The sequence below is a fragment of the Manis pentadactyla genome, chromosome 3 (assembly GCF_030020395.1).
Source record: "Manis pentadactyla isolate mManPen7 chromosome 3, mManPen7.hap1, whole genome shotgun sequence".
Classification (NCBI taxonomy): Eukaryota; Metazoa; Chordata; class Mammalia; order Pholidota; family Manidae; genus Manis; species Manis pentadactyla.
In genome coordinates this window covers 167,313,198-167,443,663 of record NC_080021.1, presented here as the reverse complement: position 1 = coordinate 167,443,663, position 130,466 = coordinate 167,313,198, and the positions used below count along the sequence as shown (strand labels likewise).

General features: G+C 38.3%; 1 long non-coding RNA gene across 1 annotated transcript; it reads left to right on the top strand.

Annotated features, from left to right (window-relative positions):
• The first annotated feature begins 13,592 nt into the window (after window positions 1–13,592).
• On the top strand, window positions 13,593–107,776 carry LOC130683189 (uncharacterized). Its single transcript, XR_008996805.1, has 3 exons — window positions 13,593–13,649; window positions 13,870–14,071; window positions 107,444–107,776. It is a non-coding gene; the product is annotated as an uncharacterized LOC130683189 (long non-coding RNA).
• Window positions 107,777–130,466: the final 22,690 nt, after the last annotated feature.

The window sequence follows — 130,466 nt, the reverse complement described above, 5'->3', positions numbered from 1 at the left end:
TGGCTTGCAAACCGTTTTTTTCAAGTGGTTGGGAAAAAAGCTATTTTTTGTGACATGTGACAATTTTTTGAAATTCAATTTCAGGATCCCCAAATAAGGTTTTCCTGGAACCCAGACATGTTCACCCATTTACATATTGTACGTGTCTGCTTTCATTACTAAAAGGACAGAATAGCAACCGAACCTACATGACCCCCACAGTCTACAATATATATTCTCTGGTCCTTTACAGAAAAAGCTATCTCCTTCCTATGCCACAAACAATAGAGCATGAACCACAATACCATTAACATTTTTTCTGATAACCAAAGTAAAACAGATTCATTTTGGTGATGTTTTCTGGAGGGTTGTTTGACAATATGTAACAAATAACAGAAAGCATGTTTGCCCTGTGACTCATAAAGCCTATTTTTAAGGAATTTATCCAGTAGTGAAAAGTGGGAAACAACATAGATAACCAGCAATTCAGAAAATGATTAAATGTAGAGCTATACAGTTAAATACCCAGTAGTCATTAAAAGGTTGACTAGATATATGTTACTAGGATTCAATAAATTGATAGAACAATTTTCAGTCTACCAGCACTTAGCACCACCTTCTTAGGAGGACAAAGACTTTGTTTCTGGATGAAATTACCAGACTTGGGCTTGCATTTTGCTGACTGGGAAAACATATGGAATTATGTGGAGCCAAGAAAGGCTAAACTGATTTACATTTTACGGGGTTGGAACTCCTGCTCTTGGAAGGAGATGGGAAGGAAATAGAGCGGGAAAGTTGGGAAGAGGAAAGAAAGGATGGGACGGCTCTGTGTTAGTTTCCTGGGGTTTCTATAGCAAAGCCCCACCAACTGGCTGGCTTAGAACAGCAGAATAGAAGACCAGAATCTGGTCTCACAAGGTCTGAAGACCAGAAGTACAAAATCAAGGTGTTTGCAAGGCTATGCTCCTTCTAAAGACAAAAGGGGAGGATCTGTTCCTGGCCCTGCTCCTTGGCCTGTAGATGTCCCTTCTTCACATTGTCCCCTCTGTGTCTCTGTACCCAAGTTTCCCCTTTTTGAGGACAATAGTCATATAGGATTAGGGCCTACAGCAAAGACCTCATTTAACTCAGTTACCTCTGTAAAGACCCCATTTCCAAATAGGGCACATTCCGAGGTACTGAGGGTTAGAATTCTAAAATGCCTTTTGTTTTGGGGCACCGGGAGGATGGAGATGGGGGGACAATTCAAGTTATAACAAACAGAGACAATGAAAAAATTTTAAGCAGACTAGGGTTTAGAAGATAGAGCTGAGATTTTCTACACTACAAGGAGGACCTAAGAAAACAACTGGTTGAAGATAGTATTGGGTTGTTCTTTGCTGTGTTCCATGCAAAGAACTTCCACTTTGTATATATATTGTGATCCTATCCTAGCTTTTCTCTTCATTTCACTTTTCCTTTCCTTTCTTCTCTCTTTTATTTTTTAAGAGAGAATATATGGTTTGGTATAAATGCACAAGGTTCAAAAGATAACATAATGAAAAAGAAATCTCTCTCCCGCCAGAATTCCTAAGCCACTCACTTACCCTCTGCAGGCAGCCATTTGTTACTAATTTCTCAAATATCCTTCAAGAGAGAATCCGTGCCACATATAGGTGTATATTGCACATCTTCTGAAGTTTTAACACAGTGATTATCCACTACATACACTCTTTTACCTTTTTTTTTTCATTTAAAGGTACATGTCTGGAATCACTCCATGTGTGTTCATATGAAGCTGCCTTATTCATTTAAATAATTTCTTTGTATGGATGTTCTCAAATGTATTTAACCAAGGCTTATTGATTAACATGCAGGTTATTTCCATTCTTTTTCTATTATAAACAATGCCACAATGGCTGTTTTCTATATATTTACTGATTACTCATAAGATTCTATATACAGTGTAACTCCTATATCCAGAGCATATGAATTTTAAATTTTGATAAATATTGAAAATTCTTTCCATAAAGTTTGCACTAAATTATATTCCCACCTGCAACATACAATAGTGCCTGATTCCTCACTCCTCCTTCAACACAGTATGTTATCAAACATTTTAATTTTCACCAATCTGAGAGATTCAAAATATTTTATTATAGCTTTAATTTGCATTTTAAAGTTATGAGTAGGTTTGTTTATTTTTCATGTTTAAGAACTATTTGCATTTTCTTTGATGTATCTGTTTATATTTTTTATTTTCCTATTAGGTTGTTGCTCTTTGTCTTACTTATTTGCAATTGCTCTGATTTTTTTAAATTGAAGAATCATTGCCATAAAATATTGTATCGATTTCATAAAATATTGTATCAATATCAAATTTATGATTTGATATTGATATACAAAATGGTTCCCACAATAACTGGTTACCATCTGTCATCACACAACATTGTTACAATATTAGTAACTGTGTTCCCTATGCTGTACATTTCAAAAAACTGTCTTATTATAACTAGAAGGTTGTACCTCTTAAGACCCTTCATCTATTTCATCCATCCTGCCACCCTCTCCCCTCTGGCAACCATCAGTTTGTTCTCTGTATCTATGAGTCTGTTTCTGTTTTGATTTAATCATTTGTTCATCTGTTTTGTTTTTTAGATTCTGCATATAAGTGAAACCATAAAGTCTTTATCTTTTTCTGGTTAATCTAGCTTAGCATGATATATTCCAGGTCCATCCATGTTGTTACAAATAGCAAAATTTTCTTCTTTTTATGGCTGAATAGTATTCCATTGTATATATGTACCACAGCTTCTATATCCATGTATCAATGGACAATAGATTGTTTCCAAATGTTGGCTATTGTAAATAATGCTGCAATGAACACTGGGGTTCATATGTCTTTTTGAATTAGTGTTTTCCTTTTCTTTAAATAAATGCCTAGAAGTGGAATTGCTACCTTATGTAGTAGTTCCATTTTTAATTATTTGAGGGACCTCCATACCACTTTCCATACAGGCTGCACCAATTTATATTCCCAGCAGCAGTGTATAAGGTTCCCTTTTCTCTACATCCTCGCCAATGTGATAGCTTTTATGTTTTAAGAAAATTAGCCCTTTTTCTGCAATAGGATTTGCAAATATTTTCCTGATTATCATTTGATTTCTGTCTTTTTTGTAGTGTATTTTTTCCTTAGAAAGAACAGTTTAATTTCGTGTAGTCAGACACCATTCTTGCATAACTTATAGATTTGGTGTATTTAGAAAGGACTTCCCTACACTGAAATTAGAAATTATTTAAATATATATGCATATATATTTAACATTTTTTCAAGTTCTTTTTGTTTTCATTTTCACATTTTATAATCTGCATGGATATTCTGGGTGTAAAGTTAAATTGCTAATACCATTTAAAACATACTGAGCTGGGCATGCGTACTGAGACTCACTGAGATAGTGCTGCATACATATATATTTTTTCACATGGAAATATGGTCATCATGGGATGTGTGACAGGTGTGAATATATCAGTCTATGTATTAAGTCACACACAAAAAATTTTTGTATTTATTTTTTGATAACCTTATTCCCCTTTTGAGCCTAATTTCAGAGTTGAACTTTGGTAAAGCTCATCAGTTGGATAAATATACTCAATTCAGAACCTTCTTTTGCCATTCATTTCCTTCTACTCAGTCTAGACTGCCCAGGTTCCATGTGGCTCCCTGGCATGTCTTGATAGCTGTAATGGTGGTGGTAGACTTACACTCTAGTCCAGGGTCATCCTCATTCTGTGAGGTGGAGCGTGATTCAGTCTGGTCCTTGAGCGTGGTTTTCCCAAGGTGATGGCACCTTCAGAGACCACTCTGTTTCTTTCTGGTCACAGGGCTATTAAAGTCAAAGCACTCCTTCCAGGTTCATGACTCTTGGTGTCACATTTACTGACTATCAGACACCTGCAGACATTCCCTAGACACCTGCAGACAACTGAGTCACCCCCAATGAGGACTCAGACAATGTGGAACAGAGACAAGCCATCCTTACAGTGCCCTGAATTCCTAACATGTGGAATTGATTGCTAGAATGGTTGTTTTTATGCCACTGGGATATGAGGGTGTTTTTTTATGCACCCTAGATAATAACTACCCTGAGAATGATTTTTTCATTGTTTACATAAATTACACATTCAGCTCATTCAATATGGCTTCAGATAGTTCAGGCACAACTCAAAGAGATGTGAAGGTAGAATATACCCATGTTTTACCACAGCAGAAATTATCTGATCCAATGAGAGACAACATGAAGTCATACTTTCCTGCCAGTATTATAATACAGTTGCCATGTCCAGGAATAAATAGCCAAGAAACTAATCCATGTCTCTGCAATCTAGTTCAAATTGATTCCAATTTGTGGGCTCAAAGGGCAGGGAAAGGTCAATAAAACCTGCAAAGAATCTTCATATTTCCTAATAAAAAGAGCCAGAAGAAAGTCAAAAGCACAATAATCATCCATAGGAAAAGAACTTTCCTGAAGTTATCTGGTCCTTGTAAAGACTATCACCTAGAAAAGCTCAGACCTGCAACTGCCATGCAAGAAAGAGACACATATGCTGTCCATCTAAGCATCTATAACTTGGGCAAATAGAATATTGCCCTGATCTAGCTATGGCCAGGACCTGAGTCGAGCAAAGGCAGTGAAAAAAATCACTCTTTACCTGGTCCAAATTATCCAGTCCAAAGATGGTAATAAGGAAGGAGAACTGGAGTTGGGGAAAAACCAAAATATAATTTCTATTGCATGTCCTATGGATCAATTTCTCCCTGGCTTTATACATTATTTTCTGCACCAGCAGATTCTGTTTATACACAAAATTTTTTAGAAAGTTTTTATTTTTTATTTTTGTTATCATAGCATTTGCAAATAATAACTTACAAGGAAACAATTAGCTCAGTGCTCAGTGGCTCAAGTGCTATCCCATCAGACTGGCCATCAGTCCACTTTTGAAGATCCCTGTAAATTTGAAGTGAAAGAAAACTCTAGTGACAGTAACATGAGAACAAGAAATAAATACCTGGATTATTCTAGGCAAATCAGGACACTCCCTTTCAAAGAAGACTGACTCCCATGATGGGCATTTAGAGTAAATGAAAATTTAGTTCAGTGGGTGAGACATGATTTAGAAACTATACGTGAAAGAAAAGCGCCTGTCATATTAGTTGGGAAGTTAACAGCAGTCCATTCACTTGGGAATATACCCTGTGCCCACTGACAGTTGTTTGATATGAGGGAAGATCCACAGGAGAGGAAAAATATCCATGACCCTCCCTTGCCTTCAATACTTTAATAGCATATTTGCTGCATGTTTGCCCTTTTTTATTAGATACAGGCCTCAAGAATAGGCATGGGTGGTGGAGTAGAGAGAGCAAAAACTTTGGGGTCAAATAACAATACCACCAACCTAATAGAGGACGTATGAAAATCAATGAGGTTAACATATAGCAAGAGACTTTCACATTGACTCGCACACAGAGTGACGTTACTTTCTACCAGCTGCTTAATAGTCTAATGAATCCCAGATGTAGTCATATATTTATTCAGCAATATTTAAGGAATAGTTCTGCTATGCCAGATGTTGCTCCAAGGATTGATACACATCGATAAACGGCTTTGCCCTCAGGAATCTTATGATCTAAATTTTGATGGAAGTCTAAAATCTGAAAATAGCTTGGGTCTAAATGACATATGAATCCTGGGAGTAAAAAAGAACTTATCATGTTTCTCTCTCAATGTCCAGATCAGCTTCTTCTGGGGAGTGTGGAGGTCAAACACACTCATGGCATTTGATACTGGAACTGTTTTTTCTATCTTAATAAAACTGCTTTGATAGAAAATTCCTTCTATATTAGCTCATTTTGGATATTTTTAACAGATAGTTTGGATAAGTATAACTGTGTATGTATCTGTTCAAGGCAATTGAGCTAATAAAGTTTGTTATTATTACTGGTTGAAAGTGAACCAAAGAGTAAGAAAAAAATAAGGATATATGTCCACTTAATGCTGGGTCACTTTTATCTAACCACAAAATATAGGCAACATTTCCTGTTGTGGTGGAATGCTTCCTGTTGTGGTGGGAAAGATATATATGCAAAAAATACATATACTAAAACATGCTGTTACAGAAGTGAGTACAGGAACCCCAAGATATAAGCATTCATTTTTCTCTGGGGCAGTAAAGTTTGGAAAACTTTGAATAAATGGTGTTTTTTTCCTGGGTCTTGATCCATAAGAAAAGGTGGTCAGCTTGACAAAGGGTGGACTACTGAGAAATTTGCAGCCGTATGAGCAAAGCACAAAAGTATTAATTTAAACCTCGTGATGTCCCTGTGAGGCCGATTTAATCATCTCCATTGTATAAAAGAGAAAACAGAGACTCAGAGAGAGTTCTCCAGTTATATTGCTAAGAGAGGAAGCGCCAGGAGTTTAATCCACTTTGGCTGACCCCAAAACAGATTCTTTCTCCACTGTATTAAGTTGCATCCCTGTTCACAGAATGAGGACAAAGGTAAACCCATATATATGGTGGTAAATAAAACTGCTCTTGTCCTATTCAAGCTCTGAACCTTTTACCAGGTAATGATTCATCACTTAATCGGACATGTTGGTAAACTCCTTTCTTAAGATCTCAGATACCAATTGAACTATCACTGGGTACTCAGTGTTTTGTCAATAGTTTTGCCTGAAATCCCAGAGATTGTAGTCTCCAACACCTATAGAAGAGAGGTGGGGTGGGCAAGGACTCAGAGTAGACTTGTACACTTCTGCCCTGTGGAAAGGGCAGCTGCTCCCCAACTTTGCAGAGTTGTGGTAGGCCCAGGGTGGCCAGATCTCCTGGTTTTTTTAAGAGAAGCCAGAAGAATATAAGTTTTATAGGACATCTCCTCATTTTAACATTTTGGAAGCTTTCTTTTTTTTTTTTTCTCTGGAAACACTCTTGAAACTGAACACAATGTTTCTGGGAGATGTGGCTATGAGCTGCCTGTTGAGAATGTCCAGCTACTGAAATTGCATAGCAAGTAGTGGAGTGTAGGGTTAAGGGGCAGGGCTTTGAGCGAGCTGGGGTTCAGTGTAGGTGTTCATTAAACATCTGTTGACGAGCATTTTATGGGCCTTTTGAGATATCTGTTCGTGTTTTGTGCTGAATTATGTCATCTCTCTTGGCACTGAAAAAAGAGTCCTGTGCTTCCTGACTGGTCTCCTGGGGCTCTTCTTCCAGCCTTTGTGGATGCTTCGTCCTGTACTTTTTGGCATGAACTCAGGTGACAGGAGTTCCCTGAAAAAGTTCTGCTGTGATCCTTGCCAAGTAGCTGAAGCATGGGAGCCCCTCTGCAGTGGCAGTGCAGGGACGTGGCCTGTCTCCGGCAGAGGATGTTGCGGCATCTGCCCTTATGATAGTGTCTGTCTCCTGTTGACTCCAATGCCTACTTCAAAAGAATCATAAATTACAGCAATTATCTTAAACATGCCATAAATCTTAAGTTTGTGACCAACACCTATGGGAGCTCCAGGAGGCAGACAGAAAGTTACATTATTTGTGCTGTGAATTTTCAGTGAAACAAAAAAATGTGGTCAAGAATCATCAGAAATTATGTAACGCATGTAATACTCTGTTCACGTAAATTGTATAATCTAAGGGATTTGTGAGGGTAAAGTTTCCAAGACATCTTTCTGAATGATTTGGGCTTTCCTTGTTAGGACTCAAACCAGCTCCAAGTAGATGTGGTTATATAAAGCAGACACACGGCTATTACTTATGCAGCATTTCCGCTGGGCCAAGTATATAGACTGTTTTACATGTTTAATCTTTATAATGAAGAAGTGTCTTCACTTGTTGTTGACACTGTTATAACAAAATACCATACACTGGGTAGCTTATAAATAAAAATTTATTTCTCATAGTCTAGAGGCTGGGCAGCCCAAGACCGAGGCGGAAACATGGTCACGTTCTGGTGAAGGCCCTCTTCCTGGTGCTTAGGCAGCACTGTCTGGCTGTGTCCTTGGTGGAATGGACTGGGGAGCTCTGAGGGGGTCTCTTTCATAGAGGTGCTAAGCCCCTCTATGAGGGCCCCACCCTCACAACCTAATCACCTCCTAAGGCCTCACCTCCAAATAGCATCACACCGGGCATTAGGTTTCCAGCATGTGAATGCTGGGCAACCGTGAGCATTCATCCCATCACAAGTAGGTCCTATTGATATCCCTGCTTTAAGGGAGGATCTGAGCCAAAGTGAGGTTAAATGACTTGCATAAAGTGACATTGTTAGTAAATAATAGAACTAGGATTTGAACTTAAGTTAGTATCTGTTTTCCAGAGCTATTCAGTGCTTATGGGTCAACTTTACTATGCTATTTATTACATTCTTTGATGAAACGAACCTTTCACATGGACATGACAATGGTGACAGTTTTGAATGCTATCAATTCAAAACAGATAAAATACTTAGGAATGAATGAAGACATCCTCACACCAGAGATTTTGAAGGTTTGGTGCTCCTTCACTGTATGGGAGGCTGCAAAAACATAGTGGTCTCTAGCTGCAGACTGCTCTAGTCTGAAATCCTCTTTGTGGCAAACAAGTTATTTAACTCTTGTGCAAAATGACAAATGTACCTATTTCAACTTGTAAGTATTGACCTAGAGAATACCCATATAGCTCTTAGAATAAGGCCAGCACATAGTAAATGCTCAATACGTGTTAGCTATTAACCATTCAACCACTTATTTATTCATAAAATGAAACAAGAGTATTCCTCTCTTGAACATTTCAAGGCCTACTGTATGTCTGGTATTGAACTTGGACAGCAAAGGCAGTAAATATGAAGAAAGAACAGGGTATATATTCTGGCAGAAGAGACAGATGCATAGGGGAAAACTATTTCACTCTGTAATAAATGCTGTGGTAGAGGCATGTCCAAAGAAACGTGGGAATGGTGTGGAAAAAATTATCTATTCCATCTGGCAAGCTGGGGAGTGTTTCACGGTGGAGTGGCCTAAGAACAGACTTTGAGGGCTAAGATGGCTCTCCAGTAATGACCGTCCAGAATGCCAGTGTGGAAGAGTAAAGTGCTGTTTCTCAGAGGGAGTGGAGGGTGGCCAGCATGGACCAAGTAGTCATCTCATCTCTAGATGTGTGCCAGTCAACTCTCCATCCATCCCACCCCAAATATCCATGGTGGCATTTAATACACTTAGTTTCAGATTTATAGTAAAATTGAGCAGATAGTACAGAGGGTTCCCAGACACTTCCTCTCCCCTGAACATTATGACTTCTAACAACACCCCGCATGTGATTCTGATACACAGACTGGCTTCAGCAGTCTTGGCTAAAATCTGTAATGTGGGAGCCGGGTGTGTTCTGGGGGTGGGAGGGGCAGAGAATGGAAGGAAGAAGATGAACAAGGTGAGTGAGGAGACAGGCAGAGTCAAGGTCCAATAGCAGCAGGCCCGTTGGACCCCGCCAAGGTGACTGCACTTGAGCCTGCAGATGGTAGGCAGCACTGAAAAGTTTTACATAGGAAGGTGAAGTATTTGGATTCATGTTTTTAGAAAATGAGGCTGGTGGAAATGTGAAGAGTGGCTATAAGTCAGAAGAGGGCAAGACCCTGAGACTGAGTTGGGAGACTGGTGACAAAGCTCAAGCAAGAGATGACTAGGGTGAGAAGCTGATGCTGGGGGCTCTGCATCTGGGGCCATAGGAGAGAGTGGTAGGATCACCATGGAGAGAGGGCCACGGGGCTGCTGAGAGGTAGCAGCAACTCTTCAACATGTTTGACAGCATGAAGAGAGAGGAGAGAACATTCTATTACTGGGAAACTTACTTCCTCCGTCCCTCTCCTTTTCTCCCTTTCCCGTCATCTCATGGTGTCCCTGCCTCCCTTTGTTTCTGGTTTCATCTTCTCTCTTCTCTGGCCAGTTTCCTCATTATCTCAGTGTCATTGTACAGAAGGGCTGTGCTAACCCTAATTCTGCAAGACCTGATGGCCCACTCCAGTGGATTCTGACCAGCGCATTTCGAAAGGGGAGCTAACCGGTTAGTTCACGTCATCCTTGAGCATGAGGCCAGCCTGTGGACTGGCTCTCCCTGGCTGAGGCGTCCACCCCTAGTCCATTCGCCTAGAGCTGGTTGGCGGAAGGCAGTGGTCAGATGGTGCACAGCATGAGTGCTCTGGCAGAAGGACCATGGCAGGCAGGTACCATGAATATGTCTGTAAGAATAGTCACTATAAAGTGATTAACTAAATAGGAGGGAAAGTACTATAAGGTAAAATATGTGCCATGAGAGAAAGAGAAATAATCACCATGGAGGTTCAGGAATAGAGGCACCAGATCGGGTGGCACTGATCTTCCTTAAAAGTGTTTTGATGAGCAGCAACCTATGAATTTTCTGTTGCTGCTATAATGAATTGCCACAAACTCAGTAGCTTAAAACAGTAGAAATAGGTTTGCCAGCAGTTCTGAATGTCAGAGTGCTACATGAATCTCACAGGATAAAGTCAAGGTGTCAGCAGCCTCCTTTCTGGGGAATCAGTCTGCTTGCCCTGTTCTGTTTCTAGAGGCCGCCCATTTTCCTAACTTGTGGGCTTCTTCCTGCATCTTCTAATCAGCAATATCGCTTGGAGTTCTTATGACATCCCTCTGACCCCCACTTCTGCCTCTCTCTCCCACATTTAAAGGCCCCTGTGGTTATTGAGTCTGCCTGGATCATTTAGCATAATCTCCTTGGTCTAAGGTCAGCTGATGAGCACCTTAATTCTGTCTGCTACCTTAATACCCCTTCGTCATGTAACGTGACACATTCACAAATTCTGGGGTTAGAATGTGGGTGGCAGGGAGGTGGCAGGGAGCCTGTCCTGCCTTCCTCAGGGAATTTCAGGTGACTGAATGGAGAAGCAGGGGGATGAGTCCTCTTCAGAGAAGTGGGAGCAGTCTGGTTTGGCTGGAGCTTGGCACTGAGGAAGAGAAGCCTTAGGGGACAGAGAACAGCAGCCTGATGTCCCACTGTCGTCAACCTTTCTCAGTTTGGTCATTCTCTTAGCTGGGTAGTTGTATCTCATTGTGGTTTTAACTGGCACTTCCCTGATGACTAATGATGCTGAACAAGTTTCCACATATTTGTTGGCCACTGGTGAATTTTTTTTGTGTGAGAGTTGGGGTCATATTTTGTGGACACTATGTTTGGAGGGGTTTGAACATTATGTATGCTCCAGGGGATGGAATTTGCTTAAGTATAAGCTATGGGGAGCCAGTGAGGGTTTTAGAGAAAGGGATTAAGATAATAGCACATGATTTAGGAAGATAAATTTGATATATCAGATATGTAAATATGAATAATTGTGTGTGTATATAAGTATTTGGGGCATGGAGAAGTTGGCTAAAATCAATGATTCAGGTGAAATAGTCTATGCCAGAAAGAATTAGGATGTGAGCTAGAAATGTGGCTGTGAAGACTCCTCAAAAAAATAGAGAAATCAGTATCTGGGGTAGCTGTAGTTTAGTGGGGTTAAGCTCATGTGTAGTCCACTTGCCTGGGTTTATTCCAGATATTATAAAAACATCTTTTAAAAGATGATTAAAGGTGATAGCCCCTGAGCTGTAGTTTGGTCTTTGGAGTTGATTGCCTGATCATGCATGCAGCCCTGGCATCTCAGCTGGAAGGTAGAGTGAGGGAGATGACTCCATCCCGGTGAACTTGGAGTGGGTGGAAGGTTCCGTGGGTGGGACCTAAGTGAGGCTATCAAGTAAGGAGGATAGGAGTCATCCATAAAGCTGTATTGAAACCCTGCTGGAACAGGAGGGCCCAGAGTGGCCCTTGAGAAGCCAGGTAAGGGGCCTGATGGCTGTCAGAAAACAGGGGAAAGCAAGAAGCAGCAAGTGGAATGCAGGGAGATGGTCTGGATAATTCTGGGGACAAGGTGCCAGTACTTGCGGCAGCTCTTTTATATGCCCCTGATGCACATTTTCCTCAGGCCTTAAATGGCAGAGAATGATGGAGTCATGTTACAGTTTGGCTGGTGAGATGTTGGGGACATTTTCTTAGTTCATGGCCAGATTGACTCTGCATCATGTAGATTCTACTGCATTGCACTGATTCTTATAAATAAAGCGGTAGCCATTCATCTCTAAAGGAAGAATCTATGCCCCTGCTTCCAGACTATGGGGTCAGAAAACTCTTTTCATGAGCACCTGATATTTGTAGGGGGGAGTGTCATCATTTAGTCTCAGCTTTCTCCCTGGAGGGCACTGTCACATTTTTCTGCAGAGAAGCTGTCACACAGCTGAGGTTCAAGGCCTTGTCCAGGGGTCACACTGTGCAATAAGGTCAGAGTACAGTTAGCACTTCCTGTGAGTGCCCACTCTCAGTTTGGTTCACTGGTTCACTCTGCCTGTAATCATGGTGGCCATGGAAACAAAATCAAGAAAATATGATGCCAGACAGTAGCCAGAGAATTCAGAGGGAAATAATGGTCTGTTCTCAGTGTTTCTCTTAGAAGTAACTAATGTACTGGGGAGAGGTCGGCCTTGCTGTCTTCCAGACTAAAGACTGCAACTCGTAAGCCGCTTTAGACATATAATCTCTCCCAGTTTCCATTTTTAGTTTTCAGTTTGTGAGGTGTGCCTATAAAGGGTTCCCCATTTGCCATGTCTGCTATAGGGAAGTAGACACTCTTGCACCCCAATGGTGAGTGTGAAAACTGGTACTTTTCTTGAGGCCAATTTGGCAGCATTGTTCAAAAGCCTTTAAAATGAAGCCTGGTCCCCAGAATTGTACTTTAGAAACAGGCCATATAAGTAATCAAGATGGACATAAAGTTTTATGTACAAAGATGTGCATGCAAGCATCTTCAGTCACAGAACTGTGAAACAACCTAAATGTCCAACAGCAGTTAAATGCTTGAAAAAGATTTGGTTCAAACTGTGGAATGGAATTCGGTATAGCCACTAAAAATGATGGTGCAGAACAGAGTTTGGCAGACTGCAGCCCATGGGCCAAATGAGCCCACCACCTCTGTGTACAAATAAAGCTAGATGGGAGCACAGCCACAACCCCTCATTGATGTATTGTCAGCAGCTGTGTTTTGAGTCACAGCTGCAGAGTTATGTACTTGTGAAGTTGTGACAGAGACTATATGACTCTCTTACATCTCTTATCCTTTTATTCAAGTATTTTCCTAGCCCCTGGAGTGCTATGATATATTATTTTTTGGTCCTATTAGGACAAAATCTTACAGTAACTATAGGTTGCAGTTCAGTGTTTTCTCTGAAACAGGATCCCATCAGATATAGTGATCAGTCATTTCCCCTTCCCATTCTTCATTCAGCTGGACAACTAGGAACAACTAGAGACAAGCTGCCTGCAACTCAGATTGGGAGCTCTAGTCGTTCCTCTTTTCTCACTCTGGCTTGCACCTTTTTTTCTCTGTCTTGCTAATTCTAAGGAGGACGAGGTCAGGGAGATGGGAAAGGAGGACAGAAACTTCTTCTGTGACTGGTGTTTTTATGAAACAGCCTCGTCCTTTCTGGGAGGGGCAGACTTACTCTTGTTGGGCATGTACATGTTTCATTTCTTTCCAGAATCCAGCTCTGACTGTGTAGCCAGCCCACTTTGTTTCAGTTTCTATATCCCTGACTTTTCCTGAGGTCTCTATCAGGGACTTGTGACTTTTCTAGATTGTCCTCTTGGGCAAGATTTAAAATGTTTCAAGTTTGGCTTAATCCCCCTCCTATCACACAGGCAGTATTCATGCGTATTTCAGCTTGACTGACTTTGGGTGCCAGTGAACCCCAATGTGGCAACAATTTCTTGTGCTTCACTAGCTGAACAGCTGGGTGAGTCATCTCTGCCTTTTATATTTTCCAGGTGGATGTCAGACGTTGGTACACTTCACTCACCCAACTCCCGCATAAGAACAGCAAGGCCCCAAGTTTCCTTGAAACCTTTCACACTGATGTAAGGTGAGCAGCAGCTCCTCCTCCCTTTGTGAAAGACAGTGAGGTGGTGAGAGCCACGAGCTGTCCACTCCAACCAGCCCTCGGAAGATCTCCACCTGCCGTTCTTTGTGGTGAGTCATCTGGGTTTCCTCCTTTGTGATTCTGTCCGACTGACAGTTGAATGGGTGTTTCGTCTTTTCTGTATTTTTTTGGTGGACATATATTACACATGGTTAGGAAACATACATATAAGATTCTGTTTCAGTTTTAAAACATCTTGCTTTTTGAGTCTTCAAACATCTTTTGCTCATGGTACTCACACCTAAAAAGTGGGCTAGAAAGCACAGTATCAGGACTCAAGATGTAACAGCTATTGGTTTTTTAGTTTAAAAATTAGGCAAGACCTATCAAACAGAGGAATTTTCATTCAGAAACACTGAGTCTTTTATTTCCTATATTCCTTCAGGCACAGGATTATTTTTTCCTGATGAGTAGAAAGATCAGCCTTGACCGAGAAAACCACATATCCTAACTTACTGCTTGCTTCAAACTCAGGCTAATTACTTGAACAACACCTTTAACGAAGAAAAGCTGACACTGAAACTGGACAGTGTGTCTCCAGTGCTCTGAGGAGAGAGCAGTAAGTAAGGTGCTCTGCACAGCTCAATAATTCGCACCACAGGAAAGCCATACTTCCAAGGGCAGGCAATATGTCTGCAGTATCCTCCTGGAGGAAGGAGGGCCAGGAGCTCATCTTTATGGCTTGAGGCTTGAAAGCTGCTTAACTGGGCGGAACGCCACCTCCTTGCCATCAAAGCTGTCCACCTGGCAGTGAATCTCAATGAGACAGCTGACTGGCTCAGCAGACCAGTTGCCTTGCCAAGGGGATGAGAACTTAACCAGAAGGTCTTTCAGGAAATCTGTTTAGGATGTGGGGGATGAAGAGGAAGAGCAGGAGCAATTCATCCTCTGAACGAGGCAAAGGAGAGGCATAGCCGTCTTCCATTACACAAACCGTTTTTGAGCTTTTCTGTGTCCTTACTCACTTAGCCCTAAATTCTCTGAGCGTGATTTTAGATTCCTATGTTAACATCACACATTGAGAGCTCCTTTATGAATAGCTCTTAGAAGTCGATTTGGTTCAAAGAATGGAGCTAAGAAAAGACCTTCAATTTTTTTTCATTTGAAAATAGCCATTACAAATAAGAATATTAAAGGGAGAGCATGAAGCTAATAGTTTTTAAAATGTACAGTTGAAAAGTATCTTAATTGTCACTTTTCACCAAAGGTTTAAAATTGTAAACCTAATAATTATAGTAACTCTTATTTTACACAGTAATTGCTGTATGCCAGGGCCATACTCAGCACATGGCACAAATATTCTCATTTAACACTCTTCAGAACCAATGGGTGAGGTTTTTTACCTCCACTTTACAGGCAAGAAACAAGAGTTAGAAAGATTTTTAAAATTACTATGGGCACAAAGTGAGCAAGTGACAGAACAAAGAATCAATCCCTGGTTTCTCCCACTCCAAAGCTCAGTGTCCTGTCTACCAAGCTGATAATATTAAATTTGTTATAAAGTATACAATTTTTATCACCTATGAGTAACTAGAGCTGCAGAAAGAGGATTGTGTGAACACGTACGTGGGGTATGAGGATATTCCACTGACCCACTCGCCCACCCCCTTCCCCTCCTGTGATGTGGGGCGAGGCAGAGGGCGGGGATAATCTTCAGAGAGCCCAGTGTTCCACCTCTGACTTGGGGTTTATGACAAGATGGCTCCTCCTCCGTCCTTGGCAACAATATTTGGCTTGGCTTTTGAAATGATGCCTCTTATTCTTTTGGCATTAGGTAAGATACAGAAAAATAATAGAATGAGAGAGAGTAGTATGAAACTTTTGATGGAGTCTCCAAACACAAAGTCTATTCAGGCTAAATGGCTATTTGGAAGCAACATTTGGAAAGAGCTTAATGGATCAAAGCAAGGCTGAACTTGACTCCTGGCCTCATTATTTCTGGCTGTGTGTTGTTGGTGGAGCAAGTTATGAGATCTAATTCTTGTTTTCCTCATATATAAACAGGGGCAATAGACTTTACCTCATAGGATTGTTGTGAAAAATGCATGAAATATTCCACCTATAGTGCTTAATACAATACCTTGCCCACAGTGAGAGCTCCCAAAGCTTAGCCACTAACTGCTCTTATTGACCTGGTGTGCTGCTCTGTTCTTGAAAACTGAAAAAAAAAATAACCTTCTGCATAGAATGCTTCTTCTCACTCATTCTGTGGATTCACCTTAAAAGTCATCTTCAAGCAAGAATTGACTTCTTCCTTCACCTCATCATGGAGGAATGAATAGGAAAGAATTAGCTCCTTTCCCTCCCAAGGCTGGGTCAAATATCCATTCTGGGTGTCCCATGGCAGCCTGTCTGACTGCTATTGCAGTGCTTGCCACATTGTGCTGAAAAGGCCTGTTTATTTATCTGTTATTTCCTTGAAGGCAGGAGCTCTATTTACTCCCTTTATTCCCTGCACTTAACACAGTGTTCAAAACACAGAGAGTCAATACAACAAATATCTGCTGGCAGAAAGAATTAGAACTGATAAGGTGATACGTGTGAAATGTTAAGTTACTAGAAATATTGTTACACTCCTTGGGTTTTATTGTAAAATGTAGTAATGATTGTGATATGCAGCTATTCCCACTCACTCTTTCTTTACAGTATTACTGACAGAGAAAAAGCAGAAAAAACTCTTTAACCCTTTAGTAAAGGAGAGGCTGCATGACATTATCTCACACCAGGGCTTCGCTAGATGAACAGCTGTGTCCTCAAGTTGTTCTCTATACTGAACAAAGTAGATGCTGGTTTTAAAAGAGAAACTAGGTGTGTAACCACCCTGATATCACTTACAAAAGTCATTTCTGGGGATGTCCGTGAGGCTCCCCAGAATTGCTGTGCTGATTTCACCTGGGAAGAGTCACAGTAATTGAAGTAGGGAAAACCTTTTCTCATCATGATGACATTGAATACTCTTTAATTCTCAGGATGCTGGAAAATGGAGGACAACTTTACTGTGGATTCTTTGGCAGTGTGCAGCATAGATCTCTGGGCTTTCCAAAACCTCCCTTAGGCTGCAGATGGGTGAGAGACATGGCCGCTGCTCCGATATGCGGGGAGGGTGGCAAAATGAGCCAAGGCTTTGTGTCTGCTTGTTACAGGCGCAACAGTTATGCAAACTAAGAACCCAACATTTTACTAAACTGATGCCAAAAATCTTGTCCCACACTAAAACAAATGTTTGAATCTGCAGAGAGCCTATACAGAATAAAATCAGTATGCTATTGTTGGAATTCACATCTTTTGATGAAACTGGTGCTTAAAAATGCTTTGGACATTTATTTTGAATGAGCCTTATCTAATAGCAAATTGGTTATGCATTTTCTCTCTATTAGAGATGGAATTCTTGAAAATGTCCTTTTATCATCCCTCCCCCACCCTCAAAAATTCTGCCAGGGGATGTGAAGGGACAACAATGAGGAGCTTTGTCCTAGGCCCTTTGCCCACAAGTGAGAAAGGATTGTTTAGGCTGTTTTAAAGATAAGAGATCTGAAGCGCTGTGTAGTTAAATTATTTCTCTAAAAAGTGAAGCAAGTATCTGAACTCAGGACTGTGTGACATTCAAGTTCACGTGCCATCTACCATATTAAATTACCTCTCAAGAAAGGTGAGTGTAGCTCACGATCTGGTTAAGTCTCTCTGATATCTAATTTCCTCATTCTTTGCATGAGGTTCTTAAAATGTAAGTCATTTCCTTGTGGGGAGAGGGAGTGGAGAATGGTTAAATATTCTCTTTGGTCTTATGGTTAAGATATTTCTCAAAGCTTTGTGAGTCCCTTTGTTCCAGAAAGTCACCAATGAACAAAAATGCAGTCTTCCAGACTTTAGGTTAGTTTCACACTTCCTAACCCTAGGGAAGAAAAGAAGAAAGGGATGGTTCTCAGTGGTTGTATTTAGAATCAGCAGAATATTCCTGAAAGGCCATGCAGGCTTTGTGACGTTGTTCTTTTGATTTTTTTTTGTTTTCAGCATTGGGTGACAATTCCATTTATCCATATTTTTTCTTCCTTCTTTATGATCAATCAACTTAACTCCCTGGTCTCTTTAAGCTTAACTTACTGCATTGTTTATAGTATCTTGTAAATGGAAAATTTGGTTTTTTTTCCTCCTCTAATAATCATTTGCTTGGCACAGATGATTTCAGAGCACAATTATACAATGGAAGCTTAATAATACAATCCCACTAATTTGTTCCCATTTATTATTCTGTCACATTTTACTTACCAAATTAGGATACAAATAATACAGCCATGAAGACACATCTGGAAAGCAAATTCCTTCTAAGAACATTTCATCCCGTTGGAGTAGGGATCTGGAGAATAGTCACATATGCCAGAAAGAAAGAGCAGGTGTTGGGTAGTGAACAGAGGGTGAAGCCAAGTTAATCTGGACAAGGCAGTCCCACTGGGCCTGTGAAAGTGGGGCTAGGGGAGGGGGTCCAGGCAGGTGAAAGTCAGAGATGTCTAATAGAAGTAACATTGTAGGTAATGCATGTCCATTACATTTATATTAACATTTCAATCCTCAATTAACTGGACACATACTTTTTATTTTAGGGTGATGTAGGGAGCCAACTTTATTTTCTTCTATAAGGATAGCCAGTATTCATTCTTAAAGGCACTGAATAGATACTGAGTCTCCCCCTCACAAAATTGAAAAGCCACTTAATTTAATAAAACGCATACTTAAATTAGTTTCTTGACTCTCTCTTCTCTCTCACTGATTTCCCTGCTTATTCATGGGCCAGAATCTCACTCTTTTGATCACATTAGTTTACTTCATTTATATATTAAAACAATAATCACTGAGTAAACACTATGTTCCTGGCTTTGTGTATATCCTGGAAACAACACAGATAGAAAGCCTTCCCTCTGGAATCTTACATTCTAAACATTTTAGTGTCTGATATAGAAAAGTCACCCTTTCTCATCATTCTTATTTTTCATAAATTTCTTGGCAAAATCATACATTCATTTTCCAAATGAACCTTTAAACCATTCTGTCTAGTTCTGAGAAAAATAACCTAATGGAATTTTTATTGGAACTCATTACATTTCTGTATTAATATGAGAAGAAATAATTTTATTATAAAGTGTATTTTGGGATACTAAAACACAATGTGTCCTTCTATTTATTCATTTGGTATCCAATCACATTATCAAATCTCTTATTAATGTTAATTAACCTCTTTCAGACTTTTGAGTTACCAGGTATGCATATAATACTCTTTTCTCTTTCTTTCCACTGTTAATATCACTATCTTATTATTTTATTATCTTAGAATCCCCAAACAGCATTGTTTAAATTGTGGTCACTAGTTACCTTTTTTAGTGTGATGTCTGCTGTTGGTATAAATAGTCCTTGCAGTTCCACTATATTCTTTTTTTTTAACCTGGAGTTTTTATTTCTAAATTTTAAATATAGATATTTTTAAGACATGTTTCTTAGCATTAATTAATGTAGTTCTGTTATGTTTTTCATTTATCCAGTTAATTTGATAAGTTACGTTACTGTTTTTTCTAATTTTGAACTATCCCCGCATTCCTGCAATATACTCTACTTTGTCATGGGATGCTATTTTTTAAATATACACCTGGATTTAATTGATGATCTTTACATGCAGTTTACTTTATTGCATCCATATTCAAGAGTGAAATTTTTTATAGTTTTCTTTTTATTCTGTCTTCATCAGGGAAGCAGGGTTATGCTGGCTTTGTAAATTGAATTGGGAAACTTTCCATCTTTCGATATGGTCAGAAATTTTTTGAATAACATAAGGATTATCTGTTCACTGAAAGTTAGATAGAATTCAGCTGTAAAACCATCTGGGCCTGGCACATACTTTAGTAAATAGATAATTTTTTAAAAGGATTTGTGGTACAGTGGGAAGAAGACTATCTTTGTAATCAGAGACTTATATTTGAATATCTGCCCAACCCATTGCTGACTGTGTGACTTGGATGAATGACATTTTATTTTCTGTGAGGTAATGATGTATCTATCTACCTACCTATCCACATACCTATCTATCCATCTTGTAGGGAAGAGTATTTCTTAGGGATATTTTATTAAATGAGAAAGTTTAAGTAAGGAACTGAGTCATTACTGACAAGTAGATGCTAAATAGATAGCTATTCCTCATTAAGTCATTCTCATTGTAATCATTCTTCTGCAGCTGTATGCATTCTCATAATCTGCCTCAGCAATAAATATATGTATATATCTGCAAACAGCTGAGTTAAACTTATTAAAGTCTCTACAGGAGACCAGTGCACTTAGATGGGCCCAAGAATTGCTGCATTGAGAGTGTAGCATCTTCTGGAGGGACCACTGCATTGGTGTCCTCACCATGTCACGCTTTCTGTTTTTGATCAAGGTTCAGAAAAATCTGTTGAGGAGGCATCTTCTAATTTCCAAGCTTTCAATTCAGATATTTTTTCAGGTATCTGAGGAAGCTTTGAATAGCACAAACACACTATGGGATTTCTGACCTGTAATAACAGCCAATCTGACAGATAGCCCTTGCTCAAGTCACAAAGCCAAGTTTATTATTAAAAAGCACTTATTTAATACTTTAGTCATTTATTCAGGAGCAGATGATCATCCCATTCATTCATAGGTAATGTTTAATCCTGAAATATTTCAATGAAAAAGGTTCTTTTGTTTCTTTGTCCCAGTGCAAAGTACTATACAAAATGCTTGGGTGTCTACATAGCTTCTTAATGAATTCAAAGAGAAAGGTGATTGATATTTTTGAAGTTCCAACAGGGAAGAGAAATGTACTGAGACTTTGTGTGATGCTAAGATAACTGCCTGAACAATTAAAGTGAAAAACACTATATATAGTAGATCTCCTCTGGGTAGATGGGGAACATGCATAAATAAACATGATAATAGAGGCATTCCAGTTTTTCTGGAAAATGCCTTAGAGACTGTTCACTTTACACTGAGGAAGAAGAACTTAGGATTCGTGGGAATAAGTGAGAAAAGAGAGAGATTTGCATTTCATTTTATGTCGTTCTGACAGAATTTTATCGTGAATTTTCAAAAGTTAATATATCTTACTCAGTATATTTGCTTTATTATATGGCAGTACTGGCCATTTCCCCCCACTAAATGGAGTATTATTTGTTTGAATCACAGAATCGAAGACATAAATCTCACCACAGCCCAAGTTTGTTTGAACTCCCACATTCCCTCAGTTGGGTACCAAGTCTATCTTAGTTCCATTTGTCCTTCATCTTGCATTAGGCCCTCCAAGGAAAATTCACTACGAGTCTGGTTCCAGAAAACATTTCTGGAACTTAAGCTTTGTTTGAGGGTGTTTTTGAAAAGGAAATTTGCCATCATCAAATACAGTTTCTTGAGCCCACACAGAGTGTGTGGCGTGAGTCCAGTAGTTCCTTTCTGGTTCCTTTGAGATTTGTTTATTACTTTGAAAATCAGAATTTCCATGAAACAGCATAAGACTTCCCTGCCTCGTGGCTCAATAGAATGGCTGAGCAAAGAGATTTACTTAATTTTGAGGGCTGGTGTTGCCACATGTATTAACAACAATAAAAGCAACAAACCAGCGCAAAACAACTGTGAGCAAACCAGCACACAGCACAGGAAACCAAGCTTCTTTTCATTTCTTAGGCAAACTTCACGGTCAACCTGACGTTGCTTGGTTTTGCTGGACTGACTCAGACCTGTTCAGATGTTTAGGTGCAGAGTTAACATTGAAATAATCATCCTTGAGGGGGTGGATTAAGAATGAGTTATAAAGCATGACGTTGTTGACAGCTAAAGCAAATTGTCTCTGAGTTCACGAGCAGGAGCCTGTGCTACTGGGGCAGGCTTGAGTTTCAGTGCCCTTCCCGTGTGCTGCTGCTCCTGGCATCTGGGCTTCAGGGTTGTTTGCCTTTGGTCACAGGGGCCACATGCACTAGCCGTCTCTTTATTGTTGGGCCACCTAGAGATAATTGGCACACCCTCCCACCCCCAAAGAAAGTTCTCAATTTCCAGAGAGAATTTTATTTGTAAACGTCTATCTTTCTTTCCCTCCCCTTTCATCCTCTCTCTCCATTTCCCAATCTTCCCCTCCCCTCTCCTGTCTCCCACATTCTTTTGTTCTCAAAGGCTGACTTAGATCTGTGTAAAAATGTGACCAGGTTTTCACTAGGGCATAGTGAAATGAGAAAATCAGAATGTGATCAACTGCGGTGGCACCCATCGGTTTGCTTATCCAATGCGTACTGCTTGTCAGATAGTGCCAGCTTACCTAGTACATGGTAACATGGTAAGTTTGCACTTCCTGGCCTTCTTGTGGATGGGTAGGGTCATATGACTAGTCCTGGTCAATGAGTTGTAGGAGGAGTGATGTGTGTCACTTCTGGAACATTCATTGCTGATGTAAGAGCATCCAGAGCTCCCCTTTCCCTCTGGCACAGCACTTGGCCACATCTGAGGTGGCTGCTTCATCAGTCTTGATCTCCAGGGCTGACCACTCCCACTTACCATGAAAAATATATAGCATGTTGTTTTAAACTGCTGAGACTGGGGAGAGGGGGACAGATTTGTTACTATAGTATAATTTAGCCTATCCCAATACAATAGCTAACCTGTGTTGATACAAATGCTAGCTATACTTCTTAGAAATGACTCCAATTTATTCTGGTATTTTTTCTACTTTTAAAACATTTGTGTCTTTCAGTGTCTGTGTTTGAAATTAAAAATCAGCAACCCTATGGCAGTTTTCTTTCTTTGTTGTTGTACTTTAATTCTACCTATGTATGAAATCCAAAATTCTGGGAACCACTGCTTTAGGCCATCTTCCATGACCCATTAAAATAGTGCAAAGACATTCTAGAGTTTTCTAAGGTAGTCCATTAGATTAAAACTAGCTTTTAGTCCATTAGATTCAAATTCTTCTATAACAGATAAAATTTGTGGATATTCATGACATCTAACCTTTTCCCACTGTATGTGGTTATATAAAAACTCAGCTTTTTGATGTCCTGTTCCTTTGAGGCGTCCTACATTTCACTTCTCAACACCTGCAGAAGTTCATTCAATGGTTTCTGCCAATCATGCTAAACCAGTTTGCATTTAAATGCACCTGCCTGAGGAGAGAGTGATTTTCAAATCTTGGGACCTATATTAAAGATACACATGGTTTCTTTAGAAATGTGTGATGCGGGCAGGGAGCAGCCTGAGTGTGCGCTCACAGGGACTTGAATTTGATGGCAGCAGGCCAATTTTTCCTGCCCCATTTACTGGTAACTTCAGCACTTTGAGGAGTCTATGCCCCATAGTAGGAGCTCAATAAATATTTGCTGAACAAACTAATGAAATCTGTCTATTTCATGTGCTAGTGATATACTTGATTTTAAAGGGCAGATTCCCTTTACTGCTTTCCAATTGTTGAGTAATCATAGTTTTAAGCTTTATATAGGTCCTCAGTCCTGTGACCTGGTGTACAATTACTACAACTCTACAGGAACAGGTTAATTTCCTATTTTCAGGACAGGTTTTCCTTTTATCTCATTCACCCAGTCAGACAGAATCATCCCCTCTGGTGTCTTAAGGATATTTCAAAACCACAGGTATGTGTGGTTTTTAAAGCTTAAAGCACAAAGCCACATATACTTTTAAAATGTATTACTGTTCTCCTTTCTATTGTTAAAAGTTGAAACTATTCCCATATTTACCCTAGGGACATTCATGCATGACAGAGGTATGTGCAATGAAAATTCTTTCTTTGTGCCTTCCGCTGTCACCCATACTGTTTGGGCTCCAATACAGTTCTTTGTTCACATGGTGAGAAGATCTCACACTGTCTGAGGACGCAAAGAGTTCAAATTTGCCAGGGTTGATAGTTTATGTGTGCACCCATCTTGGATTGATTTACCTAGAACTCTTAGATCTTACACAGTCTGTATATCTATACCCTCTATGTAGCTGGTACTTGGTTTGAAAATAATTATTTGGAAATTGTATTTCTGTCTACATAAAAGTTCACACCCAAGACTTGTAAAACAGTGGCAGGATTTGGGTAGCAGAATTTTACGTGATTCCTAACTTCCTCTTATTTTTGCTTTATTTGTCTGTAGCCAGGCTGTCAAAAATATCTACTCAGTATACTATATTCTCAGCCCTATGGCAAGAGCTGGAAATACAAAAGGTATAAAGACAGATGTGGTGGTTCTTGTGCTTCTTACAGACTTTTTCAAAATGGCAGTAAGAATGCACGGATTCTTATAATGGAGATGAGAAGTTAACTTATTTTTAAATGTATTAAATATATCCATCAGTCCTTTATATAGAATTCAGCCAAGTTCTGAAATGCAGACCACGTCTCCAGTCTCAGTTGCCAGGTCTCCACTGTGCCGTTAAATAACTAAGTTTAGCAATGCGATTTTTTTTTCCCCCAAAATGAGTTATGTTCTTCTGTGGAAAAGTGTGAAGACTATGTATCTGACTCATGGAACATACAGACTCACAGCTGTAGTGACACATCCTTGCAGATAGCACCACCGATGAGGATCCCTGTTTTCTTATTTTTCTGTGACTCTAAGAAACCTGAGGGATTTAGATTGATGAATGATGTGCTTGACTCCACACTTCTGCCCACCCGGCTCCAGAGTTTATCTGCTTTCTGTTTGTTTTCTGTGCTCCTATTAGGTTGTTGTTAGTTACATTCTGATGTTTGTAGTTCGGGGAAATCTGTATCTTTGTTATTTATGTTATCAATAATGTGACCTGGGCCTTCCTCAGCAATGTTCCAACTGTTCCCAGGTCCTCAATCACTAATTATGCAGATGAACAGATTGTGGAAACTCTTTCCTTATGGCTGCATTCTGGAGGAGTTGTTTTTATTAAATTGCCAGTGTCTTGAATTATAATTAGGTATTGGCCCATATTTATAGCATTTCTCCTCTCTCTGCCTCTCTTTCTTCCCCCCACTTTCCTCTTTCCCCTTCCTTTATCCTTTTGTTTTCCACTTACTATGGGCTGAAAACTTTATCAGAAGAGAAATATCAGGAAAAGACTCAAGTCCTTAACTTCAGAAGTAAGTTTGCCTAAACTGAGCTTAGCAAGTTAAGGACAGCGTGTTAGATATCAGGAGGCTCTGTTTCTTGCAGAGAGTCAGTAGGATGTGGAGCTGCCTGCCAAACATAGTAGTGGAAGTTGGAAAGCTTAACAAGTTCAAGGCAAGGAAGGGACTCATTTACTGCTTTGCAACACAGTCTGACCAGTGACTAAGAAAGGAAATTTAACATTGGTCAGAAAAAAAACAGTGGAAGAAATCCGGTGACTGTGGAGATCCCGAGCGTGCCTCAGTTAGCCAGAGCCTTACATGATGCACTCCTCATTCGTTGTGCAAATCATGCTCACCTTATTACCTGAAACTTATTAGACATTCAAGGCATGTTCTACACTAACAAAGGTGTGAAACATGACCTTCTGTGGGAGCAGCTTGCCTAAAGGACTGGTAGAGCTTTTGCTTGAATGAAGCGTAGATGATGTGTTCTAATTATGATTTTGTTTGAAACACACACACACACACACACACACACACATACAGTTTTTGAGTGATGCGGGGATGTGGGGAAGTATCAATGTGGAGGTTACAATGGAGGAGAGAAGTTATTAAGTCCCATATATGAAAAAAATAAAGTCCATCTTGGTGTTTTTATAGCATAGTTTCAGTCCTTGATTTATAAGTCCAAAAGAGATACGTGATTTCCCTTCCACTTTTCTAGTCTTATATAGAGACTTAAACAAAATATTTTACACTAGAGGTAAATATAGATAAGTTCCAGGCCTCATATCATTATGGAGGAAAAATATTTATATGAAAGTAAACATGTGGATTCTTCCATCATATTGGTATATCTGTATATTTTGGAGAGGAGTTATGAGAACTTTGTATAAAACTTGGTATTAATTTGCCAGCATCCTGAATATAACCAAGTGCTAAGAAGCAGTCATCAAAAAATTATTTAGAATGACACCAATGCCAAGCAAGCCTGTCTCCCTTGTCTTGTTGGAGAAAGTAAAGCATTTGGTATACCTAAATGGGAATAATACTTTCTTATACTATTATCATGCAAATATAGGATTTAATCCAAGTCTAAAAGAAATGGGCTCTCTGTGAGAATATTAGTAAGAATGGAAATTATGTTTACCAAAGGTAGCTGATATCCAATGTTATAAATAAATCATAGAATCCTAAAACAATGGAGCCAAAGGGGAACAGAGTTAAATGGTTCCAATCTGCCCATCCTCAGACAGTAGTGGATCTAAACAATTCCTAGAGAGAAGATGACTTCCAGAGAAGCAGGCCTACAAGATACGGTGCTGAGCTGCTCCAGGGATTCATGCCTCCAATATTATAATCCCCATATACTACTATGATGTGTACATTTCCAAAAAAGGGGCCAGCTGTTTATCTCTTTTTCTCAGGAAATGTTTATTGAAAAACAGTTATGTATTTACATAAATCCTGTGAAGATAGAAAGTTCTCATATGCTTTGTACCCAGTTTTCTCTGTTATTAATGTATCAGAATAGTAGGGTATGTTTTTAATTAACAAACCAATATTGATACATTATTTGTAACTAAAGTCCACACTTCATTCAGATTTCCTTAGTTTTTACCTAATGTGCTTACCCTATCTAGGATCCACACTGTGTTTAGTTATCATGTCACTTAACCTCTTCTTGTCCATGACAGTTTATCAGGCCTTCTTTGTTTTTGATAACCTTGAGCTGACACTTTTGAGGAGCAACATTCAGGGATTTTGTAGAATGCCCCTCAGTTGGGATATGTCTGATGTTTTTCTCATGATTAGAATTGGGCTATGAGTTTTGAGGAGGAAGATCCTTGAGGTCAATGTTCTTCTCATCATGTTCTATCAAGGGTACAGACTACCAATGACCCATTACTGTTGATGCTGACCATCATCACCTGACTGAGGCAGTGTTCATGAGGTTTCTCCACTGTAACCTGCCCCTTATAATGTTCTCTTTGGCAGGAAACTTCTAAATACATCCCACACTTAAGGAATAAAGCTTTATGCTCCAAATCCTTGAGAGTAGAATGTATACATGAATTATTTGGGATGCTGTCTTTTATGACAATTCTTCCAGAAAATTTCTTTTTTATGTAATGTTCTATTTTGTAACCTAAAGTCACTGAACTGGTATGCATATCTTATTTCTTGAAAATATTATTTTGAATTTAAAAATTGGGCCTCATTAGGTATTTTCCACTTTAAATTTTAAAATACAGTCATTTTGAAAAAAGCACTGAAAGAAGAAAAAAAATAATCCCTAAGTACAGTTAACCATTTTAATTTTCTTTTTTTAATACTGGCTTAACAGGTAGACAGAGACAAGTACCAAATGATTTCACTCATTTTTGGAGTATAAAAACAAAGCAAACAGAAAGGAACAGAATAATAGTAGAATCACAGACTCCAAGAAGGGACTAGCAGTTACCAAAGGGGGGGATTAGGGAGGGCAGATTGGAAGGGAGAAGGGAATTAAGGGGCACTATAATTCACAATCACAATATAGGTAAGTCACAGGGACAATAACATCTTACTATACTGACCACCTGGAGGCGGTGAGGACTTGGTAATATGGGTGAAAGTTGAACCACTGTGTTGTGTATTTGAAATCATCATAAGATTGTATATCAATGATAATTTAATTTTTAAAATGCTGGCTGAAATAATTTTCTCTCAACTATGACTGTCCTAAGTCATTCCAAAGGTGTTTAATCTTATGCATTCCAAATGTATGTTCATTGCTGCTTTGGATGCAGATGTTAATAACCTCTTCAGCCCACCATGGCTACTCATTTAAACTGAACACTAATAGGTCCCCAGTAGCTCTTAGTTCCTACCTACCTATAATATCCCCCTTGTTTTCTATAGCCCCACACTTCTACTACTGTTTTCTGTTATTTCCTCTTTTCAGGAAAATCTGAACATATAAAGAGAATGGACATATTCAATTAGTATCTACAGTGAGTCATTTTGAGTGCCAGGACTATTTTATCACTTGGATTTAAATTTCCTGGATTAAGATTGGCAGAGTTTTCATTTCATGTATCTACTTTGACCAACTATTAGGAGCTACCTAAACAGTTGTACTGAGAAATATTCCAAGGAACTGGACTCATAGCAGAAGAATTACATGAATGATAAGCTATGGACATGGGAGAGAGAAAATGTGGGAAGCCACCTCTGGATGAGATTCCTATACCCTCAGACAGTATGACTTCATCAAATAGATCACAAGCTAAACCAAATTTTTGAAGATTTATTTTTGGCTGACTTGAGGCCTTTGTACTATCAACTTATCCCTCTTGTCTCATAAGGAAAAAAATCTAGTAACCATTTTCCATTATATAGTTTAGCAACATATTTGTCAATGAAAGAAACTTGACCCAATCACCATTACATATGGGAAGACAGTAATTGAAAAAGACAGGAAGAGTTCTGTTAGCAATAAAGTTTTAGTTTCGTGTTAGATTTTCCCCATTCAAATGAAAATGTGGAAGGGAGTCCCGTAGAGAGGGATGTTCAGGCAAGGTGTCAACCTTCAGAGTGGGGGAAAGACTGGAGGCTCAAAAACCCTGCTTCTTCTGTTGAACCTTCAGCTGCCAGGCCCATGCATCCCTGGCTGAGAGTATTAATGGAAACTCTCTAATTTTCAAGTTATTTATCACAAGGATTAAATTATTCTCAAGTAAGTATGGAGTTTTTTTAAAAACCAGTACTCAATGGACTAGTCTAGTTCAGTTACAAATGCAATATGCATGCCAACATCATGTCTTTGAGGTGTCTGGGAAGTTTCTGCCTCACCACAATATATATTTCACTCAGATCACAGTGCCTAAAACTTTTCCTGATGGCAAATTTTGCCTTTGGAGAGCTCCTTGTACAGCAGTTTTTTAAAATGCAAATTTACCCAGGAAGGGTAACAAGTAAAGTAAATCAACTGCAATATATTATAACTGCTTTTCTTCTAAAAAAAAAAAATCCAAGACTACTCTTAGCTTAAGAGTACTATAGATATGAGGTGGAAATGGCAAGGATAAAGCAGAGAGCTAAATTTTGGGAAAGAGTTGTCTAAAAAAACAACAACTCTGGCCTCTTAGCAACAATAACACATTTTAGTACTTTCCACATTCTTTCCTAGGCTGGAGGTGAACAGTCTAATATTGTATTTTATATTAGACTTAAAATATTTAATGTTCTAGAGTAACCTGTCAGAAGAATGAAGATACTCATTTAAAAATTTGCAGCTAATGGAAACAGAAATGGGTTCCCAGTGCTGCGGAGTTCAGAATCAAGACACAAAGCAAGATCATCTTATCATATTGGACACGTGATCTAAGCCAAGGGGAGGAAATTTGATAATGACTAATGTGAGAATATTTTACTGGGGAAAATAGAATACTATAATACATAATTATAATGCTATAATTCATCAAAAGGAATTAATTGGGCTTTGAGTACATATGCAATAATGAAAATTCAACTTAAACATCCATCTACAATAGAATGCATAAATAATGATATACATATGAAATACTATACAGAAAATGCTAAATGGAAGTACAATAATCTATAGCAACACGGATGGCTCTAAGAAATGTAATGCTGAATGAAAAAAGCTGCTCTCAAAATAATCCTGCATAATTCTACATATGTGACATTCTAGGACAGGCAAAACAAGTCCCCATTAAGTAGCCACAGGAGAAAGTCATCCTTGGACAGAGCTTGAGCAGGTAAGTGACAGGAAAGTTGCAGGAGGAAGTTTCCGTGGGGCTGGGATGGTCTGTTTCTCAATCTGGAATCAGTTATTCAGAGGTGTTCACTTTGTAAAAATTCATTGAGTGGTCAGTTTATGACTCGTGTACTTCTGTGTGAAGTTTTTGAAAAATATTTTATAGATAATCAGCAAGGCAAATGTGACTGCTGTATAAGCAATCAAAGGGTTCCAGGAGGTTGGACTGCATTTATGAATCCAAGGACCTTTTCATCCTTTCTGCTGGCCATTCTCCCTTTATAGCTGTTGAATGTTCTGTTTTAGCTTTAGGCTTTTGGAAGTACAGATTGATCTGCTTCTGCATCTGCATTGCTGTCTTTTAAGGTTCTTATCTCCTTTGTTTCTAATGTTTTTCTCTGAAACCTGGAAACTTTATAGAGATGGAAAAGTGGAGCTTGAGGTTCTTGATCCAGAAAGAAACGAGACTTGATGTGGGTATGTCGTGTCATGAATATGAGGAATGAAATAAGTATTTACTATTTTATCTGTTATATGAACAATGGGCTTATACATGACAGAAACTTTGTGTTCTTAGCCTGAGACCTACTTGGCCATAACTTGTGTTCACTGGGGAATGGGAATTAATTATCAAGAAGTTGTAGGGCTTATAGGAGAAAGAAGAAATAGCCTTATATGGCTAGGCTTGGTGCAAGATGATAAAAATCCAAATTACAGTGCCAAGGGGTAAAGAGAACTCTAGGATGATCCTGTTAGCTCTGCGTCTAAGTGGACCAATCTTGCAGCTAGACCAGGATATGTTAAGGTAGATGATAGCTCCCTGGTTTTGGATGATTTTTGTAACCCCTTTAGTCTATACAATGACCAATGTATAGACACTGTTGGGAGGAGATCCGGGTCAAGGTTGAGTTTGAAACCTTTTGGAGGGATCAGTGGTTTATAACTAAGGAAACATGAGTGTGCGCTGGGTGGGATGGGCATGTGGGACTCTGGCAGTTCTGTGTAGTAGAGACTCGCCTGAGCTTTTCTTCCGTAGTTTGTGGCTTACTGGCTGAGTGTTACTTAACCTCTGGAGCACATTACTTAACCTTTTGGAACCTTCCCATACTCATCCATAAGAGAGACAGTAATACTTATCTTAGAGGGTTATTTGAGATTCAAATAAGATGATGCATGTAAAGTATTTAGAAAGATAAGTGGCACGCACTCAATGCTTAGTTGCAGTAGAGCCACTTTTATTATTAGTTTAGGACTACCTCAGGCAGGCATATCAGATACCCATATTAGAGCAGCAGGGAAAATTCCAGACTCACTGATTCGGGGAAGATGAGATCTCTAAAATAATGCTTAATTTTGAATTGAACTGGCCCAGAGTAGGGCTGAGCTTAAAAGTTGAACATTTCAGCATCTGTCTCTGGGTGGTGTGGGGGTGGGCAGGTCAGGAATGGTCTGACTATACAGATACATAATTTGTCCATAGTCTGTCATTGTCTCCTACATATTTGTAGATATGTTTGTGTTAAGTTTATGAAAGACATGAATCCATGTTGTATTTTGGCTGATTTGATCATTTTTTCCTAATTTTAAATAATACAATTATATAAAAATTTTCTCTAGACACTTATTGAAGATATTTAATTTCCTCCTACTTCAGCCCATAAAAAGCATTCCAAATTTTTTTGTGATTTATTTTCTTCTTTGAAAACTTCCAACATTTGCTATTTCCAAAGGGTACATTATCTTCATTCACTCATATTCTGGAACTAATGTTTATAATACTCCTTCACCCTCATTTCTTTGCCCTGTAAATTCTTATCTCTATATTTATTTATAAAATGAATGCTCTTCTCAGTGCTCTAACCTGCAAGTCAGCAACTGGGATATTACAAACCTGTGGCCAGATCTGCCTTCATGGATTTGCATGACCATCTTCAAGACCCAAGAAATTATCTTTTCTTAAATGTGGGAACCAAGTAGTGTAACCTCATAAGGATTATTCTCTTCTGTAAGTAAGTTGTGCTTACTCTCTCAGAAAGGGTAGAGTATCTTTACCCTTGACAATTCTGTAAAAGGTTAATCAGCTCTGCTTTTTGCAGTATCTCTCTGATCAGAACTAGTAGCCATTGGCTGTGAGTCATCAATTCTGCCTTATAGAGGAGCAGAGCCTTACAGAAGATGTGTCTGATTTCCTTTTTGTGTGGGCTCAGGAATTTATGTTCCTTGGCATATAATGGGGAAAGACTGATTCATTGTTTCCCCAAAGATAAAGCCATTGTTGAGAAACTTGAGATGGACCAACTTGTTTCTGCTGTGTACAGAGGGAAGTTTACCCCCCAGGTTATTTACCCGGAGTTATAAAATCCAACCTACAGAGTCTTCTCCCTGGTTAATCATCATCATTCATATATTTGCATGCTACTTTACATATATTATATAATGAGCTATGTTATTTCTACAAAATCATCCAAAATTCTTAACTCTAGGGAGGTAAAACAATTAACGAGGCAGTGATGTTCAACTTTACTGTGTGGTCAGAGCTCAAGAAAATGTGGCACAAGCAAGAAACCTATGCTGTACCAATTCTTCTGGGTTGGTTTTTCCACTCCTTCCATGGACAGCTATTATAGGATTGATTTAAAAAGTCCTTAAGATGAACACTAGTAGCAATAGTTATACCTGTTTCTTTAGGTACGTGAAAGCATAGTATTTTATTTACGCAGCAATTCTATCTTCCTCAGCTCTTAATTTCACTACCTACAACTTAAGTGCAGTCATTTCTAACAGTTCCATTACAATAAGGAACTTCAAATCCCAGCTTTGCTATTTAGATATGTGATATTGGCAAATTAATTTAAATTGCTGAGATTCAGTTTTTCCTTATCTGTAAGTTGGGGATAATGCTTCATGGTGTTTTTATGAAGATTAAATAAATATAAAATATGGAGGAAAGTGTCTGACAAGGGGTAGACACTCAAAAATTGCTTATCTTCCTTTTCTCCCTCTTACCTTACCCCATTCTGCCTTGCAGTTAAAAGCATCTACTTTTTATCTAAGCCATTACTCCATGATTTTAAAACATCTGGCTAAAAAGTGAAAATGAATGCAGTCATCCAGGTGTTTGGCCTGTATGATGACAGATATCAAACACTTAGAGCCATCTGGATGATTGGTGTGTTTTTTTTCACTTTCATCCAGATGTATGTGGATGCAGCCTTAGTCAAAGGGAAAAAAAATTAGGGGTTTTTCTTAAATTCTAAATTAATAGCATAATTTTTCAAAAATGGCTGTTATTTGGATATGTTTTGTTTGCTTCCTTTGAAATATGTCTTGTTCAAGCCAATTTTGAAAATAAAAGCATTATTTAATTTCCTCTCCTAGAATGTGGGAATTTAAAAAAAAGATGTAAATGACTCCACAGATTTCAAACCCCCATGTTTCTACTTAAGAGAATTAAGGGCAAGAAGAGTGAAATATTAATTCCAGGACATAGAGTTAGATAGGAACAGAGCTGGGACAAGAATAAATTCTCTTGACCCTAAACTGAAGACTCTACTTCACCCATTGCCTGTTTTCTTTCAACCAAGTCACATCTGGTTTTACCCATGTGTATACAGCTCTATATACACCCAACTTGTATATGTACAGGCACACTATAGCACCACTTTTCTTCCTGGAAGTCATGTTACTCTGATGTGGTCTTTTCCCAAATATTTTTCAAACTTTTGCTATTAACCAGAGGGAATAAACTAGGCTCCAGCACACTCAGTCGCACATGCATCCAGAAACCATGCTCCAACATCTGCCATCCAGGGCATTGCCTAAATAGATGTCATGTTGCGATCTGGTATCCTGTGAGCAGCTGATGCAATTTTCCTCAGTCACAGGGATGAAGTTTGGATAACATTTCTGGCTCTGAGAAATTCCCAAGTCACAAAGAAATGATTCCGTTGACCTAGCAGCTTTGCACTTTCAATACAGCGTGTTCTTGAGCCGCTTCCCAAGGGAGAGAATAACGTGAGAGTTTTTAAGAGTGCCGAAAGTTTCCCTCTAATCATCCTGTGTGGATTCCATTAGAATTCCAAGTCATCCCAGACAATCCCGAGAAAACTTCGGGGACTCAGTGAGGTTTTCTAAACATTTTTTCTTCCTGAAGGCACTAACGATAAGCAGCTTCACATAACGACATTGTTATTTGGACATGAACACCGCTTAAAAACTGCCATTCCTGTCCCCAAACAACCGTACATTTCAAAGAAGTCCTTCCTGATAAATTTCCAATAGGGTATTTCTGGTGCTTTTTTATTTTCTTTTTTTTTTAGGAGGGAAGTCAGAAGATGGGCATATTCAGGGCTGTTACTTTAAAATCTTCTGATTAATTCCTGTCTAAAAGCAGAAGTGGGTGGCTGGTCTTTGGGGAAGGAAGAACATTCCTGATGAGTAGATTTGTCAGTAGTATGACCAGCTGCAAAATAGTCTGAAAGACAGAGGTCACCATCAGTCAAAGGTTATAGGGAGTGATTGTGTTCTAGCTATTGGTGGGATCCTCAGCCACCAAGACAAGGACTAGCAGCCTTAACTTCATAGAAAACATCCTAAACTTGCAGTCAAACTACTGTTCTGCTGAAGCCAGCTTGTAGCAGTTTATAAGAACAAGTTCTTGAATCTTGTGAAACTACTGATGTAATCTTTTTAGCTTAAAATTGACTGTAGTGGTAGTATTTACACTGTGAAAATTGACATATATATTGCTAAAAATAAGGGCTTTTGTTTCCCAGAGAGCTGGTTGTTAAATCTTTACCTACACATCATTGAAACAAACAAACCTGACTTAAGTTCTTAACTTTGCCACCTGTGATATAGGAATTTGAAGAGGCAACCATCCTCTGAGTTTTGGTGTTCTGATAATGTAAATTAGGAGTAGTAATATATATTTCATGATATTGTGATTATTAAATTAGCCATTGTGCTTAACTAGGTATTACTCATTCAATAAATATTGTTAGAGCACATATATTATGCTAGAGACTGTGATTAATACTAGAGATACAGGACAATAATTTGGCAAAGACCTGAGTGGATGCAGAACACAAATTAAATACTAACTACAACTTTACTGTAGTAGAGGTGCAAACAGTCAAGGTTAGAGGAGAGACAAAGGAGTCATGATTGTTAATGTTTCTTTAAAAGAGGAACTAGGATAGTAGTTCATGATGAGTTGGGAATATTTGTTCAGCCATTTCTAGACATGCTAAAACATGAATGTTTTCAATATTGGAAATGTAGAGGATCAGGACTCCTGGAAGTATGTGGAAAGGAGGACAACATGTTAGAGTTGAGGAAATATTGATTTATAGGTTGTGATTATAGAAGCATAGTTCTCTACCTCAACATTCAGTCTTCATTGAATGCCATTCTACTCTTACAGATGATTCCTTTGGGTCTAAAAGTTGTGGTTCACTGGAATTGTACTCTAAAAGGCAATGATTTCTATGAGACTCACACCTTGCTTCACTATTGCTGAAAATCTGTAACTATCAGGAAAGGGGACAGAAGCTAACACTCCTTCAGGGTTAGTTATGAATGAAGCATTTCATATATTCCTATTTTCATTTTATCATAACAACAGTACTGTGAAATAGGTATTCTCCTCTCCACTCTGCTGAAGAAGAAACCATTGTTCAGAGAGCCTGAGTTATGAGCTCAAGATGGAACTAAGATCCACCTTGAATCTGCTGAGTGATGAACATTAACTTGGTCTTAACATTTAATAATTATAACAATCTTATGAGATTCTATCATAAACCTTATTTTAAATGAGAAAACTGGGAATCAGAGAAGTTTAGCTATCTGCTATCTATTAAGTACAAAATTAGGCTCAAATCTATGTTCTTTCTGATCAATAACATACTTCACATTTTAATTACTACTTTAACAGGGATCAGTTAATAGTGCTATAGGATGGGCTCTTCAACAGAGAGGTATTAGGGTGAAGGACTGGGAAAGAAGCAAGGGGCATAGGAAACAAGAAGACATTGAAGGCAAGTTAGTCCTGCCCCAGTATTTGCTGAAGGATGATGACCATAGAGAAGGACTTATCATTTTCTGTGCAAATCCACAGCCATTTGAGGCCCATAGAGAGATGAGAACATCTGGATGATGGTTATTTCTCGCAGGACCTTCAATGTGGCAAAATAACCTGCAATGATACATTAAAGGGCAAATTGACTTTGAGTGTGCATTGGTATGTTCAATGTTTTATGGAGCTTTTGAAAAATCATTTTGTGTATTTTCTGCACATTGTTATATATAGTAGCATTACCCCAAAACTTATGTTACCTTAAATAATTTAAGGACTAAGATGGAGAATAAAAAATAAAGGAGAAGAGCTAAAATTGCACTAAAAATATGGTAGAAATTCAATAACTGCATTCATTACCTGTGTAGTGGTGTAGTGTTATTGAAAGTGGTCTTAGATTAGCTGTAAATACAAATCGCAAACTTTTGGACAACCACTTAAAAATAGGAGAAAAAGCATAATTGTTATGCTGAGGAAGAGAAAATGGAGTCACACAAAATGCTCAATAAAAACCATAACTGGCAGAGAGTAGGAGACAAAAATAGGAATAAAAAACAAGGGTAACAAATAGAAAACAGTAACAAATATGACATTTATTAATCGAACTACATCAACAATCACTTTAAATGCCAATGCCTAAGTGCACCAATTAGAAGACAGAGGTTGCCAGAGTAGATCAAAAAACAAAGACCCAACTGTATGCTGTCTACAAGAAACCCAGTTTAAGTATAAAACACATAAAGATTTGCTTTCCAATGGGAGAGATAAGCTATGCTAACACTAATCAAAAGAAATCAGTAGTCATTGTATTAATTTCAGACAGAACTCATTTAAGAGTCAAGGAAGTTGCCAGGGACAAAGAGAGACATTACATATGATAAAGAGTCAATACTTCAAGAAGAAATAACCATCTTTAATGTGTATGTGTTTAACAACAGAGTGTCAAAATACATGAAACAAACTCTCATAAAACTGCAAGATCAAATAGATGAATTTACTATTATAGTTAGAGACTTTAACATACCGCTATCAAAAATTGATAGATCCAGCAGGCAGAAAATCAGTAAAGACAGAGTTGAACTCAACAGCACCATCAACTAGCTAGATATAATGGGCATCTGTAGACTGCTTCATCTGGAACAGCAGATTACATGTTCTTCTCATGCTCCCTGGAACACTCACCAAGATAGACCACATTTTGAGATGATGATAAAACACATCTTAACAGATTTCAAAGAATAGAAATCATATAATATCTTCTCTCAGACAACTATGGAATTAAATTAGAAATAAATAACAGAAGGATAGTCAGAAAATCCCCAAATACTTGAAGGTTAAGCAACACACTTCTAAATAGCATATGGGACCAAAGAAGAAATCTCAAAAGAAATTATAAAATATTTTTGACTAAAAGAAAATGAAAACACAATTTGTCAGAACTTGTGGGACATACAAAAGTAGTGCTTAGAGGGAAATTTATAGCATATAAAGCATGTTGGAAAAGAAGAAAGTGAGTCAATAATCTAAGCTTCTACTTTAAGAAACTAGAAAAATAAACTAAATTAAGTCCAAACTAAGCAGAAGAAAATTAATAAAAACTAGAGCAAAAATCAATGAAATTGGAAACAGGAAATCAATAGAGAGAATCAATGAAACCAAAAGCTGGTTCTTTGAAAAACCAATAAAATTATTAAGACTCAAGCCAAACTAAGGAAAAAAGATACAAATTATTCATACAAGCAACAAAACAAGGGACGTCACTATAGATCCCATGGACATTAAAAGATGAAGGAATACTGTGAACAAACTTGATAAACTAGATGAAGGGACCAATTCCTTGGAAGACATAATCTATCAAAATTCGTGCAGGAAGAAATAGACTATCTGAATAGGCCTATTTCTAGTAAGGAAATTCAATCAATAATTAAAAACCTTCCAAAACATAAAACTTCGGGACCAGATGGTTTCACTAGTGATTTTTACCAAATATTTAAGGTAGAAATTTATACCAATTTTACCTCCTAACTCATGTATGAGACTAGCATTACGCTAATACCAAAATCAGACAAATATATTATGTGAAAAGAAGACTATTTCTGAAAACTGTAGACTAATGTAGAATTATATATTATTTCTTCCCAACTTGATCTATATTCAGTGCAGGTTCAATAAAAATCCAAGCAAGTTACATTTGTGAATATTAACAAGTTGATTCTGAAGTTTATGTGGAGAAGTAGAAGACCCAGAATAGCCAACTTAATAATGAAGGAGAAAAACAAAGGACTGACACCACTGACTTCAAGATGTACAATAAAGCTACTCTAATCAAGACAGTGTGGAATTGGTAAAAGAACAGACAAATAGATCAATGGAACAAAATACCCCAGAAATAGATCCACATGAACATAGTTTACTGATCTTTGACAAAGGGGCAAAGGCAATAAAATGTAGAAAAGATAGTCTTTTAAATAAATGGTGCTGGAATTACTGGACATCCACATGCAAAAGAATGAATCTAGACACAGATCTTATACTTTTCACAAAAGTGAATCCAAAATAGATCACAGATCTAAATGTAAAATGTAAAACTATGAGAACTCCTAGAAGAGAACATAGGAGAAACCTAGAAAACTTAGAGTATGGCAATGACTTTTTAGATATGCCAAGAAAGGCATGACCTATAAAAGAAAGAATTAATAAGCTGGACTTATTTAAATTTAAAACTTCTGTGAAAGAGAATGCCAAGACAATAGGAAGACAAGCCACAAACTGGGAGAAAAATATTTTCAAAAGACACATATGATGAGGGATTGTTATCCAAATGTGCAAAGAACATTTAAAACTCAGCAATAAGCAAACCAGCAACTTGATTAAAAAGTGGTCAAATGGAAAAACTGAAGGAACAAAACAGCAGCAGAATCACAGAACCCACAAATGGACTAACAGTTACCAAAGGGAAAGGGACTGGGGAGGATGGGTGGGAAGGGAGGGATAAGGGCAGGGTAAAGAAAGGGGGCATTACAATTAGCATGTATAATGTGGGGGGAGGTACAAGGCAGGCTCTACAACACAGAGAAGACAAGTAGTGATTTTACAGCATCTTACTACGCTGATGGACAGTGACTGTAATGGGGTATTTGGGGGGGACTTGGTGAAGGGGGAGAGCCTAGTGAACATAATCTTCTTCATGTAATTGTAGATTAATGATACAAAAAAAAAGATATACTGAAGCCTTAAAAAAAGAAGTGGTCAAATGATTCCAACTTTTGGACATTCTGGAAAAGATAAAACTACAGAAATAGTGGAAAGGTCAGTGGTTGTCAGAGGTTGAGGGGAGAATAGATGGGATAGACAGTGAAAGATTTTTAGGGCAGTGAAAATACTCTGTATGATACTATAATGGTGGATACATGTCATTATAGATTTTTCCTAACCTGTAGCATGTACAAGAGGTAGAATAAATCATAATATAAACTACGGACTTTGGGTGATTATGTTGTATCAATTTAAGCTCATCAATTGTAACAAATGTACCACTGCCAGGGGATATGGAAAATGAGAAAGGCTATACCTATAGGTAGGCAGGGGGTATATGGCAAATCTCTGTATCTTCCTCTTAATTTTACTATGAATTAAGCAAAATTCTGAAATGACTCTAAAAAAACTGAAATCTTTAAAAAACGGGCAAAATACCTGATCAGACACCTCACCAGAAAATATGTAAAGGAGGCAAGTAGCATGTGGAAAGATGCCCAAAAATATGTCATTAAGAAATTGCAAATAAAGCAAGATACTACTACACACCTACTAGAATGGCCAAATTTCAGAACACTGACACCACCAAATGCGGATGAAATTGTAGAGTAACAGGAATGCTTATTTATTGCTGATGGGAATACATAATGGTATAGCCACTTAGACAGTTTGGCTGCTTCTTACAAAACTAAACATTTTTACTACATGATCCAGGAATTGCACACTTTGATGTTTACCCAAATGAACTGAAAACTTTCATCCACACAAAAAGCTTACAGCAGCTTTACTCATAATTGCCAAAACTTGGAAGTAACCAAGATGTCTTTCAGTATGTTAGTGAATAAATGAACTGTGGTACATGCAGACTATGGACTACTATTCAGCACTAAAAAGAGATGAGCCATCAAGCCATGAAAAGATATGGAGGAAACTTAAATGCATATTACTAAATTAAAAAACAATTTCAAAAGGATATATGCCCTACGATTTCAACTACGTGAGATTCTGGAAAAGGGAAAACTATGGCAACACTGAAAATATGAGTAATTGCCTGGGGTTGATAAGGAAGGAGGGATGAATAGGTGCAGCCCATAGTACTTTTAGGGTAGTGAAAAAAAATCTGTATGATACCCCAATTGTGGATACATGTCATAAATTTGTCTGGATCCATAGGGTGTAAAACACCAAATTGAATCCCAATGTAAACTATTGACTGGGTAGTAATAATATGTCAATGCAGGTTCATGGAATGTAACATACTACTGTGGTGTAGAATTTCCATAGGGGAGGAGGTTGTGCTTGTGTGGAAACAGTGGGTATGTGGGAACTCTCTGTACTTCCTGCTGAATCTAATTGTGTTCTAGAAATATAATTTATTAATTTCAAAAATGTAATAATTTACTGCCAGCCTATTTTGTATGTGTTACCAAAATATTAATAATAATATTAATAATAGTCTTTATTGTCTTTGGTATATTGTACATATTTCAAATTTATACAATATGCATGTATGTGTGTGTATATATATATATATATAAATTACCTGTTGTATATATTTCATCATATAATCACATTACTAAAACATCAATAGTTACATTTTTTATTTTATTGTAAGTATATATGTAATATATTTTATATGTTACAAAATCATATTAGTATTTATATATATTTAATGCACATAAATAAGCTAGGTATATTCACATTAAACTGTCCTAAGACTTAGGCATTAATTCAGATTTTTAATTTTAATTCAATGATAATAATGAAAAGTATTTATAAAGATATGTCAATTGACAAGCGTGTTCTCTTCTTGCCAACATAACCCCGGTGCCCTTTATGATAGGATCATTTTCCATTTCTATTTTTAAATGAGTAAACAAAGTCATGGGAAGGTGAGTATCTCAGAGCTACCCTGAGTCTCCTAAGTTCAGCTAAGTTTAAACATAGCCATCTGTGAATGTGGGAACTGTATTGGCCCAATTGGGTAGCTATGTAGCTTTGAGTGAGTCCCTTAGCCTCGGAGCTGCCCTTTGCTTAACTCTCAGATGTGAGGGTTGCCTTACGTGAGCCCCAGACTCCCTTCCAGTCCTCATATCTATGTGGCTGGCAGGATGGACAAGAGCCAATGCATAAAAGGGCCCTTTTCATCATTTACCTTAGATAGGAGGTAAAGTGCAGAAGGAGAAATGCCCTACAGATGACTTTATTAGCAAAGGTGCCAGCTCCTCTCTCCCCTCCAACTTCCACATTCACAGAGGCAGAGAAGCACGATAAGCTGAGGATGAGGGGAGAGCAATGTCACACTGAGGCTATAAATTTGAAGAATGGCATCTTGTCAACAAAGATCCAAGTTCCCACAGAAATCATCCTAACGTGAGAGCTTCTATCCAACAAGAAATTTTCTAAAATCTCTTCTCCACAAAGCTCCACCAGGCTAAAAACCCTACAGTTTGTTTGTATAGGGTGATAAAGTCCTTCATGTCCTTAGTGATCTCCACTTTACTCTCAAAGTCAACTTGTAAGATGGAGAGAAAAAGGACTGTCATTCACATTTTACAGTTGAAAAAACTGAAAAGTGGAAGAAAAACAAGCATTTTCCCAATGTCCCTGTAATAGTAAGTGGTAGAGTTGGAATTAGAATTCAGGCTTTCTGACTCAGTCAAGTGCTCTTACCTTGGCACCAGAAGTATTTGTCCTACAGACTATTTCACGAGAGAACTAGAGAAACTGCAGTATATACAAACATAGTTGTTGCCTAGATTTGAGATGTCTGTAGTATGCCACAGGGACTGAACACATGGGCCGTACTATGGTACGGCACTGTCTTTCAAAGCCACCAATGAGAGAACTTGGTCCCTGGAAGACTAGGAGTGGATGTAATTTCATCTGAGATGGCAGAGCTCCGCTTTACAGAAGCCTCCTAGGCCAGCAGGTGAAGCCTCTTGTCCCACTCATTTCCAAAGAGGGAGACATCTTTCTTCCCTTTAAAACAACCACAACAATGTATATGCATTATTAGTCAACCAGCTCAGGGCAGAAAGGAGGTTCTTCTGCCCTTGCATGTGTTTAAACTTCCTCAGGTGCTGAATGGGAGGCTAACTACCATTGGCCTGGAGGTTCAAGTACACACAGAAACACAAAGGAATTCCAAAAACGGATCTGAGGGTTTTGTGCAAGCTATAGAACAGTGAATATGCTCGGTGAGGCATGCCAGCTTTGGAAGAAGCTGTGCGTGGGGCGGTATGTGCCTCCAAACTGCTGTCAGCAGGTATTAGATCCAGAAACAGCAGGAGATAGGCTTTCTCTTGAAAGAAAAGAGAGCTGAAGCCCCTGAGTGTTTCCCTGGTAAACAGCAGCCCGTGCGAGGGGGTGCTCCCCCTTTGTACAGGTCTGCATAACATCTTTTCTTTCCGTGGGGAGGCCAGAGGCAACCCTGCTCCTGGGTTTTCAGCATAAACATTCCTTCCCTGCATGCGTTAAGTGCCATGAGTGGGTCATCTTTTCCACTCCCTTCTAAAATATTTTGTTTTCCATCTCTCCCTTCTTTTCCATGTTGCTTTGAGAAAGGTCCAAAACTTCCTCCCTGGTTTCCTTAGCTGCTTTTTTGTTGTTTCAAACCACAGCCTAAATTTAAACTGTGGCTCAGGAGAGGGAACTAACTGGTGGTTATGAGTGTGACTTCATTGTTGCCTGGGGACAATTACCTTCAGCCAGTCGTTTAACTTCGTGTACAGGTAAAATGAGGATACATTTATGTTTCATTACAGAGGCATTGTCTGAGGGCTGGGGGAAGAGCCTTCTAATTTTTTTTCCTTCTTGGTTTTCAAATTTATCCAGCTAATGACAGCCAGATTAATCCTTCCTAAATAACAGCTTTTATCATAACATTCTTTTTTCCAGAAACCTGAAATATTTTAGTGCCCCACCCTTTGTCTTTAAGATAAAAAATTAGCCTCCTAGCCTGTCTTCTAGCACCTCCAACTTCTGGCCTCAGCTTACCTTTTCAGATTCCTTTCTTTCACCTTGAAGCACACTGGCCTACTTGTTTCTTAAATTTTCCTGTCACATGCACATTCTTCCTTCACCCCTTGGTTTGCATCAGCTCCTGAAAACTAGGGATGACCTCCTCATGCCTGTCAACTTCAGTGATCTCTCGTGGTCTTTGTTCAAGGCCCAGCTGAATCTTCCCTTCTCCACGAAGCATTTTTGAATTTCTCCAGACCACATCACTTTTCCTCTGCCTTGAAACTACGAGAGTATCTATTCTCCTTGTATGGCACTTCCTGGCCTGCTCTATATCATTTTGGCCCCTGTGTAATTGCTTTTACTGGACTGTGCTCTGCCATTATGCCATTGGCCCACATAAAAAAATTTTATGAGAAACCACCCAATGAAAAAGCACTATCGAATTTACTTTATGGATGTTGTTGGGTACTTGGTTTGCTACATTCACAGCGTCCTTTCCGTGTCAACCCATGGGAAAAATCTTTCTCAGTCTTCGAAACCAAGAATAACTGGGTTTCTCCTGAACTGCTGTTTTGTTTTTATCTCATGGTCATCGTGAGTCATGTCTCTCTATTTTCATAGGCTCAGAGCCAGAATTGCAGCCCACCACAAGCAACAAGGAAGACTGAATGGCATGTATTTGGGGGATAATAGCATTAATTCTGGCTTCTTATTTTTATTTCTTGTCTTTATTTTTCTTCCCTCCAGTTTTCTCCCATCTTACATTGTGATCTGGTAGTTGTGTATGTCTTTGTAAAAAGGTTCAAGTGTTTTTTGGAATTTGATGATGACATATATAAATGTAAGACAAATAATGACTTGCATTATTTTTTAGCTTTAAATAGCATGTAAATCTCAAGGATATAGCTTGGTGATTTTTGCATATGCATATACAATCCCCATCTAGATCAAGATGTAGACCATTCCAGAACCCTAGAAAATACCACTTCCTTTCACTGCTAATTTACTTTTTCTGTCTATGTATCTTGGCTCCCCGCCTATACTGAGTATTGTCTGCGGATAAGGGCTCTGTGTATTTGTGTCCCCTATAAAGTCTAACATGGTTCCTCGTGCACAGCAGGTAATCAAGAGGCTGCTATTAATGTAAGGAAGGGACTTATTTCTAATGAGAGGAGGCTCTAAGGCCCAAGGCCAATTCAGAGTACCTTGTGCAGTGCCCAGCAGAGATGGAACACTGTCTGTTTGTCCCAAGGTCTCTAGTCCCTGGCACAGGGCCTGCCACGTTATAGGCTCTAAATTCAAACCTATTAACTGATTAACTGAGTCTTTTTCATATCTATTACTCTCTCAATTTGAGGGAGCATTAGTTTCCTAATTCTGGAAATCTGGCTGCAAAATTTCCCATGATATCACTGGGCAAATTTCCTTGGAGGGCATATCACTGCTGCTCCCTCTTCTGCTTTCTAAATGAATGGGACCACTTTTATTTAGAATAAATAAACAGGGTACTCCACAGAGGACCTGCCCGCGAGGGCTAATAAACTCTGCCACAATTACATACCATCCTGCCCCAGAATTCTTTGTGGTTTACTCTTTGATTCTTGACTTAGTGTGGAAGAATCTCTCTGTGTGGTGAAAAGCATGTGCACTGGGCAGAGAGTGTTCAGTTGACAGTTCCAGGCCTCACCGACTCATTCTTTTCTATCTGACTTAATGCCTAGGCACAGAGGAATCTGTAGAGGGGGGTGAGAATCTGTAGAGCTCTTTCCCTCTTTCTGCTTAAAGACTGCTTATTCGTGGACACTAAGAGAATAGTCTTGATTGAGAATTTATTCTGGAGTGGATATTTCTACAGTATGTGAGCAAGAAAAACAAAATAAGCACATATTATTAGCAATAATGGAAATAAACAATACAAACTCTTCAAGAATGATTTTAATTTATTTTAGTCTCTAATCTCTGGGCCATCTGGTAAAGAATCTGGTCCCAGAGCAAAAGCTGAATGGCAAGAAGGTTGGGAACACTTATTTCAATAGAAAACTAGGCCAAGGAGAAGAAAAGAAATCATGGGAGCCGAAGACCGGTGGACTTGGTGACTTGAATAATGAATGTTGCCCACCTCTATCTAAAATTCACCTGTTACTTGAGACCTCAGTTCCCTCAGTTATAAGTAGAGGGATTGTACAATAATCACTTGGTGTCCTTTTACTTTGCCAAAGAAAAATATCTCTGATCCTATGTCATATATTTATTTCTCTGAGGATATCAAAACCACATAGTTAACAAATATTTTCACTAGTTTCTTTGTCCGTGATATAAAATGACTAGCCTTTGTTTGTGGAAGGTGGCCAAGGAAGCAAGCACTATTTAACAGCTAATCCTGCAATTCTTGTAGCTGATGAAGTAACAATAGGTTTGTCTTTCATTTGGATGATCTTGCTCACAAATTCTTTTCTCTAATGATACAACTTTTGTTGATAGGGAGTTAGAGTAAAGGAGAACATCTTTTGTAGCAAGCTTCCTGAAGGAGGTAAGGAAAGTATAATTTATACGTTTTAGCCCTGATGAAATATAGCTCAATTTTTGCCAAGTGAATTGTATATTTTCATTGGAAAAAAACAATAATTTGTTCAGACCAGAGACTCAGAAGTCTGGCTCCAATTCATAGCTTGTCAAATAGCATGGTTAATATTTCTTAGCACAATATATCCTGTATTCTTTTTTTTTTTTTTAGATAATTATTTTTTATTGAAGCGTAGTTGACACACAGTATTACATTACATTAGTTTCAAGTGTACAACACAGTGATAAAACATTTATATACATAATTCTAGGGTTCCAGCTATCACCCTACCAAGCTGTTGCAATATCTTGACTATATTTCTTATGCTATACATTACATCCCGGTTACTTATTTATTTTACCATTGGAAGTCTGTCCTTTTTTTTTTTTTGTGAGGGCATCTCTCATATTTATTGATCAAATGGTTGTTAACGACAATAAAATTCTGTATAGGGGAGTCAATGCTCAATGCACAATCATTAATCCACCCCAAGCCTAATTTTCGTCAGTCTCCAATCTTCTGAGGCATAACAAACAAGTTCTTACATGGAGAACAAATTCTTACATAATGAATAAGTTACATAGTGAACAGTACAAGGGCAGTCATCACACAAACTTTCGGTTTTGCTCATGCATTATGAACTATAAAAAGTTCAAATATGAATACTCATTTGATTTTTATACTTGATTTATATGTGGATACCACATTTCTCTCTTTATTATTATTATTTTTAATAAAATGCTGAAGTGGTAGGTAGATACAAGATAAAGGTAGAAAACATAGTTTAGTGTTGTAAGAGAGCAAATGTAGATGATCAAGTGTGTGCCTGTAGACTATGTGTTAATCCAAGCTAGACAAGGGCAATAAAACATCCACGTATGCAGAAGATTTCTCTCAGAATGGGGTGGTGAGGTTCTAAGCCTCCCCTCTGTTGATCCCCAATTTCTCACCTGATGGCCCCCCTGCGACTGTGCCTGTCTTAGGTTGTTCCTCCCTTGAGGAATCTTACCTGTCTCTGGCTAACCAGTTATCTTCCGGGGCCATACAGGGAAATGTAAAGTTGGTAAGTGAGAGAGAAGCCTTATTGTTTAAAATGGTTAGCTTTTTATTTCTTTGCATATTTATGCCCTGTAGCTTCTATGCCCAGCATTTGTCTTGAGGTATCTTTACCACTTGGAAGAATTATGATACTCGGTAAATTTGATATGAGGCACGAATTCTATTTAAAGGTTGTAGTTAGGAAGGAAGAAGAAAAGCTATAGAAGTAGCAGGCAGAAGAAAACATGGGAAGATTGATTATTTCTTTGACATATCTTCTTGTAGAGTAACTTCAGCATGTATAGGTTTTAAGCTACTACTTAAATTGCGCACACACATTAACATAATAGGAGTATAGTTACATAACCAAAGCATATCTGTAATTACCAGCCATCTCCAGTGAAACCAAGAAAACCAGTTAGGCATCTTAGGCATTTGTGAAAACTTATCTATGATACGGTGGATATTGTCCAACTGAACTTGAACAGTCTGAGAGAAATCAGACAAATTAAAACAACCCATTCCTGGGGAATGTTCACATCCCTTATGTTCTTTTAACATTAAATAGTCTGTAGTTGTAAGATTTTGGAGCACTACAATTTGCACTTCTCCTAATTCTTGGTTGAGTTCCAACAGTATAGATCCAGTCAAATTTGTTGTTTTACTGTATGCACAGGCCAGCTTAGATATCTCCTTCATTCCCATGGCAAGTCCAGGAGCTGGTGGGATGAGTGCATCTACAGCTGTAGCAGTGCGTGGATCTTTGTTGGGGTTTTTTGATGATCATCTTCTGTCATGAGTCTTCCAGAGAGTGCAGATGTTGGAAGTTCTCTTTCATATCGTATCTTAGTTCATTTTCGGGGTAGCCCAATTAGGCTTTGATCTTCTGTATAAACGCAAACAAACCCTTTGCCTACACTTTTATATTCCCTTTATACCCTTGTGTAGAACTCGTTGGAGGTTACCACACAGAAACTGCCCTTTTTTTTTTTTTTCTATCACTAATCTACACTTACATGACGAATATTATGTTTACTAGGCTCTCCCCTATAAACCCCTTTACAGTCACTGTCCATCAGCATAGCAAAATGTTGTAGAATCACTACTTGCCTTCTCTGTGTTGTACAGACCTCCCTTTTCTCCTACCCCCCCATGCATGTTAATCTTAATACCCCCCTACTTCTCCCCCCCTTATCCCTCCCTACCCACCCATCCTCCCTAGTCCCTTTCCCTTTGGTACCTGTTAGTCCATTCTTGAGTTCTGTGATTCTGCTGCTGTTTTGTTCCTTCAGTTTTTCCTTTGTTCTTATATTCCACAGATAAGTGAAATCATTTGGTATTTCTCTTTCTCCGCTTGGCTTGTTTCACTGAGCATAATACCCTCCAGCTCCATCCATGTTGCTGCAAATGATTGGATTTGCCCTTTTCTTATGGCTGAGTAGTATTCCATTGTGTATATGTACCACATCTTCTTTATCCATTCATCTATCGATGGACATTTAGGTTGCTTCCAATTCTTGGCTATTGTAAATAGTGCTGCAGTAAACATAGGGGTGCACTGATCTTTCTCATACTTGATTGCTGCATTCTTAGGGTAAATTCCTAGGAGTGCAATTCCTGGGTCAAATGGTAAGTCTGTTTTGAGCATTTTGATGTACCTCCATACTGCTTTCCACAATGGTTGAACAAGTTTACATTCCCACCAGCAGTGTAGGAGGGTTCCCCTTTCTCCACAGCCTTGCCAACATTTGTTGTTGTTTGTCTTTTGGATGGCAGCCATCCTTACTGGTGTGAGGTGATACCTCATTGTAGTTTTAATTTGCATTTCTCTGATAATTAGCGATGTGGAGCATCTTTTCATGTGTCTGTTGGCCATCTGTATTTCTTTTTTGGAGAACTGTCTGTTCAGTTCCTCTGCCCATTTTTTAATTGGGTTATTTGTTTTTTGTTTGTTGAGGCGTGTGAGCTCTTTATATATTCTGGACGTCAAGCCTTTATCGGATGTGTCATTTTCAAATATATTCTCCCATACTGTAGGGATCCTTTTTGTTCTATTGATGGTGTCTTTTGCTGTACAGAAGCTTTTCAGCTTAATATAGTCCCACTTACTCATTTTTGCTGTTGTTTTCCTTGCCCAGGGAGATAAGTTCAAGAAGAGGTCGCTCATGTTTATGTCTAAGAGGTTTGTGCCTATGTTTTCTTCCAAGAGTTTAATGGTTTCATGACTTACATTCAGGTCTTTGATCCATTTGGAGTTTACTTTTGTATATGGGGTTACACAATGGTCCAGTTTCATTCTCCTACATGTAGCTGTCCAGTTTTGCCAGCACCACCTGTTGAAGAGACTGTCATTTCGCCATTGTATGTCCATGGCTCCTTTATCAAATATTAATTGACCATATATGTCTGGGTTAATGTCTGGATTCTCTAGTCTGTTCCATTGGTCTGTGGCTCTGCTCTTGTGCCAGTACCAAATTGTCTTGATTACTATGGCTTTATAGTAGAGCTTGAAGTTGGGGAGTGAGATCCCCCCTACTTTATTCTTCTTTCTCAGGATTGCTTTGGCTATTCGGGGTCTTTGGTGTTTCCATATGAATTTTTGAATTATTTGTTCCAGTTCATTGAAGAATGTTGCTGGTAGTTTCATAGGGATTGCATCAAATCTGTATATTGCTTTGGTCAGGATGGCCATTTTGACGATATTAATTCTTCCTAGCCACGAGCATGGGATGAGTTTCCATCTGTTAGTGTCCCCTTTAATTTCTCTAAAGAGTGACTTGTAGTTGTCAGAGTATAAGTCTTTCACTTCCTTGGTTAGGTTTATTCCTAGGTGTTTTATTCATTTGTATGCTATTGTGAATGGAATTGTTTTCCTGATTTCTCTTTCTGTTGGTTCATTGTTAGTGTATAGGAAAGCCACAGATTTCTGTGTGTTGATTTTGTATCCTGCAACTTTGCTGTATTCCGATATCAGTTCTAGTAGTTTTGGGGTGCAGTCTTTAGGGTTTTTTTATGTACAGTATCATGTCATCTGCAAATAGTGACAGTTTAACTTCTTCTTTACCAATCTGGATTCCTTGTATTTCTTTGTTTTGTCTGATTGCCGTGGCTAGGACCTCCAGTACTATGTTAAATAACAGTGGAGAGAGTGGGCATCCCTGTCTAGTTTCCGATCTCAGAGGAAATGCTTTCAGCTTCTCGCTGTTCAATATAATGTTGGCTGTGGGTTTATCATAGATGGCCTTTATTATGTTGAGGTACTTGCCCTCTATTCCCATTTTGCTGAGAGTTTTTATCATGAATGGATGTTGAACTTTGTCAAATGCTTTTTCAGCATCTATGGAGATGATCATGTGGTTTTTGTCTTTCTTTTTGTTGATGTGGTGGATGATGTTGATGGACTTTCGAATGTTGTACCATCCTTGCATCCCTGGGATGAATCCCACTTGGTCATGGTGTATGATCCTTTTGATGTATTTTTGAATTCGGTTTGCTAATATTTTGTTGAGTATTTTTGCATCTACGTTCATCAGGGATATTGGTCTGTAGTTTTCTTTTTTGGTGGGGTCTTTGCCTGGTTTTGGTATTAGGGTGATGTTATCTTCATAGAATGAGTTTGGGAGTATCCCCTCCTCCTCTATTTTTTGGAAAACTTTAAGGAGAATGGGTATTATGTCTTCCCTGTATGTCTGATAAAATTCCGAGGTAAATCCATCTGGCCCGAGGGTTTTGTTCTTTGGTAGTTTTTTGATTACTGCTTCAATTTCGTTGCTGGTAATTGGTCTGTTTAAATTTTCTGTTTCTTTCTGGGTCAATCTTGGAAGGTTGTATTTTTCTAGGAAGTTGTCCATTTCTCCTAGGTTTCCCAGCTTGTTAGCATATAGGTTTTCATAGTATTCTCTAATAATTCTTTGTATTTCTGTGGGGTCTGTCGTGATTTTTCCTTTCTCGTTTCTGATACTGTTGATTTGTGTTGACTCTCTTTTCCTCTTAATATGTCTGGCTAGAGGCTTATCTATTTTGTTTATTTTCTCGAAGAACCAGCTCTTGGTTTCATTGATTTTTGCTATTGTTTTATTCTTCTCAATTTTATTTATTTCTTCTCTGATCTTTATTATGTCCCTCCTTCTGCTGACCTTAGGCCTCATCTGTTCTTCTTTTTCCAATTTCGATAATTGTGACATTAGACCATTCATTTGGGATTGTTCTTCCTTTTTTAAATATGCTTGGATTGCTATATACTTTCCTCTTAAGACTGCTTTTGCTGCGTCCCACGGAAGTTGGGTCTTAGTGTTGTTGTCGTCATTAGTTTCCATATATTGCTGGATCTCCATTTTGATTTGGTCATTGATCCATTGATTATTTAGGAGCGTGTTGTTAAGCCTCCATGTGTTTGTGAGCCTCTTTGCTTTCTTTGTACAGTTTATTTCTAGTTTTATGCCTTTGTGGTCTGAAAAGTTGGTTGGTAGGATTTCAATCTTTTGGAATTTTCTGAGGCTCTTTTTGTGGCCTAGTATGTGGTCTATTCTGGAGAATGTTCTATGTGCACTTGAGAAGAATGTATATCCTGTTGCTTTTGGATGTAGAGTTCTATAGATGTCTATTCGGTCCATCTGCTCTACTGTGTTGTTCAGTGCTTCCGTGTCCTTACTTATTTTCTGCCCAGTGGATCTATCCTTTGGGGTAAGTGGTGTGTTGAAGTCTCCTAGAATGAATGCATTGCAGTCTATATCCCCCTTTAGTTCTGTTAGTATTTGTTTCACATATGCTGGTGCTCCTGTGTTGGTTGCATATATATTTAGAATGGTTATATCCTCTTGTTTGACTGAGCCCTTTATCATTATGTAGTGTCCTTCTTTATCTCTTGTTACTTTCTTTGTTTTGAAGTCTATTTTGTCTGATATTAGTACTGCAACCCCTGCTTTCTTCTCACTGTTGTTTGCTTGAAATATGTTTTTCCATCCCTTGACTTTTAGTCTGTACATGTCTTTGGGTTTGAGGTGAGTTTCTTGTAAGCAGCATGTAGATGGGTCTTGCTTTTGTATCCATTCTGTTACTCTGTGTCTTTTGATTGGTGCATTCAACCCATTAACATTTAGGGTGACTATTGAAAGATATGTACTTATTACCATTGCAGGCTTTAAATTCGTGGTTACCAAAGGTTCAAGGTTAGCCTCTTTAGTATCTTACTGCCTAACTTAGCTCGCTTATTGAGCTGTTATATACACTGTCTGGAGATTCTTTTCTTCTCTCCCTTCTTGTTCCTCCTCCTCGATTCTTCATATGTTGGGTGTTTTGTGCTGTGCTCTTTCTAGGAGTGCTCCTATCTAGAGCTGTCCCTGTAGGATGTTCTGTAGAGGTGGTTTGTGGAAAGCAAATTCCCTCAGCTTTTGTTTGTCTGGGAATTGTTTAATCCCACTGTCATATCTGAATGATAGTCATGCTGGATACAGTATCCTTGGTTCAAGGCCCTTCTGTTTCATTGTATTAAATATATCATGCCATTCTCTTCTGGCCTGTAGGGTTTCTGTTGAGAAATCTGATGTTAGCCTGATGGGTTTCCCTTTATAGGTGACCTTTTTCTCTCTAGCTGCCTTTAACACTCTTTCCTTGTCCTTGATCTTTGCCATCTTAATTATTATGTGTCTTGGTGTTGTCCTTCTTGGATCGTTTCTGTTGGGGGTTCTGTGTATTTCCGTGGTCTGTTCGATTATTTCCTCCCCCAGTTTGGGGAAGTTTTCAGCAATTATTTCTTCTAAGATACTTTCCATCTCTTTTCCTATCTCTTCTTCTTCTGGGACCCCTATAATAAGGATATTGTTCCTTTCGGATTGGTCACACAGTTCTCTTAATATTGTTTCATTCCTGGAGATCCTTTTGTCTCTCTCTATGTCAGCTTCTATGCGTTCCTGTTCTCTGATTTCAATTCCATCAATGGCCTCTTGCATTCTATCCATTCTGCTTATAAACCCTTCCAGAGTTTGTTTCATTTCTGCGATCTCCTTTCTGGCATCTGTGATCTCCCTCCGGACTTCATCCCATTTCTCTTGCGTATTTCTCTGCATCTCTGTCAACATGTTTATTATTCTTATTTTGAATTCTTTTTCAGGAAGACTGGTTAGGTCTGTCTCCTTCTCTGGTGTTGCCTCTGTGATCTTTGTCTGCCTGTAGCTTTGCCTTTTCATGGTGATAGGAATAGTTTGCAGAGCTGGAACGGGTGACGGCTGGAAGGACTTCCCTTCTTGTTGGTTTGTGGCCCTCCTCTCCTGGGAGAACAGCGACCTCTAGTGGCTTGTGCTGGGTAGCTGCACGCAGACAGGGTTTCTGCTTCCTGCCCGGCTGCTATGGAGTTAATCTCCGCTGTTGCTGTGGGCGTGGCCTGGCTCGGGCAGCTACTCCAAAGTGGTGGAGGCGCGTTGGAGCAGAAGCGGCTGGGAGGCTATTTATCTCCGTAAGGGGCCTCCCTGCTCCCTGCAGCCCAGGGGTTTGGGTGCCCAGAGATCCCCAGATTCCCTACCTCTGGATTAAGTGTCCCGCCCTGCCCCTTTAAGACTTCCAATAAGCACCCTACAAAACAAAACAACGACCACCAAAAAAAAAAAAAAAAGAAAAAAGAAAAAAATTTTTAAATTAAAAAAAAAAAAAATTTTTTTTAATTAAAAAAAAAGGTGGTCGCTCGTTTTTCTTTATTCTCTAGTGCCAGCCTCAGGCCTCTGCTCACCGGTCTTGCTGCCCTGTTTCCCTAGTATTTGGGTCCCTATCCCTTTAAGACTTCCAAAAAGCACTCACCAAAACAAAACAGCAAAAAAGCAAAAAAAAAAAAAATGGTCGTGCGCTTTTCTTATGTTCTCCGGCACCCGGCCTCCAGTGCCCGCTCACTGTTCTTGGTGCCCTGTTTTCCTAGTATCCAGGGCCCTGCACTCTGGCCCGGATGGCTGGGGCTGGGTGTTCGGCAGTCCTGGGCTCCATCTCCCTCCCGCTCTGCCTATTCTTCTCCCGCCGGGAGCTGGGGGGGATGGGCGCTCGGCTCCCGCGGGGCCGGGGCTTGTATCTTACCCCCTTCGCGACGCGCTGGGTTCTCTCAGGTGCGGATGTGGTCTGGATATTGTCCTGTGTCCTCTGGTCTTTATTCTAGGAAGGGTTGTCTTTGTTATATTTTCATAGATATATGTTGTTTTGGGAGGAGATTTCCGCTGCTTTACTCACGCCGCCATCTTCCGCCCCAATATATCCTGTATTCTTAGCTCTCCTTTACTAATATGCTTTAAAAAATAAAAGGGCGGATGGAAAAATGTAATAATACCAACTTTGGATATTGCAGTGTTTTGAAGTATCATTATATATTTACAAATAATATTCATCTTCTTTCAGAAAGTTTCTAAACATCAATAGTAAGCTTTTGGCTACTGCACTGAAATGTTATTTCTAGAAATTCAAAGTCATCTAAGTTTTAATTCTGTTAATGGTGCACTTGCAGCAAATATCAACATTTTGATGCCCACTATGGGCCAAAAATTGAATTAAACCCTTTATATATGTTTCATTAATTTCATTAACAAGCCTAGGAAGTAAGTTACCATTCTCATCTACACAGCAAATATGTATTGGATACCCATATGTTTCAGGGACTATGAAAGGTAGCAGGTGTGTGATGGTAAACAATGTAAAATCTCTGCCTTCACGGACTCTAGGAAGGTAGTGGTGAAAATGAACTATAAAGGAGTCAGTCGGCAAAGTGATGCACTACTAGAAATTTTGCCAAGTGCTATAAAGGAAATATTAAAGGGTACAGTGACAGAGGATGACAGGGGTAGATGATCCAGGATTAGAGGTCAGAAAAAGCCTCTTTGAAGAGCAAAGACCTGAAAGACAAAAAGGAATCACTCATATGAGTAGCTTCAAAAGGTCGTTCCTTGCAGAAGAAACGGCATGTGAAGGCCACATGAACAATATGAATTTAAGTCCCTGAGAAGAGGCCTATATGGCCAGAACACTAAGTGAAAAGGGGAGAGGTAGCAATAGACAGGGAATAGAGTCTTAGAGAGGTCATATAAAATCCCCGTGGTCACCCAGCTTTTCAGTGGCAAAGCCAGGAATAGAAGTCACTTGCCTGATTCCACTCTATTAGCTCACCTGCTGTAGTATAAATATATGGAAAGTGGCTCAAATTATTCCCTTCTGTTGTTGTAATTTGCTGTTTTAACATTTTAATCTTTAAAATGTCAATCCAATTCTTTACAAATCTCTCTAGCTTTTTGGACCCAGTTAACTAAAGATGTCTGGAGGCTTTGAGAGTTACCTGCTTCCTGAGTGTCTTAGTTGTTTTTTCCCAGTGTGCTTCATGATAATAACAATGGTATTTCTAGCGGTGGGTCAGCCTTTGCTAGCAGGTAAAGCAGGGTTTTCTCTCAGAAAGGCTATGCAGCATTCACTATACATAGAGGGAAACTTTATTCAGGCTTCTCTTAATAGTGAAAATGGCTTCTTTATTCTGGTCACTAAATCCTGATGGTAGTTGGTAGTGGTTAACATTTACTTGAAGTCACCCAGCATGGTCATTTTTCGGATCTTATAAAATGGGAGGATTATTTGACAACGACTGGGCACACTCTCTGGGACCATCTCTATATTCGTTATTAAATAATTAAGCATAAACTCATCTGACTAGAGAACGCTTCTCTTGTTAACTTCAGTCCTCTTGGAAACTGGCACAGGGCTTAGCCAAGAACAGCAATGGGAAGTGCCTCTTTCAAGGTCCTGGTTCCCTTCTCTTGTCATCCACAATCTCCCTGAAGCAGAAGCCGTGACTTATATTCTCCATGACTTCAGTTGCTTGAAGTTCAGATTTTCAAGTGCAATGTCTGTGTTTATGTAATTTTGGTTATTTCTGTTCCTAATTGCTGGAGCTCAGACCTGTGTGTTCTGGAACTTAAAGAGATGGGATTCTTTTCCAATGACTGCCTGCAGCTGCCTGCTAATCCTCTGGAGTGGTTTCTCTCAATGAAAACTGTGGTGGGTAGATTTGTGTATACCACCTTGAATGTAAGTGAATAGAAAACAACTTCTGCTGTTAGTGAACCACAGCTTCTGGTCAAATACATCAAGAAATACTTTCCTTGACCCTGTTCCTTTAATTCAGGCCAAACCATTCATGTACCAAGAGGCTGTGAAGTAATAAAAGAGAACTTTGTACCTCTTTCCTTGATTATGATTAAAGCCTGTGATCTATTCACTTAATTTCCACCTTTGTGCCTTACTTTCTCCGTTTTACCAACTGTATTCTTTAGCTTCATGGCCCCCACTTTGGGCATAGTCAGCCTCTCGGGCTTGCCACTTTGGCCCTGTTTTTTGGACAAGATCCACCTCCCATCTCTGTATGTTTTTGCTACTCCAGATTACCAGCCCATATAACCCTGACCCTAAGCACTCTTAAATATTGGCCACTTTAACCAACACTATAGCCTACTTTCCCACCAGGAAAAAATTAACCAAAAAATTCCTGCATTACTTTCTGGTGGCATTGCCAAAGTGTGTTTTTCTTTTATTAGTAGTATTCCATGAGATAATCTATGTACAAATAATTAACTTAAAAATATGGCATAGAGACCCGGTGAATTCTATTTCCTCTTTGAATTCACAATGTACATTATCAAAATAAATCCCTATGAATTCTTGGAGGAAAATAGAGTATTTGACCACCGATTTTACAAATTTATTTGGCTATGGATTCTGTTTTCAAGTACTCAGTAATGCTTCTAGATAATTAGTCTTCCAAGAATCATGCTTTAGGAAATGTTATTGCATGGTGACTTCCTTGTTATACTAGTAAATATATTAAATGCTCCTTCTATGTGCAAAACCTTGGTGATTGATATTTAAACTATTCCATCCCTGTTTAGGTATGAGCTACAATCTCCAGTAATCTAGAATTTAAGGAAAAACACTTAGGTAGAAGGAAATCAAAGACCAAGTTAACAATTTTAAATAGCAATAAAATATAAATTGGCTGAATATCTCAGGGTCTCACCTCAGGGTATTTTGAGGGGCATAAAATGTCTTCTTTACAAACCATTTTTCAGATACAACTCCAATTCCCTATATTCTCCATGACTGCAGTTGCTTGAAGTTCAGATTTTCAAGTGCAATGTCTATGTTTATGTAATTTTGACTATTTCTGTTCCTGATTGCTAGAGCTCAGACCTGTGTGTTCTGGAACTTAAAAAGATGGGATTCTTTGCCAATGACTGCATATCCATTGTTATGATCAGAATTAATATTCATACCTGGTATAGGAGATAGGGTGATCACCTTCAACCCAATTTCCTCCCTGGTAACAAAATAAATAATCCAGATCCAAGATAGTACAGTATTGTTAAGGAGAAGAATATAGGTTTTGAAACTTGATAAAACCAGTCTTGTTGTACCTCCTATGACTATGGAAATACAAGAGTCAAAGTGTTAGGGAGGAGGGGAGCTATATACTGGGGGAACAAGGTCTATCATTTTTTCTAATTAAAATCACTCTGCAATAGGTAGACCAACTTTAAAATAATTTTAGGTGAATAAATGAACAAATGAATGAGCAAATAAGTAAATGCATCGATGTTGTTAGGAGTCAGGTTTTTACTGAGGAAGAAGAGTCATAAAAATATGGAATGGGGAAAGGCAATGAAGTACCTTGTGGGAATGAATTGGAATTAGAGATGCTGATACGACCGCGTAATTACTAAAATGTGGATGTATTTGTATGTATACATGAAAGTATGCACATATACATATGGAGGTTTGTATGTATATAAATATATTTGTAGGCTGGTATATGCATTTGTCTGTATACCTGCATGTACTTCTTCCTAGCTCTCTCTTCCAAAAGCAACAAGAAGCAAAGACATTTCATGTGACCAGATCTTGGTCCCTAATACTATTCATAACCAATATGACTCCACCTCCTTGAAGAATTGGCCGATTACAGGGCTGGGGCAGGGTAGGTATAAGATGACTTAGAACATCTTGTTATTCCAGAAAATAGGAAAGAACTTAAAAAAGTGAGAGGAGCATACCAAAAAAAGACAGAGAACCAGATGAATAGGTTCCTTCTGGCCAAATCTGGTGCAGTTTGCACATCAATATTGTTTAGTACCATAATAAATGATAAACCATTAAAAAATAAGAAGTCATGAGACCAAACCAATAAAGAATAGTTGAGTACATAATTAAGTGGGAAAGAAAGGAGGGGCCCTACTAACAGGTTACTGAGAACCAACCAGTAAAACTGGTAAGTGTGCTAGCGTTGGAAAACTAGCATTTTATAAACGTTAGTGACTGCTACATTTTGATGAGGAGCTGGATATTTGCATTACCTTAAATAATTTCTCCACAAACTGCTTATAATTTTCAAGAGAAAAAAGAATGTAGAGTAAAGAAATCTGGCAGCACATTGGTGAATTTTTTCACCAAAAGTTAATTTCACCAATGAAAGGTAGAATGCCACTGTGTATCTCCAGATATGAGATCATCTGTGTTGTAGTCCAGCTGAGAATATGTAACCTGAATCTAGTGATGAGGAAACATGAGACAAACCCTATGCAAGAGGAAACATTATTTCATTTAAAAAAGAGGGAAGGGATTCTATTTTTCAAAAAACGCCAGTTGTAACAAACAAAGGAAACACTTTAGAAATATTCCAGATTAAGGGAGACTAAAGAAACATGATAACTAAATACAGTACCTGAATTGAGACCAGATTCTGTGTTGGAGAGGTGAAAACTGCTATGAGGGATATTACTGGATCAACTGAAAAATTAAGTTACAGAGGACAGATTAGATCTATCTTAGATGTATTAGATTTATCAATGTTAAATTAACTGAAGTAGATAACTGTATTTGATAATTCTCAGAAAAATTTACACTGATATATTTAGGATAGAGGGTGATAGTGTATGTAAGTTAACCACAGATGGTTCAGGAAAATAATATTATACATTCTGTCTGTCTAGCTGGCAATTGATGAAGCAAATAGAGCAAGAGACCAATAACTGGTGAATCCAGATTAAAAGGTATATGGGTGTTCTTTATATTGTTCTTATCCTTGCAGTTATTCTCTATGTTTGAAACTATTTCTGTATTTTTAAAAGCTTAAAATTTTTAAAATCATTATCACCAATTACTTTATCATGTATGTTGGCTTATGCTCCATATAAAGATAGTATGTACACTTAGGATATCAGAAGGGAGAGAAATAGCATAAATGAGAAATTTTAAAGAAAAATTTCAAAATGATGTTCCCAGGACTCATGATGAAGATGCCTTTTAAAAAGAGAAAATGCCCATTTATCAGAAAGAGTAACAACCCAGTTAGCCAGCTTACCCAGAGGCAGAAATAAAAAACTGTATGTTTTCACTCTTGGACACAGGTTGACTGTGGACTGGGAGGGATGTTTCTACAGAAGACATTTTGTAATACCATTAAAATGTCTCCAATCTATCCTTGAAATGTTTATCTTAGATTCTTAGACACAGGAAGTCTCTAAAATGAGGTAATCAAGGCTACTCTTTTTCAAATCCAGAAAGAACTACAATTTATCATTTATGTGGAAACAAAGCCTTTCCCCATTTCATCGGAAGCATTGCCAGCAGCTCTGTTAAAGGACCTGGCTCCATGGGAGTGGCCATGCGCCTCACCAGGCCAGTGCTGGCAGCAAGGAGAGTGAGTGTCACAGCCCTGGCAGTGCAGGGGGAGGAAACGGAGACTGCTGTGGACCTGTCACCGCCCCCCAGGAGAAGGTGAGCGTTGCCTGGGCTCTACTGCCAAAGGAATGTTCCTGTGATCTCTGGGGTAAAAATCAGAGCAAAAAAACTGTTGTCACCACCATGGTGAGTTTTTCCTACACCCTCGGATTTCTATCACTATCTTCCATTACCCCCGATCCTGAGCTGCGGTGACCTTGGTAGGCATGGTTCCATCTGCATTTTACAAGAAGCCTGAACACTAACTTCTTCCCTGACCTCATCCTAAATTAAGCAAGGGCTTGAGCAGGATTGTTCTGGATTTGGAATCTTCTGTTCTCAGCATGCCCCTCTTGGGAGCATTACTGGGCTGTGTACAGGCAAAATGCCAAGAAAAGCCTTTCCGAATGGCAGCATCACTGAAGGTGGTTGAAGAGTCTGGTTCTTTCCTTTGAATGCCTCCTTTACTCTGCAGATGTCACCACAAATAGAAAACACCTGTGCTCATGAACCACGACCTGACACTTGTCCCCCAAATATCCACAGAATATAGTGCAGCAATTGGCACAACCTTGCTGGGGTTTATCTTACACAGGAGTGAGCTGCAAGGCCTTAGACTTTTGCCTAAGGAGTTACTTCTCCTCCCCAAGTACATCATTTTGTCCATATACTGTGCTGGAAAGAAATGTTCTCAGACAAGCCTCACAAGCATTGATAGATCTCTGAGCCTTTAAGTTTGTGTCTATTTATACGTTCTTCATGTCACTACCTGCTCTGAACTAAGTAGAAAGATGCAGAGATATGCAATGTTCAGACAACACCTGCTTTAAATATTGGAGATGGAATAATCCTGGAATATTCTAACTGAAGACACCTGGAGATTACTTTGGCAATTCAGGAAGATGCCCTCAGACATCTTTGGACAAATCTTGGAGGTTCCATTGTGTAAAAACACCCTCATCCAGAGGTTGAGAGAGGTCATAATTTCCCTGTGGGAAGTTGTACTTAGGTTAAGGTTGAGTTTGAAGTGATGGGAACAAGGTCCTGTGAGAACTGCAATTCAAAACTTGTAGAGTTGTTTGCAGCATGGGAGTCAGTATGGTGAGGCCTCTGAGTCCCAAAAGTTACTGGTATAGGAAGGAGTTTTTGAGCAAGGAGGAAAGGAATGAGAGTAACATGGTTGTGGAATAGCTTCAAACTTAGCAAGTTTATTGCTTAACTCTAGCTTGAGAAGTATCATTCATCCACATTGCAGCTGAATGGTAACCCTGGCAGCTCATACCAGATGCCACCTGGGTATTCCCTCTGATACTAATGCAAGAAAGCAAATGTTATAAGTTGAATTTTGTCCCCCCAAAATGATATGCTGAAGTCCTAATCCCTATTACCTCAGAATGTGACCTTATTTGGAAATGGGAATTTTTATAAAAGTACCCAGGTAGAAATGAGATCATTAGGGTGGGCTTTTATCTCTGTATTCTGATAAGAGAGAAGAATTTGTGGTCTGAAGCTTCCAGAAGCCAGGATTGCCTGAAGCTACCAGAAGCCAGGAAAGATCCCTGGAACAAGTTTTGCCTCGTACCTTCAGGGGCATGGTCCTGCTGACACCTTGCTTTTGGAGTTCTTGCCTCTAGAACTATGAGACAATAAATGTTTTTCTTATCCACCCAGCTGGTGGTACATTGTTACCAGCCCTAGTAAACTCATGCAGCACACTTCAGAGAGTGATCCAAGTCCTGGGATTATAAAGGTAAGACTAAAGGAGCCTGTGATATTCAGTTTTAGAGGTCTACAGGTTAATTTTACTCCATTTTTTACCCACGAACCAAGACTTTTAATCTAAACCTTGCTTGTACCTCAATCCTGCAGAATCTGTGTTCTGAACAATGGTTTCTGAGGTATAGCCTGTGGGAAAATGTCATCTACTGAGTTGCTAATCCTTGAAAATCTGGGCAGAAAGAATTAGTTTGTCACTGTTCAGACCAAGAACAGTGAAATTGTATGGAGCAGAATGGAATAATTATGCTAAGAATAGTGACTGCTTTTATACTAAATATAGGTAAAGAATATCTACTGAGAACTTTTAATAAGTGTGTTCTCTGAAAACTACTATAAGATTTAAGTACCTAAGTCACACTTTTCGCAACAATTAAAGAGAACTAATCAATGATTCTCATCATTTTGTTTTTAAACTTGTCTCCATTTCTTCTCTCATGCTAACAATTAGTCTTTTAACTGGTACACCCACAATGTATTCAAATACCCTCAGAGTCCAATCATGTACTAAAAGACATTCGCTAACCACCTCCGCTCTTGTTCCTTCACACTTTCTTCCAACTGGCTATGTAGCTAGTTCTAAATATATGTTTTATATTTTGTAGAATGCAGAAAATTAGTTGTAAAAGTTAAATTCTTGTAAGTGCAGTTCCAAATCTGCTAATAAGGGAATAATGTTTAAAACACAAAATCTAGAAACTGAATTTATAATACTTTCTACCAATATTTAGACTCTAGATATACTGTTAGCTCTAAGAAAAAGCAGATAAAGAAAGGAATAAATTTAGTAAATAAAATTGAGTTATTTGATCCACATTTATAGTTAAATTTATTGCTTAGCATGTAATTTGGGGAAAGAAACTTAAAAATCCTTGTGAGATATATACACTGTAATTCCAAAAGTCAATGAAATCTCAAATACTTACATGATAAATTGACCCTTCTAAGATATTGACCTGAACTAGATCTTTTGTACCTAGGTTGCTTTATTGTATGCTGTGTATTTTTAGGGAAATTGAGTTTACTCAGTGTGAGTGTCAGACTATCCAATTCTTCCTAACTGTCCTACATTTGTTCAGATAGTTATCCATTCTCCAGTTTCAGGGGACTCCTGAGTGGAATAAATGAGTCAATTTGAATTTCTCTGTCATCCAAGAGTGGCCTTCACCTAAAATGGCCCCATGAAACTGAACAGAAAGACATACTTGCATGCTGGGAGACAAGGTTTTCTCTTTCTTTCTCTCTATTTCTCTCCTGTGGATCACAAATCTATCAAGTGTGCTTCTCCATCTGCTTCTGGACTTATCTTGTGATCATTCTCCTCATACCAGCCTGAGGAGAAAGATAAAGGGGTGATGCACAAAACACAGCCACACACAGCGACAGACAAAGTCTTTGCTGACTTCATTGAATTGCTATATAAATCTCTGAAACTGCCTTATCTCTTATTTGTTTTTATGTGATATAATGTATTTCTTGATTTTTAAAGACAGTTTTTGGAAACAAAAGTTTCCTAAGTGAAGGGCCAACTTTGGTTGCATGCACTCTGCCCTCTAGTAGTATTCTGTGCCAGGTCAAAACAAGCTGGTTTAATTGCATTGTATTTTGGGGGAAGTGTAAATGTAGGTATGACCTATTGAGTGCTTAGCATGGCCACACACTCCTCTAATATATTGATGTGGATTAATCTCATTAAGTTTGTCCAATTTTTCCCATAAAATATGGATAACTAACTGCATATGAGGAAACTGAGGCACAGGGAGACTAAGAAACTTCCCCTGGGCCATACAGTTGGTTGGTGATCGGGAAGGACATTCTAAATCCCTCATTTGTGAATTCAAATACCATATTTGAAAATAAGTATAGCCATGGGAAAAGGAAAAGCTGGGAGTCAGTAATGTCATATTCACATTAATAATGATATTTTTCCTAAAAAAATTGTAATAGCAAAGTTATTTGTAGAGTTCTATGTGAACAGTGTAACCTAAGATCCCTGAGGAAAAAAATCTGTGCTTCTGAATTATATCAATCTTTAGCTCAATAAAGTTATTTTCATACTAACATAGGTGATCATTACCATGGACGTTCTTTCAAATTCTTTTTTTTTAAATGTGTTAAAAAGCACATAACATGAACTCTTCCCTCTTGACAAATTTGTAAGTATAGGGCACAGTATTGTAACTAAGAGCACAATGTTGCACAGAAGATCCTAGAACATTCTCATCTTGCATGAATGAAACTAATACCCATTGAAGAGCAACTCTCCATTTTCTCCTCCCCTCTAGCTCCCGGCAATAGGGGTGCATATGCTTTTTGAATCTGGGATCCTGTATTCTTTGGGTAAATTCCTAGGAGTGGAATTCCCGGGTCAAATAGTATTTCTATTTTTAGTTTTTTGAGGAACCTCCATATTGCTTTCCACAATGGTTGAACTAGCTTACATTCCCACCAGCAGTGTAGGAAGGTTCCCCTTTCTCCACATCCTCGCCAGCATTTGTTGTTCCTAGTCTTTTGGATGTTGGCCATCCTAACTGGTGTGAAGTGATATCTCATTGTGGTTTTAATTTGCATTTCCCTGATATTTAGCAATGTGGGCATCTTTTCAAGTGCCTGTTGGCCATCTGAATTTCTTCTTTGGAAAAGTGTCTGTTCATATCATCCACCCATTTTTTAATCAGGTTATTTGCTTTTTGGTTGTTGAGGCATGTGAGTTCTTTATATATTTTGGATGTTAACCCCTTGATCTTTTGTCCATTTTTAAATTAGGTTGTTTGGTTTTTGCTATTGACTTAAAGGAGTTCTTTTTATGTTTTGGATATTAACCCCATATTAGATATGGTTTGTAAATATTTCCCTCTTCCTTACATTGCCTTTTACTCTGCTGCTTTTCACTCTCTGATTCCTTTGCTATACATAAGCTTTTTAGTTTAATGTTCTCCCATTTACTTATTTAATTTTTCCTGTGATCTGTAGATTTAGTTTATTCTTTTTTTAGTCCCTTTGAGGTGTAGAATTAGATTGTTTATTTGAGATCTTTCCTCATTTTTAGTGTGTTTATCACTATAAAATTCCTTCTTAGTACTGTTTTTGCTACATCCCATAAGTTGTGTTGGTATGTTATATTTTCATTTTGTTTGTCTCAAGATATTTTTTAATTTCCCTGTTGGTTTCAAGCGTGTATTTTTTTAATATCCATGTATTTGTGAATTTTTCAGTTTTTCTTCTGCTGTTGATTTCTAACTGATTGCATTTTTGTTGGAAAAGATATTTGGTATGACTTGAAGCTTCTTAAATTTGTTAAGGTGAGTTTTGTGTTCTGTGTTTCACTTTGGAGAATGTCCTGTGTGCACTTGAGAAGAATGTGTATTATACTTTTGTTGGGTGAAATTTCTGAATGCATCTGTTATGTCTGTTTAGTTATATTGTTCAAGTACTCTGTTTCCTTATCAGTTTTCTGTTCTTTCCATTACTAAAAGTGAGATATTGAAATCTTTTTCTTTACTGCTATTTCTTCTTTATCAGTGTTTGCTTCATATATTTAGGTGTTCTAATGTTGAGCATATGCATATATATATATATATATATATATATATATATATACACACACATATATATATATAATTGTTTTGTCTTCGTAAATTGACTCTTGCCATTATATCATGTCCTTTTTTGCCTCTTGACAATTTTTAACTTAACGTCAATTTGTCTGATGTAATAATGGCTACCACTCTTTTAGTTACTATTTGAATGCAAATCTTTTTTCCATCCTTTCACTTTTAGTCTATGTATGTCTTTAAATTTAAAGGGAGTCTCCTGTAGATAGCATATGATAGCATTTTTTTACTCGTTCAGTCACTTTATGTCTTTTGAATGGAGAAGTCAATCTGTTTACATTTAAAGTAATTATTGATAGAGGAAGACACTATTGCCATTTGGTTAATTGTTTTCTGTCACGTAGCTCTTTTGTTCTTATTTTCCTCTCTTACTGTCTTTTTTGTGTTTCACGGATTTTTTTTGTAGTGACATGTTTTGATTCCTTTCTCATTTTCTTTTGTGATCTTCTAAAGGTATTTTCTTTGTGGTTACCATGGGACTTACATTAAACATCTTATAACTGTCTATTTTAAGCTGATAACATCTTAAGTTCAATTGCATGCAAAAAAATCACACTTGTACTTCTCCCACCCCCATACTTTATGTTATTGGTGTCACAAATTACATCTTTTTGTATTATGTATCCTCTAATATATTTTTATACTTTCATCTTTTAACTTCTATAACAATTAGAAGTGACATATGCACTGTTATTACAGTGTTATATATTTGTCTATATTTACCTTTGCCAGTAAGCTTTATATTTTCCTATGCTTTTGTTCTGCTGTTTAACATCTTTACATGTCAACTTGAAGGATTTCCTTTAGCATTTCTTGTAAGACAGGTCTAATAATGGTGACCTCCCTCAGCTTTTATTTATCACTCCATTTTTTTAAGACTGTAGTTTAAGAGCATTTTAAGGGTCACAGCAAAATTCAGGGGAAGGTACAGAGATTTACTATTGTCCTCAGTCATGCATAGCCTTCCCCATTATCAAAATCCCCTACCAGAGTGGTACATTTATTATAATTGATGAACCTACATTAACATGTAGTGATTCAAAGTTTGCAGTTTACCTTGTGGTTTACTTTTGGTGTTATACAGTCTATGGGTTTCAACAAATGTATAATGACATGTATCCATTCTTATAGTATTATACTCAGTAGTTCCACTGCCCTAAAAATCTGTGCTCCACTTATTCATCTCTCTCTTCCCCCTAACTCCTGATAACTATTGAACTTCTTCATTTCTATGAATCAACAGGATACTGTCTAACTCTTTTTTGTCCTCAGTAGCCCCCAGTTATACAGAGTATACTGGGGCCCATCAGCACTCTGGGTCAGCTGATACAGAACTTAATCCCTTGGGCCGACCCTTCCCTTCCCTTCCCCTGAATAGTTGGAACATTGGATGAACAGTCCAGTCTTCTCTTTCTCTCCCCAGGAAAAAGCCAGAGACTGGGAGTTTCTGTCTGATCATGTAGTCCTGTGTCAGGGCGAAGGACTGTAGTGAGAGAGTGCCAGAAATTTTCCTACTGGCCATGGTACAGCTTGTTTTGCACTTGCCTGGAATATAGGAGCCTCTTAATTGGTTTTTGGATTTCTTCCAAAGGGAAATGGCCTATGTGTTATGGAATTGGTGTCTTCATGGTAGGAAGGTGTGTCTGGGCCTTCCTTTTCCACCAACTTGATGATATCACTACCACCTTATACATTCTTACCACTGTTACACTTATTCTTGTAGTAATTCATATCATCATTCAGAGGAGTTGTTTTGCCTTCGAAAAGCCTTTTTTTTTCTTTTCCCTCTCCCAAGTTAGTAGTCCTGGATTATGGGTATTACAATTTTTAGAATGTGTAATAGACTCTAAAACTTGGACATAAAGACAGAAAGTAATAAAATTTAACAGTACATTGCTATCATGATCAAAAGATAGATAAAGATAATTTATTACAATGAAAATTGACAAAAAAGTTCAAAATGCAGATTCAAGATCAACAGAAGAACTGAATAGTGGACTTGCAGAACTCAGAGAGAACATGAAGTGCAAAATCAACTTATTACAAAGATAAAAACCACATTTAAAACCACATATGTAGAATAAAACATGACTTTAGAAGAATATGGTGAAGAAACTTCCTCTGGGAAGATGGAGAATAGCTTTTCCCTATTCCTATCACAAAATACAACACAAAACCTGTATACGAAACATAAAATGAAAATAAGAAGACTCTACAAGGTGGAGAAAACAACCTCCCTCCCAACCCTTAGTGCACCCTCACTCAAACGATATTACAGAAGGCTGAATATGGAGTTCGGACTTTCATCCTCACTTGGCAGAAACAAGTCCCCACACTCTCCCCTGAGGTGTTACTGGAGATAACATTGGAAACCTGGACTTCTATCTCCATTTGCATTGTGTGTCAACAGAAGGTAAGTAGAGAACCTGAATATCCAACTGTCAATAATTAGGCAGCGCTGATGGAGATAAAACGTAAAGATAAAATATGTTCAAATGATATTTAGAATCTCAAAGCATAATATTAAAATGTCCATTTTAATTCAAAATCATGCACCATACCACACACCAGGAAGTTTTAAACTAAATGAAAAAAAGACAATCAATAGTTGCAAACCTTAAGAAGACAGAATTATCTATGACAAGAATGCTTCAGTGAGCAATTATAAATACACATGAAACAAATGAAAAATTGAAAGCCTCAGCAAAGAAATGGAAGATATATAGATACAAAGAACCAGGGGAACTGACAGATGCACTAACTGAAATTTAAAAAAATAATACTAACTCATAGATGGAAACTCAACAGCAGAGTGGAAGGCACAGAATAAACAATGAACTTGAACATAGAACAATGGAAGTTATACAACCTGAACAACAGATAAAATATCATATTAAAAAATAAAAATAAACAGCTTCAAGAACCTGTGAAATTATAGCAAAAGATCTAACATTTAGAAGTTAGATGTCAGTCCTGCATGGAGAAAAGAAAGAGCAGGACTTGAAGACTAAGAGCTTAAAATTTACAAATATAGCAAATGACATGAGCCTATGAATTCAAGAAACAGAGTAAATCCCCAAAATGACAAACCCAGAGAGATCCATGCAAACACACAATAGAGTCAAATTTAGGAAAACTAAAAGCAAAGAACAAAATCTTAAAAGCAGTGTGAGAGAAATGGTACTTTATCTATAGAGGAAAACCTCTTTGAATGACAGTGGATTTCTATCAGATGCCACATAAGCCAGACGAAGTGATATGGAATTTTTCAAATCTAAAAAAGGAAAAAAAGGTCAATTCATAATTTTATATCCAGTGAAAATATCCTTAAGAAAAGGAGGAGAAATTCAGTACATTCTGGGATGAAGGACAAGTAAGAGAATTTTTTACCAGCAGACCTATCCTAAAAGAAAAGGAATTTCTCTAAACAAAAAGCAAATGATAAAAAAGTTATCTTGGAATATTAGGAAGGAAAAAAATACATGACAACATATGAGTAAATACAATAGACTTCCTTTTTCTTACTGAGTTTTCTAAATTATGTTTTGTAGTTGAAGCAAAATATATAACATTGTCATTGTTCTAAATGTATATAAAGGAAATATTTAAGACAATTATATTAAAGTTACTGGAGGGTAAAGAGAGGTAAGGTTTCTGTATTTCAGTTGAAATGGTAAAATAGTGACTAGTAGACTGTAAGTTAATAATGTAATAAATATATATTTTTATTAAGGTATTATTGATATACACTCTTATGAATGTTTCACATGAAAAACAATGTGGTTACTACATTCATCCATATTATCAAGTCCCCACCCATACCCCATTGCAGTCACTGTCCATTCGTGTAGTAAGATGCCACAGATTCACTGTTTGCCTTCTCTGTGCTACACTCTCTTTCCTGTGACCCCCCCACACCATGTGTACTACTAAACATAATACCCCTCAATCCCCTTCTCCCTCCCTCACCACCCACCCACCCACACCCCTTTGATAATGGCTAGTTTCTTCTTGGAGTCTGTGAGTCTGCTGCTGTTTTGTTCCTTCAGTTTTGCTTCTTTGTTATATTCCACAAATGAAGGAAATCATTTGGCACTTGTCTTTCTCTGCCTGGCTAATTTCACTGAGGATAATATCCTCCAGCTCCATCCATGTTGTTGCAAATGGTAGGATTTGTTTCTTTCTTATGGCGGAATAATATTCTATTGCGTATACATGCACCACCCCTTTTTTATCCATTCATCTACTGATGGACACTTACATTGCTTTCATATATTGCCTATTGTAAATAGTGCTGCAATAAACATAGGGGTGCAAATGTCTTTTTCAAACAGGGCTCTTAAATTCTTAGGGTAAATTTCTAGAAGTGGAATTCCTGGGTCAAATGGTATTTCTATTTTTCGTTTTTTGAGGAACCTCCATATGGCTTTCCACAATGGTTGAACTACCTTACATTCCCACCAGCAGTGTAGGAGAGTTTCCCTTTCTCCGCATCCTTGCCAGCATTTGTTCTTAGTCTTTTCGATGCTGGCCATCCTAACTGGTATGAGGTGATATCTCATTGTGGTTTTAATTTGCATTTCCCGGATGATTAGTGATGTGGAGCGTCTTTTCATGTGCCTGTTTGCCATCTGAACTTCTTCTTTGGAGAATTGTCTCTTCATATACTCCACCCATTTTTTAATCGGGTTATTTGCTTTTTGGGTGTTGAGACGTGTGAGTTTTTCATATATTCTGGATGATAAGCCCTTGTCGGATATGTCATTTACAAATACATTCTCCCATAGTGTAGGATGCCTTTTTGTTCTGTTGATGGTGTCCTTTGCCATACAGAAGCTTTTTAGTTTGATGTAGTCCCATGTGTGCATTTTCGTTTTTGTTTCCCTTCCTTGAGGAGATGTTTTCAGGAAGAAGATGCTCATGTTTATATTCAGGAGATTTTTGCCTATGTTGTCTTATAAAGGTTTTATGGTTTCATGATATACATTCAAGTCTTTGATCCATTTCGAGTTTATTTTTGTGTATGGGGTTAAACAATAATCCAGTTTCATTCTCTTGCATGTAGCTGTCCAGTTTTGCCAACAACAGCTGTTGAAGAGGCTGTAATTTCCCCATTGTAGAGGCTGTCATTGCCCTATTGTATGTCCATGGCTCCTTTATCTTATATTAATGGACCATATATGCTTGGGTTTATATCAAGGCTCTCCAGTCTGTTCCATTAGTCTATTGTTCTGTTCTTGTGCCAGTACCAAATTGTCTTGATTACTGTGGCTTTGTGGTAGAGCTTGAAGTTGGGGAGCATAATTCCCCCTGCTTTATTCTTCTTTCTCAGGATTTCTTTGGCTATTCGGGGTCTTTTGTGGTTCCATATAAATTTTAGGACGATTTGCTCTAGTTGATTGAAGAATGGTGTTGGTATTTTGATAGGGATTGAATTGAATCTGTAGATTGCTTTAAGCAGGATGGCCATTTTAACAGTATTAATTCTTCCTATTCATTAGAATGGGATGTGTTTCCATTTATTGGTATTTTCTTTAACTTCTCTCATGAATGTCTTGTAGTTTTCAAAATATAGGTCTTTCATTTCCTTGGTTATGTTTATTCCTAAGTATTTTATTCTTTTTGATGCAATTGTGAATGGAATTATTTTTCTGATTTCTCTTTCTGCTAGTTCATTATTAGTGTATAGGAATGCAACAGATTAATAAACTTGGAAGTTTATTAATTTTGTATCCTGCAACTTTGCTGAATTCAGATATTAGATCTAGTAGTTTTAGTGTGGATTCTTTAAGGATTTTTATGTATAATATTGTGTCACCTGCAAACAGTGACAGTTTAACTTCTTTCTTATCAATTTGGATGCCCTTTATTTTCTTCTATTGGCTAATTTCTGTGGTGAGGATCTCCAGAACTATGTTGAATAAAAGTGAAGAGAGTGGGCATCTTTGTCTTGTTCCTGACCTTAAAGGAAAGGCTTTTAGCTTCTCACTATTAAGTATGATTTTGGTTGTGGGTTTGGAAGTATTCCCTCCTCTTCTATTTTTTGGAAAACTTTAAGGAGGATGGGTAGTAGGTCTTCACTAAATGTTTGATAAAATTCAGTAGTGAAGCCATCTTGTCCAGGGTTTTGTTCTTAGGTAGTTTCTTGATTACCAGTTCAATTCCATTGCTGGTAATTGGTCTGTTCAGATTTTCTGTTTCTTTCTGTGTCAGCCTTGGAAGTTTGTATTTTTCTAGAAAGTTGTCTATTTCTTCTAGGTTATCCAGTATGTTAGCATATAATTTTTCATAGTATTCTCTAATAATTCTTTGTATTTCTGTGGTGTCTGTAGTGATTTTTTCCTTTCTCATTTCTGATTTTGCTTATGTGTTTAGACTCTCTTTTGATAAGTCTGGCTAGCGATTTATCTATTTGTTTATTTTCTCGAAGAACCAGCTCTTGCTTTCATTGATTTTTTCTATTGTTTTATTCTTCTTGATTTTATTCATTTGTACTCTAATCTTTATTATGTCCCTCCCTCTACTGACTTTGGGCCTCATTTGTTCTTCTTTTTCTAGTTTTATTAATTGTGAGTTTAGTCTGTTCATATGGGATTGTTCTTCTTTCTTGAGGTAGGCCTGTATTGCAATATACTTCCCTCTTAGCACAGCCTTCACTGCATCCAACAGATTTTGCAGTGTTGAATTATTGTTGTCATTTGTCTCCATATATTGCTTGATCTCTGTTTTTATTTGATCATTGATCCATTGGCTATTTAGGATCATGTTGTCATGACTCCATGTGTTTTGGGGATTTTTCTTTTTCTTTGCATAATTTATTTCTAGTTTCATCCCTTTGTGGTCTGAGAAACTGGTTGGTACAATTTCATCTTTTTAATTTATCAGGGCTCTTTTTTGTGTCCTAGTATATGATCTATTCTTGAAAATGTTCCATGTGCACTTGAGAAGAATGTGTATTCTGCTGCTTTTGGGTATAGAGTTCTGTAGATACCTGTTAGGTCCATCTCTTCTAATGTGTTGTTCAGTGCCTCTGTCTCCTTACTTATTTTCTGTCTTGTTGATCTGTCCTTTGGAGTGAGTGGAGTGTTGAATTCTCCTAGAATGAATACAATGCATTTTATTTCCCCTTTAAATTCTGTTAGTATTTGTTTCACATATGTAGGTGCTCCTGTGTTGGGTGCATAGATATTTATAATGGTTATATCTTCTTATTGGATTGACCCTTATATCACTATGTAATGCCCTTCTTTGTCTCTTGTGACTTTCTTTGTTTTGAAGTCAATTTTGTCCAATACAAGTACTGCAACACCTGCTTTTTTCTCCCCATTAGTTGCATAAAATACCTTTTAAAATCCCTTCACTTTTAGTCTGTGCATGTCTTTGGATTTAAAGTGAGTCTCTTGTAGGCAGCATATAGATTGGTCTTATTTTTTTATCCATTCAGTGACTCTATGTCTTTTGATTGGTGCATTCAGACCATTTATATTTAGGATGATTATCAATAGGTATATACTTATTGCCATTGCCAGCTTTAGATTTATGGTTACCAAGATTCAAGGTTAACTTCCTTACTACCTAAGAGTTTAATTTAACTCACTTAGTATGCTGTTACAAACACAATCCAAAGGTTCTTTTTTTCTCCTCCTTTTTGTTCCTCCTCCATTCTTTATATATTAGGTATCATATTCTGTACTCTTTGTCTATCCCTTGACTGACTTTGGGGGTAGTTGATTTAATTTTGCATTTGCTTAGTAATTAACTATTCTACTTTCTTTACTGTGGTTTTATTACCTCTGATAAGAGCTATTAAACCTTAGGAATTCTTCCATCTATAGCAGTCCCTCCAAAATAGACTGTAGAGATGATTTGTGGGAGGGAAATTCCCTCAGCTTTTGCTTATCTGGAAATTGTTTAATCCCTCCCTCAAATTTAAAAAATAATATTTCCGAGTAGAGTATTCTTGGTTTGAGGCCCTTTTGCTTCATTGCATTAAATATATCATGCCACTCTCTTCTGGCCTGTATAGGTTCTGCCGAAAAGTCTGATGATAGCCTGATGGGCTTTCCTTTGTATGTGATCTTACTTCTCTCTTTGGCTACTTTTATTAGTCTGTCTTTATCCTTGATCTTTGTCATTTAAATTATTATACGTCTTGGTGTTGTCTTCCTTGGGTCCCTTGTGTTGGGAGATCGGTGCACCTCCATGGCCTGAGAGACTATCTCCTTCCACAGACTGGGTAGGTTTTCAGCAATTACCTCCTCAAAGACTCATTCTTTCTCTTCTTCTGGTATCCCTATAATACAAGTTTTGTTCCATTTGGATTGGTCACACCATTCTCTCAATATTCTTTCATTCTTAGAGATCTTTTCTCTCTGTGCCTCAGCTTCTTTGTATTCCTCTTTTCTCATTTCTATTTCATTTATCCTCTCCTCCACTGTATCTTATTTGCTTTTAAAGCCTTCCATTGTATGTTTCATTTCTGATATTGTGTTCTGTAATGATTGAATTTCCAAACAGAATTCACTCCTGAGTTGTTGAATATTTTTCTGTACCTCCATGATCATTTTTATGACTTTTATTTTGAAATCTCTTTTAGGAAGATTCATGAGATCAGTTTCATTTCACTCTTTGTCTGGTATATGTATGATTTTACATTGAACCAGGTTCTTTTGATGTTTCATATTTGTATGTGGTGTGCTCTGGTGCCCAGAAGCTCTGCTCTCTGGAGCTGCTCAGCCCCTGGAGCAATGTTGGGGGTTGCAGGGGAGTGGTTTTGGTGCCTGAGGGGAGGAAAGAGCTGTTTCCTGCTTTGCAGCTGCTATGCCTGTCTCCACTGCCAGAACCAGTGGGCCAAGCACACAGGTATAAGCCTCTATGCTTTGCGTTTGTAGCTGCTATAGGTGGGGCTTTCCTCTGGCTGGCCTGATGCCAGGGCAGGGTTTGCCAGTTTTTGAGCCAGTTGCAGCCTGGCTGGGTGGATGGTGTAGCAGGCTGTGTATCACAGTGGGGGGCCTTGGAGCTGCATAGCCAGCCAGGGCACTGGAGCGCCTGAACATTGTGAAAGTTCCCAACCTGCTGGGCAGAGTGCACTCAGACAATTTTGTCTACCTGTCCTTTCTCCTGAGCAGTAAGTTCTGTGCAATCTTTGCCCCTTTACCAGACCTCTAACTGTTAGGATGTCTCTCAGACTGCCCACCTTTCTTTTGTCCCAGAGAAGTCAAATATGGATCCCTGTTTTCCACAAGCAGCTGAAATCTCATTCTCTCCAGGTATTCTGGCTGTCTTAGCTTTCCAACCCCCCAATCACCAGAGCACCATGCAATGTAGGTTTGTTCTCTCAGAGCAGATCTTCAGAGCTAGGTGTTCAGCATTCCCAGGCCTCCACTCCCTCCCTGCTCCATTTCTCTTCCCCCCCATCAGTGAACTGGGTTGGGGGGAAGGGCTTGGGTCCTGCCGGGCCACGTTTTTGGTACATTACCCTGTTCCATGAGGTCTGTTCTTTTCTCCAGGCATATGCAGTCTTGTGCAGCCGTCTTTCCTGTTTCTCTTTCAGGATTAGTTGTATTAATTATATTTTCATATTATATGCAGTTTTAGGAGAAGGTCTCTGTCTCACCTGTCATGCCGCCATCTTTAATCCTCTCAATAATGTAATAAATTGAGCAACCAAAAAAGACATAAAAAGAGATACATTCAAAAACACTATAAATATATCAAAATTGGAATTCTAAAAAATTTGACCCACAAGAAGCCTGGAAAAAGAAAATAGAGAAATAAAACACAAAGGTTACAAGTAGAAAACAAACAAAAAATGCAGACTTGTAACCTAAAATATCAATAATCTTATTACATGAAAATGGTCTTAATACACCACTTACAAGAACAATTGGTAAAGTGTACTAAAACATTAACCAATTATTTGCTGTCTGTGAAAAAAGTCAGTATAACAATATAGTCAAGTTAAAAGTAAAAGAATGGAAAGACACACAATGAAAACATTAAAGGAAAGCAAGAGTGATTATATTGATATAAGATAAAATTATCATTAGAGCAAATTACAAAAGACAAAGAGGGAAATTATAATGATAAATGGGTCAATCACCCAAGAAAACATGGAAATTCTAAGTGAATATGCACCAAATAACAGGGCTGCAAAGTATGTGAAATGAAAACTGACAGAAAAATTCAAAGTTATGTTTGGGAACATCAGTACTGCTCTCTTAACAATCAAGAGAACAAATATGCAGAAAATCAGCAAAGATATAGAAGAACTCAACAATATCATCAACCAACAGCATCAAATTGACATTGATAGAACATGCCACTCAAAAACAGCAGAATACCCACTCCTTTCAAGTGCTCACAGAACAATTATTAAGATAGACCATATCCTGGGACATAAAATAAATCTCAACACATTTTTGTAAATTTAAATCATAGGGCATGTGTTCTCTGACTATAATGGAATCAACCTAGACATTAATAATAAACCAGTATTAAAAAGATTCCCCCAAATCTCCAAACACCTAGAAACTGAATGACACATGTGTAAACAGTCCATAGGCCAAAGAGGCATCTTAAGGGAAATTAAAAAAAAAAAAAAAACATTTAATGGAATGAAAATTAACATAACAGCATATGAAAATTCATGAGACACATGTAAAGTAAAGCAGTCCTAACAAAGGAATTTATAGCACTAAAAGCATACATTAGAGAAAAGGAAAAGTCTCATACTAATGAGCTAGATTTCCAACTGAAGAATCCAAAAATACAAACAGAAATTTAAAAAGAAAAGCAAAATAACCCCAAAGCAAGCAGAAGAATAATAAAGTTAAGAGCAGAATCCATGAAATTGAAAACAAAAACAACAGAGAAAAAGACTGAAACAAAGAACTGATTATTTGAGAATTAGCAAACTTCTAGAAAGACTAACAAAGAAAAGAGGGGATACAAATAACCAATATCAGAAATTAAGCAGAGGTTTCATTTACAGACACTGTAGACATCAAAGGGAATACTACAAACAAACCTACACACAGAAATTCGGCAATTTATTTAAATTTGACAATTTAGATACAATATACCAATTCCTTGGAAATTACAAGTTGCCAAAACTCACCTAAAATGAAATAGATAATTCAAAGAGTCCTATAACTATGATGAATATTGAACCAATAATTAAGAAATTTTCCCAAGTAGAAATCTCTAAGTCCAAGTGCTTTCACTGGAGAACTCCACCAAATGTTAGAAGAATAAACACCAATTCTACAAAGTCTCCCTGCTATCATCTGTGTGTTTGTGTTCCCCCCATAATTCATGGTTGGAATCCTAATGCCCAATGTGACAGTGTCAGGAGATTGGGCGTTTGGGAGGTGATTAGGTCTTGAGGGTGTTACTGCTCTTGTAAGAGACCACAAAGAGCTCCCTAGCCAGTTCTGCTGTGTGAGAATACAGTGAGAAGTCTGCTGCCAAAAGAGTGCTCCCTGACTCAACCATGCTAGCACTCTGATCTTAGACTTCTGGTCTCTAGAGCTGTGGGAAGTAAATTTCTGTTGTTTATAGACTACCCAGTCTGTGGTATTTTATTATAGCCACCCAAATGGACTAAGACACATCTCTAGAAATAAAAGAGAAGGGTGTATGTCCCAATTCATGTCATGAAGGTAGTATTACCCTGATACCAGACAATAACAATAACAGACAATGTGTAGACTAATAGCCCTCATGGCTATAGACACAAAAATCTTTAGCAAATGGAATTCAGCAACATATAAAAGATTTATGCACCATGACCAAGTAGAATTTATTTCAGGGATGCAAGGCTGGTTCAGTATTTGAAGATCATTCAATGTCATCCACTATATTAAGAGACTAAAAAGAAATATCAAATGATTGTATCAACTGATGAATGAAAAGTGTTTGACAAAATTTAACATTTATTCATGATAAAAACTCTGAAAACATGGAAATAGAGGGGGATCTTGATAAAGCACATCTACAAAAATGCTACAGCTAATATTACACTTAATAATATTAGACTGAATGCTTTCCCCATTAGGTCAGGAACTAGGCAAGGATGTCTGCTTTTACCATTCTTAGTTAACAAAACATATTCAGGATTTGTATGTTAAAAACACAAAATTCTGATGAAAGAAATCAAAATACCTAAATAAATGAAGACATACCATATTCATAGATTAAAGGACTCAACATAGTAAAAATATAAATTCTCCCCAAATTGATGTATAGGTTTAATGCACCTAATGTGTAAGAGATGGGAGAGCTGCTCAGGCATAAACTTTGAGTGGACAATATTTTGTCAATATAATTTTAGTTTGGGGTATGAAGTTCAGCGTTTCAAGACTAGAACCTCTAGGGCATTAAAGATGCAGTAAAGTGTTGTATTTTACAGTGACTGAAGAGTGGGAGGGAGTTTTGTGCTACTCTACAAATCACATGGCATTAATAATCAAGGTGGCGTGTTGGCACATTAGAGTGCCTTCTGTGACGACCTGTACTCTCCTATTTACTACTGTCCCGATCACTGTTGTCCAACACTTGGCCCTGCCTCACTTACTTACATAACCTACCTGTTCTCTCATAGATACTAAAATCTGTGACTCTTATAATATTGTTGTAACAAAAACAAATCCATTCCAAGTTCAAATAAGTGACCTTAGAAAGAAACAAAATTTTACAATCTGTACGTTGATTAGACAAGGATTTTTAAGACATGGCAATAAAACACACAGGAAACTGGATATTTAGGTCTGAGAGAGGGTTTCAGGATTTAGAATACTAACCAGCCGGGGCTCTTCCTTCCCAAGGTAACTTGAAAACCAAAACAGGTTTAATAAAATTTCTTATAAAAGCTGACCAAGTATTCTAAGAAAGAATATTGGGTTCTAAAAAGGAATTTATGAATTTAAAAGAAGTTCATTTCTCCATGTAAAACTTTGATCAGTTTTTTTCATTCTGCAGTAACCAGAAAACTCACATTCATTAGACTCAATGTTTTTTAAAATTGATCATCCCTTTGCAGATTCTTATTGTCCAACTCCTTTTTTTTTCAAACCTCCTTACTAACAACATTCCTTCCATGTTTACATCAATTGCTCTGATAGTCTGGTTGATACACAATAGATAAAGCTAGGCACTGTTTACACTGACTCAGTGATCCCTTAATTCCATTTAGGAAAGCACACCATCTTCCAACAAAGACTTGGGAGACAAAATGGCCATATTAGTGGCGCCTTTACAAGCCATCTCTGAAACAGTGATATTTGCATGTGGCAGATAGCTTCTCTTTTAGTCTGTGAGTTTCACTTCCTTTCGGATACTGTATGTGACATCACTTGTTTTTAGCAGGGTGGAGTAGCATAGTGAGAAAAGCAAGATCTTTGCAACTAATGAGTACATGTAACAATTATTTCCTTGAGCAAATTATAGGTCATCACCAGTTCTTAATTTTCTCAACTATAAAAACTGGTATACTAATGTTGTCTTCAGTGAGCTATTGTAAAAATGAAGTAGATAATACATGTAAAAGTGCTTAGCATATAAAGGTGTGCAATGCAATTATTCTACCTTTGGAGTGAGTCATTTTCTGACTGTATCACCAAATTAGGGAGTGGGAAGGATACTGGAGAGAAACTTAACCAGTGGTTCCTCAGCACTAATAAAGGTATAAATGTTTAAATATAAACCTCTCACAAAAGTAATTATTTCCCATAATATTTATGGTATGATTGGGACCTACATTGTATACCATAAATTGTGGCTTAAAAATGACTTTGTCTGCATTCCAAATTAGCATTTATATTTCTATGGGAAAATGCATTCCAGATTTTAAGTAATCAACTTGGAAAAGGAAATTTTATATGATAGCCTACTCATGAATCAAGATTGCTATAGTCCTTAATTTTCACCTTGTATCTTTTTAAGATCTTGAATTTCTTCAGAACAAGGTCCTATCAGTGATTAAAAAGATGTTTTGCTCATAGTAGGTACCCATAAATTGGTTTACTTTGATGTTTAGAAATAAGAATTAAAGGAAATAGACTGTAGCAGACAGATTGCAGATAAGAATGGCCTCAATTCATCCCTTCCCTGTATCTACACCTTACAAAACATGACTTTGCAGCTCCTCCTTCAGGAACTGGAGACTTAACCTATCCACAAAATCTTGGCTGGAGTTATGATTTGCTTTGACCAGTAGAATGTGGCTGAAGTGGCAATACGACAGTCTTTTGAGTCTAGACAATTCTGCCACTACTTACATAAGCTAGGACCAGCCTGTTTGAGAATGGGAGGCCATGATGGTAAAGTCCAGTCATCCCAGAGAGATTATCCCAGACCAGCTGACAGCCAGCTGACCCTCAAATACATGAAAGAATCCAGCCTAGAGATGCCTCCTCAGCTAACCACAAATGCATGGTTAAGTGCCACCAAGTCCAGAATCCCTGCTCACCTGACCCTGCAACCTGTGAACAATAATAGATGCTGATGGTTTGAAGCCCCCAGTTTGGAGCTGGCTTGCAGCATAGCAATAACTAACTGGCATATCTACTAGATTGGGTTCTGAGCGGTGACTAGGAGCTAGTTCAGGAAGTGCTATGGTATATTTTCAGAAGTGATCACAAAAGACAATGAGTTCAATATTTTAGAGAGGGAAAAAAAAAGAAAAAATCAGTGGCTTACTCAATTTTAGAATAAAGAACTATAACAAAACTTAACACATTAGTTTGGGAATAAAAATATATATATATATATATTTTTTTTTCCAAATACCTACAGAAAGCCTGGTGACCTCTAAAAATACCAATTATCTAATAGAAGTTAGAAGGCCAAGAAAGATTTGTGCCATTTATCTAAAGCTCAGACATTCAAACAAAATGTTACCTGCTTTCCCGGCAATAAATATGCAAGAGGCTATTCTGGGGGGAAAACATCTTTTAAAAAGCAAAAAGCCTGCCCAAGAGAAGAATAAGGGAACCCAAGAAACATGGACAGTCAGATGCAAACACCAAAGTAAGTAGACCCTCTGCAAAAAGATTTTAAGAGCTTTCTGCAAGCAACAACAGAGCCCATAATATGCAGTTCTTTAAATAAATCAGAGGGTGGAAGATATCCAGAAACAGTGAGAGGGATATAGCGCAAAATGTCCATCAAAAAAATGAGAAAGGAGATAGCAGAAAGACTCAATTAATTCTTGGCTTCAGTCATCCCTGAGGCAGACCTTAGGGATTTTCCTGCTCTGAAATTGTCTTTTGACAGAGCCAGGTCAGAGGTAAGAGAACAAATAATGCTAAAAGCACAAGGTGTGCTAAAATGAATTGGCAAACTGAAGGTAGATCATTTGTACGTTGACATTCCTGGCACCCAACCAGGTGTTTGAAGAAACCAAAGGGTACGAAGAACTCCCTAACCAAAACGTGCAGTGTCTGTAACAGACAGCTGTCCTCTAAATGCATTTGGTTTTATATCTGGACAATTGGCAGAAATTACATATAAAAGAGTGGGATTGTGTGATGTTTATTTAAAATATGGTAGAATTATTGATTGAGATGTCTGTTCAAGCTGCTGTAGAAACTGGTTTAAGGGGTACTGTGTCTTTCTCTGAGATTTCACAAGAAGGAAGCCAAGTTTTATGCAATGAATTCTGAGCTTTTTACCCTAAGGAGCAATTAACATCTTTTGCAGTCAGAAATAAAAATGAAAGTTGAATGCACATCATGATTCCAACCCAGACTTCTCTTTGGGGAGAGTGTAGGCTCATTTGGTGTTAGTTAAACAGAATAGTTCCTGGGAGGAAGGAGATGAAAGCTAAAGGTAAAAGGGAAGGAAAAAGTATGTGGTCTGCCGGAAGTTGACTGAAATTCCTCAAGACAGAGAAGCAATGAGTAGGCTACCATATAAAATTTCAAGAAGAATTGTCTTTTTTTCTTACCTAATATGTGTTCTTACTTGGGTAGTTTCCCCAAAGGCAGACTGGACCTAGAGTGGGAAGAGAAGGGAAGTGGTTACAGGGTACATACCTAAGTTAGCTGTTGCACTGAGAGGTGTTGAGGATGGTAGTAAAGAGTTCAGTGATTAAACTTGTGGTTGGCAGACAAGACAAGTGCGGTAGACAACTCTCTTGAGTCCATACAAAATGTGTTGCCTGAGCTATTGTGAGGGCGGACTTGGCAGAAATGAGCTAATCAGAGGAGGAGCAGCGCTAATGGTAATTGACATGGCCTAAGAGCTTGGCTCATGCCTCTGGTTTTGGTGGTCTGATAATCATTAAGATCAAATGCTCCAGCTATCTTGAGTGGGATTCAGAAGTTGAATCTGTGGCACTTATTGTATCTGACTATTCCCAGAAAATGCGTAACCTACTCCTACAACTTACCAAAGTGAAATCAGGGGGGAATATCTTTTTATATAAAAATAGAAATCAGCACTGATAAATCCATTTGAATTATTTGGGAAATAGGCCTGAGAAAATCAGCAAATTTAATTTACTTAGCTGTTTAAAAGAGCTTTGCCAAATTCTATGACAAGAGCTTTTTAAAAATTTTTCTCTTTATTTTGAATTATGAACCATTTCATATATTCTGAAAAGGTCAGAACATGAGATAACAGACACCAAAATACTGACCACCCAGATTTAATAGATGTTAACATTCTACTGAATTTGCTCATATCCTATTTTTAAAAATAAAAATAAAATACTGTGCAAGGAGCTATAGTCCCAACTCCATCTTTCCCCTCTCTTGTTCCCTAGAGATAATCATTTTTCTGAAGCTGTGCATAACATTGTTTTATATTTGATTATGCATTTAATTCATGTTATACAAACATTTACCTGGCTGGTATGATTGTTACAGTTTTTTATAGTATTTACTTATAAGTTTTAATTTCTTCTGTATCTGTGGACCTATTCTTTTATTCCTAACTTAGCTTTTTTTTTTTCTCTATTTTCTTTCCATTATTTAAAAACTGTCATGAGTCTGCTGGTATATTGTATATTTCACAGGTCTTTTCAAATATCCAGCTTGTTGATTATTTTTAAAAATTTGCTTGTTTTCTATTTGTCCTTTCTCTTACCTAATATGTGTGTTCTTACTTTCCCCTTATTATTTTTTGCTTTATTTATTTTTTTTCTGTTTATTCTCTATTCTCAGCTCTCTGGACTGTGTTATACTCCCTTATCCCTAAATGTATAAACTCTGTTTAAACAAGTGACCACCACCAACAAATATATACATATATATATGTGTGTGTGTGTATATATTTAAATAACTATTTATAACAAATATATAAGCATATATTCATTAGATTATAAAACATATTTTGAAACTATTTTTCTACAACCATTAATTTCCAAATGAAATTATGTCTTGACTGTGCTCTATTTCAAGAGAACTACCTGGCACAGAGTTTCTCAACAGTAATAATATCCACACTGGGGCTGCATAATTTTTGTTGTGAGGAATAGTTCTTTGTATTGTTGAATGCTTCGCAGCATCCTTGGCTTCCACCTACTAGATGCCTTTAGCAGCTGCCCAGAGTTGTGACGACCAAAAACGTCTCCACAACTTGCCAAATGGCATGTTTGTCCCTGATTGAAAAGCCATTGTTCTAGCACATACTCTGTCCACTACCCTGCCAATTCTGGGAAATTCCCCAAATTTTGGAGGTGACTGTCTTCTCTAGGTCAGACTAACATTGATCTATTAATTTAAAAGTAAAGCTAAAATTATAGTCATCAAAGAAAGCCAAAGATTAGTCAAAAATGGTTTTCCTGTTTCTTTATCCTCTACTCAAAATATTACCACATATAGACTTTATTACATTGGTAAATCTATACTTTGTTTCTTGTTATTTTAATTTCTTTAATTATGCAGAAAAGTCCAGAAAGGAAAAATGAAAATTACTAAAACATTGTAATGAAAATTACTAAAACATGGATTTCAATGTACAGCTTAGGAGATGAATTATTTTTCACATGTCAGAGCATCTCAAGGCATAATCCATTTTGAGAAATATAAGTTTCCCAATAGCTAGGTTTCTGCTAGCTATACAGGGAAGACAGACGTGATGTGAACCTAATTATAATATCTTCTGTTCTAAAATATTGGCCATGATGCTATCATTTCACACCTCCTGTACTTCATTTAATTTTAATGGATTGAGTCTACAGCCTTTGAAAATATCACTGTGGCAGGCTGGCAAAATTGTTGCACAAAGATTTCCTCTAAAATCTCTAAATATTCCACTCCTGAATATTTTCACTAAGGAGATTGTTTGCTTTTAATATTGAAACATAATTCTAGACCTGTATCTTTTAGTTGTTTCCCCAGAAATAACTATTTTAAAGTTGTAACTTTGTTTAGTAAACTATACCTCAAGTGATATTGTACTGCTTCCCATGTTGTATGAAACATACTTTAGTAATTTTCATTTCTCCCTTCTGGACCTTTCTGCATTATTGCCATGTATTTACTTTCATATTAGATATCACACATTATGAAATCCTCAGTAAATTGTTATTTTTATTTAAATGGTCAATTATATTTTAAAGAAATTAAAATAACAAGAAACAAAGTATAGATTTACCAATATAATTAACATTTTCAGTGTTCTTTCCTCTGTGTAGATGCAAGTTTTCATTTGGTATCATTTTCCCTTTGTTAAAGGACTTCCTTTAATAGTTTTTTGTAGTGTGAGTCTTCTTTTAATTAAGTCTGAAAAAAAATCCTTCTCTGATCATTTTTGAAAGATCTTTTTGATAAATATGAAATTCTAGGTTGACTTTTTTTTCATTACTTAATAGATGTTACTGCACTGTCATCTAATTTGCATTGTTTCTGAAAAGAAACCTGGCATCGCTCTTGTTTCTGTTCCCTTACACCTAAGATCTTTTCCTTTTTCTCTGGCTGCTTTTCAGATTTTCTCTTTACCACTGGCTTTGAGCAGTGTGACATGACAAGTCTTGATATAGTTTATGCTTCTTGTGCTTTGGATTTATGTATCTTACTGAATCTATGAATTTCTCACTTCTATCATGTTTGGAAAATTTGGGCTATTATTTATTCAAATATTTTTTCTGTCAGTAAACCCTCCCTTCTCTAAGGACACCAATGCCATATATATTAAACTGTGTGAGGTTTTCCTGCAGCTCACAAATAACTTTTATTTTCCTCTATGATCCTTTTTTGGTAGTTTTTATTCTATGTCTCCCAAGTTTATTGATCCTTTCCAGTACATTTTAAAAATCATAAATTGTAAATTTCATCTCTAACATTTCTCTGAGTATTCTTTAAAATTTTCATGTTTCTGCTTACATTTTGAACATATGGAATACAGTTATTACTACTACTTCAATGTCTTTGTTAATTCTAACATCTGTTTCAGTCTGTATTGGATTTGATTAACTGATATTTCTCCTCATTGTGGATTGTATTTCCCTGCTTCTTTGAATGCCTGGTAATATTTGATTGAATGCTAGAACTTGTGAACTTTACCATTTGGGGTGTGGGATATTCTTCTATTCTCATAAATACTCCAGAGTTTTGTTCTGGAGTGTAGTTAAAGTTCCTTGTAGTTAAGTTCAATTTCATCCTTTTGAGTCTTGCTCTCAGAATTTGTTAGGAGTGTTCAAAATATGCTCAGTCTAAGGCAAATTATTTCCAACTCCTGAAGCAAGACCTCTACCTGAGGCCCCATGAATCTTGAGGTTTTCCACTCTGGGTGCTGAGAACAGACAGTACTTCAGTTCTAGCTGTGCACAGGGCATAGTTACTATTCATCTTTGGGTGGTTCCTTCACCAAACACTGGCAGTTGTCTCTCCCATGCTGCACTTACCAGCAAATAGCTGAGTCCTTGATGGGGACTCTCTTAATGACCAGAGCTCAATCTCTGAGCAGGTCTCTCCTCCCCAGTGCTCTTTCCTGCAAATGGTTACCACAAGTTCTCCCTAGACTCACAGCCCTATCTGCCAGGTTCCCCCTGACTTCTTCCCACCGTGGCCTGGAAGTCCTCCAAGTCAGTGATCTGGGACAGTTACAGGGCTCGTCTCATTTGTTTCCTATATCTCAGGGATCAGTGTCATTCATTGCCTCATGTCTGTATCTTGAGACTGCTGTTTCATGTTTTGTTCATTCCTTGGTTGTTCAGGATGCAGTGTAAATCCATTTGCTGAAATTCCATCTTGGAGAGAAGTCGAAGTCCTATTGGTTCATTTGTTATTTTATTATAAAATATTCATAGTAAACAAGGTAAATTAGATCTTCTTAATCATTCTCCCCTACTCATTGCAACTACCCTTTCCAAACTGTCTTCTTTCAGGAATTTGGAATGTGTCTTTCTATTTCCCTTTCTATATATTTACATACATGTACATATTTTTTTAATTCAATTTTCAATTTCAAAGTGAGATCATTTTCACTGAACAATGCATCTTAGGAGTCTTTCTATAGTAATACATGATTATATTTAAAATTGCCCCCCAAATTGCCAAATTTGCATATTATGGGTATATTTGAATTTATGTATTTTGTAACCTCACCTATTGATTGAGTAACAGATTATAATATTTTCTGCAAACCAAACTATAGTGTATATACAGAGAGAAAGGGACAAAGATACAGAGATAAAGATAAATGATACAAAAGTAAAAATTGCTCGTGAATAGTTACTTCTCTGGTTTGCTACCAAAGGATGTTTTCATTCAGTTTTTAAATTAATATTGCTAAATGGCCTGCTACAAAATTTTAAACCTGTACACTCAAATGAACAGTGTATCAAAGGTGCCCATTTACTTGCATTCTCATCACTGATTGTTTTTTAACCTTTGTTATTTTTGCCAATATAAAAAACAGAAGTGTTACCAATAGTTGTTTTTATTCTTCTTTTCCTGGTTACCAATAAAGTTGAAATATTTACTGTCTATTTGGATTTCTTTATTCTCAAATGTCTGTTTTTATCTTCTGCCCATTTTCCATTATACTGAATTATTGTTTTCTTTCTTACTAATTTACTGGAGAGATTACACAGCCTTGATATTACTCCTTTTTCCATTAAATATCCCAATTATTTTTATCTGCTAATTTTTCTTCAATTAGTTAATGCAGTCTTTTCTTTCAGAAGTTCCTAATTTTTATTGATATAAAATTTGTCAATATTCTTTATAACTTCCAGATTTGGAATGTTCCCATGCAAGGCCTTCAGCATTTGAACATTGCAAAATGGTTACTTATATTTTCTCCTGGTGGTTCTGTGATTTTCTGTTCTTTTATCTCTTTAATCTATTGGGAGTTATCTTTGCATGTGTTATGCAACAGGGAGTCTAAGTTTTTGTTTTGTTTTTTAGTCTTTCTGAGTGCGTAGACATTATTTGCAGTAACATTGCTAGAATAATCAATCATTTTTTACTTAATTAAAAAAACAATTTTAAAACAAATTAAAATGTGATATACACATCTTCTTTTCCCGGGTTATTTATTCTATTATCTAAATCTAATTATTGATTACTCCTGATTTAACATATATGTATATATGTGCTATATATAATGTTTTTGTATATATTTCTATCTAAATATCTCTTTCCTGTGTAATTTTGTTTTTAAAAATTCCATGGATATTCTTATGGACATGTTTTTACGTGAACATTATACTAAGCTTTTAAGTTCCATAATAAATCAAGGAAAACATTTTTGGAAGCATCTTGTGTTCATAGAAGACTATGAAGAGGATTGATATGTTTATAATATTCAGTTATGTCATACAAAAATCTGAATTTAAAATAAAGATATAGCCACTTTTATTTATTTAAATCTTTCTCCAAAGTCTTAAATTCTCTCTATCTATGTATATATATCATTCATTTATATCTGTATCTATAAAGATTAGAGATTTTTATCTCTATAGATAGATATAGGTTGATACAAGTATGCAGGATATATCTCTACTTCTATAGATATCTCCATTAATATCTCTATCTATCTTTAGATAATTCTGCATAATTATTACTTGATCACTCTAAATTGTGTTATTATTTGGTGGCTATGTAAATAAGATCCTTTGGTGTTCCAAAATTCTATGTCCAGGAAGCAGGCTGAGAAAGCTGATCAATCTCAAAGGAAGTGCTTCCAAAATCTCTCCACAGTGATCATGGATGATAATGTAAAAGGAAGGACATCACTGAGGGGTGACAAGAGCCATGGTCTTGGGAGCTATTGAGGGAATTGAAACAAGGGCTAATGGAAGAGCATTCTCCACCTCCAGAGTACAGTACCTTCCAATAACAAGTTAGTGAAATTTCAGAATTACTTTGGACCAGAGACTACAGAATCTCTCCCTTACCTTTCTAAATCAGAATGTTTATGTGGACGACCTGATCTGTTCTGCAGTTTTATATCAGGAGCATGGGGGATAGATAACTTGTTATTTTGGTTTATTCATTTCCTGACCAAGTGGAGCTACGTATAGAATTTTAGCCCAACATAGTGAATAGATAGTTCTTGGGAAGGAGGAAAGTCTAATGTAGTGATTGGATAGGATTTGGAAAGGAAGCAAGTATAATTTGCTGGTAAAAAAAAGATCAACTATATATCTGTTGGAAGACGGGTTGATTGTGATAGTTACTGGGGAAATTTTTAACAAATGCCATTTTTCTCATTTTGAGGACAAAGTAGGATTGTTCTCTACTACCTTGATCGCAGATGTGGCTCTGTGACTTGTTTTAGCAAATGCAGTGTGAGTGAAAGTGATGGATGTCACTTCTGGGTAAAGCTTTAAGAGCCAATGTTTAGTGTTCCATGCTCCCTTTTCCTGATTGTTGCAGCCAGGGCAGCAGAAGGAAAAAAGGAGGTTCTATCAGCCTGGGCCCCTCTAGCCACAAAGAAAAGTGGAGCCCTCAAGCTGACCCGTGATAGACATAGTGTGAGCAAGAATTGTACTTACTTGTTGCAAGTCACTAATATTTAGTGATTGGTTTTTGCCTCACATAATCTAGTTTGTGTTGACTGATAATTTTTCTGTATACTGATTCTTATAATTAACAATTTTCAGAAGTATTCTCATCTTCTGTGTCTTCAGCAGTCTCTTTTCTAAACATGATTCAAATTTTGCATGTCCTGTAGGTTTGGGTTTTTCTTATTCTTTGACTGAATAAAACTCTGTATAGATTTGCTTTTGGCATATAGACATTGTGTGTGGATTTCCTCTGGTTCTTCCACTTTCCACACCTCTATGAGTGGAATTAATCTTTCATCTTGAGATCAGAAAATATGTCCACTGTCTATATTAAACAGGTATCTACTTAGTGAGTGTGTGTTTCTGTATTGAGGCAAAGTTTTATTTCTACTGCCCAATTTTTTCACCATGACAGTGAAATACTTATGCTTTTTAAAATCTGAAATCCATTTTGCAGTTTTTTTATTGACCACAAACAACCCACTGTATATGAAATACTGCTCCCAGCTATCTTGCTGCTCTTACATTCACCCACATGATTTGTAAGTTAGTTTCCTCATATATAAAATAAAGCAACACTGACCTTGCATGTTGGGAGGACCGAATAAAATAGCAAAGCTCTATAATACATTTGGAACAATGTTCATTTCGTTGGTTCGATTTATTATTATTATTTTTCAGGGTTTATGCCATTCATAATTTCTATAATCCTGTTTATTTTTCCTGTTTACTATTGGGAAAGTTATTTAATTTTTTGGAGTCTTTTTCCTTTTTGTTGCAGGGTAACCCAGATGATTCTGAGAGTAAAATCATTAAAGAGTAAATAAACACTGTGGTTCAGCTATTTTTCAGTCATTCCTCTTGTTGCCTTAAAAACTATATGAATAAAAAAACACTCAAGATATTTTTCTAGAAAATACATACTATATGGACCCACCAGTTTTTTACACCAGGATTCTGGGTGCAAAATTAATCAAAAAGTTAGCTGCATTTATTGAGAATTTGAAATTTAACAAGGTTTATTCCTGTCTGGTCCATTACACATTACCCAAGGATGTCCAAGGAAATGTCAAATGAGATCTTTTAGTTTTCACTGGGATAAAATTAGACTGGGTCTGATGAGCCAGAGGAGTACGACTGAGTGCCCTGGGCACAAGCTTCATAATATGGCTGTGCCCACAGACATATCTGCAGATCACTTCTCCTGGGATTCTCAAACCAGCTGCCAAATTTGCCACTCAGTTCCTGTGCGGTTCTCCATGTGACTTTCTGCTTATCCTGGCTTGACTGCTAGTTCTTTTGCACTCAACTGGTTATCTTGGCACCCCTGCCCCCCAGCTTCCCCAATATTCTGATTCCCTGGCTCACGCTCATAGCCCTTGTGTTGGAATTCAACCTTAATTTGACACTATCCTGAACTTGGTCACTGGTTTCCTCCCTAAGAGAAAGGCCTTTTTCCCAGGCAACAGCAGCCAGAGTCTGAACCTAGCTAATTCTTCTCTGCTGGATATTTTTAATTGCTGGAGCCTCTCCTCCCTTCTCTCCCTCTCAATCTTTCTCTCTTTCAACTATAATTAAAATTAACCCTTTGAAACCTGTTAACCCCTTAAGATAGGAGAGTCTTTACTACTTGACCTTCTATTGTTATTCTTTGGAAGGTAAGTGTCAGTTTGGATAACATGATTTCCGTAAGACTTCTTTTGGTAAAGTCTTGAAAATACCAGGTAGTTCTTTATCTACCATTCACTTCATGCCACTCTCACCCACTTACCGAGGCCAGCTTTAACTTGTCAGAAAGAAGTATTACCACTGATGGTTCAACCTTGACAATACTGGCATTTGGTATGGGATGATTCTTTGTTGTAAGGGATCATCCTACATATTGTAGGATATTTAGCAGCATCCTTGCCCTCTACCAACTAGGGGGTGACAAACCTACCCCTACTCCAGTCTTCACAGTCATATTATCTTTAAATGTTGCCAAATATCCTGGGAGCAGAGGAGAGTAAATGTACTTCCATTTGAAAACTACTATAGCCAAGGAACTCCATTTGCTACCCCTGGAGAAAATGTTTTAGGTGGCTATAGATTGTCTGCAAGAGGCTTCTCAAATCCTTGACTTTTCTCATTCTCTGAGGGACTGTATGAAGGTTTGAATTGGATGCAGGATTTCCCTACATGTGCCTACAAATGGACAGGGTGAGATTTAAAGGCTATAACATTGATCTACAAGGACCAACTCACAAAGTTAACATCTAGTCTTGGGCAGTTGTTGGCATAACCGTTTATCCTCTCCTGTTTCTCCAGTTCTCTCTACTACATTTCTAATTGGAAAGTTCTATTTGACTATAGGAAAGTGGTTGCAGTCATGAAATAAATTGTACCATATGTTTTCTTTATAATAAAAAATTGATACGTTTTTGTTGTTAAAGCAACTTTCAACTGAACTGATTGTGAGCGTATATTAAAGTTTTATTTCAAACTTGCCTGTGAGGGAAAAAGCTTAGATTTCTCTCAAGGTAGATTTCATAGGAAACTAAAAATGGACAGAAAATAATATTTGTTAGCTAGGTGTAAGAAAGAAATGTCTAGTTAAAAGTCATTTGGTTCAATGAAAGACTGATAGTTAGCTGGATGAATAAACTCTGTCTTCCCAGGAAAAACTTAAACATCAAAACTGTCAGAAATGCTCAATACTTTCCAGAAGGGTCTGTTAATAATGTCATAAAGCAGAGTTCTCCTTCTAGTATCATTTTCTAATGTTTGAAAGAATTTTTTTTCTTCACATGGTTCAACTTTCAAGAAATGAAGGAGATAGGAGAGAGATGAGAGTGAACTATTAATACATAGGAATGTGTCCCTTTGCTGGAAGCATACTTCTAGAACATGTAATTCCTAAACTTCCTTTTCCATCCACAGACCCTCCTCTTCCCCTCCTAGAGCATCTTCTCTCTACCTTTACCATGTGATTCTCAACTCACCTTCTTGGACATCTTTACCTCCAGAATTTAATTTTGGTCCAGGATTTCCCCATCTCCTTCATCAAAATGCTCTTTAAGCCTCAGTAGTTGAAAATAAGGCTCCAGGTCCTATAAGAAGAATCCATTTGGGGCTTTGATATACACAGTACAGTTTCTCAAGAGGCCTTCCCCCTGGGTGTGGAAGTAGATAATCCACTGAGTGTACTGAGTGTAGACCTTTCTTCTCTTCAGCATGCAAACACACACACATAGTCTTTGCAAGACAAACATCAGTTCTTAAGAGACTATACTGCTTTTTTAACTGGAGTAAATTATCAACAATATACTTACCACTCTGTATTATAATGCCTTTTCATTTCTACCTACTTTCATTCAAATTGTACTCTCTCTGACCTACTACAAATATGAATTATGCATATTACCAAGTGATATATTCTAACTACCCAGTGACTGCTAAAGTTTGGATATTATCACTTTCATGGTTACATTGAGTTCTTACCCAAGATTATGATTGTGGTATAAGGCTGAAAATGAAGGCTGATATTATGTGCTGCCTCAATATCTGGGAGAAACCAGATGACCTCAAGTAGCCTAACTGCAAATTCCCCTCCCCAGTCTGCTTGCATAGCTGAGGTCCCCTAGCCAAGCAAACCTCTTTATTCAAAGGAAAAGGTGCAATTCCTACTTGTCTCTGAGAAGTGAATTGTAATTCTCTGCCAGTCTACAGAATTATTCAAACAAGTTAATCCCACCCACCCATGGGAACCAGGGAGCACCCAAGTCTCATGATACTACAGTCTTCATACCACAGCCATTCCTTGTCCCTGTGCTCCACTGTGTAACCCCTGGGCTGTCCTGCATGATGTGGGTGTGTGGTGTCCTCCTTCCTAGGCTGTGAGTGTATTGGATTAATAAATTGTCCTTGTTCTCATCTGTCCACCTGTCAGGAGGTGTGTGTTGAGCCACTCCCATAGCCTAAGGCAGGAACACATCCCTCACCATGGGGTGAATGGGAGGCCGTTAAAACAATAATGATCCTTATCCTTGGGTCAATGGTGGTAGGTAGGAGGGTTGTTATTCTAAGAGCAATTTTAAAAATGAATGTAGCACAACACAGGTAAGTGTACAAATATTAAGTATATAGATCAATTGATTTTTATATGAGCTATATGGTATTTTTAGCTTATTTTTCAAACATTTCTAAAATAAGTTTTATTAGGGTTACTCTTTTTTTTACTGTAAATGCTTACTTATATCTATCCCTATATGTACCTATTTCGTAGATTCATATTGATTCTTTAATTCCATTTCTTCCCTTTAGATTCTATTGTCTTCTTCCTGAAGCATGCTCTTTAGTAATTTTTTCATCAACAGCCTGTGTGTGTAAAGAGGTCTTACTATGTTTCTTGGAAATAGCTTTGAAAGTGTATCTCGCCATGACCCTCCTTACCCCAGAACGACTCAGGAGACATGGGCCCACGCAAGAGATTTTATTATCTGAAAAATAAAGTGGCGGCCCCCAGAGAGAGGGAGCAGCGGCTCGTGGGTGAGGAGGCACGTTTTTAAGGAGTAGGGGTAGGGTGTGTTGTGCGTTGGTGATTGGATCTTAAGGGGTGGGGGTCTTAGTGCTCCAGAATTTGCCTTCAGGCTTGATTTTGCATGTATTTTGAATGATTCTGTAGCTATAGAATTTTAGGCTGATGTTTATTTTCTTTCAGCATTTAAATGTATTATTCCATTGTATTCTGGCCTCTGTTTTTTTGTTCTGTTGATAAATCTTTTATTAATGCAAGCATGTTACTTTGTAGGTAATCTGTTTTTTTGTTCTTTTTTTTTGTTGATATTAAATTTTTCCCTCTTTTTCATGTTATACTACAAAATGTACAGGTGTGTAGATAGTATTTATGTATATATGCTTTTATTTAGTGATTTATTTTTAGTGAGCTATAACATTCAGGAAATTGTACATTTCAACTAGATAATTCAATAAAATGTTAAGTCTGTATATACTCTTTTGTAACCACTACCTCAGTGAAGATCTAGAACATTTCCATTTCCATCACCCCAAGAAGTTTCTTCATACAGCTTCCATGTCAGTGTCATCTAGAGGTCACCAGTAATCTGATTTCTATTGTTATAGCTCAATTCTGCCTGTTTTTAAACTTTACACAGATGAAATCATACAATGTGCACATGAGTAAGATACTATTATTAATTTTTGTAAAATTATATCCTGTTTTTTTAATTTTCACTTTGTGATTCATGTATTTACAGTTACATATAGAAATAGATAATAAAAATGTACAGCAGGCTTTCATTTGACTTAAAACAGGAGTTGACATATTTTTAAGGACAGATTATATTTTAGGCTTTGTGGGTACATAGTCTCTGTTTCATATTCTATTTTTTTATACCCATATTTTCAGCTCAAGGGCTATATGCAGTAGGCTGTGCCTATATTTTGTCAACCTGTGGTTTAAAGTGCTGCTTATTTACCTATTTTCCACAGAAGGATTATTATCTGCTTTCTCTTTCTCTAATCCTATTGAAATTTGCTCTTCCCAAATGTAAGTGTATAAAGAGTAAATAAAATATGTATTCCTGGTTCACAATTTAACTCAGAAAATTTTATAAGTGAATGCAGCATGACAAAGGTCCCTAACTTTTAAAAGCATATATATAGTATTTCTAATAAGAGTTGTGAAATAGTATGTGGTCAGAAAGCAAACAAGAAGAGATCTAAATTCCTATAAATCATGAAGTTGACTTAAAAGGAATCAGAGCATTTGATATATTTTTCCTGACAAGTAGTCCCCCCCCTTCTTATTCTGTTTTATCAAGATCTCTTTGAAAGATTCTCTACATTGCCTAGGCCTCTGATTTGAAGAACTCTGCAATTTCTTTCACTTACGATACCGGCAAGAAGGGTTTTTGAAGACTTGAACAAGAAGCCTGTTTAAACTAGAATTATGTCTGTCCAAACCATTGGTCAGCACAGGAGCAAGGCAGTACTTTCCCACCATAGCTATAAATGCGCTGGGGAATAATTTGTTCTATCAGTACATTCCATCTCTCTTGCTCTATCAGGAGTTTGATCTTATCTCTAGAGATTAGGGCAAGCCAATGTGCTAATTGTGACCTTATGCAACAACTTTAGTAACCCAGGAAAATATAAAGTTTCCTAATGAAAGATGATTCAGTCTTCCTCAGCCAGGCCAAGGCATTTTATTATTTTGGAATAATCTCTCTCTTTGGAAAACTCTAAATCATATTTAAGAGACGCATTTATGTTTAGAGTAAGCATTGCTGGAACCCTTTGCAATAAACTAAGAATTGGAGGACAGTAATAATTTAATTTTTCAGGGTACTTTTTTCTTTTCTCCCTTTTTTGTTTCCAGCTCTGTTTCATAAGTAGAAGATCCTTGAGTTTAATTGCTAGTGGGAGGCTATGCCAGACCCTCTTTTGGTGAGGCTTGTTTTTTCTGGAAACGCATGTCTTATTTACCTGCACTGGTTCAGGATTCAGATAACCATGTGTTGAAGGGTGATGCCTGTCACTAAAAACCACAAGGTCAAGATCCAGCCTGCTGAAGACCATAAAAATTAGTATATGAGAAAGAGATAATGTTGGGAATTCTATTGAGGGTCCTGATCAAAAGCTAAATTTTAGTGAACTGAACTCAAGTTATAGTTTGATGGGATAACATCTGGAATTCTGCCTATGAACTTCCAGATCTACAAAATAGCTAGAAACCCCTGAACTTTAACTGAGCTTTCCTCTTACACAAAAGGTTCTCTCCTGGCTGGAGCTTATCTTTTAGTTATGATTATGCTTTTTAAACATAAAAACACTTCCGTATTTTACTGTATTATGTGATAAGTATTATTTTCATCTCTTCTTTATTGGCCCACAGGGAGAGAAAGAGGTTGTTAGATATGAAACAGGGATAACACATCTTTAAGCTTCTCTTTGAATACCATCTTGCAACATGGCTGATTACATAAATTTGAAATGAATACTATCCTGGAGCATTTTGTAGAGCAGATCCTGTTTGTACATTTACAAACAAATATGTAAAAATATGTGCCTATGTAAGCTACATGGTTTCTTTTCACTCTGTGCATGTTTTTTCCTTTTCACAGTGTGTATGTTTTGTTTTACAGATAAAACATATGAAGCTGCTATTCAACAGTTGAAGTAGAAAAGTGTATTTTTCTCTTTTGAGGTAGGTAGGCCTCCAGGTGGGAAAATAGTGAAATGTTAGCTGGGGCTTTCAAAGGCTCTGTTGTGGGCTCTAAAGGCATCAAGTTTGACAATCTGTATTGAAACAGTCACAAAACCATAATTTAATTACCCTAAAGACATAGAGCTTCTTCGCTTTAGGAAAATTGAATGCCTTTCTACCTACATCCTTCCCTTTCATGTGCAAAACCTATCTGATAAAAGAAAAAGGAAAAAAATGAACTACTTAAAAAAGAAAACACTTAAGGGCAAGAAATGGAGGAGGGTAGTGGGGAGATCCAAAATTATCTTTTACTAACTAATGTGCAAAGGTGTCATCTACATATAAAAACAAGAACTTGCACATTGTTAGTATATCCCCTAAAGAGTGTGTTCTCTCTAATGCTGGATTTTCTCTCTGGATTCCTGACATACAACAGGAAAAGTAAAAAAAGATGCCCAGTGAATCATATAAGTAAATCCTGTTTGTAACAAATTCCCTGGTTCTGTACTATATATAGAACTTACGCTGAAAAGAAATTAAAGTAACAGATATGCCATAACCATTTAGTAGTAATGTTTTGTATTTTTCATCCAAACTCACTCCAACAAGTTTAATTTGAGATAGAAAATTCTGATAGAGTTAATAGGCAGACCCATACTAAAGTAATATTTTAACGTAGATAGGTCTGTCATCTGCAAATACCTTAATGTAAAGATGAAATAGCTATAAGCACATGAACTTCAATCAAATAAAACAAGTGCATTATTTATCTTTATGATCAATCATCTTCATACTGGTAGCTACTCTGTTTTAGGTTTTTCTGAGAGATCCTTTATGTATATTTTCTCATCTAATCCTCACACAACTCTAGAAGGTGGGCATTAGGACTTTCATTTTATAAGTGTAAGTATAAGCACAGGAAGGGCAAGTGACTTGTCCAAACGCCACACCCGGTCACATGCAGAGCTCCCTACTATGGTTGGAATTCTCTAAGCAAGAAATGAAATCTCACAGGGTTACCTTAGTGGCCTCTGCTCACTGGTTAGTTAGCAGAACTGAGAATAGTGTCCGGACCCTTTGAGTTTCTCCCTAGGGTTCCTTCTCATACCTCACAACTTTCCTATCCATAGATCTCCTGTAGCCTAGAAAGAAAATGATCCCTACAGTGAACTGCATGCAAAAGGTAAAATTTCTGGAATTTGAAGTCTCAAGTCATAAATCTTTTAGTAATACAGAAACTATCCATTAAAAACTATAATGCAGATGCTTCTTTAAGGCAATCCAGTCATGCTTCACCTGAATAATCCTTTATTCGTGGCTAATCAATAGGAGCTCATACTTTTTCTTTTGTGTCTTAACAAATAACATTGACTTTTAAATTGAAAAGGTATTTTTTCTTCTTTTTCTACTTGGACAATGACATCCTGTAGTTTAAAGTAAGCAAATAAACTATTTGTACTGCAGCAACCTCGATACAATGTTAGCCAATTAAATCCACAAACAAAAGGCTCAGAGGGGGACTTCTTCCCCCCACACAAACACAGAACACAGAACACCTTTGGAAAACAGAGCAGGTGCCATATCTGAAGTACATCAACCAGGGAAAAACCAGACATGATTCCCATCATCCAAATAGGAAGATGAAAACCCCTGCCCCCTATAGAAAGCTGATTAGAACAAAAAAATCTAATAAAATTACAGATTTTTCATTGCAAACTCATACTCTGAAGGCTGAGTTGCTTAGATTTCAGTTGTAGTCATACTTGAGTATCCTTTTGCTAAGTATTAATGTTGTAGTAAAGGTCATTACTTTTGTATATATTCGGCTGTTGAAATTGTGTGAAACATAGCTGTGCATTTTAACATCCATTCTTCTGACACAGACTCCGGGATCCCAACATGCCTGCAAGGACATCTTTGCCTTTGAAAAATATAACATAGCAAACTTCAGACAACTGACCTAGGAATTCAGTTTTGGGTATTTAGTTTCTCTCTAAGCTTGCACTTCAAGTGATTCATTCCAAAATTAGCAATGCTGAACACCCCCATGCTGTAGAACCCAAATTAAGAACAGACCAAGTCTTGGCCAAATGGTAGAGAAAGAATAGGACTAATAATTAGGGCAGATGGAAGAGCAGTATTCTGTGAGAACAGCCAGGTCAACAATTACCTCTTTCACTAGCAACAACCATTGAGTGTCCATTACTGGGAGGCACTGGTCTTATTTTAAGCTCTCACCAGGTGAGAGGTTTACTGACCCATCCCTCTTCCTCTCCAGCTTCTTGGATGAGCTAAAAAATTTTTCTTACACCTTAACTTTCTTCTTAGAGTTTTTAGGGTTTGCTTTGAAACTTGTGAAAGTCTCTGAGACCTTTGAGGAATTTGGTGACTGAAGACCCAGTACAAACTCACCATTATCATAGGGACAGAGAACACCAGAGTCGTGCTTTTCTGGTGTTACTTGAGCACTTGAGTTTTTACATTTAATTTATTTTCCTCTTGGTTTGCTTTAAAATAAATCAGCAAAACTTTTGAGTGCAATAACCCATTTTTGCCCAGTTTGCAGCTCCCACCACACACACACACACACACACACACACACACACACTGGAGGGAATTAAGATCTTCCTTAAACTGTATTGATAACTTGAGAGATTTCCATACAACCATGATTACGCCAAATGCAGTTGCAGTTCTATGTTAGTTCTAATTATATTTACATTCTTAGACAGCCTTCATAAACAATATCGTTTAATGTCTTTCAGTTCACGATCTCTATCCTTCAGTTAAAAAAAACCTGAAGGCCAGAGAAGCAGGGATTTGCAAAAGCCATGCAAGTAAGAAGTAGTAAAACCCTGAAAGCAGGTTTTTCTGATTTTAAGTCCTTCACTCATTCCATGTACATGGCTTTAGGATACAGTGTAAAAATTGATTATGTTAATTCCAGCATGCTTGTAGAAATTCAAACTTGTCCTTATTTATTCATTCTATGGTTGGGGCTCAGGCTCACACATAAAGAAGCAATTAGTTTGAGGACGTATCTCTAAACAGAAACTTAATCAATTTGTTGTACTTATTATTGACATTGCCTGGCTTTTTAACCCTATTTTTTTCCCAGTATGTAACCAGAATACACTGAAGTTACACTAGCAAAAAGGGAAAAGGCAGGATACTTATAGGGTCGCATTAAATGTTAATTCTATCAGAGTCTCCTTCCTAAAGTGAGTAAACAGAGAAGAAAGACATTAATGTCATCCAAATATAACATAGCCAATTGTGTTATCTGCATTTAACCTCAGAAGTATGATTCAAAAAATAGATTAAATATTTACATATTTAGTAAGCAAAAGAGAAATATATATTATCTATTATGCCCATAGTCTTCTATTAAGCACTGTAGAAACAGCATAAATTATAAAACATGGTCTGGAAATCAGGCTAATGATCAAGTTAACAAAATTGTATGTGTGTGTGTATGTGTGTGTAAAATATAAGAAATACATAAATTATAAGCCCACATAAAGCTATAAGCAGTAATTTCAGGCATTATAAAAAGTACAATCAGTGAGACATAAGATTTCTGATAGAATTTAAATAATCTGTATTTTACTTGGTTTATCTCATCCTAGTTTCCTTAATTAAATTATTAACTAGAAATCATAATCTAGAAATCTCTAATTTATTCTTCCAACTTTCCAACATACAAGGCCAGCTGCCTACTGGGCAGGTCTATTTTGCTACCGCACAGGAAACTCAAACTCAGTGTATCCCAAACTGGGCAGGTGTTCCTAGCTACCCCTGTCTTCTGTTCCCCTTATCAACGAATGGCACCACCATCTATTTAATTGCTTAAAGTATTGTCCTTGTTATTAGCCTGATTTATTGAAGATCTTAACACCTGAGTAACATTTTTATTCTCCATCCACACTCCTGACATTGTCAGAATCAGTTAAATGCCCACACCGATGACCTTATCATTATTATATGCTTTCATGATCCTTTGCTTTCTCATATTCCATGGGCTCTTCCTCTAGTGCGGAAAAGCCACCTGTTTCCATGGTCATATTCTGGACATCCTCATCACCTGAATTTGCTTTGCCTCTGAGATTCATGACCCCAATATGCCACTGTCCTATCTTTGTATCTTTTTACTCCACAATTTTGCCTCATGGTGGTCTCCAGTTCATCAACTCAACCTCTTCCATCCTATTTATCTGCCCCCTCCTTTCCCTATCTCCCACCTTATTGGGCTTACTTCACATGAAATATCACTGTAAACAGCCATACATATATTCTCCACTCTCATCCCTTCTTTTTGTTGTACCCCTTGGGGAAAATTTAGTCCTGGATGAACTAAGCTATTAAATGTCTCTGTATGTTCACTCTAAGACTGATTGTTGCTAGGAAAAAAAAAAAAGCATGCAATATGGCAGATTGATATCATTCACAAATTCCTGGCTACTAACCTCAATTGAGTATTCAACATTACTAGTGATACTACAATCTTTCTTTGGTGTTATTCTGTTTCTGTTCCCATATCTTGTCACTTTCCTCAAACTTCCCTAAACTCCTCACTCATCCAGATGGTAACTCCCCTAAAACAGCCCATCAGTCCTTCCACTTAGAAACTAGAACATTAGGGAACTTGAAAAACATTTTCTAAAAATTGAAGTTGACTTGTTTTTGTGCCATTTCAGGAAGTCCTTTATTTTGCTGTCTTTACCAAATGTATTCACATCTACTATCTAATTGTATCTGGCATTTTTATGCAATAAAACATTCCTAAATGATGACATATTTTGGGAGACTAAATAATGGAACACAAAAATATCCTAGTCCTAGTCCTCAGAATTTGTGACTGTCACCTTATATGGAACTTTGCAGGTGTGATCACGTTAAGGATCTTGGAATGGGAAATTACCCTGGATTACCCAGGTAAAGCCGAAGTGTAATTACAAGTGACCTTATCAGAGGGAAGTAGTGGAAAATTTGACTACAGAAAAAGGCAGTGTGACAGTGGGAGCAGAGGAGGGAAGGAGATGTACTGCCGCAGACGGGTCATGCACCGAAGATGCAGGTGGCTCCCAGAAGCTAGAACAGGCAAGGAAATGGACGTTGCCCTCCGGATGGCAGAAGGAAGCAGCCCTGCCGACACACTGGCTTTCAGCTCTGTAAGAGTCATTTGGGGCTTCTGACCTCCAGAATTGTAAAGCAATAAATCAGTGTTCTCTTAAGCCACTCAATTTGTAGTAAATTGTTATAGCAGTCATAGGAAACTGAAACATATACTGCCTTTGTCTTCTGTATCTGCTTTTTCCCTTAAAAATATACTTTTGAAATGTTTTCATGTTAAAAATATACACCTAATTCATTCATTCTTTTAACTGTCACCCAATACTGCAAAATATACATGTAATTTATTTGTTTTTCTGATGAGAGACAAATTTCTGATGAGTTCCAACATCTTACTATTACCATACTTCCAAGAACATTCTTACATATATCTTCAGACACTCTAAGAAATGGAAATGGATACATCTCTAGAAATGGAAAGGCTGAGTTGTTTCATTTTTATTTTGCTGTGCAGCAAAGTACTGTAATCTTAGTGGCTCAAAACAGCACACATTTTTTTAATCTTATACTTCTAGAGGTCTGAAGTCTGTAATGAGTCTCACTGTGCTAAAATCAAGGTATTGGTAGGACTGCATTCCTGGAGGTGAGGCTCCAGGAAAAAAAATAAATCCATTTTCATACGTTCTCTAGCTTTTTGAGACAACCCACATTCCTTGGCTTGTGTCCCCTTCCATCTTCAAAGGCAGCAGCGGAATCACTCTGACCTCTGCTTCTGTCCTCACATCTCCTCCTGCCTCCCTCTTTCACTGACAAGAAAATTACACTGTAAAATCTAGGGTACTCTCTCCATAGCAAGACCCCTTATTCATATCTGCAATGTCTGTTTTGTCATGTAAAGTATCATATGTATAGGTTCCAGGGATTAGGACATGGACATCTTTGGGGTCCATCTTTGTGCCTTCCATATAAGGCATAACAAATGTACCTGTTCAACTTTACTAGCTATTGCCAACTCTCTTTACAAATTGGTGGTTCTAGGTATTCTCACATTAAAAACAGATAAGTTTCAGTCTTCCCACTCACTTTGTATTAACAGAATTTATAATTTTTCTCAGCTGAAACATGTAAATGAATTCTGATATTTTTATTCGCTTATTTTTCTGACTGTTGAGGTTTGTCACTTAACATATGTTGATCAGGCAACTTTTTAAAAATTTCTCTTCATATCTTTTGCCTCACCCTTTTGGTCTAAGTAGTCTGTCTTTTCATACTGAGTTTATGAACTTTTAGAATATAATTTAGAAATGACTCCTTTGTCAATTACAACACTTGAAAACATTTCTTCCCTATCATGGCTGACATTTTCACTTATATTAGGCATTTATGCATTTTTTAAGCACTCATTCACAATTGTTTCCTGTGGTTTCTGCTGTTTTCATCATGATTAATAAATGTCCAAGTTTTTCTACATATTATTCTTATGTATTTACAGTTTTGCTTTTCAAATTTTGATGTTTTACACACCTGGAAATATTTTTATATGATGTGAACTAGAAGTAGCGTGTTTATTTTTCTTCAACATGGATAGTCAAAAGATGTATCGGATACTTTCCTGTTGGTCATATAGCAAGCTCTCAGATTTGTCCTGATGACTTTGGTCCATGTACATTTATTGTGATTATGTTGACTCTTTTCATTTTTAAAAAAAATGAGATATAGCATATAATTTTAAGTGTAAAGCTTAATGATTTTTTAAATATGTATCTTATGAGTTATGCTTACTCATAAGATATGAGACATTTCCAGAACCCCAGAAGACCCCCTCTTGCCTTATCTAAGCCTGTACCTCCCTCTAATGCTAACCACTAATCTGATCTGATTTCTGTATTCAACAGTCAGTCTTGCCTGCTTTTCATTCATACAGACAGAAATGGACAGTAGATCAGTAGATCCCCTTATGTGCCTGGCTTCTTTTGTTCAATATAATGTCCATCAGATTTCTCCATGTTGTGGCATGCACTAGCAGTTTTGTTAGTTTGTTTTTAAGTTTTGTAGTATTTCATTGTCTAACATATCATAATTCAGCCAGTCTCCCTTTGATGGGAATTTGGGCTCTTTGGGGGCCATTTTGGATCAAACTTCTATGGACATTCAAACTTCATGTCTTTTGGCGGACAGTTCCTACTGTTGGGAATATAACTAAGAGTGGAGTTGCTGAGTCATAGGGAAAGTGTACCAACTACATTCAGTGGAAACTGCCAATTTTCCAAAGGGTTCGTATCATTTTGCTCTCCCAACAGTGATGTAGGGAAGCTCCAGTTAACTCACATCTTACTAATACTTTCATGTTTTAGCTCTTCTGATGAATACCTAGTGTTACCTCATTGTGATTTCATTTTGCCTCCCTTTGAGGAATAATGATGTAGAGAACATCTTTGTCTGTTTTTGGGCCGTTTGGATATCCTCTTTTGTAATATGTCTGTTCAAGTTATTTTACTTTTACGAATTTAGCAATTTGTCTTTTTCTTACACATGTATAAAAGTTATATATAGCGGACACTAGTCATTTGCTAATACCTCTTGTAGCCTGGCCTGGCTTATCACTTTCTCACTGGAGTCTTCTGATTACAGAAGTTTTAAGAATTTAAGAGATCTGATTTAATCACTTGTGATTTTTATAAATAGTGCATTTATGTGTGTGGCATTTAAAAAATATTTGCTTACCTAAGTTTATGGAGTATTTTCCTGTGTTTTCTTTTAGAAGTTTTGTAGTTTTTGCTTTCACATTTATGTCTATGGTCTATTTAAAATTGACTTTTGTGAATAGTATGAGGAGGTTGAGATTTACTTTTTTCTGTATGGTTCCTGTGCTTCAGCATCATTTATTGAAAAGGCCAGTCTTTCCTTGATGTGCTTATTCCATTAGTCACTCATGAACCAAGTGGCCATTTAAGTGCAGGACTATCTCTGGACTCTCTATTCTGTCCCATTGAGATATTTATCTACTTTGTGTCACTACCATTTAACTGTATTAATATAGTAAATCTTTGTAGTAAATTTTGAAATGGTGTAGATTAAGATAAAAAATTACACTTTTCTATACCAAGACTGTCTTAGCCATTATTCTAAGTTATCTGTGTCTCTGTATTAGAATCAACTCATCAGTTTACACATACAATCAAACCTTCTGGCATTCTGATTTGCTTGTATTAAAGTTATAATTCAATTGAGGGAGCATTGACTTCTTAATAGTACTGAGTCTAACAATACATAAATATGGCATATTGCTCATTTATTTAGATTTTTTATTATTTTTCTAATTATGTTTTGTTTTCATTGTAGAATTATTTATTTAAATTTTTTTCATTTTAAGTAGATTGTTAAACTTATTTCTAAGTTTATGAAATTTTTTTGATGTTATTATAAATGTTCTTATTTAAAATTTTATCTTCTGTTTGTTACTAGTATATAGAAATATAATTTAATTTTTATTTACTAGTATATAGAAATTTAATTTTTATAACAACATTGTACCTAGCAACATTGCTAATTTGTTACTCTAATAACTTATAGATGATTTTGTATTTTATGTTAAAAGTAAAAAACAGTTTTATATCTTCCTTTCCAAACTGTATACCTTTTTTCATGCCATATTTTATTGACTAGGACCTCTTTTGCAATACTGAATAGAAGCAGTAAAAAATGAAAATCATCACCTTGTTTCTTAGGGTGAAATAGTAAATGTTTCACCATTAACTATGATGTTAGCTATAATCTTCAAGTAGAAACCCTTTATCAGATTAAAGAAAGTCCCTTGTAGTCTTAATTTGCTGATAAATTTGTATAAGAAAGTAGTAAATCCTATCAAATTATTTTTCTACATCCATAGAAATGGTAATATCAGTATATAAAGTGTTTTTTTCCTAGCTTAGTTGGATAAATTACATGATTGACTTTAAAGATTAAATCAGTTTTTCATATCTCTCATTTGATCATGATGTATTGGGTGTTTTATAAGTCATTATGGTCAATTTACCAATATTGTATTGAGAAGTTTTTTCATATATCTTTATAAGAAATATTGATCTTTAATTATCTTTTTAAGTAAATGTCTATGTCAGTTATCACTGCCAAGCCCTCATAAAATGAATTAGGAAGTGTTCCTTCTTTTTCTCTTTTCTGAAGGAGTTATGCTAACATTGACATTATTTCTTGATAAAATGTTTAGAAGAACTCATTAATAAAAACACCTTCAGCTTGAGTTTTCTTTGTGGAAGGTGTTCAGTTATACATTTAATTGCTTTAAAAGATAGCCTTATTCAAACTTCCTAATATTTATTTGTATTAGTTTAGGAATTTGTGTTTTTCAAATAATGTTTATTTCATTGAAATTGTTGAATTTATCATCATACATTAGGTTATAACAACACCTTATTATCCTTTTTACTATCTACAGGATCTGTAGTGATGGTTCCTATTCCATTTTTAATACTGATACTTTAATCCTCCATTCCTTGTAGTGAGATATATCTTACTAATGGTTTATTATTACATTATTTATATTAATTAGTATGTATCAACTTTTCTACAAACCAACTTTTGACTCTATTGATTTTCTCTTATAACTTTTCTCTAAAGTCAGTTATTTCTGCTCTTCTAGTTATTATTTTGTTCTAGTTCCTTTTGAGTTGAATTCATAATTTGTTACATTTCTGAAACAAGACAAGAATTGTACAATCACCATCTGTGCTTTTGGTGGCATGTATTTAACATTTCTGTTTTTAACAGCTAGCACATTCCTGATTGTTGTTTTAAACATTTAATATTCTTTTATATTTTCATATTTACCCACATACGTGCCACTTTTGTTGCTCTTTAGTGCTTCCTACAGTTTTGTTTCCACCTTGGGCCATTTTTCTTTGGCCTGAAAAACTTGCTTACTCTTGCTATGTGTGTCTACTGGTAATAAATTCAACTAGAGTTTATTTGTAGGGAAGGATTTTAATTTGGCTTCAATGTAAGGACTTTATTTTTTTGGCTAGGCATAGAATTATAGGCCAGAAATTTTTGTACTTTCTTTCAGCACCTTAAAAACGTCGTTCCATTGAGTTATTGGCTTCTATAGTTTCTGCTGTGAAGTTGGCCTTTAGAATTGTTGTTGTTAATTAGAAGGTCGTAGATCTTTTCTTCTTTGGATGTTTTTATACTTTGTTGTTTTATTTGATTTTCAGCAGTTTCTCCATGATGTTTCTAGTGTGATTATTCAATCTATCCTGCTCAGTTTTCCCTGACTTTTTGAAATTATGGGTTGTTTTCTGTCATCTTTTTGGAAAATTCTCTACTACTATTGTTTCAAATATCACTTCTGTTTTCTCTTCTCTCCTTCTGTGATTCCAGTTACACAAGTATTAAGTCATTTGTCCATAATTTACCTGTCTCAAGACTGTTCTTTTTTTTAAATCTTTTTCTCTCTCAAATGGATATTTTCCTTTTACCTGGATTCAGATAAGCTTGCAATGTATACCAGACTGTATGGAGGTGCTCAAAAAATGTACGAGTATTTCAAAAGGACATCAGTACTGTCAATAGCTAAATATAAGATAATTTGAGCAACAAAATAGGTAATGATAGTGATGGATTATAACCCATAAAATAAAAATATATATCCATGAAGTCATGCTGACATAAGTAGCTGAATCAAGAAATAAATGATAAAATGGGTAACTGTTTCATGCAGCAAAATTCTAGTTAATTAAGGCAGAAGGAATGATAGCAATAGAGAATTTCCATTTGGCAAAAACACACTAATATTTGTTACAGATAAAAATCATCAATGGCTGCTGAAATGAGTAGATGAAAGTAACGTGAGAATCAGGGTATTTAAGTGGTCTCAAGATACTTCCCCACATACTTATTAATTACAAAGGAAAAAATAATAACTTCACAGTGGAGAAACCTTGCAGACACTCCTTTAATCAAGTGATCGAAGTTAACATCACCAGAAATACGGCACGATGCACCCACTGATAGAATGCACTGCCAAGAGCCCAACATTACTTTATCCCAAAATAACTTCAATGCAATCATGAGAACACACCAGATAAACACACATTGAGGAACATTTTACAAAATAACTAGCCAGTGTACTTCAAAAGTATCAAGGTCATAGAAGACAAACACTGAGACACTGCACCTGACGAGAGGAATTAGAGGGGCCATGAAAAGTAAATGCAGTGTGAGATTCTGGAGTGGATCCTGAGTCAAAAAAAGAAAATTAATGGAACAGTTGGTGAAATTCAAACAAGGCCTGAGGTTAATAATATTACCTCATAGTTAATTTCCTGATTTAGAAGATGGTGCTCTGATTCCATAAGATGGGATGGTAACATCCAGGACAGAGGAGCGCAGGGCAGATGAGAGCATGGGCGCTATTGTTGCGACTTGTTCTGTCTGTAATATTGCAAAATGAAATTGGTTTAAAAAATACTTGTCTTCTGCTTAAAGTATCTAAGCCACAACAGAAACAAGTGCTGTTTCTCTTGCCAGTAGTTTTTCTTGGTTTACTTTCAGTGTGTCCTGTTTTAGCATGCCTCATGATGGTTGATGTAATGTCAGTGTGGCTAAAGAATTAAGACTCTTGAAGATGTTATTTTCTTCCAATGAAGGTTAGTTTTCCTTGCAGGCAAGTGTAGCACCAGTGGACATCCTAACTCCTGAATGGAAGCAGCCAATAAAGCAAATCTTTTAGGTACTTTCTGGGGAGGAGGGGGGGAAACTGCAGGTACTCAACCCTGTTGTAGCATGAAAGCCGTAGACAATATATAAAGCAATGGATGTGTGTGGCTGTGAGGCAGTAAAATTTTATTTACAGAAACAAGCACAGTTTGCAGAACTTGTTATGGGGGAATTTATAATGGCTGGAGCATCTAAGTTTGCCCTTGCTTCTAGTGCATGGCGCCCTGGAATACAATAAAGTGCTGGAAATGCTTGCCATGCTCCTGAACTCTAAACTGTCTCCCAGCTGCTGAAATCTCTATTCAGACCTTTAGCTTCCCACCTAACACTGTCCACTCAGTTCGTCTAAATTTGGCCCTGGGACAATCTAGGAATCATCTAATTTGAGGGCATTAGTACATACCCATTTTAAGACTTTCTGCTCTGACTCTCTCCTTTCCATGGTTTTCTCCCCATTTATCTCAAGTCTCTCTGATAGCCCCAAATCCCTGGTCTTCCCAGTGGAGTAAGATGCATCTCTAGCCCACTGAGACCTTGGAAGCGTGGTCAGAGGAATGGCCAGGTAACTGGAGCTTACCTGGTGTATGTTCCTTCTTTCAGGAGCTCTGCTTCCTGCAGTTCCTGGCTACCTTGTGAAGGGCCCCCACCAGTAAGATGGCGAACTTCCGGCTTCTCTTCCGGGTCCTCAGTTCCTGACGGCACCACCTAAAGACCTATCACCTCTCTCCCCACTCCCACTCCCAGCACCTAGCCAATAGCCACCAGCCCCGTAGAAGTGACACCACAGTCACCTCATGCCCCTTCCTATATAACCCAGCACCTTTCCCCAATAAAGCGGAATTCTCTGGTGAATTGCTGTGTGTCGCTCCTTTCCTTTCATTGGTGCCAAAACCCGGGAGACGGGACACCCCAACTGGGCCCCGTCTTCCCCCGACACCAGCAGCAGCTTGCCCTCATCCTCTTTTTCCGGCGCTGACTCCTCACACTCACCACTCCTCTTTGGCCTTTGGGTAAGTTTTCCCCCGGAGCGGGCCGCTCTTCCCCGAGCTATCGCAGCGCCATTGACCGTGATCGTCCGGCAAGGCCCTGACGCTCGGGGATGAAGAAAGAACTCTCCCTGCCTCCGGCCTTCACGGCTGCAGCAGACCCGCAGGCCCCCCATCCAACAGCCATAAACGAGTCTCCTTTGTGGATGAGAACGCTCCCTTTTCCACTCCTTCCTTCCATTTTACCTGCCGAAATCCGTTCTGTCCGCCGAAAACTCCTAGTACTAGGTACCTCGGACTCCGGCACTCTGCCTTCTTAGAGAAGTCTGGGTGACGACCCACACTTCCTAAGAAACCGACTCGTATACGAGTTTCCGCAGACCACCAAGGATCACCGGGGACGCCCTTTGTCTCCTTGCGGTCTGCTCCCAGTCCGAGGGTCTCCGTTCGTCTTCCCCTGTTTGTCTCCTTCTCTGTCCTTTAGCCATGGGAGCCTCCTCATCCCTCCCTGAAAGCTCACCTCTTGAATGCCTGCTCAAGCATCTAGCCACCCTCTCCCTGACGCCTGATATAAAACCAAAACTTCTCCGTAACTACTGCTCCCAAGATTGGCCGACATACCCCCTAGACAATAACAACCAATGGCCCACAGGGGGAACTCTTGATCCTAACATCACTCGCGATCTCTTTAACTACTGCCAGCGCCTGAAAAACTGGAAGGAGATTCCCTATACCGAAGCTTTCCCCCTCCTCGTCCCCCCACCTCCCCCCAAGTTCTCCCAGCCTGCAAGCCGTCTCCCCCGCAGAAGCCTCCCGTTCACTCCCTTCCCCCTCCTCTCCTACAACAGCCCCTCCCCCTTCCTCCACCACCATCTCCTCCCCCACCTCACCCCCCTGCAGATCAAGCCTGAGCCTTTCAGCTCCCCTCTAACTAAGTTCCAGGAGCCTCCTCTGTCTTTGCCCCCATCACCTGTTTCTCCCCCACAGACTGAGCCAGAACCCTTCAGTCCCCCTCAGACTCGGTCCCAAGGGCCTCCCAAAATTATCGCCCCCCTCCGGGAGGTAGCAGGATCCGAAGGCATCGTGCGCGTTCACGTCCCTTTCTCCTTAAGAGATTTAGCCCAACTTGAGAAACGCCTAAGTTCCTTTTCCACTGATCCCACGACATATATTAAGGAGTTTCAATGGACCCTCCAGTCATACAGCCTCACACATCATGACATTTTCATGCTCCTAGCCAATACCCTCCTTCCTGAAGAGCATAGATGAGTTTGAGACTTCGCCCAAACACACGCCACCTAAACCCACAGAACTGACCCCACCTATCCCTCTGGCCCCACCACTGTCCCCGAACAAGACCCACACTGAGATTATAACATCACTGTGAGTCTCCGCTCTCAAGATATCTTTGCCTGCTGCTTAATAGCAAGTCTGAAAAAAACAGCTCGTAAATAATCAATTTTCAAAAGCTCCCTCTGAGTTCTTAGACAGACTCACTCAAGCCCTATTACAGTATACCAGCCTGGACCCAGAAACGCCTGATGGGAGACATGTCCTTATGACATACTTCCTAGCTCAAAGCTACCCCGACATTAAAGCTAAACTCAAAAAGTTAGAACAGGGCCCCGCTACCCCACAGACTGAGATCTTAACAGTGGCCTTTAAAGTCTTCCATAACCGGGAAGAGGAGAAGGAACACCGTAAACAAAAGGCTGATCAGGCCAATTTCCAAATGTTAGCTCAGCTGATAAAACCACAACCTGGGCGCTCTTCTACAAACAAGCCCCCCACAGGAGCTTGTTTCAAGTGTGGACAAGAAGGACATTGGTCAAGGGCATGCCCCTACCCCAGATCTCCTACCACCCCATGCCCCAGTTGCCACAAAAAGGGCCACTGGAGGTCTGATTGCCCAGCCACCCAAAGGGGAGGCTGGATGAACAACCCCCATCCTAAGCCCGCCGTAGTGGGGCTGGCAGAAGAAGATTGATGGGGCCCGGGGGCTTCTCGCCCGACCATTTCCATCACCAAACAGGAGCCCAGGGTTACTTCAGTAATAGACGGTCGCCCCATCTCCTTCGTCCTAGATACAGAAGCCACCTTCTCAGCCTTGCAGGAATACCGGGGCCCTACCACGCCTGCCATTACTCCTATAGTCGGGGTAGGAGGTAAACAGATTTTCCCATTAAACCCCCCCTTTTATGCACAATCCAAGACAATCCTATACCTTTCTCCCACTCCTTCCTGGTTATGCCCCAGTGTCCCATCCCTTTACTAGGACGGGACATCCTTTCTCTCCTCCATGTTTCCATAACTATATCCACTCCCACAGCCCCCAGTACTCCCTTTCTGATGGCTCTCATAGCTGACGACCCCCCTCTACCCAATGAAAGCTCCAGTTTCCCCCTCATACACCCTGTAAATCCCAAAGTTTGGGACATTACAAGACCCTCCGTGGCTCTATGTCCTCCTGCCTCTATCAAACTACGTGACCCCTCTCAGTATATCTGTCAAGCCCAATACCCCCTAACCACTTCATCCCTCATAGGCCTCCAACCCATCATCCAAGATCTCTTAAACAAAAATTACCTCAGACCCACTCACTCCCCATTTAATACCCCCATATTAGCTGTTAAAAAAACCAACGGATCTTTCCGCCTCATCCAAGACCTTCGCCTCATCAACATGGCCGTCGTCCCTATCCATCCCTTAGTTCCAAATCCATACACCCTTTTATCGCAGATCCCTGCCTCGGCCTCCCACTTCTCAGTCCTAGATTTCAAGGACGCATATTTTTCTATCCCTCTGGACCCCTCCTCCCAAGATTTCTTCACCTTCACCTGGACAGACCCATACACAAGACATTCTGAACAACTCACTTGGACAGTTTTGCCACAAAGCTTCTGAGTCCACCTTATTACAATACGTGGATGATCTTCTACTCTGCAGTCCCTCGTGGGAACAGTCTCAACTTGACACTGCCTCCCTACTTAACCTTCTAGCTTCCAGAAGTTACCGAGTATCCCATCAAATCTCAAATCTCTTCCCCTTCTGTCACTTACCTCCAATTTCTTCTATCTCAACAAAGAAAGTCCATTACCTTAGACAGAAAACAGCTCCTCTCTGACCTGCCCATTCCCAAAACCAAGACAGAAATCCTTTCCTTTCTAGGCCTGGCTAAGTATTTTAGAGCGTGGATCCCTAACTTCTCCCTGTTGGCAAGACCCCTATACGACCTCAGCAAGGGCCCCCCTGAAGAACCGTTATCCTCCTCACCCCGACACTCCTTCATTAAGCTCTGTTGAGCCCTTGTGGAAGCCCCAGCTCTCCATCTTCCTGATTTGTCAAAGCCCTTCTCATTATACATTCATGAGAGGTCCAGTTAAGCTCTAGGAGTCCTAGGCCAATATTATAGCCCATCCTTTGCTCCAGTAGCTTATCTTTCCAAGCAATTAGACCCCACAGTTTGGGGATGAGCCCCCTGCCTACAGGCATTAGCCGTTGGACAGCTCTTGCAGAAGGAAGCTCATAAACTGACATTCGGGGCACCCCTTACCATTCTGTCCCCACATCACCTAAAGGATCTCTTAACCTACAAAAGTTTACAGACTCTCCCTCCCTCCAGACTCCTGACCTTACTGTCCTCTTTCCTCCAAAATCCCATTCACCCCCTTTGCCATCCATACCTGAATCATGACTTTTTCCTCCTTTACTGCTCCCTTGCTCGCTCTTGCTTTTTTTCCTCATTCCTATTGTCTTCCCTGCCACCCCAGCCTCCTTTGTATGGCGATTCAAAGTCAGACAGACTTACACACAGCATCAAACAAAAATTACTGCCCTCATTGCCACATCAGACTGCCCTCTGAAAGGCTGCTCCGAGCCTTTATACCTCCACTTTCCTCCCTCCACCAAAGTGTTCACTAGCAGCTACCTTTATTCTCCCTACCTCTGCTTCCTCTATGACCAAAAACAAGCCTGTTGCAGGGGATGGTCAGACACCTACGGGGGATGTCCCTACTGGTCTTGCACCATTTACTACACGAGTAACTCCCAGTACCCACAGTATTACTCCTCCAACCATTTCATGAAATACCCCAACGGCTCATTCTCCTTTTCAATCCCAGATCCCTGGGACTCTCGATGGGCCACCGGGGTCACAGCCTCAGTTTACTATGAGGAGTCCTTGACCCCCCACAGTACCCTTCATATCTCTTGAGAGTATGTTCCCTCTCACTCCCAGATCTCTCAAGTTGCATCAGATATCGGACATTCCGAAAAAGTCGTTATCCAAACTCTTGACGGTACTTCTTCATCTTCTTATTCCTCCTACTCTTAGTTACAGCTCATTCAAGACACCACCATCTTTCTCAACCACACCCTCAACACCGCCAATTGTTTCTTGTGCACATCACTACAGCGCCCATTGCTGGCCGCCGTGCCCCTTAATATTTCCAACTACTCCTTCCATGCAGAAGGACAACCCCTCCACCCCCTGGCAGACATACCCCTATGGGAACCAGAATATGCAGATAATCTCACCATCCACCACTGTGTAGGCCCAGCTCCACCCCCCTCCAGTGCACTTCACTGCCTCTCTATCTACACCCCTACCTCCGGCTCTAAGACTTTCACTCAACCGGGACACTTCTTTTAGTGCAATGGCAGTCTTTTCAACTCACTGCCTCCCAACTCTGATATACCCTGCATTCTTGTCACCCTAATCCCACAGCTTACACTTTACAGCATGGCAGAATTCCTTGAGCTCCAACCTCCCTTGCCCTCGCGCACAAAAAGGGCTGCTTTCCTTCCCATCATAGTCGGTATCTCTTTGACCACCTCAGCCATTGGTGCAGGGTTTTCAAGAAGAGCCTTGAGTCACTCTCTATGGGCAATTAGAAATCTCAACAACAAACTTGAAAGAGCCCTGACATCCACTGCCGATTCCCTAGCCTCTCTCCAAAGACAGGTCACTTCGCTAGCTAAAGTCACCCTTCAAAACCGGCGGGCCTTAGATCTGCTTACAGCCGAAAAGGGCGGCACCTGTGTCTTGCTTCCGGAAGAGTGCTGCTATTACATCAATGAATCCGGCATTGTAGAAACTGACATTACCAAACCCACCGACCTTGCCTCCAGCCTCCACTCTGCTTCCAATTCCAACCCATTCTCTTCAATACTAACAAACCCCCTCCTTACCTGGCTCTGGCCCATTGCAGGCCCCATAATAATCATTCTTCTCGCCTGTCTCTTCTTACCCTGTATAATGAAGTTCATCAAATCCCAAGTCGGAAAAATCTCTAATCAAACTTTCAACCAGCTTTTACTCAGGAACTATCAGCTTCTGGCCACAGAAGATCCCTCACCCTCATGTAACCTCCTCACCACACGCTGAGATGGACCCCTCTCTCTGCTGGAAACTGTTCCTGGAAACAATGGCTGCAGACACCTGGCTTCTGGCACCCGTATCCTCTTGGCACCATTGGAATCAACAAGTCCTCGACCTATAGTTACAAGGAACCTTCATTGATTTCCAACCTGAAGAAGTCCACATCTACTCGTCCTTACTGTGGGGAGTCCTATCAACCCTTTCCCCCCAATCCTCAAGCACTCACTCCCTTCTGCACCCCCATTCAGCAGGAAGCAGTCAGGAAGAAAGCAATGTCCACAACCCCATAGAGGAGAAAGAGGGAATGAAGGGCCCCCACCAGTAAGATGGTGAACTTCTGGCTTCTCTTCCGGGTCCTCAGTTCCCTAAGGCGCCACCTAAAGACCTATCACCTCTCTCCCCACTCCCACTCCCAGCACCTAGCCAATAGCCACCTGCCCAGTAGAAGTAACACCACAATCACCCCCACGCCCCTTCCTATATAACCCAGCACCTTTCCCCAATAAAGCAGAATTCTCCGGTGAATTGCTGCTGTGTGTCGCTCCTTTCCTTTCACCTTGGATATTCTCTGATACCTTCAAAGAACTGAAGTTTGTGTTGTGTTCTGGTTTTCCTTTTGGTTTGCTTTTTGTTTGGGAATCCAACTTGTGTAATTTTCGTCTGTAAAGAGTGAGCCTAATATAAACCACTCCACCATGACCAGCACTAGAATTATTGCTTCATTATTCTCTACAGTGTTATTTTGTGTTTTCAGTTTACTACTCTTTTTCTCTTTTTTCTTTCCTGCGTTTTATTGAATTGAGTTTTATTTTTTAATAGCTTTTTATTTTTCTCTATTTCCTTGCAAGTTGACTGTTCATTTTTTATTCTTTTTCTGACCTCTCTTAAGTTTTTCATTTTTCATTTTGAAAAGTATAAATTTAATCAATACTTTTGCCCCCTGTATCAGTCAAGAACCAAAAGGAAAGCCATGACACTCTCAAATTAAGATATTGTGAAGAGGGTTGGTTCATCAAGGGGCTATTTACGAAGATAAGGGAGCTCAGGGATGCACCCTGGGGAGTGCAGGAACCTGGGTCAGGCTGCAGTGGGAAGGCACTATTTCTAGGTTCAAAGAAAAGAAGAGAGGGAGAAGTTATAGGAGCCTGGAGTGTGGTGTCTCTTTTTCCTTGGTGCCATCAGTGACCTTCTTGAACGGTATAGTTCTAGGTGAACCCACAGGAGGAGAGAAAGGAGCAACATATATCTAACCTCTCTTCCCACCCTCTCTGATCTGCCAGGACTCCCAAGTGGCTGGACTCAGCCTAGAAGACCGAGGGATCAGTATAATGATAATGTGATACATTCAGGTTAGCCTTCCAGGGTAGAGGATAGGTAGAAAAGAGTAGAGATTGTGCCAGATGGGTGAACAGAAGATATTGCACAACTCCCTCTCAGCACAGTCGTATCCTAAACGCTTCAGTACCAGTTACCTGCCTCTTGCTGGATCTTTGGTCTGTACAGGTTAGTACAGATGACTTTCCATTGTCCCTCCTGACATCTAGTTTGTTGTTTTTCATTATTTTTGTTTCATCTTTATTTTATTCCCACAAATTAGTTATTATCATAATTTTTTATACAGCCACTGCTTTTTTACCCATATGTCTATCATTTTTTGTTATGTTACTATTGTTTTTTATATGACACACTTTGCTGAGTTTATGTTTCTTCTTTCTTAATTAGATAGTAGAGTGGTTCCTTCAGCAGGGGTTTGGGTTCATTCCTCGCATTGTTTACACAAGTGTATCTTTATTTCACCCTTTCTCCTAAACGGTGGTTTAGTTGGACATTCCAGGCTGACAGTTATTTTCTCTTAGCTCATTAAAGAAATAATTCCATTATTATTGGCTTCTATTATTGAGAAATCTGTTTCTATAATTTACTTTCCTTTGAAAATTATCTTTTTACTCTCTGCATTTAGAATTTCCTCTTTGTCATTTATGTTTAGAACTGCTAATAACATGGGTCTGGGTGTGGATTTATTTTTACTTATTCTGCATTATTTGCTATGCTTCTTAAACACAAGAATTCTCACTTTTCATTAATTCTTGGGAATTCTCAGTCAATATCCCTGTTGTGCCACTCATGGGCCCTTTATCCCTCACACCCACTTCTTGCCTTTTCTGGGTTTTAGTCTGTATCAGACTGGCTCATTCCTGCAAGCTGGTTTTCTCAATTCCGTAATTTATGTCTTTAAAATTTTAATGTAGTTACAGGGTAATCATTAAAAGCAATTTCTGTTAACTGAATTTCTTAGACATCTGAACTTGATTTCCTTGAATCTGTCAATTCATGGTCAAGTTGATTGGGCCCTTATGTATCTTGTAATTTAAGAGTGGGGCTTATATCTGTACAACCTGAGCTGGGAGAGCGTCCCTCTAGAGAAGTTTTGTGTGTCATGTTTTGAAGTATGAATAGATAAAACAAAATCATTTGGAAGATAATTGTTCCTGAAGCTAGATAGTAGGTACTTAGAGGTTACTATACTTTTTTCCCTATACTTTTCTGTATATTTAATTTTTTAAATAATGTTAAGATAAAATAATTTAGTCAATGCACTCTTCCTACAGTCATGGAAATTAATTTTGATCTCCTAGTTAGTTTTTGTCCATCTGTATGACACATGACACAGATGACATGTCAATAAGTTACATTCTCAGGCTAATACACTACAAGGTAATGATAAATGTTTATGCCTTTGTTCAGTTATTTGTTCATTCAACAAGTACTGCTTGACTGTACCAAGCTGAGTGAGAAAAACATTGACAGAGATCCTACCCTAGTAATGCTTATTATCTAGTAAGATCATTATATTATCATCATTACAGATTATACACCAAGAACAGAGGGAGAAAACTTGAATGTGGGGCAGCAAGTCAGGGGAGCACAGGTATTGACTGAAAGGGAATATTATGAAAGACTCTTATGTTTTAAATTCCATGTGAGATACTGTCACTAAGATGTGTTTTTAGAAGTATTAATATCTGCTTGAATTACTAAGGTCAATTCAGCAAGCAAGTAAGTAAAATAACTCAATGTTAATTAAGAGAAAATATCTATATGGGTGTCATTCTTGATTGCCACAGTAGAGCAGGCACTCTGCTATGTAGTTTCTATCATGTCTAGTCTTTAAAAGACACTGCAAAGTAGGTGTTTTTAAAATGAGAAAACTTGAGAGAAGTAACTGTCCAAATTTATGAGGCTATTAAGTATATGAGCTAGATGTGAATTCAGGTCTACGAGCCTCTAAATCATGTTCTTTCCACTACATCACACTGCCTCCCAAGAAGACAAGTGCCTTCTCCATAGAAATGTGGGTTCCTTAAATATCCAGATATTTTAATATTGTGAATTAAAAGTCTGCTTGATGTAGGTACCGGGAAGCAGCTAATTCATTATAATCATGTTCTTTTTCTTCAAATATTTTTCTATTTTTGATCCCATGTGAAGGAACTTTTGGAAGTGTCATGCTGGAGTGTCAACCTCATAGCTAAATGTGAGGCTCCCAAATTTTATGATGTCAATATTTACAAAGTGCATGCCAGATCTCCAGAGTAACCATCCAGTTCTTGTCCTGATTTTGGAATCTTGGACTCTGAAGACAGAGGAAGAAAGTAAAACAAACTTCTAATGTTAGATGACAGCATAACATGGCTCAAAAGGTTTTGCCCCTTTTGCTTTCCATGCGTGAGCTTACCTTCTTGACCAGAGTACAGTTGGTAATAACACTGTGATACTCAATGCCAGCCTCTCAGAACCTGAATCTGTAATTCACAACTTGATTCTGGTCAAATAACCAGCTTTGATTTCGTCATGCTTTAATCCTATACCGACCACCTTTGGAGACTAAGAAATATCCCATCAGTTTTTCTCCATTATAAAATAAAAAAAAGAATCACATAATTGAATGAAAAATCAAAACCTCTGACTGTTTAGATCTTTCTCCAAGCAAGAGAAGATTTCTGGAAAAGAAATAATCCATCAGACATTTTTTCCAGAAACTCTCACTTCATAACCCTATAAAAGAGTTTAAATTGCTGAATTACCTCCTGCTGTGGTGTGTCTGTTTAATTCTGTCAGTAATGTTATATAGAAATACTGTGTCCAAAACTTGGAATTTATTAAACCAATGCAAACCCTAGTCAGTTACCAAAAGCAGAGATTAAAATAATTCTTGTTGTGACCTATCTCAGCCCTATAATTTAAAGCATTTCTAAATAGTTCAAAGAGATGTAATTTCAGTAAGAGCATATTCCAGCACAGTTTCTCTCATTTTTTTCTTATCTTTACATCGAATTTTGTAGAATGTGTTTCTTTAGACTGTCAAACACATAGAAAGGGCATTAGTCATTCGCATAATGTTTGTTATTTTAATTAGAAAAAGGATAATTTCAATACTTTCATTGGATAACAAATAATTTCTTCATTGGGGCTGCTTTAAAGTCATTACCTATATACACACCTACACATACACACACACACACGATATCTTGACAATGACCTTAAAACAGTTTCAACAAAGGGATTACATACTGATTTTATACATTCCCAAAAAGCTTCCAGGATAGCATAGCCTATAGGTGACTAGCCCTCATGAAAAAATATTTCAGTGAAATCATTTCAAATTGGGTATTGTGCACATTTCATGATTTTGTTCCACTTCCTCACATTGCAAAGGAAATTCTCTCTTGGTTTTGGTGCTCCATTGAGGTGATTTTTAAAATATTCTATTAAGCTGATTAAGATAATTCACTGCTGCAGGTGTTACCCTTATACAGTGAACCGTTACTAACATAATCATTCACACCTATAAAGTGATTCAGCATCTGGTTCAAAATCCCCTCTTCTAGAGGGCCTGATAGGTGATAGAGAATTATTCAGGGGAAAAATAAGCAATAATACTACTGGTATTCATCACAGTTATCATAGAATGTTTATTGTTTCCATATCAACTTCACTTTGTTTAACTGCAGAAGCCCTTGTGAAATGTCAGTGCTGAAGTTGCAGATAAGACCATGCACTTCCTCAGGCCCCTTCAGATCACATCGTGTTATTTTGAGCATTAATTAACAAAGTCACAAGAATAGTCAGGAAGATGAGGAGTGGGCATGGATTTTAAACACAGTTCAGAGCAAGACTCAAGGCAGCAGTTTACAACAGGAAGCAAAGAAGATTGTGCCTAATTAGAACTTCAGGGGTAATTTCGAAAGGCCTAGTGTAATTACCTGAGCGGGAAGTTAGCCAGATGGAGGGTAACACCTCTAGTCAGGAGAAAAAGTTCTATTTATATTCACAAACTCAATCAACTATAATTTCTAAGTGCCCATGAAGGAAAATAAGATTTCTACCTTTCAAAATGTTGTGTCAAGTATATTTTAAGTTTCCATGAGACATGATTTTTACTGGAACTTTACACCATTAAATAACAGATGATCTGGTAATCCAATATTAAATTTAGTTCCATTTTGAGTTAAAGGTACAAACTTTGAAATCTCTGTTTTCAAGGGGTCTTGCCCAAAAATCAGTGAAAAATATCTAACTAAGAAGTTATCACATCAAGCAGGTTTTTAATCAGTGCATATGTTAAAAATGTTTTTCAAATTCAGTTTTTTTTCTAAACTAATTAAGAATTTAGGTTAATATGCTGGGCAGTGTAGCTACATGTTGCTTTTATATCTAAGGTGGGAATTATAGAGCCCTCTGCTTTTACTCCTGAGGTCCCTAATATGTTGTGGCCAATGATGTCAGTTTTACTACTTTTTTCTTGTCTGTGACTTTAGCCTGACACTAGGTCAAGGTCGTGGGCCACACTGTTCCCTTTGGAGAAGGGAGACATTTGCTTTGTCTACTAGGTTGTGCTTATTACATAAGGCAGCCTTAGAGCATGACTTCATATTGTCTGCCACTGGCAGGAGAGTCTATCCTAATCAACAATGGTAAACATAGGTGCTCTGGAGAATGAAGAATGAGGACAAGGAGATCTGTAGCCAAAGGCACATCCTGCTGACCAGTAGCAGGCATCTGGGTCTTGCAACAAGGACTTGTATCATGGTTGGGAACTTAGAGAAGAGGTATGATAAGGAAGCTAGATCAGTTTTGGTAAGAAAATGTCATGGAACAGTGAGAAGATAAGAAATTAGAAAGTCAAAGTTCTGCTTTCTTCTACTGTCTCGTCTGAGGGGGATTGCCCATGGACAAGTTCACTCTGGATTTGATGAGACCGAATAATAACAACAGAACGTTAGGGGTAAAAGAGTTTATACCACGCTTCAGTCTCATGATGGCAGGTCGAGTGCTGGAATCACATCTGCCTCTGGGGCGTTTGCAATCCATTTCTGTCTCTGACTCTGGACAGAGCACTGGGTGGAGCTCTTTATATGGTAACACGGACAATAATGGCTCATTGGCAACAGGTGTATAAGCATTAGCCCAGTGGTAGGCCAATTACATCATCAAGCAGATCGGGTCAGGTGGGGAACCTGGCCATAGAAACTCCATTTTCCCTACAGTCCACCCCTTAAGGATTCTCACCTGATAATCTATGCACCCTCAATCTTCTACAGTGGTCTCTGTGCAAGAAAGCTGGAGCACTGTAACCAGATTCCAAACAGCAACAGAGGCTACAACAACATACAGCCAACAACAAAAATTATGATATAGATAACAACAAAAATAATATTCAAGTGTAAGGAGATTAACTGCCACCAAGTGGTCTTCCCAGTAGTATTCACACTAGTCCTGGTTCATAATTTGCACTTTCCATGAGAGGCCAGTAGTAGAACTGATAGGGAGCTCCATGCACACCCAACAAGCAGTCTTTTCTAGGGTGTGTGCCCAATCCACAAAGATGTTTAGAGGAGATTAACCTTAAGGGCAATAAAACACATGTTTTAATGATACCAACATAGGCAAATCCTGGCTGTCAGGTAGCATGCATGCAAGAGAGTGGTCCTGTGATGGGACTGTGGTGGGGAGGGGTTCCATCTGGGTCTAGTATACCATACCTTTACATCTCTCCCTGTGGAGGTTTACTGAGGGGTCTATGTATAGTGCTACTGGAGGTGCATGCACTGGCTATAAAGATAAAACAAAACTCCTTGGTAAGATGCTCTTAGCTTCTAGCTATTTAGGGTACACTACCATGATGTTTGGGGGCCACTCTGCCATTAATGCAGGAATACACAGGAGGCCAGCCTCCAGGACTTGTCCCCAAGGTGCGAGGAGAGCCAGTCATTGTTGGTCCATGTGGTAAAACATCCAAGTCCACATTCACTGAATGGAGTCTCTGTGGTTTATTGCAATAGCTGCTGATAACAAGGTATTATTCTGGTGGCAAGGTATTCAATGATTTCTCCATTTTTTGTACTTTCAGTTGTATAGAGGAAGCAGCAATGTGTGATAGCAAGTCTACAGGGCTCAAGGCCCCTTTCTGGTGCTTCTCATTCAAATGTTGTAGTACTGTCCATAGCAGACTGACCATCTCTGTAAACTACTGGTGTCTGACTTCAGGCCAGATTTTAACAACCCATTGTACCTCTCTATCATGCCTGCTTTGGTACAATTATATGGTACATGAAACTTCCACTTTATCCTTGATTTTTGTACCCATTCTTGTAGTGCACATCCAGTAAAGTGGGTGCCTTGATCACTCTTGGTCACCTGCGGTCAGCCATAGGCTGCAAAGAGGTGCTCTAGGCCTCTTTTGGTCATTTGCTGGTCCGTGTAATGCTCAGGAAAAGCAACCAGAAGTCCAGTAGCTGTATCCACATTAGTCATGACATATCAATATTCTTCTGACATAGGCAGAGGTCCGATATAGTCTGTCACCTGATGAGGGGTATTGACCCCTTAGCTATCATCCCATGTTGCTGTGGGTCTCGGTGTAAATTCCTTTTAGAGGACATAATGCATTCCTACTGGGCTCTGCTTACTTCTTCAAGGTCAAAGGAAGGACCTACCAATGGGCTACAGCCCACATTGTCTTCTGCCCTGAATGCAACAAATGTTGTAACTATTAGGTCACATCAGAGGAAGGCTTTCCTTCTAGCCAATGTGCCTGGTCCAATTCATCTGCTTCATCATTTCCTGGGGATACCAGCAGCAAAAGGCTTGTCACATGGTGTACCGTAAATGTTTTAGTCTGACCAGAGGCCTATAAGTCTTTCCACAACTCTTGCCCCCAAAGAGGTTGATTAACAACCAGCCAGATGGCATGGTACCATGTCAGTAGCCACAGAGTCAAGCCTTGATAGACAGCCTAGCTGTCAGTGCAGACAGGAGCAGAGACACAGTATACCTTAATAGAGAAACAACTGGATACTGTGTGCCATGCTTTGCTGGCTATGGAACTCATCACTGGAACAGCACCAACAAAAGTAATAACCACCTGGGTGGGCTCCTGGGTGATCACAAGCCACACCAGGTGTAGCTCTGACCATTGACTGCTCTTCCCCTCACAATCTTCCATCCATATTGTCTCAGTCTTAGGATGGAAAGCTTCAGCCCTCCATTTCAGGGGCTGCCCATGGCTGGAGCCATCTGTGTACCATGCATCTTTGGGTATATGGACTCTGCTATTAATGACTCTAAAGAAAATTCTTCCTGCCTTTCAGTGGTATATGTTATTGGCCCCAATAAGCATTAGAATTCTTCACTCAAGGGGCTACTAGAGAAGGTGCTATGCTGCTGTAGGTATGTGCCTCACTTGGTCAGCATAGGCATTGGTGCACTGCCACTCTGCAGCTTTTGTGTCCAGTCTCATACCCACTCCATGGTGGGACAGGTGATTATTACTTTTGTTGTAACTTCCTTCACCATGCATTTCTTCACTGTGAACTCACCAGTAGTGGTCTGCAACTAGGCTGTGCAGGATCTCTATCCCCAAAATATATTCAGGGATGGGAGAGATATACACAGTATAGTCTTTTGGGGGTAGACACGCTATTCCCAATGGAATTTGGGCTTGTTTCACTCTTGATAACCTTACCCCTGTATCCATCTATAACACTGGGGGGTCCCAGAAAATGACTCAGGATTTCCATAAATCAGTGAACATTCAGCTACTGTGTCTACCAGAGCCAGGATGTCTATACTCTCTGGGGACCAATGAATTGATATTTTAACATGTGGCCTCTGGTCCCCACCTGGTCCTCCAAAGCAGGTGCCCTGACCCTCCCCTCAGTGAAACCATATCACTCAATCATCTTCCTGTGTGGGTTCAGGTGAGGTTGGCTCACTCTCCAGCAGAAGGTCTTGCAGGTGCATAGACCAGGCTTGTGACTGTATCTCCAGCTTCCATTTCTTGGTTCAGTGGCCAAAACCACTGCTTTGGCTTCTTATGTTGCCACAGCTCCAGTAAGCTTCTATTTGACTGCCCATCCAATTTCTCTCTGTCTGCTCTTGCCCCTATTAAATCAACCCACATTTGGCTCCTAGTGACCCTCACAGGACCCAGTAGGCCTTTCCTCTCAGTAGTGGACTGTTCTCCCTTCTGCGCCCACATAGCTTCCACCTCCCCCAAGTCTTCCGCAGTACAGATAACTGCATTTATGGGTTGCCCTAAGTGAGATGCAAGGAAAACCACTAAGGGCCCAAAGATGGATGAGGGAGCCGTTTGCAGCACCATATCCATTATCCCTGCCATAAACAGCTCCTTATATGGGCCATAATTTAATGGGTTACAAATAGTGTTTTTTCATGCCTAACTCCAGTAACAACTGTTAGAACTCTGTATGTGTCTGCCATTTAGCAGGGCAAGATGGTAAGTCATTCTGATTTGACCATACAGTGTGATGTGCGACCATTACCCACTCAAGAATTGAATGATTCCCTGGGGTCTGATGCATATTCTGCAGTTGCTGCTGCAAGGCAGAATGAGTTGTCAGGGAAGCCAGCTTTCCCATCTCTGATCCAGACAGAATGATCCCATCCACCCTTATAACTCAAAGGTGCAGGAGCCAGGCTGATACAGACTCTGAGGGTTCCCATAAAAACTGGTAGGCCAAATCCACCAGCTCTTCCTATGTAAAGGAGTGGAGCATAGAGTGCTCCATGACCAGGGAAGGGCTCTGAACCTCTCCCAGAGGAACCTGCAGTTGCTGTATCTTAATTTTCTTGACTACAACTGTGAGGGATTTCAATAGAGGAAGGGTTGGTACCTTCAGCACCACCTCGACCACCTTGTTCTCCACCAGTTCCAAGGCTGACATCAGCTTTCCCAATCTGCAGAGCACCTCCTCTGCTGCATCCTTTATCTTTTCCACAGTGCCTTGCAGCAAAGCTGTATCAGTCTTCAACAGCTCTCTTACCTCCTCCTCAATACCTCACAGCTTACATTCTCATGGTAACTCTTCTTGTGCCTCTCACAGGAGTATGACCTTCTCCTTCATGGCCTTTGCCTCTTTCTCAGCACTTTGCAGCTCCACTGTCTCATTCTGAAAAGATTCTTTTTTTTTTTTTTTTAAATAATTATTTTTTATTGAAGGGTAGTTGATGCACAGTATTACATTACATTAGTTTCAAGTGTACAACACAGTGGTAGAACATTTATATACATAATTCGAGGTTCCAGCTATCACCCTACCAAGCTGTTACAATATCTTGACTATATTCCTTATGCTATACATTACATCCCGGTTACTTATTTATTTTACCATTGGAAGTCTGTCTTTTTTTTTTTTTTTTTTTTGTGAGGGCATCTCTCATATTTATTGATCAAATGGTTGTTAACGACAATAAAATTCTGTATAGGGGAGTCAATGCTCAATGCACAATCATTAATCCACCCCAAGCCTAATTTTCGTCAGTCTCCAATCTTCTGAGGCATAACAAACAAGTTCTTACATGTAGAACAAATTCTTACATAATGAATAAGTTACATGGTGAACAGTACAAGGGCAGTCATCACAGAAACTTTTGGTTTTGCTCATGCATTATGAACTCTAAACAGTCAGTTCAAATATGAATACTCATTTGGTTTTTATACTTGATTTATATGTGGATGCCACATTTCTCTCTTTACTATTATTATTTTTAATAAAATGCTGAAGTGGTAGGTAGATACAAGATAAAGGTAGAAAACATAGTTTAGTGTTGTAAGAGAGCAAATGTAGATGATCAGGTGTGTGCCTGTAGACTATGTGTTAATCCAAGCTAGACCAGGGCAATAAAACATCCACGTATGCAGAAGATTTCTCTCAGAATGGGGGGTGAGGTTCTAAGCCTCACCTCTGTTGATCCCCAATTTCTCACCTGATGGCCCCCCTGCGACTGTGCCTGTCTTAGGTTGTTCCTCCCTTGAGGAATCTTACCCGTCTCTGGCTAACCAGTCATCTTCTGGGGCCATACAGGGAAATGTAGAGTTGGTAAGTGAGAGAGAAGCCTTATTGTTTGAAAAGGTTAGCTTTTTACTTCTTTGCATATTTATGCCCTGTGGCTTCTATGCCCAGCATTTGTCTTGAGGTATCTTTACCACTTGGAGGAGTTATGATACTCGGTAAATTTGATATGAGGCACGAATTCTATTTAAGGGTTGTAATTAGGAAGGAAGAAGAAAAGCTATAGAAGTAGCAGGCGGCAGAAAACATGGGAAGATTGATTATTTCTTTGACATATCTTCTTGTAGAGTAACTTCAGTGTATATAGGTTTTAAGCTACTACTTAAATTGCGCACACACATTAACATAATAGGAGTATAGTTACATAACCAAAGCATATCTGTAATTACCAGCCATCTCCAGTGAAACCAAGAAAACCATTAAGGCACCTTAGGCATTTGTGAAAACTTATCTATGATATGGTGGATATTGTCCAACTGAACTTGAACAGTCTGAGAGAAATCAGACAAATTAAAACAACCCATTCCTGGGGACTGTTCACATGTCATATGTTCTTTTAACAGTAAATAGTCTGTAGTTGTAAGAGTTTGGAGCGCTACAATTTGCACTTCTCCAAATTCTTGGTTGAGTTCCAACAGTATAGATCCAGTCAAATTTGTTGTTTTACTGTATGCACAGGCCAGCTTAGATATCTCCTTCCTCATTCCCATGGCAAGTCCAGGAACTGGTGGGATGAGTGCATCTACTGCTGTAGCAGTCCGTGGATCTTTGTTGGGGTTTTTTGATGATCATCTTCTGGCATGAGTTTTCCAGAGAGTGCAGATGTTGGAAGTTCTTTTTCATATCGTATCTTAGTTCATTTTCGGGGTAGCCCAATTAGGCTTTGATCCTCTGTATAAACACAAACAGACCCTTTGCCTACACATTTATATGCCCTTTATACCCTTGTGTAGAACTCGTTGGAGGTTACCACACAGGAACTGCCCTTTTTTTTTTTTTTTGCTTTGTTTTTGGTATCACTAATCTACACTTACATGACGAATATTATGTTTACTAGGCTCTCCCCTATACCAGGTCTCCCCTATAAACCCCTTTACAGTCACTGTCCATCAGCATAGCAAAATGTTGTAGAATCACTACTTGCCTTCTCTGTGTTGTACAGCCCTCCCTTTTCTCCTACCCCCCCATACATGTTAATCTTAATACCCCCCTACTTCTCCCCCCCCTCATCCCTCCCTACCCACCCATCCTCCCCAGTCCCTTTCCCTTTGGTACCTGTTAGTCCATTCTTGAGTTCTGTGATTCTGCTGCTGTTTTGTTCCTTCAGTTTTTCCTTTGTTCTTATATTCCACAGATAAGTGAAATCATTTGGTATTTCTCTTTCTCCGCTTGGCTTGTTTCACTGAGCATAATACCCTCCAGCTCCATCCATGTTGCTGCAAATGATTGGATTTGCCCTTTTCTTATGGCTGAGTAGTATTCCATTGTGTATATGTACCACATCTTCTTTATCCATTCATCTATCGATGGACATTTAGGTTACTTCCAATTCTTGGCTATTGTAAATAGTGCTGCAATAAACATAGGGGTGCATCTGTCTTTCTCAAACTTGATTGCTGCATTCTTAGGGTAAATTCCTAGGAGTGCAATTCCTGGGTCAAATGGTAAGTCTGTTTTGAGCATTTTGATATACCTCCATACTGCTTTCCACAATGGTTGAACTAACTTACATTCCCACCAGCAGTGTAGGAGGGTTCCCCTTTCTCCACAGTCTCGCCAACTTTTGTTGTTGTTTGTCTTTTGGATGGCAGCCATCCTTACTGGTGTGAGGTGATACCTCATTGTAGTTTTAATTTGCATTTCTCTGATAATTAGCGATGTGGAGCATCTTTTCATGTGTCTGTTGGCCATCTGTATTTCTTTTTTGGAGAACTGTCTGTTTAGTTCCTCTGCCCATTTTTTAATTGGGTTATTCGTTTTTTGTTTGTTGAGGCGTGTGAGCTCTTTATATATTCTGGACGTCAAGCCTTTATCGGATGTGTCATTTTCAAATATATTCTCTCATACTGTAGGGATCCTTCTTGTTCTATTGATGGTGTCTTTAGCTGTACAGAAGCTTTTCAGCTTAATATAGTCCCACTTACTCGTTTTTGCTGTTGTTTTCCTTGCCCACGGGAGATATGTTCAAGAAGAGGTCACTCATGTTTATGTCTAAGAGGTTTTCGCCTATGTTTTCTTCCAAGAGTTTAATGGTTTCATGGCTTACATTCAGGTCTTTGATCCATTTTGAGTTTACTTTTGTATATGGGGTTAGACAATGGTCCAGTTTCATTCTCCTACATGTAGCTGTCCAGTTTTGCCAGCACCATCTGTTGAAGAGACTGTCATTTCGCCATTGTATGTCCATGGCTCCTTTATCAAATATTAATTGACCATATATGTCTGGGTTAATGTCTGGATTCTCTAGTCTGTTCCATTGGTCTGTGGCTCTGCTCTTGTGCCAGTACCAAATTGTCTTGATTACTATGGCTTTATAGTAGAGCTTGAAGTTGGGGAGTGAGATCCCCCCTACTTTATTCTTCTTTCTCAGAATTGCTTTGGCTATTCGGGGTCTTTGGTGTTTCCATATGAATTTTTGAATTATTTGTTCCAGTTCATTGAAGAATGTTGCTGGTAGTTTCATAGGGATTGCATCAAATCTGTATATTGCTTTGGTCAGGATGGCCATTTTGACGATATTAATTCTTCCTAGCCACGAGCATGGGATGAGTTTCCATCTGTTAGTGTCCCCTTTAATTTCTCTAAAGAGTGACTTGTAGTTTTCAGAGTATAACTCTTTCACTTCTTTGGTTAGGTTTATTCCTAGGTATTTTATTTTTTTTTGATGCAATTGTGAATGGATTTGTTTTCCTGATTTCTCTTTCTGTTGGTTCGTTGTTAGTATATAGGAAAGCCACAGATTTCTGTGTGTTGATTTTGTATCCTGCAACTTTGCTGTATTCCAATATCAGTTCTAGTAGTTTGGGGTGGAGTCTTTAGGGTTTTTTATGTACAGTATCATGTCATCTGCAAATAGTGACAGTTTAACTTCGTCTTTACCAATCTGGATTCCTTGTATTTCTTTCTTTTGTCTGATTGCCGTGGCTAGGACCTCCAGTACTATGTTAAATAACAGTGGGGAGAGTGGGCATCCCTGTCTAGTTCCCGATCTCAGCGGAAATGCTTTCAGCTTCTCGCTGTTCAATATAATGTTGGCTGTGTGTTTATCATAGATGGCCTTTATTATTTTGAGGTACTTGCCCTCTATTCCCATTTTGCTGAGAGTTTTTAACATGAATGGATGTTGAACTTTGTCAAATGCTTTTTCAGCATCTATGGAGATGATCATGTGGTTTTTGTCTTTCTTTTTGTTGATGTGGTGGATGATGTTGATGGACTTTCGAATGTTGTACCATCCTTGCATCCCTGGGATGAATCCCACTTGGTCATGGTGTATGATCCTTTTGATGTATTTTTGAATTCGGTTTGCTAATATTTTGTTGAGTATTTTTGCGTCTACGTTCATCAGGGATATTGGTCTGTAGTTTTCTTTTTTGGTGGGGTCTTTGCCTGGTTTTGGTATTAGGGTGATGTTAGCTTCATAGAATGAGTTTGGGAGTATACCCTCCTCCTCTATTTTTTGGAAAACTTTAAGGAGAATGGGTATTATGTCTTCCCTGTATGTCTGATAAAATTCCGAGGTAAATCCATCTGGCCCGGGGGTTTTGTTCTTTGGTAGTTTTTTGATTACTGCTTCAATTTCGTTGCTGGTAATTGGTCTGTTTAGATTTTCTGTTTCTTCCTGGGTCAATCTTGGAAGGTTATATTTTTCTAGGAAGTTGTCCATTTCTCCTAGGTTTCCCAGCTTGTTAGCATATAGGTTATCATAGTATTCTCCAATAATTCTTTGCATTTCCGTGGGGTCCGTCATGATTTTTCCTTTCTCGTTTCTGATACTGTTGATTTGTTTTGACTCTCTTTTCTTCTTAATAACTCTGGCTTGAGGCTTATCAATTTTGTTTATTTTCTCGAAGAACCAGCTCTTGGTTTCATTGATTTTTGCTATTGTTTTATTCTTCTCAATTTTATTTATTTCTTCTCTAATCTTTATTATGACCCTCCTTCTGCTGACCTTAGGCCTCATCTGTTCTTCTTTTTCCAATTTCGATAATTGTGACATTAGACCATTCATTTGGGATTGCTCTTCCTTTTTTAAATATGCTTGGATTGCTATATACTTTCCTCTTAAGACTGCTTTTGCTGTGTCCCACAGAAGTTGGGGCTTAGTGTTGTTGTTGTCATTTGTTTCCATATATTGCTGGATCTCCATTTTGATTTGGTCATTGATCCATTGATTATTTAGGAGCATGTTGTTAAGCCTCCATGTGTTTGTGAGCCTCTTTGCTTTCTTTGTACAGTTTATTTCTAGTTTTATGCCTTTGTGGTCTGAAAAGTTGGTTGGTAGGATTTCAATCTTTTGGAATTTTCTGAGGCTCTTTTTGTGGCCTAGTATGTGGTCTATTCTGGAGAATGTTCCATGTGCACTTGAGAAGAATGTATATCCCGCTGCTTTTGGATGTAGAGTTCTATAGATGTCTATTAGGTCCATCTGCTCTACTGTGTTGTTCAGTGCTTCCGTGTCCTTACTTATTTTCTGCCCAGTGGATCTATCCTTTGGGGTGAGTGGTGTGTTGAAGTCTCCTAGAATGAATGCATTGCAGTCTATATCCCCCTTTAGTTCTGTTAGTATTTGTTTCACATATGCTGGTGCTCCTGTGTTGGGTGCATATATATTTAGAATGGTTATATCCTCTTGTTTGACTGAGCCCTTTATCATTATGTAGTGTCCTTCTTTATCTCTTGTTACTTTCTTTGTTTTGAAGTCTATTTTGTCTGATATTAGTACTGCAACCCCTGCTTTCTTCTCACTGTTGTTTGCTTGAAATATGTTTTTCCATCCCTTGACTTTTAGTCTGTACATGTCTTTGGGTTTGAGGTGAGTTTCTTGTAAGCAGCATATAGATGGGTCTTGCTTTTTTATCCATTCTGTTACTCTGTGTCTTTTGATTGGTGCATTCAACCCATTAACATTTAGGGTGACTATTGAAAGATATGTACTTATTGCCATTGCCGGCTTTAAATTCGTGGTTACCAAAGGTTCAAGGTTTGCCTCTTTAGTATCTTACTGCCTAACTTAGCTCGCTTATTGAGCTGTTATATACACTATCTGGAGATTCTTTTCTTCTCTCCCTTCTTGTTCCTCCTCCTCGATTCTTCATATGTTGGGTGTTTTGTGCTGTGCTCTTTCTAGGAGTGCTCCCATCTAGAGCAGTCCCTGTAAGATGTTCTGTAGAGGTGGTTTGTGGAAAGCAAATTCCCTCAGCTTTTGTTTGTCTGGGAATTGTTTAATCCCACTTTCATATTTGAATGATAGTCGTGCTGGATACAGTATCCTTGGTTCAAGGCCCTTCTGTTTCATTGTATTAAATATATTATGCCATTCTCTTCTGGCCTGTAGGGTTTCTGTTGAGAAATCTGACGTTAGCCTGATGGGTTTCCCTTTATAGGTGACCTTTTTCTCTCTAGCTGCCTTTAACACTCTTTCCTTGTCCTTGATCTTTGCCATTTTAATTATTATGTGTCTTGGTGTTGCCCTTCTTGGATCCTTTCTGTTGGGGGTTCTGTGTATTTCCGTGGTCTGTTCGATTACTTCCTCCCCCAGTGTGGGGAAGTTTTCAGCAATTATTTCTTCTAAGATACTTTCCATCTCTTTTCCTCTCTCTTCTTCTTCTGGGACCCCTATAATACGGATATTGTTCCTTTTGGATTGGTCACACAGTTCT